General features: G+C 43.8%; 1 protein-coding gene across 2 annotated transcripts; it reads left to right on the top strand.

Moving 5' to 3' along the window:
- Nucleotides 1-25,148: 25,148 nt before the first annotated feature.
- On the top strand, nt 25,149-124,070 carry LOC137553164 (protein FAM240B-like). 2 transcript variants are annotated; one of them, XM_068271435.1, is made up of 4 exons: nt 58,466-58,525; nt 66,529-66,617; nt 97,226-97,379; nt 123,483-124,070. In XM_068271435.1, exons 2-4 carry the CDS (start codon nt 66,599-66,601, stop codon nt 123,565-123,567), a joined length of 258 nt encoding a protein of 85 aa, XP_068127536.1. In that variant the 5' UTR covers nt 58,466-58,525; nt 66,529-66,598; the 3' UTR covers nt 123,568-124,070. The 2 variants fall into 2 exon arrangements, with proteins under 2 accessions (XP_068127537.1, XP_068127536.1); XM_068271436.1 differs by lacking the exons at nt 58,466-58,525; nt 66,529-66,617 and adding an exon at nt 25,149-25,364.
- Nucleotides 124,071-144,179: the final 20,109 nt, after the last annotated feature.

Here is a 144,179-nt window from a genome sequence, read left to right as displayed (position 1 = left end):
CGTGCGCCAGGCAGGGGATGTGGGTCAGGTCTCCCCTGCTGATTGCAGCAACCAGGTTTGCCCCATTGTCGGACACCACCTCTCCGACTCTGAGGCCTCTGGGGGTCAGCCAATTCCTCTCCTGCTCTCGGAGTTTGGCCAGGACATGGTTCGCCATCAGTTTGGTCTTCCCCAGGCTGACCAATTCCAGCAGCGCTCGGCAGTGGTGGGGCTTCACGCTGCTGCTGAGGCGGGGGGTTTGGGCTGGTTTGCCGGAGGACGGAAGTGGATCAGAGGAACCTGCTGCAATTCCACTGACCCTGCATGGTGGCACCACCCACTGCGTTGTTGGTGCTGCTGCTGCTCTGACAGTGCCCGATGCTACTCCCCCTTCCTCACCCCCTTCCACCAAGCTGACCCAATGTGCGGTGAAGGACAGATAGCGGCCTGTCCCAAACCGGCTGCTCCACGAGTCCATGGTGACGTGGACCCGTTGACCCACCGCGTGATCCAGCCCTCTCCCGACATTGGCCATCACAGACCGGTGAAGTGCAGGGATGGCCGTGCGTGCAAAAAAATGTCGGCTGGGGATTGGCCAATCGGGGGCTGCATACATCAGGAGCACACGCATGTCGCTCCCCTCCTGCACAAGGGATTAAGGCAGGAGTTGGGAGCACATGGCCCGTGCCAGCAAGCCGTTCAGCTGACGCACACGACGGCTGCTGGGAGGCAGAACCCTGACCACCCCCTGGAAGGTGTCGCTGAGCAGGGTCTGGCGACGCCTTTTGCTGGCACGGGAATCACTGGAGGGAGCAGAGGAGGCCACTGAGGACTGGCTGCCAGAACAGGCCTCAGTGTCGGCGGCAGGAGTTGCAGAGGGAGGAGGAGCAGTGCGTTTCTGACACACTCCTGCTGGTGCTGCTGGAGGAGGTGGAGGAGGGCGGGTGGCTGCTGCCGACGGCTTCGCAGTGGTGGCGGGTCTGCCACTGCCAGCTTCCTTCAACTTCATGAACTCCTCATCCTCATGAAAGTGTTTCTCTGCCAGATGGGTCACCAGAGAGGTGGTGCCGTACGCAGAGGGCTCCTTCCCTCTGCTGAGCTGCTGGCGGCACTGGTTGCAGGTGGCATACTTGCAATCCACATATGGCAGGATGAAAAAATTCCAAATTGAGGAGGTGAAGTGGTGCTGCCGCTGGTCTCCCTGTGGTGGTTGGGGGGGGGGGGGGGGGGCAGGGTTTCTTGGTGCGGCTGGTGGCACTGGCAGAACTCTCCGGATCAGCACGCTGTGTGGCCTGCATACCACGCCCACTTCTGATCCTGCCCATGTCTGCGATGCTGATCCTTCTAGCAAGGCCCGCAGCCGCATCCTCCTCCTCCTCAGAGCTGATGACATCCCCAGGATCTGCCACCCAGTCTCTGTCCTTCACCCTGTCATCATCATCATCCTCCCCCTCCGCAAACATGTCCTGCTGTGATGACCCCACAAACTCCCCTTCTGCATGCATGGGCTGATGGACAGTCACCACTGTCTGACTGTCCAAAGCATCATCCCCCAAAGTGCCCATCAGCATTTCTTCCTCCTCAAATTCTGCCGCAACAGCACTCAATACCCTCGCTGTGTTTGGGGTAAAGAAGGTGCTGAGTGACAGGGTGCTGGTGTTGACCGCTGGGGCTGGAGAACTGCACTCCTCCTCCTCCTCCTCCCCAGGCAGTGCTGGGCGGCTGCTGCTACTCTTGCGAACAGGAGTGGTGGCGGGGGTGGAGGACTCAGTTCCAGAGCTAATGGTGGCCTGCTCATCCACCATCAGTTCCACCACAGAGTCTGCGTCCTTCTCCTCAATAGGACGGCTACGACCGGGCGGTGGGAGGAACATCTGCGCCACGCGCTGCTGCTGTGTCTCTGCAGCGTGACTCCCAGCTGTCGGGCGGCCAAGGCGTCCACGGCCAGTGGCTAATGGCGGAATAGCCACTGGTGCAGACGCAGAACTGCGCATGGTGGTGGCGGCACGGCTGCCACGACCTCCTCTCTTGCCGATGCCCTTGCTGCCCTTGCTGCCCCTGCCCAAACCGCGGCTGCCAGTGCCAGACATCGTATATTTTTAATATTATACAAATGGGAAAAAAAGTTATGTATGTAAAGGCGGGTGGGACAAGTGGGGTACTTTAATGGGGTGGGACTGCTGGTGGTGGGTGTGTGAGGTGATGGACAGGTGTACTCTACAGCAGAGATCAGTGTAGCGCTAACGAGAGAGTGCGCAGTGCGCACACAAAGACACTAGCTGACGCTGACTGACGGTGTCCCTATACACAGACTAGAGTACAGTACAATTCAGCGAATACACAATAGAAGAACAATAGGACATGGGTGTAGCACTAACGAGAGGGTGCAGACAGCGCAGACGTGCACTGCGCACACAAAGACCCTAGCTGACGCTGACTGACGGTGTCCCTATACACAGACTAGAGTACAGTACAATTCAGCGAATACACAATAGAAGTAATATAAACAATAGGACGGGTGTAGCACTAACGAGAGGGTGCAGACAGCGCAGACGTGCACTGCGCACACAAAGACCCTAGGTAACGCGGTGACGGATGGTCCCTATACACAGACTAGAGTACACTACAGTACTAACTAAACAATAGAAGAATCTAGCTAAACAATAGAACAGGTGTGACTAAATTACAGAGAGCAGATACAGTACAGGTATAGCAGTAAAGCTGGGCCTTGCTAACTACAAAATAGTACAATAATCTATCTAACACAGAAGTAGTACAGTAGAGTAGGCAGGGCTAGATTTGTACTTTCCAGCGCCCTAGGCCGGCTGTCACCAACCCCCCCATTCTGTCCAACTCTGACTAGTGTTCACTGGGTTACATGGGCTCCTGTCTGTTTTGCTGCTTTGCCCCCCCCCCCCCCTGTTCAAAGAAGCAGTGCATGCTCTGTCCACTCCATGTAATTTTGCACTCCAGCCTGGATGCACAGCAGGCAATAGTGTTCAGGGCTTGCATAATTCAGAAATAATGCTCATATATGAGCAGCACTTGTCAAGTACACATACCCATAACACTCCAAGCCTCGGCTGCTGTGCACATCAGTACAGGAGTGCGTAATAACTAGAAGCCCGAGAGGACAGAGCATGCACTGCTTCTTTGTCCTCTGTGCGACTTGCTTCAGTCAGAGTCACAAACAGGTGATGGTGCAGCGCAAAGGAGAGAAACCCATCCAAAACAGAACAGGTAAGTAGAAGGATCCAACACTACACACGCTGGCATAGATGTAGTGTAATGCTAGGTACACACGATGCAATTCTGACAGATTTACTGTCAGATTGATTATTTCCAATGTCCGATTTCCGATCAATTTTTCAATCGATTTTCCGTTCATTTCTATGAAAAAAATCATTCAGAAAATCTATCGGATAGCAGATCGGACATGTTGGAAATAGTCGATCTGACAGTAAATCTGTCAGAAAATTGCATCATGTGTATCTAGCATAAGCTCTGGTGTACTTTACCACAGTGACAATTTAGCACTTGGGGCAAGTTAAGACAGATCTTAATCAGTCAGCAGGAAGTTTTTAAGTTTTGTAATAGAATGATAATATTTATTGGCTAACCAAAAGAAAAAATAGTGAGCCTTTGGCTAATGAGCCATCTTCAGACTTTGTTCCTGTATACAAGATGTTAGGACATACAGTTATATATACAGTCAGCAGGAGATGTATACATTGTTTTGTAAATATAAATAAATGTAATACAGTTGTCATTCTGTTTCAAAACATCCTGCTTTCACTGATGGCTAACACAGAACAATGCTTTGCTGCTTCTAAAGCATGTCAGGAAAGAGTTAAACTGTAGCACAGAGAGAATGTTGCTGTCATTTCTTAGGAAATAAAAACAAACCATAAATCTAACAGGTCTCAGGTCTTTAACAGCTCTGACCATGTAATAAAACATCAGTCTGGGGGAGAGGAGAGCTGATAATTCCTATCCTTGAATGCGTGCATAAAGAAACTAATCTGAACTCAAAAGTCCTACTACTTGAGCCCATATTTTTTTTTCTCACAGCAGCTTGTATGTCCCCACTCATTATACTGGACGAGATCTTCAGATGACAACAGATGCTGACTGTCATCACACACACTCTGCAGTGAGAGAGATGCAGGGATCTCTGGAATTCAGGCAGAATAGAGCAAAGCAGAAGTGATTTACTTTGACATGTGACCTCTTATCTCTCCAAGTCCTGCGCCCTGATGAATTTTATCGCTCTAGGCCTTGACCTTTTTTGGCCTTTCCAGAAATCCAGCCCTGAGAGTAGGACAGGTGAGAGCACAGGTAACTAGAGACTAGAGCACAGAGCAGGGCAGGCTGCCTTGCCTAGGCACAGGGCCTAGCTGCTGCAGCTGCAGCAGCACCAGTGACAGTTTCCCTCCCTAGTCCCTAATCACACAAACTAAACTGCCTAAAATACAATCTATCTACAATACAAAAGCAATGCAGGTAAATATCAAGTGTTGGAGTGTAAAAACGCTTGGTGTTTTGAACAATAAATGCACTTGCACAGACAAAAAGCACTGGCGCAGTCTCTTAGTACAGTAAGTCACAAGCAAGGACGAGTGAGGCAAGATGGCGCCCGCTATTTATAGAGGGGGGCTTGGCCAGGCTCCCTCTCTGTGATTGACTGCAGTCAGAGGGCTGGGAGCCCTCTGATTCGCTTGTGAGGACTCGAGGTGACGTCACCCGCTGATGACGCTATCCGAGCTCTGTATTCAAGCTCGGATAGCTCGGATATCTCCGGATAGCTGATTGCTATCCGAGTGCGCTCGGATAGCACAGCCCGGATAGCTAATACTATTCGAGCTCGGTATTCGAGCTCGAATAGTGAAAAAAGAGCTAGGATATCCGAGTATCTCGGATATTCGAGCTTGGATGAGCATCACTGCTGCTCACAACATTCTTTTGCTCCCAATGCATGCCATGTCATCAAGAGCTTCAGGAGGGCAGCATAGAGTGCACAGATAGCAAGAGGAAGAGGGGACCTGAATTAGCATGGACTAGCTAAATATAACAACTCTCTCTGCACTTACACTGCACAAGAAGTGGGGAAGCATAATAGCTGTCCACTATGGTGGTCTCTGTCTGGCCATGAAGCTGGGGGATTCCACCCATGACTGAGGCTACAAGAGAATTTTGCTGAAGGGCCCAGGACACTGACGTTACACCCCTGTCTAGGTGAAAAACACTCTAGCAAAAAGGATACTATACTCAGGCCTATGAATTTGTCACAGTCAACACGGAGGGGCCATTGGTGGCTGACAACTATTAGTCATCTCAGGAACTGTATTTGGGATGATGGTGGCTATGTGGGTAGAACTCACAACTTAGTGCATTAGGGGCCAGGTTCTAATCTTGTCAGGATGCAATTAACTGATTCCCCCACAAATATTTCTTAGTCTCTGATAGGGACATGAAATTTTAGAGATATTAGATTGTGAGTCCCTGTGAAGGACAGTTAGTGACATGAAGTATTCACTCTGTAAAGTACTGCAGTAAAAATGGCAACATTATCTAAGTGCAGAACTATATATTTTTTCTGAGCAAAAGCTTAGTTGAACAGCCCAGTGCATATACTGTATACTAGTTCTTAGGCCAAGTAGCGACCTAGAACAGGGCTTCCTAAAGAATAATTTTATGAAGCATTAAATACAAATTTTCCTCAAGTTGTGTCAATTATTTCCATTCATATTTATATGACAGTGGTAGTCCTAGCCACACTATAGACAGTAGTAGTAGTAGTGGCCAGGCAATTTAGTTGACCATTTCACTGCACCAGGACCCTGCTATATGTCACCATTGCAAGGGAACAGAATGAAAACATTTTTTCTATACAGTTGTCATATCAGTACACATGTGGCTGCAGGATCTGCAGACTCAGACTCATACATTCATTTGTCACAGGCTGAAGGAAAAGTTTTATGAGATGGACATACTGTCAGTTAATTTGTACAGGCCATGCACTTAGAAAGAAAACCCCACATCCACTGATTTTCTTGTTGCTACTGGAAGAAATTAATAGACACACTTTGATATACATACTACACTCCCAGGACTTTTGAAATCAATACATGGGTTTAATGTGAACAAATTAAGCCCATGTATTGATTGCAGAAGTCCTGCGAGTGCAGTATCAAAGTGAATATTGTAACTCATTTCGTTCCTGTGGGACTCCCAGATCCATTATAAGTCCAGAGAGCCATACACAATGCTATACTCTCTCTGCCCTTCACCTCTGTGGTTTGTGTGTGGATTGAAATGTGTGCATTGTATATGTCATAGTCAAAGTTCACACGAAGTGCCATAAGGTGAACAATGTAACAGCATGTTCATAGTTATTTCTGTTATTCTGAACATCAGTCATTTTATTCAAAGTTGTGTTAGGAAAGGGAAAAAGGAGAAACGCTACTCAGCGAAAAGTATGAGGATACACAGGTGTACTGGAGGGCTTTGCATTAGAAACCTATTGTAATCTGTAATGACCCCCCAATATTTGTAATAAAGCATTTTAATTATGCCTTACAATTTACTTTTAGTCTGTAAAGCCTGGGGCCCACTGTGAGTGGTTTCCAGAAATCGGATAACACTTGAGATTTACAGAATTGCAAAGGCCTGTGATTCTCTAAGCAATTACCAGAACAATCACAATGATGCAGTGGTACCAACCCCATAGGGTTCCACTGTTGCAGCTCTTTGTTGATCAGTGGCGTTGCTAGGATCCTAGGAGCAGGGGCGTAACTAGAAATCACTGGGCCCCCTGCAATACTTTGTTTGGACCCCCCCCCCCCCTCGCTTTCTGCACAGGTAAACTGAGAATCAGTGAAGCACTGCACGCATTCTCTCAATTACATTTGTTTCTGTGATAAAAGCTGCATGGTTTCACACATGCAGACACACATGGTGTGCAGAAAATGCATACAGAAAAACACACACAGAAATTTGACAGACTGGTGTGCTCCCAGTCCCAGCTTCTTATTACACTCACTCTGTCCATCTCTGATGGAGCAGAACTGGCTCTGCAGACTCCGCCAGCATAATTACAGTACAGAGCACCTAGGAGGGGGTAGAGAGGTTGGGGGCAGTGCCCTGCTGCTGCACACTGAAGGAGGACTGTGTACAAATCTTTGTCTGCAAAACGTTGTATGCTTCCATCAGTGCATCAGTGGCTGAGCAGATGCAGTCATTAGAACAATTGTGCAGAGAGCAGAAAGTTTTTTTTTATTTCCCTTCGTGCCAGTTGTCAGTCTCTCTGGACAGAGAAAAGAAGCTACTTCCCCCACGGAACCCCCTGTGGGTTCTGGCCCCCCTGCCACTGCATCCCTTGCAGGGTTTATTGTTGCACCCCTGCCTAGGAGATCTGGGGCACCCAGGCTCGGAAAGATCCACCGGGAACTCAGAAATTTTCCCGGTGGGCCTCTTGCCCCCAGGGGCCCCGGGGGCCCTAGTTGTGAAAAAGAAGGAGGCGACAGCACTGGAAGGGGGGAAAGTGGACACAGAGCGGCGGGGAGGGGGGAACCCTCCCTTACCTAGGGCCCCCCCTTCTGCGCTCCCCCCTCCAGAATTGCAGCCAGTCAGCCAGCAGCAGCAGCGGGGTACGAATGGCTTACCGAGAGCGATAGCTCTGAGTGCCGCTGGTCTGGTCTGGTCTGCACTGACACTGTACAATCATGCTCTCACTGTACTTTCTGAGAGAGTGTAATTGGACAGTGCAGTGCAGAAGACCAGACCAGAAGCGCCATGCAGAGCTCTCTGATGCTCGGTAAGTGAGTGATTCCCACTCGCTGCCACACTGGCTGGCTGCAATTTTGGAGGGGGGAGCATGAAAGGGGAGACTCCAGGTGAGGGAGGGGGGAGGCTTCCCCCTTCCCCGCTGCTTTGTGCCCACTGCCCCCCCTTCCAGGCTGGGGACACCTATAGTCCTGCCTACCTAAACTGGGGACACCTATAGACCTGGCTACCTATACTGGGGACACCTATAGATCTGTCTACCTAAACTGTGGACACCTATAGATCGCCTACCTAAACTGGGGACAACTATAAAATCTCAAAACACTGCGCTGATATAAATTTACAGGGTGGTAAAACAATCGGTGGTGCGCTGCTATAACATTCCTAAAAGTCCAATATTATACAGATTAGCTGCGCTCATAAAAAGTCCCAACAGATATTTCTTGTGTGCAGCTAGTGTTCAGGTTTTGCTCTCCGCTTCCACTCAGGAATGGTAGCCGTGCCCGCCTCGGCAAGAAACCACCACCACACCCCACGCAGTGGCCACTCACCGCTATGTTATGACCCTCAGTCAAGTGGGTCTTCAGCGCCTATGGGGTCATCTGGCCGCCCCCTGCCTTTCACCGGAAACCTTCTCCCGAATTCCAAAACTGCTATCTGTTGGTCTTTTAATCACCTCAAAAAAGACATACCAGAGCTCCCATAGCGTAAAATTGTAAAAAACTTTTAATTATAAAAAAAGAATGCACACTCACAAGCTAGGCTGAGGTTGTTCACATAGAGTTTTTTTGGGCTCCACCCCAAACGTTGGCCGCCGGGTTGGCTTGTTGCGCTGTGTTGCCTCCCACCGCTTGCCACGTCCGTCCCCACGCCTGCTAGTTTGTTGGCCGCGTGCACGCGGCCAACAAACTAGCAGGCGTGGGGACGGACGTGGCAAGCGGTGGGAGGCAACACAGCGCAACAAGCCAACCCGGCGGCCAACGTTTGGGGTGGAGCCCAAAAAAACTCTATGTGAACAACCTCAGCCTAGCTTGTGAGTGTGCATTCTTTTTTTATAATTAAAAGTTTTTTACAATTTTACGCTATGGGAGCTCTGGTATGTCTTTTTTGAGGTGATTAAAAGACCAACAGATAGCAGTTTTGGAATTCGGGAGAAGGTTTCCGGTGAAAGGCAGGGGGCGGCCAGATGACCCCATAGGCGCTGAAGACCCACTTGACTGAGGGTCATAACATAGCGGTGAGTGGCCACTGCGTGGGGTGTGGTGGTGGTTTCTTGCCGAGGCGGGCACGGCTACCATTCCTGAGTGGAAGCGGAGAGCAAAACCTGAACACTAGCTGCACACAAGAAATATCTGTTGGGACTTTTTATGAGCGCAGCTAATCTGTATAATATGGGGACAACTATAGACTAGGGATGCTCGGAAAATTCCGCGGAAGTATGAATTCCGTGATTCCGGCCGGAATTAGGTCAATTCCGATTCCGGTAGTCAAATCGGAATTCCTATACCTCTCAAACAGAATTCCGCGGAAATTTTATAATTCCGACGGAATAACACAAAATCTCTCTCTCTCAATCTCATCTATCCATCCAATGCAGTAGGGAATTGCAGATTTTCAAAACAGCTTATATTCCATAGCTGGGATTTGAACCCAGAACCTAGTGTGTAATAGGTATCTGTCTTACCCTCTAGACCATGACCCACACTACATGCTAAAGCTGGCGGTAGCATAAACCATACTTCCATTATGATCAATTCGATAGAAAAAGTAGCATGATTAAGGATTTGTACTTTTTGAAAAGCATGCTTATATACCATAGCTGGGATTTGAACCCAGAACCTAGTGTGTAGTAGGTATCTGTCTTACCCTCTAGACCATGACCCACACTACATGCTAAAGCTGGCGGTAGCATAAACCATACTTCCATTATGATCAATTCGATAGAAAAAGTAGCATGATTAAGGATTTGTACTTTTTGAAAAGCATGCTTATATACCATAGCTGGGATTTGAACCCAGAACCTAGTGTGTAGTAGGTATCTGTCTTACCCTCTAGACCATGACCCACACTACATGCTAAAGCTGGCGGTAGCATAAACCATACTTCCATTATGATCAATTCGATAGAAAAAGTAGCATGATTAAGGATTTGTACTTTTTGAAAAGCATGCTTATATACCATAGCTGGGATTTGAACCCAGAACCTAGTGTGTAGTAGGTATCTGTCTTACCCTCTAGACCATGACCCACACAACATGCTAAAGCTGGCGGTAGCATAAACCATACTTCCATTATGATCAATTCGATAGAAAAAGTAGCATGATTAAGGATTTGTACTTTTTGAAAAGCATGCTTATATACCATAGCTGGGATTTGAACCCAGAACCTAGTGTGTAGTAGGTACCTGTCTTACCCTCTAGACCATGACCCACACTACATGCTAAAGCTGGCGGTAGCATAAACCATACTTCCATTATGATCAATTCGATAGAAAAAGTAGCATGATTAAGGATTTGTACTTTTTGAAAAGCATGCTTATATACCATAGCTGGGATTTGAACCCAGAACCTAGTGTGTAGTAGGTATCTGTCTTACACTCTAGACCAGGGGTCCCCAAACATTTTGGGTTGAGGGCCGGGTCAACATACTTCAGACCGCTGGTGGGCCGGAGTAAACATAAAATGATGTAGAAGTCTTTGCGGACCAGACAGTGAAGCATACCCAGGTGACAATCTGCAAGCCAATTGGACAGCAGTGTCACCTGATGTGGAATTTGATTGGAAACCAGCAAAATTTCTGCTTTCTGGCTTCCATGTGGATGGGGGGTGCTGCACTGCTATTCCATATGTGGACCACCAATATTTAAAGATGTAGCTGACAGCATTTATAAGCAATACATTTTCTGTGTGGGGGGCCGGTAAGAAAGCCTTAGGGGGCCACATTTGGCCCGCGGGCCTTAGTTTGAGGACCACTGCTCTAGACCATCAACCACACTCAGGGCCAGGCTTTAGCATGTAGTGTGGTCAGAGGTGGGACAAGGTCCTTCAGCACCCAAGGCTGAGACAGCAAAGTGCGCCCCCCCCCATCCCTCCCACCCCAGCTGTCACACACTGATTGCTATTACACTAAGAGGTGCCCCAGGGCCCCCCCCCCCCCACCCCCAACACCTTAATCTCTACTTATCTGGCTTGCAGTCGCTGCCATGTATCACCTTTTCTTATTTCTTTCTGCTTCAAACACAATTGGGAATGACAGCTGAATGAATTGTGCACCCCGTCCTACACTGCGCCCTGAGGCTGCAGCCTCTCCAGCCTCAGCCTTACTAGTGGGTAAGACAGATACCTGCTACCATGCAGTGTGGTTCATGGTCTAGAGGGTAAGACAGATACCTACTACACACTAGGTCCTGGCTTCAAATCCCAGCTATGGTATACAAGCATGCTTTTCAAAAAGTACAAATCCTTAATCATGCTACTTTTTCTATCGAATTGATCATAATGGAAGTATGGTTTATGCTACCGCCAGCTTTAGCATGCAGTGTGGGTCATGGTCTAGAGGGTAAGACAGATACCTACTACACACTAGGTTCTGGGTTCAAATCCCAGCTATGGTATATAAGCTGTTTTGAAAATCTGCAATTCCCTACTGGATGGGAGGAAGAGCGATTTTAAAATTTTTCCGACGGAATTCCGTATAAATCGGAATTCCGCGGAACTGCCCCGGTATACCGTCGGAATGGAACGGTAACGGAATTTCTATATGACGGAATGCGGAATTGTGCCGGAAACGGAAATCGGCTATTCCGACCATGCCTGCTATAGACCTTCCTACCTAAAATAGGGGCACCTGTAGTCCTGGCTACCTATACTTGGGACACTGATATACCTGTCTACCTAAACTGGGGACACCTATAGACCTGCCTACCTAAACTGGCGCCTATAGACCTGCCTACCTAAATGGGGGACACCTATAGACCTGGCTAACTAAACTGGGGACACCTATAGACCTGCCTACCTAAACGGAGGACACCTATAGACCTGGCTAACAAAACTGGGTACACCTATTGACCTGGCTACTTTTACTGGGGAGGGACACCTATAGATCTGGCTACCTTTACTGGGGACACCTATAGACCTGCCTACCTAAACTGGGGACACCTATAGACCTGGCTAACTAAACTGGGGACATCTATAGACTTGGCTAGCTATACCGGGGGCACCTATAGACCTGCCTACCTAAACTGGGGACACCTATAGACCTGACTACCTAAACTGTGGACACCTATAGACCTGGCTACCTAAACTGGGGACACCTATAGACCTGGCTACCTAAACTGTGGACACCTATAGACCTGGCTACCTAAACTGGGGACACCTATAGACCTACCTACCTAAACTGGGGACACCTATAGACCTGGCTACCTATACTTGGGACACTTATATACCTTCTACCTAAACTGGGGACACCTATAGACCTGCCTACCTAAACTGGGGACACCCATAACTTGCTACCTATACTGGGGACACTTATAGCTGGCTACCTGTACTGGGGACAACTATACTCAGGCTCTGGGCCCTTCATATGACACTTGCCTCAGGCCCAGGCCCTGGCCCTGCATACTCTAAGGCCACCCAGGAAAGCACCCAGCCCACCCCAGCCAGCACAGGCTTCATAATACTGATATACTGTATATATATGGGCATATAACCACTTCTGTTTTGGGGGAACATGGCTACTTAATTTATTTATATAGGGCCCATTTAGCTACTAAATTATTTTATTTTGATGCACCTGGCTATTTATTTTGTTCATTGTAAGGCACCTGGCTACTTAATTATTTTATCTGGAGGTGTTTGACTACTTAATATTTTTATTTTGCAGCATTTAACTACTTGATGAATTATCATGAGACATGTAACCACTTCATTATTTTATCTAAAATGTATCTGGTCAGACCCAATCTCTGCGAATAACACCGCTACTTCCCATCATGACCACACCCATGTTCCAGTGCGTGGTGACACCTATTTATATCTGCTGCTGTATGTGGACATCTCTCTGTTATGGACTGTCCTCAGAAGTGCTTACAATTTATTCCCTACCATAATCTAATGTCCTACCAAATTATGTATATACAGTGGCTTGCAAAAGTATTTGGCCCCCTTGAAGTTTTCCACATTTTGTCACATTACTGCCACAAACATGAATCAATTTTATTGGAATTCCACGCGAAAGACCAATACAAAGTGGTGTACACATGAGAAGTGAAACAAAAATCATACATGATTCCAAACATTTTTTTACAAATAATTAACTGCAAAGTGGGGTGTGCGTAAGTATTCAGCCCCCTTTGGTCTGAGTGCAGTCAGTTGCCCATAGACATTGCCTGATGAGTGCTAATGACTAAATAGAGTGCACCCGTGTGTAATCTAATGTCAGTACAAATACAGCTGCTCTGTGAAGGCCTGAGAGGTTGTCTAAGAGAATATTGGTAGCAACAACACCATGAAGTCCAAAGAACACACCAGACAGGTCAGGGATAAAGTTATTGAGAAATGTAAAGCAGGCTTAGGCTAGAAAAAGATTTCCAAAGCCTTGAACATCCCACGGAGCACTGTTCAAGCGATCATTCAGAAATAGAAGGAGTATGGCACAACTGTAAACCTACCAAGACAAGGCCGTCTACCTAAACTCACAGGCCGAACAAGGAGAGCGCTGATCAGAAATGCAGTCAAGAGGTCGATGGTGACGCTGGACAAGCTGCAGAGATCTACAGCTCAGGTGTGGGAGACTGTCCATTGGCAGTGGTGGCTCCAGGAATTTTTTTAGGGGGTGCTATGCAAGTGCTGGACCAATTTCCGGGGTAGCTGACGACCTGGGTGTGGCGCGGGCTGACGCGGCGAGAAAATGGGCTTGGTCATGACCAGATGACGGCGGGGCTAACTGTAATTTAAAGTGAACCCAGGGTGAGAGTGATATGGAGGCTGCTATATTTATTTCCTTTTAAACAATTCTAGTTGCCTGGCAGCCCTGCTGATCTATTTGGCTGCAGTAGTGAACTGAATTACGCCAGAAACAAGCATGCAGCTAATCTTGTAATAACAACAGCGCCTCTGCGCTGTTACTACACAACGTTAAGCTGCTCCTTGTTTTGTATTTTTGCCTGAGGAAGCGGGCTTGAGACCCGCGAAACGCGTTGCAATTGTTTTTTGTCTTGGAGTACAGATTAAATGTTTTTCGCCATTTGATCACAGTGGTTGTGTTTTGAATATTGGGGAGGTAAGTCCACCCTTGCCCCCCTCTGTTTTATTGATTTTAAATATGGTTCTCTTTTTATCCTGTTGGCGCCTCTGTTGTTATTACATATTGTTATCCACCTGGTGGATGGGTGTGGACACCCTCTCTTTTTTTCTACTACAGAGAGCGACTTCTTAACCTGAGTGGGGACAGGTCTAACATCCCCATATGCGCTTATAGTGGTTGCCTGATCCTCGGCAACCCATGCTTGTGAGTATATATCTCTCATTGACTTACTATACCAATTCTCATCACCAATAATACACTATTGGGGGCTCCCGTCTCTATTTTTTGTCTCCTTACATGCAGCTAATCTTGTCAGTTCTGACAATATTGTCAGAAACCCCTGACCTGCTGCATGCTTGTTCAGGGTCTATGGTTGAAAGAATTAGAGGCAGAGGACCAACACGGCAGCCAGGCAGCTGGTATTGCTTAAAAGGAGATAAATATGGCAGCCTCAATATTATTCTCACCTCGCATTTAATTTGAATCGAATCATGAATCGGACATGTCAGATTGAATCAAATCATATCAAGGAATCAAATCAAATTGAATCGAATCTGACAAAGAATCATATGGTGTAGATGGGACTGATTCTCCCTGCAGCTTATGACTCTTTTCACAAAACGAGTCTCTGCACCAGGGTCTGGTTGCCTAGCAACAATGTAAACACATATTCAGCAGCTCAGCGGAGCTCAGCTATTAGGGTTATAACGGCAATTCCTGCTAGAAGTGGGTTATCCCACTGAAAACTATGTAGGCAGCAGTTATGGTTGTGAAAAGAAATAAAAAAAAACCAACACCCCTAACAAATGGATTAGCCTCTGTAAGGCTTGGTGGTGTATTCTCCACAGTCAGCATGCAACGCATGAGCTGGCGTGGAGGAGGTACACACACTAGCACCAGGAAACAGGCTATCCCTAGTATAGTGGAGGGGAGGACTGACTCCAATAGGAGATTGTGGCGCACAGAGCCGGTGCAGATCTGACAGCCACAAACAATGCTTACGTTATAACGTCTCAGCGCAAAGTAGCGCTGAGTGCACAAACCAGAACTGAGGAGATCAGGACAGGTAGACAGAATGAACGCTTGCCAGCTAGCGGCTACTTAGCGACAGCAAGCGTCCAAAACCAGACAGACTGGAATGAGGCAGCCAATGCGATGCGGCGATGGCGTGCCTCACAAAGACAGGACAGGACAGTCAGAAAATAGCAGGATTAAGATAGATGAACGTAACACAGATAAATATACAATAAGTATGTTTTCCTAGCGTATTACAATTACAGCTATCAATGAAACTATTTGTAACGTCTGACTAACATATGTATATATCGGCAATGAACCGATATATGACATAAGCAGGAACGCTGACTAACACTGGAGCAAAACAGGGAACAGGGCTCAGAAGGATTCGCTATCTCTTCGCAGAGATGAACACAATCCACAAACGGTAACAGGACAGGATTCAGAAGGATTCGTTATCTCTTCGCAGAGATGAACGCAATCCACAAACAGTAACAGAACAGGATTCAGAAGGATTCGCTATCTCTTCGCAGAGATGAACGCAATCCACAAACAGAACCAGGAGCAGGGTAACTACCTCAGCACGGGTGGTCACGGTACGCGCAACCTACCAAAACGTGCTGGAAAGCTGACTAACTGCACACAGGATATAAACAGTTCGTGTACGTATACATCAGTGACACTGATGTATCACGTAACACAAATACAAGGAAAATAATAAACGTGCTAGTATGCATATATATTGGCAATGAACCAATATATGATGCAAAGACCAGCAAAGTATCTTTATAACAAGAAACACGATCGGGGGCTAAAGCGACAGCAAGACTGGCTTAGGCTGAAGCTATGAAACCCCAAGGAAACCCTGCAGGAAGCAGATCTTTATACTGAGGTCATCCAATGGGAGCAGACATGCAGATTCCCACACAGGTGAATGATAATCAGTCACAAGCTGACAGCAGGGAAAGACAGACAAAGCTATGCAACTTGCATGGAAATAGATCAGAACTGCCTGAGCTGCAGCACTACTACTTCCAGTAATAGCTGCTGCAGCAGCGATCATTACAGTACCCCCGCCTTTAAAAGCGGATTCCAGACGCTTTTCAAAACCGAAATTCCCAACAAAACAGTCTGACTGATAATTCATGATGACCGGGACAGCCCGGCAAGACCGAATTCCAGAATCAGTCCCCACAAGACTGGACCCATCAGAACCAGAACCTACAGAACCACGCCCATCAGTACCACAAGCCCCAGTGTGACACCCATCAGAACCATGATTTCCAGAAGAAAGCCCTCCGAAATTCCCTGAGCGATACCCACCGCCTTCCAGGAACCGTTCAGAAACGCCAAAGCCTTTGCAATGCCCACCGGTACTGTCTTTACCAACACAAAACCCACTGTTGAACCAGTCCAAGGTACCAGGACAGGTTTTCTCAGAGACCTCCCAGAACACCTTGAAGCTCCAAAGAGATCCCCATAGGTCAGAACGCCCCTTAGGCTCACATGGAGAACTATCAAGAACCCCTATGGAACCTAGGGCAATTCCCGAGTCAGGGCCACAAGGACAAACCTCAATATCAGGGCTTTCAGGGACCAGAACCATCTCTGGGCATGCAGGCAGACTGGCAACATCAGAACGTGTTCCCACTAAGGAAGCATCAGAGCACGCTAACACCTTAGACACACTTGGGCATTCTGGCACACAAAGAACATCTGGGCACACCGGCACAAGAGAAACCTCTGGGCATGTCAAGGAACTGTGAGCCTCAGGGTCAGCCAAGACAGGACCAAAACCAGGACTGGCCAAAAAAAAATCATCATGACTAAACTTCGCAACCACTGGACTTTTACACGAGAATGCTGGATCAGACTTAGATGTCGCTGATTCCAGCAAAGTCAGTAACAAATCAGATTCAGGGGCACCAACAAAACAGGACAAATCTTCTGATGTATGCACTGAACCAGATAGGGACTCCACAACTACCTCTGGACTGGACAGAGACTCATTTAATACACTGGATTGGAGCTCATGAGGCGCTGCAGAACAAGTCAGTATTGCAGCAGCCCCCACTGGACTAGGCAAAACTGAGGAATTCCCTGGACAGGAAGGGGACTCTGGAACCTCTGCCACAGCGGCCAGAGAACTAGAATCTTTCAGGATACAGGGCTGGGTTTCAGGAACACTCATCAAACCGGACTGAAATTCTGAGATTTCTATTATTTTGACCAGAGAATCAGAATTATCCATGTTACAGGGCAAGACTTCTGAAACATTCAGAGGACAGGGCTGGAGTTCCTCGGCTGTTACAACATTGGAGAGGAACTCAACATTGGTTAAATCAGACTGTGTACAGGGCAAGGTATCTAACACAATTGCTGACAATATTTCAATGGCTTCTGCTTTGCTAGGCAGAAATTCACCAAGTTTTATTAGAGCAGACTGTAATTCCAAAACAGCTGCTAGACAAGTGAATATTACTGCAACACCAACTGAGGTAAGCAGTGCCTCAGACCCTTCTGCTAGAGGGTTTGAAATATCCAAAGTACTGGGTGAAGCATAAGACTCTGCGACCACAGCTTCACTGGACAGGATCACTAAACAGTCCATATTGCAGGGCAAAACCATGGAAGCACCTGCTGGACAGCATAATGATTCTGTGACCTGAGTTTCATTGGAGAGATCTACTGCACAATTCATGGTACAGGGCAAATTTATTGGAACATTTTCTGAACAAGGTAATAATTCTGCGATTTCAGGTTCACATAGCAGATGCTCTGAGCTATTCACGAAACTAGAGCGAGGTGTAGAAACAGGAAGATCAAGACACAATGTTTGCGCATCTGCTGGATCAGACAGGAGTTGAACTTTATTAACACAGGTAATTTCTGCAGAAGTGTTTGCAGAGACAGGCAAGATTTTTCTGGTGTCTGTTTCACTAAACAAAGAGTCATGAGTACTGGCTAGGCTGGACTCGGAAGTCAGCAGGACCTCTGGATTCTCTGCTGAGAAATTTGCGCAGGGCAAGGTTAAGAATGTATCAGTGGCTTCTGTTTTACTGGGAAGTAACACTGAGTTATCCATGGTACAGGGTGGAATTGCAGGAACTTCAATTTCACACAAAAAGAGCTCCGAATCACCTGCTGAATCAGCCAAAGGTGCTGAAGCAGGCGGGTCAGAACGCCAAATTTGCGAATTCGGAGTCACAAAAAAATCATCCAAAATCAGTTCCCACACATCAATCAATGGAGCCACAAAGTCATACTCACACACACCAGTTTTTATTAGGTTATAGGCAGACTTAATGCATGCATTCAATACCAATTCACTTTTTGCACTGTAAAATTGACAAAATGAACTTGAATCATTCTTCCATTCATTGACCAGAGCTTCCATCTCTCCTTTCTCAAATGGAGGATTCCAAGCATACTTAACAGGCAGATCATGGTTTGCAGATATGATTGTGGCAGGCACATGTATAGGGTTAATTAGCAGGTGATTGGCAGATTCCTTATTCTTAAGAATCTCCAATACCTGTAGCAAGTGTTGAACTGTAGTGTATGCAAACTTCCCTTGGTTCACAAATAAGTTGATTTGTTCAATACTCTGTAATATCTCATCATAATCATACTCAGATAATTCTTTTAAACAAAAATCTTTATTTTCCCTAGCCAGGGAGGAAAGTTCATTAGTAGTTTCATAAGTCCATTTAACTCCCCTGAAAGACAATTGCATTTCATTATCTGTTAATGGCAGAATCTCATTATAGGTCTCAGTCGCTAAGGATAACGATTCTGCAGATTGGACACGTTTCTTAGAACGTTTGCGTTTTGCCTTTGACCTTGCGGTTTTTGGTGATTTATTCAAAGCTGCAGGAAAATTATCAGTAACACTTTCTGCTTGCTGCTCATTCTTGCAAGCAATTGAAGGAGCAGCTGATTGGCCTGCTGCCAGGAGTTCATTAAGAGGAAAAGGCAATGGATCTATGCGCAACCAGTTATGGATCACAAACGCTAGAAATTCCAGTGGTCTCTCTTTCAAATCGGAATGATTGAGAACATCAAATGCCCACTGGAATAATTCCCCTTTAAACAAAATATAACTTAGTTGGAGTGCCCAGGTTGAAACAGGAGTCGCTTGGAGATCAGGATTGGTCAGGAACCTGGCACATTCAGAGAAAAACTCATTTTCTGTTTCAGAGCTAAGTTCTTCAAATTTCTTAAAGGAACAGGAACCATAATTAACAGTCTCATACTTTCTGGGAATCCCCCCCACAATGGGGATTGGTAATGGGGTTTTCATAATGTAAGGCTTGGTGGTGTATTCTCCACAGTCAGCATGCAACGCATGAGCTGGCGTGGAGGAGGTACACACACTAGCACCAGGAAACAGGCTATCCCTAGTATAGTGGAGGGGAGGACTGACTCCAATAGGAGATTGTGGCGCACAGAGCCGATGCAGATCTGACAGCCACAAACAATGCTTACGTTATAACGTCTCAGCGCAAAGTAGCGCTGAGTGCACAAACCAGAACTGAGGAGATCAGGACAGGTAGACAGAATGAACGCTTGCCAGCTAGCGGCTACTTAGCGACAGCAAGCGTCCAAAACCAGACAGACTGGAATGAGGCAGCCAATGCGATGCGGCGATGGCGTGCCTCACAAAGACAGGACAGGACAGTCAGAAAATAGCAGGATTAAGATAGATGAACGTAACACAGATAAATATACAATAAGTATGTTTTCCTAGCGTATTACAATTACAGCTATCAATGAAACTATTTGTAACGTCTGACTAACATATGTATATATCGGCAATGAACCGATATATGACATAAGCAGGAACGCTGACTAACACTGGAGCAAAACAGGGAACAGGGCTCAGAAGGATTCGCTATCTCTTCGCAGAGATGAACGCAATCCACAAACGGTAACAGGACAGGATTCAGAAGGATTCGTTATCTCTTCGCAGAGATGAACGCAATCCACAAACAGTAACAGAACAGGATTCAGAAGGATTCGCTATCTCTTCGCAGAGATGAACGCAATCCACAAACAGAACCAGGAGCAGGGTAACTACCTCAGCACGGGTGGTCACGGTACGCGCAACCTACCAAAACGTGCTGGAAAGCTGACTAACTGCACACAGGATATAAACAGTTCGTGTACGTATACATCAGCGACACTGATGTATCACGTAACACAAATACAAGGAAAATAATAAACGTGCTAGTATGCATATATATTGGCAATGAACCAATATATGATGCAAAGACCAGCAAAGTATCTTTATAACAAGAAACACGATCGGGGGCTAAAGCGACAGCAAGACTGGCTTAGGCTGAAGCTATGAAAACCCAAGGAAACCCTGCAGGAAGCAGATCTTTATACTGAGGTCATCCAATGGGAGCAGACATGCAGATTCCCACACAGGTGAATGATAATCAGTCACAAGCTGACAGCAGGGAAAGACAGACAAAGCTATGCAACTTGCATGGAAATAGATCAGAACTGCCTGAGCTGCAGCACTACTACTTCCAGTAATAGCTGCTGCAGCAGCGATCATTACAGCCTCCCAGCCGTCATCCGTCACTATTTACAATACATGTTATATTGATGAAACCATTCCTTTTTTAAAAAAAAACTTTTTACATTATTTTACAAGGATGTTTAATAGTTTATGCATAAACCACTTTTTATTTTTTTCCTCATTCGTGAAAGAACCCCTTTAAGCACAAGTGTTCCAACTAGCCAGGTTTTTGGAGGATAGGTCAATGACATCGGGGTACACCTGTACTCACTAGTTTTTCACCTAACACCAATAACCAATGTTGGTTTCAGAAGAGAAAAATCAAAAGCACATGTGCTTTAGCAGGGGCTATATCACTACTTTCCATGGGGCAAATCAGATTCAGAAAAGTAAATACTTACCTTCCTTGATTACCTTGATTAATCAGGTATTCTAATAGCAGGCTGGTAGTGATCGGTCGATGCTATTAGCAGGCTGGTAGTGATCGGTCAATGCTAGTGGTAGGCTGGTAGCGATCGGTCAATGCTAGTGGTGGCCAGTAGTGAACTTTCGATTCACGTGAGAGGCTTGTAGTGATGGGTAGATTCTAGCAGACGGTAGATAGTGATCAATAGACTTTAGTGATGAGCAGGTAGGCAGCAGGAGACAAATGACAGTAGTAAGTTGTTTATGACTAGAAAGGGGTGCCAGACATGCAATAGGTGCTAGGGAGCAGTGGAAGCTAAGTTACATAGGGTGCCAAGTTCCAGTGGGAGAAAAAAACACTAGGTATATGGTACACTATAGCAGGGATTAAACTGTGATGTCACAGTCAGTGACATAACTATGTACTTTGCAAAGTGCTGTAGATGTCAGTTCTATACAAAAACATAATAATAATAATAATAATAATAATAATAATAATAATAATAATAATAATAATAATATGGAATGACATTAGACATTAAATTGTTAGCTCCTCTGAGCACAGTTATTGACATGACTATGTACTCTGTAAAGTGCTGCAAAATTTTTTAGTGCTATATAAATACATAATAATAAATACATAATAATAAAAATACGTAATAATAATAATAATAATAATAATATGGAAGGATAGGCTATGAGTATGGTAGGGATACTATATTAGGAGCTGCTCTGAGGACAGTCAGTGACATGACCATGTACTCTGTAAAGTTCTGCAGAAGATGTCAGTGCTATACGGATGTGCACAGAGAGGGCTCGGACAGACGATGGGGCACAGAGAAAGAGACATACACAGAGGGCGGGGCACAGGGATAGAGAGGCACACACTTGGAAGATGAAGCACAGTGAAAGGGACACCCATATGGAGGACGAGGCACAGAGAGGGGGACACACATATGGAGGATGGGGCACAGGAAGAGGGACACCCACATGAAGGATGGGGCACAGAGAGAGAGACAAACACACACACAGGATGGGGCACAGAGAGAGGCACATACACATAGGATGGGGCACAGAAAGAGGGCGAGGCACACACACATAGGGCGAGGCACAGAGAGAGGCACACAGACATAGGGTGAGGCACAGAGAGAGGCAGACAGTGCCAGACACACATAGGATGGGGCACAGAGAGAGATGCACACACACATAGGATGGGACACAGAGAGAGATGCACACACACATAGGATGGGACACAGAGAGAGGTGCACACACACATAGGATGGGGCACAGAGAGACACACACAGGTACAGAGAGAGAACAACTAAGGAGAACAACACACACACAGGCACACAGAAACACACACACAGACAGGCATGCACAGACCCACACACACATGCACAGACACACACACACACATACACACACACACACACACACATACACACACACACGAACAATTAAGGCACACAGAACAACTAAGACAGAGAAAAAGTCAGACAGGGTATACATCACATCATCTGTATGGACTCTTTAATTAGCTGCTGCTGCATCCTCCGTGTCCCATCTTCCTGGCTGGCTCTGGCTGTGAGTCTGTTCTCCCCCTCCTTGTCCATTTGCAGCTCTGACCAGAGGTTTGATTTATCGCTCCTCAGTCCTCTCAACATGCAGCACACTATTGCTCCCCAGCAGCACCGCGCAGCATTCAAACACAGCTGCGAGGCAAAGCTACAGTGTGGCCGCATCATCATCGATTGACAGGGCGGAGTGGCTTACTATATGCATTGCTTTGCTTTGCTTTGTGATTTTCCATTGCACTTCAAGGAGGGGGAGAAGAGAGCAGTGTCGACATAGCATTGGATGCCATTGCTTTGGTTATGGGCACCACGTTGGGCACTACGTGCCCTGAGGTTCGGGGCAAAGTGTGGGGAGATCCGATTCTGGAGTATGAGCCCAAGATCTTCAGCCATAATGATGCACCGGTTGCCAATCACAATGATTGGCAAGCAATGCTTAATGAGACAAGTGATCTCGGTGCTGACGCCAAGCGGTGTAGTGCCTGCTTTGAGAGCCATGCCATAGGCTATAATTTTATTCCAGTTATAGCAATATTGGTCAAAAAACACTTTAATTTGGGTGGTGGCAATAGCCAAACCCCCGAAAAACACCACTAGGGGGAGGCTAGGTGATTGGTAGGGGTATATATTTGTTAAATTCCCCATACTTTAGCGTGAGCAGAGAAAGCCATCTCATGGCTTCTCCCTGCACCAAACACAACATTGTCAGTAACATGCGCACGTGGCCCCAGGCCTGAGTTTAGTAATTCAGTTAATTATTTCTTTAAATTCAACATAAATTCCACAGAAACTGACAACTGTTACATAATAGTAGACTTTTTTTTTCTTTTGTATCTTCTGTCTTTTTAATTTTTACTTGTGGAGAAAGAGAGGCAGGAGTTTTGGAGGCCAAAACTGTTACTGTGACTGTTTTATGTTGCAGATTTGGGGGGTCTTGTTTATAGTTTCTTTTGTACATTTGTGTTTTGTTTAAGTTTTTGTTATTGCAGATGTTCAGGGCTTCACCATATTGTTACAGTTTCACCATCTTGTCTGCCCCACTAATGGCCACTTCCCACAGACCTAATTGCACTCTCTGCCACTCACTCAACCAGGTCCTCCCTGAATCCACAATCCTGGGGCCTGTCTCACCCCAAACCATCAAAAGACACTTTGTTGGACAGCAACTGCCTTCTGGGAAATACAGCTCTATGGGCATAATTCAGATCAACTAATAACATTGGTTGCTAATTGCTATACCCAAAACATGGTCCAGATCTAAAGAAGTGACATGCAAGACCTATCATTCTGCCAGGACATTTCAGCCCCAGATTTTTAAAGGGAACCTGAAGCGGGTAAAATTATTTAAAATAAACACATGACATAGCTGCAAATGAATATTATATACTAACCTCACCATCAGTTCCTCTCTGAAGCTCACCATTTTCTTCTTACTGTGATCCCTTCAAGTTCTGAATGTGCAAGGTAATGTCCATGTTTCCCTATGGCTCAAGTGGGTGATATTACAGTTTAACAGTGTGCTGACCAGGAAGCTGTTATGGGGTAATGGCCATTTTTAAAATGGAGGACGGAGAATTCCATTGATCACAGTGGACAAATGGGACGCAGAAGAGGAGAAAGAGTTTGAGGAGTAGACTACACAGGAGGTAAGTATGACCTGTGTATGGTTATTTTGACTTTTTATTTTCAGTTCAGGTTCTCTTTAAGTGTCCTGTGAAAAGGAGCAATTGCTAAAATGTACCAACTATCATTCAGACAAAATCACTCCACCAACTCCTGTATGATCGTCCTGCAAACCTTACACAATCTATTCATATTTTCCATGTTTTGACAAAGGATTGAAATTCTGCATGTACAGGAACAAAAATGCAAATGCTTATTGGTTTGATTCATAGAATGAAATTAATTAGCTGTAATCAGGGGGAAAAAAAACAAAACGAAAACAAACATAATTAAAAAAAAAAACATCTGTGATGACTTTAGAAGAGTCAGCTATCTGAAGAACAAAACTAATGACCCTTTCCCCAGAATTTATTTCCTATGTAATTGATGCTAATAAACGCACAAAACACTCGTCTTATATTTTACTGTTTTTCATTTGGCGCTAGGCATACAACTTCTGGGCTTATTAAACATTCCAGTGTACAGCACTTCTGCTAATTTAATCATCGTCAATCTCTATCAAGCAAATATATTTTGACACAGGTCATTAACACCGCTGCTTCCTGTGGACAGGATGGTTTGTTGTGCGATAATGAAGAATGCATCTCTAGATTAACAGTTCTAAAGAACAACATATTTCCCTGTGTCATATGTAATACAATAGCCGACTGCAATCGGACAACATTCCATCCTTTCTTCTTATTGCCAGATCATATTGCAAAAGATTTAAAGTACAATGCAAAATGGAGTAAAGTGCCTATACCACGTTTTCAAGAATACTCCCAGGCTTATAATTAAGTAGTGCTAAAATTGTCTCATTATAGCATAGTACAACTGTGTTTACACAGGGCATGCTTTAAAGAAACCCCCAAAGGCACTTGCTTTGCTGTTAGATTGTCAAACGGCTTAGTCATTGAGGGAAAAACCTTAACGGACATGGAATAAAAAGATCATGCAGGTATTTGTTATGTGACTCCAAGTGCTGCCATTGATATGTTCATTGCTATATAACATCCAATAACGGCAAGGAAATGAGCCTGCTTCAGAGGCACAGCTGATCACTAGCATTTCAGGTGACTTGTGAGCAGTGTGTGAGCACCATTCCTAAAGGTAAGGCAAGTTCACCTTTCTTCCTTTCTTATGGCAATAACTTCGATGATGTTCAGAACTATTTCTTCCTCTTTATTATTTTTTTTCCTCCCTTTGCCTAGTTCAATGCTATTAACAGTAACTCACTTTGCAAGCAATGTACTTTATTTGCATGAATGAAAATGAAAAATTACCATACGAGAACGGTATTTTGAACTTAGAGCTGATTCCTGTGTATGCAAGCAGTTTATATCAAGTGCCTAAAACATTCAATTTGAATAACTTACTCTGCTGTGGTCCATTTCAGAACACAAATTAATGAATGTCTTGTAAACAGGGATATGAGGATATGATGTCTGTCTACTGAAATTATTTTAGGTAACCCGAGATGACCCACATTAATGTTCTGTTGCTGATTTGAATATTTTGCTGTGTACAGTCATTACATTTTACATATTTTTATGTGATACAACAGATGGTATAAGCTATCTGAGAAAAGGAAAAGAGATTTGCAACCTGTAAAATTGGTCTGATTTATAAAATACTGATTTTATACCAGTTTAGCCAACCTGTGTTGATCTCAGTGCCCCAAGCAACATTCAAGAATATATATATATATATATATATATATATATATATATATATATATATATATATATATATATATATATATATATATATATGTATATATATATATGTATGTATATATATATATATATCTGTATATATATAATTATATATATATATATAATTATATATATATATATATATATATATATATATATATATATATATATATATGTATATATATAATTTTATTTTTTTTATTTTTTTAAATTACTTTTTGTTACGAAACAGAATGGTCATGTATCATCCATTCACCCCAAGAACTGGACAGCTATATGTCTTAGCTGTTTAGGGTAATGACAGTTCAAGGTGAATTTGAAAAATGTACTTAACTATCTAGTTGAGGAAATCCCATCCTGGGCTTCAGCAATGTCTTGGAGGGCGGTGAATAGATGTTGAGTATTTGCTTGTAGAAGTTATAGTATGATAGTAAGCAATTGATTTTGTCTCAACAAAAATACCAGTTTTTCTACAAATTTCAAAACACTGTGTGTGGTATGTATCACTAATTAACAATAGATATTAGAGCTGTTATTAGATTGTGCACAACTGCAGTAGCTACATATGTGGAGTGGGCCCATATACTTCACAGGCTGCCTAAAGGTGCGTACACACATGCGACTATAGTCGTTTGTAACGATCGTTCCCCGATCTTTACCAACGACGATCGTTACAAAAAACGAACCACCGACTATTAAGGCAAACGACGAACGAGCCAAATCGCTACAAAAGAAAGTTCTGTCTCGGCGGATTTTAACCAACGACGATCGTTTGCAAAAGTAGTACATCGTTGGAAACGATCGTTCGTACTAGGCTTGACATGCGCATTTCACTATTTCTTCGTGAAACTTCTCTTTTTTATGCGCAGGCGCAATAGTTGCTTTTTGTGATGTAACGTTCGTTCTAACGATCAGATCGTTACACACCTTTTAAAACTAACTTTACTTAGGTCGTTCTTTCATCAATTAAAAGTTCGTTCGTCGTTCTTAACGAACGATCGTTGTCGCATGTGTGTACGTAGCATAAGTTGCACATGGCAAAAAAATAACTCCTGACCTAGACAAACCCAAATTTAGATCATGGACTTGGATGGTGGTTATGTGCACCAAGAGAGGTAGACATTGGGTTTTCAAGATGTTTGTTTGGCTTTACACCCTGCTTATTCCATTATTTGTTTTTATTGCTTTATTATATTGGAATAGTAAAAAAAGATGTTAAAGAATGCATTCTTTTATTGCTGCTAGTGTCCTTGTGGGAGAGGTGTTCTACACTTCCTGGTCCTGCATGGATAGTTGTTTCTCTTTAGCATATTTTGGGGACAGGAAATGATTAAGGACCAGAATACAAACTAGTTGACAAAATCCAACTCATACTACAAAAACTGTTTGGTTTACTACTGTGTCTGCTTTCAATTTCTATCTGGGCAAGAGGTGATGGAAAGGTACCCTGATGATGATATGGGACAGCAAGAGAGTTTCAGGAGGTCTATCTCCTTTTCAAACCATCTAAAACTATTCTTTAGTGGTTTCCTAAAGAACGAACATCACTTTAATTGATACCATTTCAAAACCACAATAGCAGCAGCTTACAGCATAAAGCAACACGATGCAGGGTGGTGGAGAGGTCAGATCAGTCCACATCTGTTTCATGTTCAAATGGCATCTTTCTCCATATGCCCACTCTTTTATGATTCAGTCTGTTGCACTGTTCCTAAAGAGTGGACCCTATATATTACTGATGGGACTCAAAGTCACTTTAAATAGTGCAGTGTAGGGCTCACTCAGGACATTGTTCATTTATGTCTTGGGGGAGAATATGCTAATTGTCATGATTACTACTAGTAGCTGACAACATAGGGCTCTTGGCACAACTGTTTGTGTGGGTTCCAACGAATAATTTGAAAAGGCCATTTTCTAAACAGAGGTAGACAATCTAGGAGGGTTTTCATGTGATCCATTTTAATATTTCATGTGTTGCATAGGCAGAATAAAGACGTTGCCACAACCAAGCAACGTTTGAGATCCTCTACTCTGTGACAGGCTAAAATGCCACACACACACAAAAGTTCATGAACAAGCAAAGTTCCTTTTTCTTTATTTCACGCTATTTGCCAAATTGTCCTAATGTCCTTGTTGGAACTCACTTGTGTCTTTAATAGTACATCTACCAGTTAAACTCTCTGTAGTTACTGTCCTGCTTCTCTTTATTGAATGGAATATGGATTTTGTAAAATTTGTGTGCCTGACTTACCTCTCAAGACTGCGCTGTTTGCATTTATGTTTTAATCAAAAATTGTAATTAGCTTCAATGCTTTAAGCATATTTCTTTGAAAAAAATCAATTGCTTGGGAACAAGCTTTTGATTTTATGCATACAGAAAGTGAGAATTCATCAAGAAAATATTGAGTAGTCAGTATTGGATTACTGACTTAGAGCTGAGGTCTTCTGTGACTTTGGGTGTTAATAAAACTTTGTTCAGCAGATGACACAGTGACATCATATGGCTCTGACAGTAGTTTGTTATTTTAAAAAAAAATGGGCCTAATTACTGGGTTGTGTAATAGTCCTCTGATTAATCAGATTTTTTTTAGACTTCTGGATGTATTTTTACTGATTCTGGCGTTGTTATATAACGCTCATGCTGACACAGTTTGCATGTACATCTTTATGTAATCATGTAATGAATTGATCAGCTGGAATTGCAAAACAGACACTGATGGCCTATTTCAAGTCTGTGAATCTTTTTTTCATCTCCCTTCATCTCTCAGCAGGACATATTTTTATTAATCAAGTGCTCAGTTCATACTACTTCTAGAATATTATGTATGCATTTTTTCAGAAGATAGATATTGATGTAATATAAAGTGGTAGAAGCAGTAGTGTTCTGAGAAGTTAAATAAAAAAATAAAAAAGCAACTTGTCCAACACTGACCTGATTTTGCTCTTACCTGGTGATCCAGAACAATAAGATAATGCCAGAAACAGCCCATTGTGATCACTGAAAGCACTCCTATATTTCATATGCATTTATTCTCAAGGGATTCCAAGGAATTTACAGGATTTTATTGTAGCTATAATGTGTGCAGATTGTATTGTGTAGAGAGATTGCACACGGGAATTTTCGAACAATGCTATACAAAGGAATTATGATAATCTGAGACCAGGATGTGCCCGTGAAGGTCCTATCATTGTCCATTATGCAGATATAATGATTGGTGCATGTTTAGAGTGGACCACACACCAACTTATCTGATAGGAGAATAATGGACATGGAGCGTGTACTTCCAATACATTTGATCACATTCTTGTAGAATCCCTTATTTCATCATTTTATCTTTTTCTCCATTTGTATTTTTATAGTTATAAACTACTGCTTTGCTGTGTAACCTGCAAGGAATTGTGTTGGAAGGAATAAATAAACAGTACCTCGGTGATCACAACTAGCGATGAGCAAATATGGACATTTTCTTATTGCCATAATTTGTATAAAAATGTCACATTTTCACACAGATAAGAATTTTCATAAAAATATGTGGACAGGAGACAACTCACTTGTACTAAATGTGTTTAAAGGGAACATGAAGTAATAGGGATACAGAGGCTGCCATATTTATTAATTTAATTTTAAACAATACCAGTTGCCCGGCCGTCCTGCTGATCTCTTTGGCTGCAATAGTGTCAATCACACACCTGAAACAAGCATGGAATTAATCCAGTCAGGCTTCAATCAGAGCACCTGATTTATATGTTTGTTCAGGCAGGGGTCACACTTGTCTTTCAGTTTTCTACACTTTGCAGAAAACTGAAAGACAAGTGTGACCCCTGCCTTACAGCAGCTAATGTAATTTATAGAGAAAACTGACAAATTGCGCAAGATGTCAGTTTTTTTTCTGCGTGCGAAATCTGCATTAAAGTGTGACCTTGCTTATTAATTAACATGAGTTCTCAGTTGAAGTCAGTTTTTCTGTGCAGAAAACGCGTACGAAAGCCGATAAGTGTGACCCCTGCCTCAAGGTATTTGACTAAAGGTATTAGTGGCAGAGGATCAGTAGGACAGCCAGACAGTATGCATTGTATAGAAGGAAATAAATATGTCAGCATCTATATCTCTCTCTCACTCTTGAGGTGTGCTTTAAGGCTATGGCCATGAGAGGATAAAGATTTAGCATTAAATGGTAACTGAACTTTAGTACCAAAAGAAACTATATTCATCATTATCACTACTCAAGTAAAGTTTTAACTCAATGCTATTAAATACTTAAGTATCACTTTTCAACTTCAGCATAGGTCTACTAATGTTCTCATAATCTTGTCATACATCATATTGATAAAAGGTGTCTCAAAATGATGAACTCTCTGTTGTATTGTAACTGCTCATAGCAGAAAACGACATTTCATGGATCCCTTTGCACTTGTACATTATGTTGTTTGACTGCAATGTCATGCTCATTAGGAAGAAAGAAGTAATACTACCCATATGTGGATGTGCTTAAGAAGTATGCATATTAGTTGTAATCACTCTTATCTCACCTGCAGTTGTCAGCAATATTAGCCTGCTTTTGCAGTAGAAGCAATGCAAAGCTTGTGATCAGACCCCGCCAAAACATAATAGCAGACACACAAATGTGTAGATGGATAGCATACCAGTTAATGTCAAAATACCAAATAGGGTTCAAATCCATACTGGAGCCAGTTATATTTTCAGTAAGGCCGTGGTCACACTTAGCAGAATCACATGAGCAGGGCCGGCCCTAGACTTTTTGCCGCCTGAGGCAAAAGTTTCACCCCGCCTCATGAGCAGGCCGGCCCTGGTCAGTATACTTGCACATGCCCATCGGTGTGAGTGTTTCACTATGTGCTATGGGGAAAATGCATGTGATTTGGCTAAGTGTGATCCTGGCCTTAGAAATCCTTGGTCAAGACTCCCTATCCCTAATGCTTCAGGGTGGCCTACGTTCACCCTTAGAGGCTGCAGCTCTCAAGTGCTTTGAGTCTGACAGGAGAAAAGTGGTATACGAGTGCTAACATTGAATTAACTCATGTCTACGTAACACATTTTGTCAAAACTATCGTAATATATAAAGATGATTTGATACAGTTTTTGTTTTCCTTACGGGAAATAAAATGAAACTTACTGTAGAACACCCATAGTTAGCACTAATTATAATACTGCCTAACACTAACCTTGATGATACAGAAAATATAAGGTCACACAGTTAATCAAGGATTTTCCCATTTAACTACAATGGTATTGTAGACTAATAACAGATTGCATTCTGCTTGGTCCTTGATGATACTGCAAAGTACAGTGAACTACACACTCCAGCAACCTTCTGCACACAAGGCGCCATGACTAAGTTAGTTGAAATGAATAAGAATTAGGGCCTGCACATGCACATTTCCCTATCACTGTTCATTGTGTTGCATTTCCAAGAGACTGCTTGCATATTTACTTTAAAATTTGATGCATTGATGTAGCACAATGGTGCTTTGCAAACTCAGATGAAGACACACTAAAAATATTAATTTTGTCCAACTGTGTTTAATTAACGCAAGTTATAATAGAATTGTAACGATCGGTGAAGCACAGAGAGGATCTGATTACCAGTGATCTGCAGAATCACTGGGAATACAGATGTATACCAGATTATACGTGATCTGCAGTATCACTGATAATTCGATATACTAGCTAACCTCTGTTCACCTGAGTAGAGTGTAGTGTTAGGTGCAACAATAACACTTAGAGGACTAGGCCTCAGTGCAGCAAGGAGTACTGCACAGATTCCTTCCGCAGACCTGAGCTCTCCAAGACAGGAGGAGTCAGACTGACAGTAGGAAGGACAGACTGAAAGTAACCTTCAGGAGGAAGGATCACTAACAGAGCGAGGAACCGCCTCTAACAGTAAGGTCGGTTCTCGAGGTCGGACAAGCCAGGTCGTACACACACGGACAGATAAAGTACAAGATCAGGAGGCAAAGGCGGAGTCAAAGTACAGGCAGGGTTCAGCAACGGGGTATCAGATATATCGGGGTACAAAATCAGGAGGCAGAAGCAGAGTCAAGGAACGAGACGGGGTTCGGCAACAGAGTATCAGAAATATCGAGGTACAAGATCAGAGTTCAGGAGGATAGTCAAGGCAGGCAAAAGTCATAACAGATAATCACAATCAAACTAGTACTTTAGCTATCAACAGAATCTAGCTAAGTGTAGGATTACAGCTCCAGCTGGTCCCGGCACACTTGCGGATCTGACTACGGATCTGGGTGCTCCCACATATGTGATCGCACGCCAGACCAAGAGCAAGTGAACAACCAGCAGTATATATACTCTAGGACCTTTCCAGGACCTCCCTAATTGCTGGTCCAATGGGAGCAGTGGAATTTGTCAGCTGACCCAGCTGGTCAGCCGACTCCCTTCTAACTGCTATTTAAACTCTGCCTCTGTGCTCGCGCGCGTGTAAGTCTGAATCTTGGTGGACTATCAGTCCCAGCCACACCAGTACTGTCATGCAATGTATCTAGTGCGGGGGCCGCCTCTGATGCAGATTCCGCCGTCACCAATGCGGATTCTGCCGCACTGCCTATGCGGCATGCGGCGTTTTTTCCGCGTTGTGACGCCATGCTGGACGCGGAAACAGCCGCCTCACTTCGAGAGACGGCGGCCTTTCCGCGTTTCCTTACAAGAATCACTGAGATGGATATAGGATGAACTCCATTCCCACTGTCCACACCACATAAAAATAGTTCTAAGCTTAATAAAAAAACTCAGGTATAAAGTTGGGAACAAACATATTGCCAGAGATGGATAAAAAATATTTAAAAGTTTTATCAGTACCTAGGAACACAGTAGAGTGTATCATTAACCTCCCTGGCGTTCAATTGTTGTGGACTTTTGTCCACGGGAGGGTTATTTAAAAAAAAACAACTTGTTTTAAATCATGTAGCTAGCACTAGACTAGCTACATGTGTCCCTTGATTGCCCCAGTGCTGTGTCCCACCCCCGATCGCCGCCGGCTATATTTACCGCTCCGGGATCCTACGAGAGCCGTAACATCATCGACGTCATGCGCAGTCCCGATCCTTGCCATAGCGACGCCTGGTGGTGACGGAAGAGGCTGCGCCAGCACGGGCTCCAGCGAAGGGTATCTATAACGCCGCCAATCGCGGCGATTGGGGGGGGGGGAGCGGTGGCAATCGGACAACAAATGTAGGTGCTAGCTACATGATGTACAAAAATCTCCCTGGGTCATGCGGATAGCTGAGCTCGTCCATACCACTCAGAAGGTTAAGATGTGAAAAATGTTTGGTACTACTAGGACCTTTCCTGTATCTGGCTGTTCCTCCAATCCAGATATAAAAGCAAGGAGGAAACTGGCCATAGAGACTACTAGCATCGGTGTTCACATTCAGCACTACATGGATCAGAACCCAAACTGACACAGCCAGCACCATTTCAGCATGGAGCAGATGGATGGGGTGCATTTCATTTAACTTTGATGCTTCCTAAAATTATCCGAGTTTAATGAAAATGTACCCCATCCTGCTTTTCCGGCCTGAAATGGTAGTGAATGCATGTTTTTGGGTTCCAAACCACGTGGTGCCAAATTCAAACACCAAAACTAGAGACTACCAAAAGGCCTCTGGCAACTTTGAAGTAGTTGCAAGTAATTACAACAATTTATGCCATAGAGTGTTCATTCTGTGAATGTAACAACGTCACAAGTGTTATACAAAGGTCTGTGGATTGTATAGGAGGGTTGCAAGAAAAATAAACATTCCTCAAACAAGGCTACCCTATATCTAAACTGATCTTTGCCAAAATAGAGAATCATTTAAAGGGACATTGTAGGGGGGGTCGGGGGAAAATGAGTTGAACTTGCCCGGGGCTTCTAATGGTCCCCCGCAGACATCCTGTGCCCGCGCAGCCACACACCCATGCTCCGGCCCCGCCTCCAGTTCACTTCTGGAATTTCAGACTTTAAAGTCTGAAAACCACTGCGCCTGCATTGCCGTGTCCTCAATCCTGCTGATGTCACCAGGAGCATAATGCGCAGGCCCAGTATGGTCTGTGCCTGCGCAATACGCTCCTGTGACATCAGCGGGATCGAGGACATGGCAACACAGGCGCAGTGGTTTTCAGACTTTAAAGTCTAAAAGTCTAAAATTCCAGAAGTGAACCGGAGGCGGGGACGGAGCTTCGGTGAGCGGCTGCGCGGGCACAGGATTTCTGCGGGGTACTATTAGGAGCCACGGGTAAGTTCAACTCATTTTCCCTTGACCCCCCTACAGTATCCCTTTATCTCAATAGCAACTAGTATACTGTATCTGGCAGAAAAGCAACATAGCTCACCATACCTATAGTAAAGCATAAAGAGGGTAGCATCCTCTTTAGGGTTTGTTTCCTTGCAGCAGGCACTCAAAAGTCACGGTAGAAGGAAAAATGAATGAGACAAACCACTGTCTAATCTGCTGCACACACACAAAAAGTGATTAGTGGGAAGAAGAGTCACCTACTAACACAATAATGACCTGAAGCATGAAAAAATTGAATACATGGTGGCTGAAGGAGAAAACAAGTGAATGTAGTTACGTATCCTAGTCAGAGTCCCAACTCAAATTCTATTGAAAATAAATGGTTTGACTTGTAGGTTGTAGTCCACTAAGGGTCACCATCTAATTTGGCTGAGCCTGAATAAGAAAAAGTGGGCAAATATTGCACAGAGAGGTCATATTGGTAGAAAAGTATCTAAACAGACTCAAGGCTGTAATAAAAGGGGCACTTTAATGAAAATTGTTTTTCTGGCATAACCCTCTTAGCATGTACCTAAATTAGGAGCATCAAAAACCAAGCAGCTTTTGCTTTTTTAAATGCTTGAAAAGGTTATACGGCGCTCATGCAGAGATTCTGCCCATCCCCCCTTCCTCTGCTGACTGGGGCTGCTCCATAACAGCTCTCTCTCTGCTGAAGCTGGAATGTTGAAGATGTTAGATAAACAAATAAGCAAGGTAAATGACTTTACAGTCCCGTTTAGACTCACTTGGCTACTTCTGTTTGCAGTGCTATGAACTTCCCCAGCACACAGCCTGCATGTCCCCATACACCAGAGAGAGAGAGAGAGAGCGCGGAAAAAATCAGCTGTTAAACTCAGCCTGATTTAGCAGAGGGGGATGATACGTCACTTAGCTTCAAGATGCATCGGGAAGGATACCTGCATCTGCTCTGTGTAACCTGTCAAGGACACATTTAAAACAAATAAACTGCTTGGCATCTGAAGCTCCTAATGTTAGGTAAATGATAACAGGGTTATGGCAGAAATTTTCACCATAGCGCCCCTTTAAAGAAAAAGATGATTATAGAAAGTACTAAGACGTGGTGAATCTTTATCCAGATCAGTGATTCTGTTTTTCATTTTTTTTTATGTTGTTAAATCTTTCATTTGACTGTTACAACTTGTATTAAGTAAATACAGTTGTAATCTTTTTCTGTGTTTTGGGGTTATGTACAGTATGTGTGCATGTGTATTCTCATTTAAGGTTGTAAAGCAACAAAATGTGAATATTTTGAAAGGGATGATTCTTTTGTATAATCCCAGTAACCAGGGCCGATGCTTACAAAGGTTCAAACCAGGCAATAGCCCTGGGCTACAACCTCCTTAGGGGCCCTACAAGTCAGGGTCTGTAAAGGTCACAAGTTTACTGTCATTATGGTATGAAACAGTAAGGGGCCCCTTCATTAATTTTTGCCCAGGGTCCTATTTTACCTGAAAGTGGCCCTGCCTGTAACCCCCTTGTTGTAAGTTAAGCTTACTTACAGCTGATTGAAATAACAGGTTTCAGGAGAAATGCAATTCCCACAACAGAAGTATAATATGGATTACACTTTCAACATTTTTCATGGTTTGATTTAATTGAAAAAACAACTAAAATGCCACCAAACAAATTGATTCAAATGACATCACATAAAACTACACACAAAAGTGGCAACATTTTTTTAAACATTTTAGTCTGTTTCTTTTGAGAAAAAATTCAAATGTACATAGGATAAAATAGAAACGATCTCCATTAAAGCTTTTTATTTCCAGTCAATTAATTAACTGAATGCATCAACAAGAAAAAGCTTAATAATCTTTAGGCCCCATTCACACTTCTGCACTTTGGTGATCACCGGCGATCAGCAAAGAGCTGTAACACATGTATTCATATGGGATTACTCTGTGGCAATTGGGTGATTACAATCATGTTTTGTGATTCCCAGTGTGAGGGGAGCCTTATAGTTGGAGGGTTTCTGATTGGTCATTAAAATGGACCCATAGGACACATAATCAAGAGATTCAACAATGCTTTTGATGGTGTCCTCTAAATCTTCACTATAGTGGCAGAGTGCAGAGAGAGAGAGCCATGGCCTGAAGTAAAGAAACCACAATTTGAAGCATCTTTGAATCTTCTCCAGGGACTTTAGATTATTAAACTGATGACTGTGAATCCCCCTTGAGAAGATCCATATCAACTGACTGAGTGGGACATTTTAGATGCTTATGCTAAGGCTCCCCTCCCTTCTCAGCAATGCAACCATAGTCCAGTGAAGTGGATAGAGTGTCTGGGTTTTTATGGAATTAACAGAAAGCTCCAGATGATCTCAATTATTAGGACAGTTCATTAGATGTGGATTCTGCACATCATAATCTATTAAAAATGGACAGTAAGCAACTACTTTTTTCTTCAGGAAACTTTTTAGTAAAACAGTTTTTTCTTTACCCTATGGAAGGTAGTACTCATCAGGGGCGTAGCAATAGGGGGGTTGCGACCACATCAGGGCCCTTGGGCCAGAGGGGCCAGAGGGGCCCTGCCTCAACTGCAGTATTAGCTCTCTATTGGTTCTGTGCTGGTAATAATCACTTCTATAGATACTTTGAATAGTAGTGATCATTAACAAACTGTTCCCCATCCCCTTCTTGCACCTCTGACACTGTAGTTGCCATTGACAGGTTTTGGTACTCCGTATCAATTGTTATGTATAAAGTTCTTGGGGGGCCCCAATGTAAAACTTGCATCGGGTCCCACAGCTCCTTAGCTATGCCACTCATTCCATAATCCCTGGTATAACTCTGGTGGAGGGCCTGGATATCTGGAAGCCTTTTCATTGAAGGGGGATACTGTGTTAGCCAAGTTACCCCCTTGGGTCTATTACCCCTGCCTTCTTGAGCATGAGAAGGTGATGAGCATAATTTCCTTGACATGGACAGGGGGTGTTTGCAAGAGAGGAGAAAGCTTACTGCCCTATAGCGAAGCCATGTTACCCCATGTCATGGACCAGGTTGGCTGTTATTGTTCAGACAGCGGAGCATCACAATGTTTTTTTTTTGTTGTTTTTTTTTTTAAATAAAAATGCTATACAATTAGTAATAGTAAACAAGAAACCAGCATTCAGAGCTGAGCATTATGTCTTATTACCTGGGGTACAGCAGATGATAAGTTTAGCACTCATCCACCCCTATTTCTGCTATTAACCAACACTTCCCACCTCTAAATTCACTGGTTGGATCTGGAGAAAAGAAGGTTGGAAAGATAAAAATTTATCAAAGAGTGATCCGAAAGGGATCTATCACTGCCAGACCCTGCACTCCTATTTTAATAGATTTCAGGATGAAATTTATTAAGAATGAATTACCACCACTCCCTCAGGTGTCCCCCCCTTCTGCTTTACTGCTCTCCCTGGGGTCCCATGTAGAGTATTAGCGCCATTAAATGCTGCCACACTCACCTCTCCAGTCAGCACGCTCCCTCCTCCATTCTAACCATTTTCTCCTGGTGCCCATAGCATGTGGCCTAGCAATGTACATGGGTATGTACACACTGACGCCAGGTCACTATGGGCACTATCCATGAGATGACAGCAGCACAGAAGAAGGAGCCCAGTGGCTGGAGGGGTGAGTGTGAGAACGCTTTGCTGCACTTATACACTGCATGGGGTCACAGGGATAGCAGTACAGCAGCAGGACACATCACCAGCTCTAGGCTCCCCCATATAGACACTGTGCACCTGTTCGACCAGTAAAAAGACATCCTGTATGATAAGTAACATTGGTCAATTTCTATGACATCAATCGAAATTATGATCAGGCGGCATGCTGGGGCAATAATCTTATACCGGGAAATGTCTTATAATGTATGGGCACCTTAAGCTTGTTTTCATAGGACTGGCAAGGTAATTATCACTAAGCATTGTATTTTTTATATATATATATATATATATATATATATATATATATATATATATATATATATATATATATATATATTAAAAATTTATTTTAACAATGTTAAAATACAATGTTCACATGTAAAATGTTCACATACATCAGACAGGGCCGGTTCTAGACTTTTTGCTGCCTGAGACAAACTTGTGAGGATGCACCCCCCAATTTGGAATGATCGCACAGAATCCAGCAATTTACTCTGCTTCATTTAATGTTCTCACATGACATGCTGCAGCTCAACACAATAGCACACTGGCTGGCCGTGAGTCTGTGTCAAACAAACTGCTCATCCTCAGTCACTGCATTCCTCCTCAGGAAGGTACACACAGTACAAACATGCTGCCCCTGAAATCTCTGCCCCTGATACAAATTTTTCACCTTGCTTCATGAGAGAACCAGTCCTGACGTTAGACAGTTGCTAGCCCTTAATTAGTGATGTAACTCGAATCATGGAGCCCCCAGCAAAATTTTGATGGGATCTGCCTTAACCTCCCTGGCGGTCAATTAAATCCACCAGGGAGGCAGCGCAGCACTATTTAAAATAATTTTTTTTAAAATCATGTAGCTAGCCTAGCGCTAGCTACATGATAGCTGCAGAGCAGCAACATCCCCCTACCCTCTCCGATCGCCCGGCGATCAGGCCCGTCAGGAAATCCCGTTCTGAACGGGATTTCCATGAGGGCTTCCCTCATCGCCATGGCGACGGGCGCAATGATGTCACCGACGTTGTGACGTCAGAGGGAGTCCCGATCCACCCCTCAGCGCTGCCCGGCACTGATTGGCCAGGCAGCGCACGGGGTCTCGGGGGGGGGGTACCCTCTGATGTGGCGGGTAGCGGCGAATCGGCGGCGATCGAAGGTAACACGCAGCTAGCAAAGTGCTAGCTGCCTGTATATAAAAAAAATTATGCAAATCGGCCTAGCAGGGCCTGAGAAATCCTCCTGCGCGGCTTACCCCGTGTCCAGCACGGGGTTACCGCTAAGGAGGTTAATGTTCACATCCGTACCCTTGCTCTTACAGTCTGAGGACCCATCTTACAAGGGTCATAAAGCAAGTGTGGTCATCAGGATCTTCACACGCAAAATATATGTAGCCACAAAAACACCTGATCTGGAGTATCAGAGGGAGGCAAGGTTAGTAGTTGGGCCCCCTACACCTCTGGGTCCCCTGCAGTCGCAGTGGCTGCTCCCCTGTAGTTACTCCCTACCTTTAATGCTAGCTTTATAATTCATTAAGAGCTGATGATTGCTTTGTTCACAAACACTTGAACTGCGCAAGTGAAGAGCGCTCCCAGCCATAGGAGCACTTTTACAAGAGGCGCATGGTGTGCATGCACAGAAGACCATGACTAAGCCGCGGGTCGCGATTGTACTGAGGGAACAATGGCAGCCTGGAGCAGAACTTCGGCGTGGGACCTGATAGACTTCTAGGAACTGGAAGAAACCCTGGGTACGTAACACTTTTTTGGATTAGGGTTACCACTAGTATCCTTTAAAGATGCACAAATATGAATATTAAGCACATAAGCACTCTTTGCCCAGGTGATCATGCTCTCAATGTCATAGCCTTGTGTGTGAACTTGAAAATCCACTCTAACCTGCAAACTTTTTTAAGTCAGAAATTTTTTATTTTTATTGTATCTCTCAGCATCTGTTTTACATCCAGCCAAGATCTTTATGACTTAGCAGTGTATTGATGTTCCTCGACAAGTCCTCCAGCAACACTGTACAAAAGCAAAGAGAATACTGTTATAATTCACCTTATTGCTTCGACACCAGCAACTTCTTAGAGCTGCACCTCACAGACTGTGAGATAACTTGACTCTCACACAGCAAGTATTTTTGGAGATCGACCGTTCTCAGTCGTCTTCAAAGTACAAGTTGTTTATTCAATACACAGATATACAGATACAGTTCGTCATATCTTAGCCAAGCAGTTTCTTCTTTAAGTCCCTTTGCGTTACAAGCTCTTGATCACCTTCCTGTTGAAGGTAATCAGGTCATCTTCTTTCTATACTAAGTTACATCATCTAGACTACCTATGTACAGCATATATCATATCAGAACAGAAATGGATTATATAAAGGTTTAAGCCAGCAGGGACAGGTAGCAAGACAGAAAAAGTGCTACTCCATACTCCGTCTGTGGGTTTTATATGAACCAGAAAGAGTTAAATGTGACCCCATCTGATCCATCTATGATTGGTTCAGATCCCTTGTGATGTCAGGACACACACCTACCCGATTAATATTCTATAAGATATTATGCCCTTGTTGCAGGAATGTTATATTTTATAAATCCATTTGTCTGGGGCAGTGTAGGCCTAAGACCTTGGACTAGGAACATCTTCTCAGTATCTGCTTGTATCATCTGCTTCAAGCAGACACTGAGATGCTTCTGCCTGCATTACGAAAACCTCTATTTAAAGGTATACTCTGCGAACAAGCCTTTTACCTAAAACTCAGTCCAAATAACTGAGGCCTACTTCCGCAGATCCCAGCTTCTGAACCCAGCAGTACCTGGTTTCATTTCTGTATGTTTCACTTTTCGATGCTCGTGTTTACACAACTTCTCTGCTCTACGCCGTTATCCCTGGGAGAGAGGGCAAGACCTCTTGGTCTTCCTGTAACCAGGCAATCTGGGAATGCCCTACTTCTAAGTCCCTCTACACCACATTCTCAGCATTTGCGTCACTTGCGTATCACTCACAAACTTGCATGATCACAGAAAAGTGAAACTTGTTTGTCTGTTACATGACAGAGCAGTGCCAGGTGCCTTCTAAAGGAACGCCTTTATACAATCAGCTCCATCATAGGTACTGCTACACCTATACCCGTAACCCCTTATATCACTTAATTTGAAATATTGGTTCATGAGATTGTTTATGAGGTACCAATCTCTTGACCAGGTTAATTTGCTTTGCGTAATTTAACACACAACCTCACCTGGATAATGATGCCCAAAGTTGTCATCCCCATCCCGACGACCAGTGGGTGTAGGAAGAAATTTGAACTGCAGAGGCCCAATCCGAGTGTCCCTGGAACATCGCCGGAAACCTTTTCCACCAGGACAGACTGGAACTCACCTGCTTATATTTGTGTTCTACCCCGTTAAGATCACCTGGATCATGGTGAAATCCTACCTCTAATTTAGTGTTCTGTTTGTTTAACCGTTGTAACAAAGTGTGGTCATCTTGGGTCAAAACCTGTTCCCATTTGTCCCATGTCGTGTTATCTTTCAGGATGGGAACTCCCCCTGAAGCTTTGAACTTTAGAGTTCTCTTAACAATTTGAGGAATGACGTCATCAAACTTGGATGACTTGATCCATATGGGATCTCTGCTCATACAATAAGCTCCCCTCGAAAAATCTACCTGATCAGAACAATTATGAAAATGTACCTTGAATGTGTCATTAGACATTATGTTTAAAAAACAAACCTTTCCTTCAGCCACCAGAACTATCGGTTTGGCTTCAGGGCGGAGCTTTTGAATGGTAGCCTCGCATTCTGTGTTATTGAGCCAGCAGGCTTCTTCACTAAATTTGACTTGCCCCGGGCAAACACAGGTACCTCTGTGAGAATTGCCCGTATGAGGGCAACTCTACTTGTTTCACCTCCCCGTCTAGCACCAAAAAATGTTGACCTCTCAGATCATGGTGTAAGACATGGTTTGAGAAACTAAGGAAGTATCAGTGCGTAAAGAAGTGTTGCACCCTTTCCATTTGTTCACCCAAACATCTCGAAGCTTCCATGCAAAAGATCCTTCTCCAGAAAAATCGATAAACCTCTCCTTGTCCAATCTCAGTTGTACAGGATCTTTTAGCATCTCGCTGACAAAATATGTCCCCAACTGTCCTGATTGGACCTCTTCCCCCCTTATGTCCTGAGGCAAAATGTGTACCTGAGGTCGGGAAGCCTGTACTCTCTGCAATCTTTCAATTAAGAGTACTTCTTCACTTACCCAACTAGCATGAGGATAAGTGGCTGCATATGGACTGTGTAGTATTGTCCCCTGTTGTGACCCGTGTAGTGAGAATGGGGTTCCCTGTGTTGGCTTTCCCTCCCCCGGGATCTCTTTCCCCACCCTCTTTGTCACCTGGAAATGTGGCTTGATCTCGATTTTTACTTCTTGTTTTTCGAGAACCACAAACCCTCGGCTTTCCAGCCTTTACGTGTGTATAGTTGTTTCAGAGACACCCTCTGTTGGTAACCCCAGAGTGTGAGGTTGTCCGCTGCGTCTCTCCTGTAGGAGAATTGACGCCTCCTGCTCGTTCCTCTCCAATCTGGAACCATCTCACTATGGATAACCAAGACAAGGTACCCCCGAATCACACACTCCACCTTTTGCATGTACCCATTGTACTGCACTGTACCTTTTAACAAAACTTTTGATCGGTGCATCGATTCTGGGAGTGTGACATTCAAGAGCAGATTTACACTGCCGTTAAATTCAAACTTCCAGAACACCTGACCCTTCAGACCTTTCACCAACATTGTGCCATGAAATTTGTTTCCACCTGGCACAAGTGCTCTTTTCCTCCATCCCTGATTGGTCCATCTGTGCCAATCAGAGGGAGGTGGGAAAGGATCAGTACCTTTTCTCCAAACATTAACATGCTTGGACCTTGTGTTCTCATTAACCCCTTATTGTTCATGAGAATGTCCTCTCTTCGGTCTCCTAGGATGCAATGGCAGCCTAGGATCACCATCAGCACGGTACTCTTCATTATAAAAGCACCTCCTTGGGAAAGAAAAACATTAGCAATTTGCATTATGCTTTGCTCAGTCAGTTTTTTTAGTCTCTTTCCGATCTCCGAAATCTCGTTTTTTAGTCTCTTTCCAATCTCAGGAATCTCGCTGTTCTCCAAACTCGGATTGTCATCTGGAACCTTTTGTTTATCCGACTGACATCTCTGTCTCGGCTGCCAGCACCTCAGCTCTCTTGCTTCCATATTGCCAAACTCCTGAAATCGAAATACAAACAAATCAATTCTTATTAACCCATTCGCGGTCCGTCGTTTTCACTTGAGAAATGTTCACCTCCCATTCATTAGCCTATAACTTTATCACTACTTATCACAATGAACTGACCTATATCTTGTTTTTTCCGCCACCAATTAGGCTTTCTTTGGGGGGTACATTTTGCTAAGAGCCACTTTACTGTAAATGCATTTTAACAGGAAGAATAAGAAAAAAACGGAAAAAATCATTATTTCTCAGTTTTCAGCCATTATAGGTTTAAAATAATACATGCCTCCATAATTAAAACTCAAGTATTGTATTTGCCCATATGTCCCGGTTATTACACCGTTAAAATTATGTCCCTATCACAATGTATGGCGACAATATTTTATTTGGAAATAAAGGTGCATTTTTTCCGTTTTGCATCTATCACTATTTACAAGTTTAAAATAAAAAAAAATATAGAAATATTTCATCTTTACATCGATATTTAAAAAGTTTAGACCCTTAGGTAAATATTTACATGTTTTTTTTTTATTGGAATGTTTTTTTTTTATATTAAACATTTTATTTTGGTATTTTTGGGAGGGTGGGATGTAAACTATAGTTTTATAATGTAATTGTGTGCTGTTTTAAATTTTTTTTACTTTTAGTTGTAGTTTTACTTTTTGGCCACAAGATGGCGGCCATGAGTTTGTTTACATGACGTCACTCTAAGCGTAACACACGCTTAGAGTGACGCAGAGGGGAGGAAACGGCCAGAAAAAGCACAGCTTCCGAGAGAAGCTGTCGCTTTTTCAGCGGGGAAGAGGAATCAGTGATCGGGCACCATAGCCCGATACATTGATTCCGTGGCTACCGAATCCGCGGTTGGGAGTGCGCGTGCACGCGCGCGATCGGCCACGGGAGCGCGCGGTGGCGCGCATGGTTCCTGGACGTAGTTTCTACGTCCAGGAACCGAAATAGGTTAATGATTTGGGTTTCGCCCTGCGGCTTGTACTCTGTACAATTTAAATTGATCCATATATACCGTAATTGATCTCGTTGCTTTATGGTTCTCATGAACTCTGTTTACTCTTTTTGGTAGATTGGAGTTAAACTTCTCTCCCCTACCTAAGTACTATCCTAAGTACTTACCTGTTTAAAATATGCTCCCGCGGACTTCACCATTGGAAGCTCTCACCTCATTGCAAGCTCTTTCCACATCCCCCCTTCTGTACATACGCGGCTGTCGTATGCCCAGAGTACGGATGCCACACACCTGTTGCTGCTTTGCAGGTGAGCCTGCAATGCTCTTGCTCATTTTCACATTTTCTTACCTAGAACTTCATTGCGATAACAGCTCTACTAGAAGTCCTGTGAGTTGTACCCTCTGACCAATGTTTGCACTTAAACGACACAGGGCGCAGGGCTAAGCATTCCAGCGTCATATGCCTGTATGCAGATCCCTGAATGCCCACTTGGTAGGTAGTCATATGGCAAACCTGTACTGATACACTGTCACTGTGTAAATGGCAATTCCTTCATCTTTATAATTGCCCCATGAACTGCTGCCAGTTCTTGTTCTTTGTGCTACACTTGGTAGAAGTTAGAAAAAAAATATTTGACCAATCAGTGGACGAGAAAAACGCACAAACAGTCCCAGCCCTGCATTGACCTCTTTGTCAAGCTCTGGCCCTGTCCACGACAAAAAATGGAAAAAACGTTACCACTCTGCAGCCGCGGTGACGGATACCTGGATTGGTCAACTCCCTTCTTTTTCCAACTCCAGCACCCACTGATGCACTGTCCTCCCTTTTACTCTCTTGGGAATTCATGCTGCACCACCCGTTAAGGTGCCTCACTTAAAGGAATAATCCCATAAGTAACCCAGTACAGATACTTCCTTGATCTGCTCTGCGCTTGCAAATCACTCCCTGGGAAATATCTGATGTCTCCATGCCCCTAGCTGGGAAACACTTCCTATCTGTGACCATGCTAGTCTCACAGCAACTGCTTGGTGCACATGCAGTTAAAATGCCATATTCTGGCATTCCTTTCCCTGGACCCAGGCTCTGGGGAAATACTCCGGGATCCGAGATACTAAGTAGAATATCTCATTATCTCTACCATCCGTTCCTCTCAGCTGCTCTGCCCGTTGCCGTGAGCACAGCCTGACATGACGTGGATCCTCCAGCCCCTCCTCCCCCCTGCCATGACATGTGGGGGCCATGACTCGTGGGGGCCATGACTCGTGGGGGTGGGGGGTGGGGGTGGGGGGTGGGCCCTCCCCAATGCCGCCATTTTGAGTCCTGGACTGCCAGCTAAGATGGCTGCTATACAATCTCCCATAGCAACCTCTTAATCCTATACACATTAGGAAGAAAAAAAATCAAACAGAACAAACATTTTATGCCTAGTTACATATAGCATAATTACACATTGCAGAAAATCAGCATTCCGCTACATACACTCTCGGATGCCTGCAAAAACCTTAGAAAAACCCCGTCCCAGCTGTGCTAGCTGCTTCATACATTAGAATCCCCAGTGACGTGCGAATCTCTCCACAAAAGCAGCCACCCGCTTATCTCAGACATAACTCAGAACTACTAGAGCGTGCTGTGTCCTCTTCTCATACAAAAACCATTGCTGTATAACTCTAAACAACACCTTAACCGTTACCATCCCAGTTACAAACTTATTCTGAGACGAACATCCATCAGCCGCTACACTCCCCCATGTCCACCTATCTCTGCTGCGGGGGACACTACGCACACATCTGGCATACTTTCCAGACCTTCTCTGTGAAGTAAGAGAGAGAGAAAGACAAAAGAAGAAAAGAAAAAAAAACAATTAACATCTGACCAGCGAAAGAAAACATGCCTGTGACAAATGTGGATATAACTACTATTTAAACCGTAACATGCAACACAGGAACATTAAATCATAAGAAATCCTCCCCTGCACATTGTACGCTCTACACCGGTGCTGCAACCGACCTTCCCCCCATCCTCACGGGAAGGGGAAAAATACGCAGCCTCCAACCTAACATAGCAGCTGCACATAACACAGAATGCATTATCAACTCCTTGTACAACTCCAAATACAATAAAGATAATGCAATATAACAACGTAAACCACACTTGCCTTGTTCAGCGGACTTCTTTTGCTTGCCAATTCGATCAGCTGTAGCAACTTTCCCACAAAACTTCTGATAGGACACACCTGGAGCTCCTGTGCGAGCCCCCCTCTGCTCAGTGGATCGGTTTCTCCCGCTGCCAGCCAGCCAGCCTTGGAGTGTTCCCACAACTCGCGATTCTGTTTAGGCTTTTAACTGCATGTGCACCTGCAGCTTAATTTTAACGTCCAAGAGTTTCACCGCTGATTTCCTCGAACTGCAGCCCGTGTGCTGGCTCACGCACACCACTTATCAGCTTGATAAGCTTTCCAGTCTGCTTCTATTTCGCTTGTTTCGCTGTGGAATGTCTTGAAAACTTCGGCCCCTGGCCCTTGTCTGCCTGTTTCGCTAGACAGTGAAGGGTTTAACGGCACCACTGTTAAAATTCACCTTTTTGCTTCGACACCAGCAACTTCTTAGAGTTGCACCTCACAGACTGTGAGATAACTTGACTCTCACACAGCAAGCATTATTGGAGATAGACCGTTCTCAGTCGTCTTCAAAGTACACGTTGTTTATTCAATACACAGATATACAGATACAGTTCATCATATCTTAGCCAAGCAAATTCTTCTTTAAGTCCCTTTGCGTTACAAGCTCTTGATCACCTTCCTGTTGAAGGTAATCAGGTCATCTTCTTTCTATACTAAGTTACATCATCTAGACTACCTATGTACAGCATATATCATATCAGAACAGAAATGGATTATATAAAGGTTTAAGCCAGCAGGGACAGATAGCAAGACAGAAAAAGTGCTACTCCATACTCCGGCTGTGGCTTTTATATGAACCAGAAAGAGTTAAATTTGACCCCATCTGATCCATCTATGATTGGTTCAGATCCCTTGTGATGTCAGGACACACACCTACCCGATTAATATTCTATAAGATATTATGCCCTAGTTGCAGGAATGTTATATTTTATAAATATGGCCCATGTTGATTGTTGCCGTAGTCCATTTGTCTGGGGCAGTGTAGGCCTAAGACCTTGGACTAGGAACATCTTCTCAGTATCTGCTTGTATCATCTGCTTCAAGCAGACACTGAGATGCTTCTGCCTGCATCACGAAAACCTCTATTTAAAGGTATACTCTGCGAACAAGCCTTTTACCTAAAACTCAGTCCAAATAACTGAGGCCTACTTAAATTATTTACAAGAGGTGCATGGTGTGCATGCGCAGAAGACCATGACTAAGCCGCGGGTCGCGATTGTACTGAGGGAACAATGGCAGCCTGGAGCAGAACTTCGGCGTGGGACCTGATAAACTTCTAGGAACTGGAAGAAACCCTGGGTGAGTAATACTTTTTTGGATAAGGGTTACCACTAGTATCCTTTAAAGATGCACAAATATGAATATTAAGCACATAAGCACTCTTTGCCCAGGTGATCATGCTCTGAATGTCATAGCCTTGTGTGTGAACTTGAAAATCCACTCTAACCTGCAAACTTTTTTTAGTCAGAAATGTTTTATTTTTATTGTATCTCTCGGCATCTGTTTTACATCCAGCCAAGATCTTTATGACTTAGCAGTGTATTGATGTTCCTCGACGTGTCCTCCAGCAACACTGTACAAAAGCAAAGAGAATACAACTGACATCAAGATTTGCATCAAATGTGCCATTCCATTTCTATGCCATGTTCTTATAGTCCAGCATCCTGGTGTTTCACCATCACTTCCTACCCGGCGTAACAATCCTTTCATTTATGCCTATAAAAAACAAGACTCTGAGCCAATTTCAATTAGGTGGGGTCAAGGCTTTAAAATGGTAAACCTAGAAATGCCACATTAGGGCCACCCTCTGCAATTTTTATGAATCCGAAACTATCAGTTTTTATATGTTGACATAAAATCCACAGAATTAAATTACTGGTTTATATAGGAATGCAGTAAACAAAAAGCTGTCTTCATTTCAGTGAAAAAAGGTTCTTAACTATGTTTAAGCCTAACATATGGCAGGTAATGAGGTGACTCTTAGTGAATTCCTGACCACTGTTCTCAATCTGTCTTTAGATTTAAACTGCATGGCTATGTTTTTCAGTATAAAATTTTACAGTCAATTTACTTTAATCGTGCCAGTGTTTACTGTAATGAGTCCTGGGCCCTCCTGCTGCTGCAGTATTTATGGGCTGATGTGAGCGTATGATGTGGTCCCTGTGTGCGCAGTGATGTATTTCCCAAAGAATGCACCAAGGACAACATCGGTTTGACTAATGATGAAATATACACCGTTCTGCACTTGTTCCTAAGAGAAATCACAGTGTCACAATCGCAGCAAAAACATATAACTTTCTGTGACCGATTTGAAAAGAGTAATGGAGAAAAACATTTACAGAACTTCTGTAAAAATCCTGTAATAAGTTTAGTAAGTTTTTCATAGACTCAGTAGTGCAGTAGGTGAAAGACAGTTCAATAAGCTGATTCTGAATTCTAGGTGAGGCGAGGTATGGCAGAGACAGTATATGCATACTAACCTGAGACTGAAAGCATGTCATGCATATAGCAAAGAAATAAAAAATAACACGCCAGGATTACACAGCTAACAAGAATTTATCTTTATATTATTTACTGTGTTTTATGTAACTTAGAGCTTAAGGCAACTGGCAGAAATGGTACAAAATCGGACAGCATGGAGAGAACTAACCCATAGAATCGCCAAAAGTCAGATATGACTGAATGGATAACATCATCATCATCATCATGTAACTTTAGATACAAATACTGCTTATCATGTCCAGTAAATATTTACTATAGTGTATCAACTATATGCTCAAGCTCTAACATGCCCTATGGCGTAGCAATAGGAGGTGCAGAGGTTGCGACCATATCGGGGCCTTTGGGTCAGAGGGGCCCTAAGGGGCCCACCTTCAACCACAGTATTAGCTCTATATTGGTCCTGTGCTGGTAATATTATTCACTTATATAGATGCTTTGAATACTAATAATCATTAACAAACTGTTCCCCATCCCCTTCTTGCACCTCTGGCACTGTGGTTGTCCTTGGCGGGTTTTGGTTCGCTGTATCAATTGTTATGTACAGAGTGCTTGGGGGGCCTCAATGTAAAACTTGCACCACGGTCCACAGCTTGTTAGCTACTCCACTGAACATGCCTATGCATGTTGGTGATCTATCATTGAGCAAGGAATCACTCGTGATATATGCCTAAAGTCATCCACATGCAGAAAGCCCAATCTGATGCCATTCAAAATTGAATGCTGATTGTTACAGTACAATCAGGGCTGGTTCTAGCTACAGTGGGGCCCTGGGGCAAAAGTAACTTGGGGGAGGGGCCTTGATGCCCCCCGTGCAACCAAATCACCCCCAGGGCCTCTGAGCCATCTGCCAGGCCCAAGCCAATCTCCCTTCCCCGGTCTCACAATATCATTAGATGTCCTTCATATTTGCCCTAAAAAGCATTTTTGGGTTTTCCATTATTCACCTTTTCCAATATCCCCGCTCTCATCACCATTGCTGGAGGGGGAGGGGAGTACCTTGGGGGGTACACATCACTTTAAATGATTCTGCGTCCAATTGTTTATGGAGTGAGTTACTTTACTTAATATTCCTTTTAGTGTGCATACATTTGTAATCACACACAGACCATCCATCTGAGCTCGGGCTATGCCATGCAGGAGGATTTCTCAGGCCCTGCTGGGCTGATTTTCATCATTTTTTTTTGCTACACACAGCTAGCACTTTGCCGCCGCTTTGCGACAATTAGCCGCCGCTCGCTGGCCGCCCCCCCCCCCCCAGACCCCGTGCGCTGCCTGGCCAATCAGTGCCAGGCAGCGCTGAGGGGTGGATCGGGACTCCCTTTGACGTCATGACGTCGATGACGTCGGTGAAAATCACCCCGCCCGTCGCCATGGCGATGGGGGAAGACCTCATGGAAATCCCGTTCAGAACGGGATTTCCGGATGGGCTTGATAGCCGGAGGCGATCGAAGAGGGTAGGGAGATGCCGCTGCAGAGCGGCTTTGATGTAGCTGGCGCTAGGCTAGCTACATGTTTAAAAACATTTTTTTTAAAAAATAGTGCTGCGCTGCAACCTGGCGGTTTTAATTAACTGCCAGGAGTGTTAAGTGTATTGCGGTGTAAGACAATGTACATCTCTATGTACTGATGCGAGACACTTTTATGCACTTTGGTTCCTACGGGAGAAAATCCCTTTACAAATATTTTGTTGTTGTAGTGTTAGGTGTCGGTGATTGTTTGAGGTTAAGGTTACCATGATGCATTATAGAAGTGATGAAGGTTAGAAGAATTCAGTATTAGATGTGAAATGGTCAAGTACGTTTGAGAAACTGTGTTGAAATGCATGGTACTGAAAGGTCTTGTACTGTCTGTAGTCCTTGCAATAATGTTGCCTGCAGTCACTCACTCCATATGGATACAGTTTTCATAACACATGCAAGAGACTTGAACATCACTGTTGACAATGCATGTTAGGTAATGAATAAAGAAAAACATCTGAAATTGTGAAAGAAAGCCAATACCAGTCCTGTGTTTGTGGAGGCGGTCCATCCTTACGAGTCGCAACACTTTCTGACTGCCATTTGATGGATAGATTTCCTCTCATCATTACAGTTCCCCATCCCCACACTTTATGACATTAGCAACATTTTAGTTCAGGGAAATACCTGACAGGTTTGGTACTAATGAATCAGGGTTTCTTTGGCTTGATCATGCTATTTACATTATGCTATTGTAAAAATATAATCTTCCTGGTGGTTTCTTGTACTTGCCGCTCAAACCTTTTGTCTTATAATTTCTTCATACTTCTGGGATACGTTCCCCAATATAATGTATACATTTTTTTTTCAACATTGTTTGCATGTTATGTGTTTGTGTAACCTTGATCTTTATAAGATAGATTTTTTCTTTATTTAATGTAACGTTTCAAGAAAGTAGACTGTATGTTGATGTGTAGAAAGAGGAGCTTACCCTATTTTTATAGATTTTAAGCTCTTGCATTTCTCCTTCTAAGAGTTTCTTTGTGGGACATCAATATTTCCTTCTTACAGGGGTGTAACTACAGCCACTGCGACCGCCAGGGGGCTCAGAACTGTAAGGGGGCATCAATTACTACTTCACTCTGTCTGATAAAGGGGTCCAGCCTTCAGATTATGTGCCTTTGTAGATACGCTTGTTATGGGTGTGAAGATCCCGATGTCTACACTTATTTTATGACCCTTATAGGATGGGCCCCCAGACTGTGAGGGTCACAAGCGGTAGGCAAGGGAAAGGCTGTAAATATTGGGGGGCATCAATGTTTTGCTGGAGGGCCCCATGATTTATAATTATGTCACTGCCTTCTTACCTCCATCTCATAGCCATGGATGTACTGCATCAAGCCACAGGGAAAATAGTTTTGTTTCTCCCTCATGATGGCTTCTTGCAAAAAAGCATGCTTCATGTTAATACAAGCTGGCTTTGTTGTACCCTCCAAGACAGTGTTACCGCTTCCAGGTGTTTACAGGATTAAGAAAAACGCGATCAGAAATGATGTCCATAGCCTTTCTATTTTATGCTAGCTTCAGAAAAATAAGAACTAATCAAAAATACATAAACAAATATTTGCATTGATTTTTATATAACCTGTCAACATGTTCAATTGCAGAATCCATACTAATTTAACACGGTTGTATCTTTTTTATTATTACTTTTAATGGTAGCACTTTTCCTCTTTTACGCAAAACGTATCAGAAACACGTATCCCTTTGATTCAAAGATGCCGCAGTCAGAAGAGGTCTGTAAACAGCAAATCAATGAGGAGCTATAGAATAAGGAATGGCAAAATGAGCGGAACTGGCACAGAACAAATTAAACCATCATAATGGCTCTTCATTTCTGATTCTTTTAGCATTGCTCAGCAGGAGTGTGATTGCTGTCAGATACAGTGGAACACGGAGATGTCACATTGCTCAGTAATCATGCTTGATGACCTACCAACATAATCATGTTAAGTTTTATTCATGCTGATCTGTCTATGGAAATCATCCTTCAAGCACGGGGAAACTATCTAAAACTTGACTGTCAAAACTTATTAGTACCTTCGTTCTGTCGATGAATATAGTGCTGATTATTTAAATCTGAAAATCTCTTATTCAACGTTATTTTTTCCAATGATGTTTCAAATAACAGCCCTCCCAAAAATACCTGCAAGATTAAAATGATATTAAACACACACAAGTAGACGGATGCTGTGCTTTCCTTCTTTCAGTTATGGTAAAAAGGAAAAAACAGAATTTGTATAGTTCACTTTGATGTTAAAGGACAGGTAAATCTTCAGGTTGTGGAGAGCATAGACAAAAGGACGGGAGGAAAACCGGGAGCCCAATCTAGTGCAGTATTGTAAGTAAGGAGAGCACGTTCTTTAAGTAACATAGAGCTATTATACTCACAAGAGCGGGTTGCAATGAAAGCAACCACTGAAATCACATGTGGGGAAGTACAGACCCCACTCGGCCTTGTCGGCGGAAGTTGGCAGCTCCTTTTGAGAAAAATCCACTTGGTCCAGTGGTAACCCCAATTAAGGGGTGAAGATAGAAACGTAGACTGGTTAAGGAGGTGCCCGGTATTGTCACACACAGTGTGGGGTGTAGTTTAGAGGTTCATAAATAATACACTTAAAGTGTAGACAGACAATAAATGGAAGGTCCTACCTTGCAAAGAAAGTAGTCCATCCACTGAGTTTATTTCTAAAAAGTAGATACTTTATTTGGCACTTAGCTGACAATGTGTTTCACGATAAAAACCACTTCCTCAGCTCGAATACTGTGCCTTCAAAAACAAACAAGGCACTTAGGATAGCATACAGGTATAAGTCTATCATATTATCATCTATTAAAAGTTATAAAAAATCATAAAACATCCCCATAATCGGGTAGCATTCACAGTTAGAACCAAATAGCATTTCAAATAGAACATAAAAACATAAAAAATACAATACTAATTCTTAGTACATTTGCAGCAAGTAGAGTCATAGAGAAGCGTCATAGTGCTGTATGGTAATCTATATAGGACAGTTTGTACAAAAATATGAACATCCATTTGTAGCAAATTTGTATAGAGAGTGACCTAACAGAGAAGTATAAACCAGGGCCGTGTGTATATAAGTCAGAAGGTAGTGATACTTTTGTATTGGATATGGAGTCTATCGTTTGATTCCATAGAGAGGGGAATGAATACAAACATAATTTTATGGGCTAGGAAGAAGGGGCATGAGGTGGGGAGCAAATAGACAACAGTGTGTATAGGATAGTGGGGAGGGGCGTTACTAATAGCCCAGTTTTTAACCAGAGTTAGGATGGCTTTTATGCACTAGGCTAGCTAACTATGTTCACCAAGTCCCCCGGCACCTCTTGGACCCCCCGATCGCTACCGGCAACACTCACCCATCCTCGATCCCGCGAGAGCCGCAGCTTCCCAATTAGCTTCACTTGTGGCTATGGCGACGATCGGACATGACCTCATGAAATCATCGACGTCATGACGTCATGCGCAGTTCCGATCCTCCCCATAGCGAAGTTGGGAGCTGATTGGGAGGCTGCGCCATCGCAGGATCCCTGGGGGGTACGTATACCAGCGGCAATGGGCGGCGATCAGAGGAGACCGGAGGCATACTTAGCTAGCGAAGTGCTAGTTGAAGAATATAAATAACATTGTATAGCCAAAAATCCTCCCGGTGCCATGCGATCCCCTGCAGCGGCTAGCCCGACACTGTGTCGGGCTTACCGCCAGGGAGGCTAAGTAGCATTTTATTGAGGTGTGAAAATATAACCTAGGAGAAAACTTAGGAGAAAAAAAATTAAATGAGAACCTTTGCTTCTTATATGCTGTTTCATATATTTATGTCTCCTTAGGCATTTTTAACAATTTGAGATACTAATCTTTATTTTATTTATTTATTTATTTATTTGTAATATTTTGATAAAAAAAATATTGAGACAGAAAAAACAAGAAGAGATGGGATTTCAAGAAAGTTTTGCTGTAAATGCGGTCCCTTCTTTACACTACTACCATATGAAATTAAAGAAAGCCACAGAAAGGGACACAGAAAGTGATAAAAAAAAGGAATTACAAAGATTCTAAAAGCTTAATCTCCTCTGTTCGAAGCAGGAAAATCTGGCGCATAGCTCCGCAGCTACTTTCTGGCGCGCCATTCAAATGTATTGAAAACGTAATACACCGTTTTCAGGTGGCATCGTTGCTGTGGTGGAGTCAGAGAGTGCATTGCCCGGCTGCCTGCGGTGGGGCGGGAGGAGGCAATAGCTGCCTGGGGAAAAGTGTAGCAGATGTGCGCAGGGAGTGGGGGCCAACTCCCACCCTCTGTTCCTCACCTCGGGAGCCCCCTCCTTTTAATGGCAGCGTAGCGGAAGATACAGCTGATCAATCACCGCCCGAGGCTCCGGTCTTCAGCAAACTTTAGAGCTGCAGGTCTACACTGCCTTTTCTCTCTGCAATGCTGATTACACTACTTCCTGATCCAGTGTAATCAGCATTGCAGAGAGAAGAGGCAGCGTAGACCTGCAGCTCTAACGTTTGCTGAAGACCGGAGCCTCGGGCGGTGATTGATCAGCTGTATCTTCCGCTACGCTGACTGCCATTAAAAGGAGGGGGCTCCCGAGGTGAGGAACAGAGGGTGGGAGTTGGCCCCCACTCCCTGCGCACATCTGCTACACTTTTCCCCAGGCAGCTATTGCCTCCTCCCGCCCCACCGCAGGCAGCCGGGCAATGCACTCTCTGACTCCACCACACCACAGGCAGCCTGGGGAGGAGAGACTGTCCTATCTTCTGCAAAAAAAACGTTTTTAGCAAAACGAAAAATTGCGTTTGGATCACAAACGCTAAATATCGTTCAGAACCATGCGCCATTTTTTCCCTGGCGCCGGTTTTTACTGTATGCCCTCTGTTAGATCCCAAACTTAATAACAAAAAAAACAAAGTTCTAATGGATTTCCAGTCTTTAACCACAACCTCTCATGATATTCCAGATACAATATTTCATACATTATTGAGCAGCTGGAAGAAAAATGGACGTATTATACAACAAGAGTCAAAACTGGAAAGTTTCAGAGTGTCAAGTTTATTTATAGTTCCACAAGATTTACAGTTATCAAAAGTACACATTTTGTAGTAGCTATTGGCGTGATAAGCTGAGTCTGTCAGTGTGATGTACTCTGCTTGCTCCACAAAATTTACAGCTGTCAGAGAGAGACAGGCACTCTTTGGCAGCTTCGGAAGAGATAAATCGATCTCCATTTCATAATGTCCACTATTTCATCACTCTGTTGGCTTTCTTACACAGCACTTCCCTGCTGGGTGTTATTTTTTTCCTTTATATTACATCATTTCAAGATGGAAGTGCCCATAAAACAATGTTCCTGCCAATGTAGAGTGCTGAGGAACACAGTTCACTAAACTGTATAATAGGGCATTATGCAGCAGGGGGAAATATTATAATGTATTCATTATTTCTAACTCACTAGCACATAGACAACTTTGCTTAAAATATAATTTGCTTTAGTGAAAATACATCTAACTTTACCTCAATTACCTTCATCTTTGATAAGCTGGATAAAATCTATATACTATTAGCTGAGTATTTAAAAACAAGAAAACACACGGGAAGAGTGAAGAGATAGGGGGGTCTTTAATTGTCAGTAGGAGGTACTAATCTGCAGGTTTCTGGACAGTGATAGTCAGTCACATCTCTTACTAATCATTTGAAATGTTATGGTCAGGCTTACTGTTACCATGGAGATAATCATTAGGAGATATAAATGCCATACAGCTGACAATTTCCCTGTGCTGACATTAACCACCTGCAAATATATATATATATATATATATATATATATATATATATATATATATATATATATATATATATATATATATATATATATATATATATATATATATATGAATATATATGTATGTATATATATATATATATATATATATATATATATATATATATATATATATATTGCAGGTGGTTAATGTCAGCACAGGGAAATATATATATTAGTAAAAAGGCCAATCTGTTAAAAAGCGGGCACTAGACCACAACCACTAAGCCCCGGCAACGCGCATACTGATGCGTCCTGCTCACCCGTCTCCCACCACTGTCCGAAGTATATGCACACAGGGAGATTTTGCTTGCTTAGCAGTTGGAAAAAGCTGTTATTTCCCACAATGCAGTGAGGTTCTCAGACAGCAAACTGTCAAGTCTGGAAGCAGGGACACACACACAGGGACAGGACGCAGAGACACAGGGGATTTATCATATAGGATATACACACAAACACACAAACACACACACACACACACACACACACACATATATATATATATATATATATATATATATATATATATATATATATATATATATATTAGTGACCTTAGCCCGTTTAAAAATTGGGTAGGTCTGTCAGTAATCCACCTTGCGCACACACTACCGCTCCTTCTGGCCCCGTCCTCCTCCGACTCTCGGCAGTGTCTCTGCATCTTGTCCCTGCATTTGCGCAGTGCTACAAAGCACTGACACATGGACAAATGCAGACACACACACACACACACACACACACACACATATACACACACACATTTTTCCTTATAAGACATTTGGGCCCATTTGCAATTTGCAGAATTTTCTCCCAGGTGATACTTTCATATCTTGTCAATAAAATGCCTTTGAAACCACTGGAAAGCAAGAAAATACTCAAGATAGTTTTGATAGAACTTTTTATCAAGTTTTTGGGCACGTTTTCATTTGTAGCGTGCTGAAAAGTTATTTTAATGAAAAGCTCTCCCACGAAAAATTCCTGGAGGAAAAGTGAATTGCATATGTGCCTTGGTGTTTATGAAAGTATTAAAAGAATTGACATTTTAAAACTAAGTAACAGAAAATAGTATACGCCAACCAATAAGATTTGATCAGGGATCTTTTGTGCGGATTTTAGGGAGGCAATACAAAGATCAGTTTCTTTCAAGCAAGCTGTTACAATCCTCGACAAAAAAAAGTGTGATGTGTGATGTTATACTGCACATCCATTTATGTTAACTGCCCAGTCATTTTGGTTGCTGAAATATAGTAAAATTCAAAGTGTAAAGGAAATGTTGATGAGATTCATTACTCCGCTACTGGTCAATGAGTCACTCATCACATAAGAGGCTGGGAGGTGCAAAGAGTGGGTCAAGGTCAGCTTTTAAAAGAAACCTGAAATCTGCATATTATTTCTACACCCTGTATTTTTTAAATACTGATTATTCTAATACATGACTTTCATTCCAGGGAACCTCTGATTATGTACTTTATCTGTTTGTATTCCTCAGGTTTACGACAGGTCCTCTTGAAAATATATTTGGATTTTTAAAAAGAAGCTGATATCACGGGAAACCTTGTGCAAGGTCTATTTCTAGTCTTGCAAAGAAAGTAACCTTTACCATATGAATCATATGAATTAACCACTTTTTTGATGCCATGGCTAAATATAACTTAGCCAGGTTACCCATATAGGTCATTAGTGACATACATTGTGGTTTTGAACAGCTTTCTATTCGATAAGTCGATTGACTAAAGTGAGTAGATGGTGGAGGTTGATGGATGAGGTCTATTGACAGCCTCCCTGCAGCATATAATGTGACGTCATGCATGTAATCTCCAGAAACCAGAGGACTATTAAAAAGCTGCTTCAGGCTAAAAGTTATTACCTGCTTATGGATGACTGGAGAAAGAGTCTGCACTGACTGACAGGATCACTACCAATTCCTAGTTTATTAGCACTGGGATATCACACATAGTATGATAGGCCTCAGCCAAGACTTGAAGGCATTCTTCCAGGGAAGGTCTATAGAATAAGTGTCACATCTGAAGCACTCACTTGGGAACAACCCATTCACCTAAATCTGCAAGAGGAGACACATTCTTGTCACTCTGGCTAAATGTCAGAAAACTGAATACTTAAATAAATATATATTGGTGGTGAAAAGACACAAGTCTGAAAGGCTCCTGACCACTGGAGCACAATCAACAAGGTGCGAGGCCATACCAGCACATGTGCAGTAGTGCGCAACTTAGCTAAGTCACACAATGGCACAGTGGATCGAGGATGAGGATTGGGTGAACAGTGAGGGACCTAGAAGACTACAGGGGTTGGAAGAAGCCCCAAGTAAGTCAAATATCACTTTGTAGTTTTAACTCTGTATGTTTCAAAAATAAACTTACTCTAACTGTCATTGGACTGGGCATTAAACAGGAGTAGCATTCATATCTACAAAAAAAATGGAAAAACTTGGTGGTGGTGGCAGCATCATGCTCGGGGGTGCATCTCTTCAGCAGGGACAGAGAAGCTGGTCAGAGTTGATGGGAAGATGGATGGAGCCAAATACAGGGCAAACTTGGAAGAAAACCTCTTGGAGTCTGCAAAAGACTTGAGACTGGGGCAGAGGTTCACCTTCCAGCAGGACAATGACCCTAAACATAAAGCCATTTTTTCAGATTCCAGCATTCTGGCTAATGATTGAGAATTACTATGAGAGGTATGAAGAAAGGCAAATTACTTGAATGACAGGTCCAACGATTAGAGTCACCCAGAGGTACCATAGGGCTTATCTTTATTTGCATAATAAAAACTGTGCAATAACATGATTCCAGTGAGGTATTAACTATTTACATTCTGCACACCCTACATTTTAAGGGCAGAAAAAAACTTTTTTAAGAGTCCCTTACAGCGTCTCAACAAACCTAGGAAATAATCATATACAGTGGGTTGCAAAAGTATTCGGCCCCCTTAAAGTTTTCCACATTTTGTCATATTACTGCCACAAACATGAATCAATTTTATTGGAATTCCACATGAAAGACCAATACTAAGTGGTGTACACGTGAGAAGTGGAACGAAAATCATACATGATTCCAAACATTTTTTTTACAAATAAATAACTGCAAAGTGGTGTGTGCATAATTATTCGGCCCCCTTTGATCTGAGTGCAGTCAGTTGCTTATAGACATTGCCTGATGAGTGCTAATGACTAAATAGAGTGCACCTGTGGGTAATCTAATGTCAGTACAAATACAGCTGCTCTGTGACGGCCTCGGAGGTTGTCTGAGAGAATATTGGGAGCAACAACACCATGAAGTCCAAAGAAGACACCAGACAGGCCAGGGATCAAGTTATTGAGAAATTTAAAGCAGGCTGAGGCTACAAAAAGATTTCCAAAGCCTTGAACATCCCACGGAGCACTGTTCAAGCGACCATTCAGAAATGGAAGGAGTATGGCACAACTGTAAACCTACCAAGACAAGGCCATCCACCTAAACTCACAGGCTGAACAAGGAGAGCGCTGATCAGAAATGCAGTCAAGAGGCCCATGGTGACTCTGGACGAGCTGCAGAGATCTACAGCTCAGGTGGGAGACTCTGTCCATAGGACAACTATTAGTCATGCCCTGTACAAAGTTGGCCTTTATGGAAGAGTGGCAAGAAGAAAGGCATTGTTAACAGAAAGCATAAGAAGTCCCGTTCTCAGTTTGCCACAAGCCATGTGGGGGACACAGCAACCATGTGGAAGAATGTGCTCTGGTCAGATGAGACCAAAATGGAACTTTTAGGCCAAAATGCAAAACGCTATGTGTGGCGGAAAACTAACATTGCACATCACTCTGAACACACCATCCCCACTGTCAAATATGGTGATGGCAGCATCATGCTCGGGGGTGCATCTCTTCAGCAGGGACAGAGAAGCTGGTCAGAGTTGATGGGAAAATGGATGGAGCCAAATACAGGGCAAACTTGGAAGAAAACCTCTTGGAGACTGCAAAAGACTTGAGACTGGGGCAGAGGTTCACCTTCCAGCAGGACAATGACCCTAAACATAAAGCCAGGCCAACAATGGAATGGTTTAAAACAAAACATATCTATGTGTTAGAATGGCCCAGTCAAAGTCCAGATCTAAATCCATTCGAGAATCTGAAAACTGCTGTTCACAAACGCTGTCCATCTAATCTGACTGAGCTGGAGCTGTTTTGCAAAAAAGAATGGGCAAGGATTTCAGTCTCTAGATGTGCAAAGCTGGTAGAGACATACCCTAAAAGACTGGCAGCTGTAATTGCAGCAAAAGGTGGTTCTACAAAATATTGACTCAGGGGGCCGAATAATTACGCACACCCCACTTTGCAGGTATTTATCTGTAAAAAATGTTTGGAATGATGCATGATTTTCGATCCACTTCTCACATGTACACCACTCTGTATTGGTCTTTCAAGTGGAATTCCAATGAAATTGAATCATGTTTGTGGCAGTAATGTGACAAAATGTGTAAAACTTCAAGGGGGCCGAATACTTTTGCAACCCACTGTATATAAAATACTTACAACAAGTGAAAGAAGTATTTGATTCCAGGCTAATTTTGCATGTTCTCCCTCTGGCCAAGACATGGCCAGTCTATAATTGTAATGGTAGGTTCATTGTAGCTGTGAGAGATAGAATAACAACATAAGAACCCTCAAAAATCCAATGCCCCAAAGTCAGTGCTTGAAGTGCATTGTAATGAGTGACATAAGTATTTGATCCCCTATAAACCAGTAAGATTTCAGGCTCCCAGGTGTTTTCACTGTATGCCAATACAAACTGAGATTAGCAGAGATTAGAAGCCCCCTCTGTAAATGAGGCTCATATAGATTTGCAGATAATAAGCAGCAACAGGGTGTAGAATAGGTGGGAACAGGGATGGATCAAGACCAAGTTGCACCTGGGGCAAGGTCAGGTTTTGGCGCCTAAAGGTCAGGTTTTGGCGCCCAAACTGCCATTCATTTTTCCGCCTTTTTAAGAACTCAACAAACTGTGCCTGGGGCAAGATACCCGCTTGCCGAAATCCCCCCCCCCCCCCCCCCCCCGATCCATCCCTGGGTGGGAAATGGGTAGAACCAGAAGGGATGGAGTGTGGGATGATGAGGAGAACTGCCTCTTCCTCCTCATCCTCATTTGATGGGTGGCCCAGACAAATAAAGTTAGAGATTGCAGGGACTTGGTGGGGTGCAGAAATGTACGAAGGGTGCTGTGAGAGATGTCACAGCACCCAGAACATTGCTCTTTGTGGATTTTGATTTGGTGGAACTGGCTTCAGGGGTCCTTTAAAGGGAACCTTAACTCTGGGGAAAAAAATAAGCCCCCTGCAGCCATCCTGTGTCGTGGGTGGTAACATGTTTCTTTACACGTGTTGCAGGTGCAACGCATATAAAGGATACATATTACTACCCGCGGTAGCGTCCTGCACCAGCTGGAACGCGTGCAAAGGTACGCATTGGGGGCTGCCGACTCCAAGTCGGCAAAACTGAAACTAGCTGACAGCGGGGGACCGGTAGAGACGCGACTGACGTCCAGGGCACAGGATGGCTGCAGGGGGCTGGTAGATGCCCCAGGTAAGTGAAACTTATTTTTTTCCCGGAGTTAAGGTTCCCTTACAAAAACAAAAAAAAAGGATGCTTAAATGATCTGCAAAAACTGATATAAATTTAATCTGCACTAACTGGAGTTTACCATTATTGCCCTGCTATACGTATACAATTCTGCATTGCAAGGTAGAATGTACGCATGTATTCGTTCAACCATGTGCATATTTAGTGGATTATTGCGGAAATTTTTCCGCATAAGGGCATAAGCGCTCGCATATAGCGGATTATTGCGGAAATCTTTCCGCATAAGGGCATAAGCTGGTTGAAAATGCGAATATTTGTGAAGATTTTCATGGAAATTTGCCGAATTCAAAAACAGGATTTTCGATGCGAAAATAAGTTAAGCGAAAATTCGCAAGCAACACTGGTGGCCAGCTGCGACGACAGGGAGACGGGCGGATAGCTGCAACGACAGGGGGAAGGGCAGATAGCTGCGACGACAGTGGGAAGGGCGGCCAGCTGCGACGACAGGGAGAAGGGCGGCCAGCTGCGATGACAGGGGGAAGGGCGGATAGCTGCGACGACAGGGGGAAGGGCGGATAGCTGCGACGACAGGGGGAAGGGTAGCCAGCTATGACGACAAGGAGAAGGGCGGGTGCAATGACAGGGGGAAGGGCGGATAGCTGCGACAACAGGGGGAAGGGCAGCCAGCTGCGATGACAGGGGGAAGGGCGGATAGCTGCGATGACAGGGGGTAGGGCGGCCAGCAGCAATGACAGGGGAGAGGGCGGCAAGCTGTAATGACAGGGGGAAGAGAGGTAAGCTGCAATGACAGCGAAGGGGGTGACAAGTAGCAACCACAGCAGCAGCAAGGACAGCTTGAAGGGGCAGCGACAGGTAACAAGTAGAAAAGAAAGCAGGAAGAGTGAAAACAGCAGGGCTGCATCTTACTTTTAAAAGATCGGTCGGGACTCGGTAGGCAGAATCCGTGGGGGTGAGTGTGATGAAGGATATTTTCCTACTCTTTCCTGTGCTGCTCTCTTTCCACATGGACATTCGGGGGGTGGGGCCTCTGAGATCAGCTCTTCGGCATCCCACTCTCCCATGGGTGCAGAGGGTTGGTGCCTCGGTGCAGCTGGGCACCATCTGCCACATCCTTCCCCCGTGCATTGCTGTGCATTGTCCAATCATGCGGCGGTGGGGAGGTGACTTGCCAGGCTGCATGGATGCGGGCTGCCATTTTCTTGTAGCCGCCGTTGCCCGCCGGTAAATATTTAAGCTCTAGCACTGCATCCTCTAGGGCGCTGGCTGCAGGCTACTGCTGTAAAGCAACCACCAAGGACACTGGCTTGGGAGCTGCCACAACTCCATCGCGCTGAGAGCGGGGTGAGTCAATTTACTCTCTGCCGACTGCTGCTTTGGCTCTGAGAGGGCATTTCAGAGTGGGAGGGCCGCCTCTGTCCCGTAAGGGGCCTGTAGGCACGTGCCTACTGTACCTTACGGTAAATCCGGCCCTGCCTCAGCCTATGATGACTTGAAAATGTGATCAGATCTTTATATAATTAAACCTCTGAGCCAGAAATGTCTGAGCAGATAGCAAGTTAACTAATGCCTCATTCAACTCTTGTGGTTACTACTTCAGTGTTACCTACATCATCCACTGTCACTGTATTAATGGTCACAAGGTGCTATCAGACCTAACTGGAGATCTGAGGAGACAGTGAGTCTCACACAACGAGTGTGGTGGTGGCTGACCTGTCAGCATCCTAATGTGGCTGGATCTCTTGTGAATTGGATGCAAGCGTTTGAATATATGAAAAAGTTGGACTGTTTTATGCAGCATCTAGATAATTGGGACTGAGTATCAGGTACATATTATGGCCAATCATATATCAGTTTTGTTAGCCTAATTATGACAAATTACAGAAGTGATATGATCTGACCTTTTCCAGAAGATGTAGAAAATAATAATAATTATTATTGTTGATTTATATAGCGCCACCATATTCCGTGGCGCTGTACAAAGTAAGAAACAAACATGGGGTACATAAAAATACAGACAATGGTATACACCAATATACAAGATACATAATTAGTGACAAAATACAAAAATGATGCCAAATACAGAATACAAAATACAGAATTGGTAATGACAGTGATAAAAGTAACATGATGAATAAAATGTATAATGATTTCAAGACACAGAAGGGGGAGAGAGCCCTGCCCTTGCGAGCTTACAATCTAAAGGTATTATTACTCTTTGTACTGGTACTGGATAACACTCACTGTGTAATCTGCTTAAACTACAGAATAGATCACAATGATTAAATGTGAAATGTAGCAATTTAGGGCAGCTAGTCAAATTGTAATGTTACTATAGCACTTTACAAAAAGTTACAAACGTATTTACCACTATACCAGAGTAAAAAAAAAGCTGAAATGACTACAAAGCACCTCATTAAATTAGGCATTTCTACCAAATTTGCATATCTTATCTTGTAAATTTACATATTGTAGATGATAGGCCTTCAACAACATATGAAGTGATTTTATTCAAAAGTATAATCTTACATTTAAGTTCATATCAAAGCAAGGCTTCCTCATTCAAACTCACTTTCATCATTAAGATATTTTGCAAGAGCAAAGCCCTTTTGAAATATTTTGGCACATGCTACATCCTGATAAACTTACGTGGCACAGCAAATGTTGTCCTCCTTAAACCACATTTTTCTCTTTTTATGCTGTTTTGTGACGGGATTTAAATAAAAGATGGGAATTCATTGCACTTCACTTTAGTAATCCTTTACAAGATCCAAAGCCAAACATTCCTGTGTGGCAGTTTAACAAAAAAAACATAAGTAGGAAGTTGAGGCGTCAACAAGATCAAAAATATGATGCAAATCTATCATTTAAAAATGTAATAGACTTACAGGCTTTTCAATTCAGAAGCTGAATGCACATCCCTAATATCCCTGCCAATCTAGTGAAGGTTCTCTCCTTCAACTTTCTCCAGAAGAGAATAAGAAGGTTCCCTTTAAAGAGAACCTGAACTGAAAATAAAAAGTCAACATAACCATACACAGGTCATACTTACCTCCCATGTAGTCTGCTCATCCATCCCTTTCTCCTCTCCTGCGTTCCATTTGTCCACTGTGATTGATGGAATTCTCTGTCATCTGCAATAATTCAGGTTGGAGTGAGCTTGAGATGTCACCCAGGGCATCACTGCTGAATATATGCAAATTGACCATTGGTGCCCTTAGACGCTAAGCACACATCCAGAACCGCTGGAATGCAATGATGTGTCAGCTTGTTAATTTGTACAGAGCCATTATAATCCAACATGCATACAGACTGTTTCGGATTGTTTGATCCTCATCAGTGCATGTCATGGATTAATGTGGCTCTATGGAGTAGGGCTTGTAACACCGAGAGGTACAGACTAAGCAGGAAGCTCATGGTGAACCAGAACTCATTGGAGTGTGTGAGGGGCTACAATGGTCCTAAAAGCCCCCTTACTAAAATACTAAGGAAAACAAAAGTTTGCTTTCTTAAAACAGAAAGAATTTGCGATAATTCAGGTTGGAGTGAGCTTAAGATGTCTCCCAGTGCATCACTGCTGAATATATGCAAATTAACCATTGTTGCCCTAAGAAGCTAAACACACCTCCAGAACCACTGGAATGCAATGATGTGTCAGCTTGTTAATTTGTACAGAGCCATAATAATCCAACATGCATACAGACTGTTTCAGATTGTTTGATCCTCATCAGTGCATGGTATGGATTAATTTGGCTCTATGGAGTAGGGCTTGTAACACCGAGAGGTACAGACTAACCAGCAAGCTCATGGTGAACCAGAACTCATTGGAGTGTGTGAGGGGCTACAATGGTCCTAAAAGCCCTCTTACTAAAATGTCTATTTGGTTTGATAGGAGTCATTTATTGCGCTGCACTTCTGTCCTGATTAATGACGGACTACTTTTTTAATCTCTCACATGTATTTTAGTACGTTTACTGTGTTTTGAAAAACTGATCATTGAGGGGATTTAGCATTTGCAAAACCATGCATACGCTATCCATACAAAAAGTTATGTTCTTTTCAGGAAAAAGAAACATTTGCAGGAAAATGTATATTCAATGTCTTTGCAAAGTGTAGGTGTACCAGCAAGTTTTCTCTAGGAGATAAATTGTAATCTATGTTTAAAGTAACTTTTCAGCACTCTGCAATTGAAAAAGTACCAAAAAGTAGAAGAAGTACGTTCAACATTATTCTGAGTATTTTCTTGCTTGCTGCTGGCTTAAAAGCACTTTTGATAAGATGTGAAACTATCACCTAGGAGAAAACTTAAGAGAAAAAGTGAATTGGATCAGGCCCAACAAGGACTTGGTTGCTGTTTGGTTTTTTTTTTAGTCCTGTATGTTATCTAATTCATAGTTTAAATGTCTTGATGAGTAAGCAGTTAATCCCTTAGATTTTATGGAATTGTTTAATTAAAAGTGCTGAAAAATTACTGAGATTAAACTCAATTAATTGAATCAAGGCTCATATACAGTACACATCCTTTTTTTATCATTATCCTGCTGAGTGCTGTTATATCTAAAAAATTGCAAAGGTGGCAAACTGGCTAATATATTAATTGAAATTCTATCTACTAGGTCATTAATAATTAAATTGAACAGAACTGGACCCAGTACCTCTGTAAACAGTTTTTCCATTTTCAGTGCTTTTAGAACTACTTTTTGCTTTGTGTCTCTTAGCCAGTTCTCTTGTCACATAGGTACACTCTCTTTCTGCTTGTCCCTGCATCCTCAGCTTTTGCACCTGGCTGTTGCGGGGAAGAATGCCAAATGCTTTTCCAGGCTCCAGGTACAGTATATTACATATATTGCTTTCCAATATCTAGGATTTGCATTCACCACTTCATAAAAGCTGAACATATGAGTCAGACAAGACCTGTCTTTAGTAAACTCATGCTGATGATCTGAAATGAGATTATTCTGCACTATATAATTTTTATGTAACTCCCCTTAGGATACTTTAAAACATTTCATACAAAGTTTGTGTTAAACTTACAGGTCTATAGTTTCCAGCTTTTAATTGTGTAAAATAGTATTTGTATTTATAAAAAAAAACTTTGTCAGCTGCAGAATGCAAAATTGTAGGAATTTCTGATCACTGTCTTTAAAGGGAATTTGAAGTGAAAATTAACTTATGAGATAATTAATTGTATGTGTAGTACAGATAAGAAACAGAACATTCGTAGCAAAGAACAGAGTCTCATATTGTTTCCAGTACAGGAAGAGTTAAGAAACGTTACTTGTTATCTATGCAAAAGAGCTTCTCTGAGCTTTCTGACCCACCTTGGGTCAGTGACAGTCCTATTTTCTGATGCACTTATACATCGAAAAAACAGTGAGACACAGCTTCAGATATGTTTTTACAGCAGTTTTTACAGCTCCGTTTAACCACTTGAGGACCCACCCTTTACCCCCCCTTAAGGACCAGCGCTGTTTTAGCTGATCTGTGCTGGGTGGGCTGTGCAGCCCCCAGCACAGATCAAACACCAGGCAGAGCGACCAGATCGCCCCCCTTTTTTCCCCACTAGGGGGATGATGTGCTGGGGGGGTCTGATCGTTCCTGCCTGCCTGGGTGTTGCGGGGGGGGGGGGCACCTCAAAGCCCCCCTCCGCAGCGAAATTCACCCCCTCCCTCTCCTCCCTCCCTTCCCCGGAGATCCGAGGCTGCACAGGAACGGATCTGTCCTGTGCAGCCTCTACCAGGCTCCTGCCTGTCATGTGACAGCGATCCCCGGCCGCTGATTGGCCGGGGATCGCTGATCTGATACAACGCTGCTACTGTTAGCAGCGTTGTAAAAATGTAAACAAAGCGGATTGTTAACATTTAGCCTGCGAGCCGCGATCGGCGGCCCGCAGGCTATTCACGGAGCCCCCCGCCATGAATTGACAGGAAGCAGCCGCTCGCGCGAGCGGCTGCTTCCTGATCAATTAGCCTGCAGCCGGCGAGGCAGAACTGCGTCGCTGGTCCTGCAGCTGCCACTTTGCCGACGCGCGGTATGAGTGCGCGGTCGGCAAGTGGTTAAAATATAGTGTATGGTTTGCAATTGCAAATATGACAGAATAATGCAATGTTATAAAAAATGCTATATAACTGAAAATGATAATATGAGACTCTCTTCTATGCTTCCAATGTTATGTTAATTATCCATACTACACATACAATTCATTATATCATAAGTTTTACTTTTTGCTTCAGTGTCACTTTAAAGTTTGAGTTTTTCTCTGAAGTTCAGTATTCCCATAACTTATTTAACGTATTTATTTAGCCTGTATTGTTCAATTTTTGAACCTTCTTTTAACCAACGGTTATGCCTCTCCAATTTATCATATCTTATGGTGGGAGAGCAGTATGTTTAATAGCAGCCTTCTTGCTGAGAAAGTTCCTCTTGCTAAATTGTTCAGTATCCATTGATGGATATAGCCACCTAGTAAAGCCCAGTAGTAACAAAGCAATGGTATGCACTTCAGCTTTAAATTACTAGATGAGGATGATGCACATGGCATCCCTACACTAGTAGTGGCGTAGGGATCACCATGGAAGCCATCGCGGCTGCTATGGGGCCCATAGTCAAGGGGGGGGGGGGCAGTACCATCAGCACTAGTACCTTTGGCTGGCTGCCTTTAGTCGGGAGCACTTTTGGCTACAAATACTAAGGGGCTATTTATTAATGGGGGTACCTTTGGCTACCAATACTAGGAGGTTTCCTAATTGTGGCAGGACACAAACTACCTAAAACTACCTAAAACTATTGTGTGTGGGAAGGCACAAAGGTGACTTTTTATGGCCCTAACCAAAATTTGCAGTGGAGTCCGATGGCTTCTAGTTATGCCCCTGCTTACTAGCCATAACTTCTCACTATTTGAGTTACTTGGCAGTGAAGAATATGGGTGCATCTTATTTCGGTTCCGCTCAGTACGGAATGGTGAGAGCTGAATGACGACTCTCCCTGCTGCCAGCTAAACTCCGAGGCGGCGTTACATACTAATGCCCCTCCGAGTTGTTGCAACTCGGAGGGAGATGTAATTCGGGGTCTGGCAGCCGCCAGACCACCGAATTACCGCTACGCGCCCCGCGCAGCATAGCATTGCTGCTATGAGGCGCCTAGTTTTGGCGCTCGGCTCTTAGAGCCGTGCACTGAAATCAGCTGATCCGGAAGAATATGACCTCAGTAGGCATACTGGCAACCCACCCTTGAGCAATATTGCTATGTAGGTTCCCATGATGATGAACATGACTGATTACATAGTGTGATGTAAATGGTTCACTGCACAGGCTCTTGAAATTAAATTAGTTTGGCATAACATACAAGAAAAACCTTTCTCCTAGGTTTCCCTTCTCTAGATAGTTATCTTGTCTGCCTTGATCTGAAAGTAATGTCATCAGTGAAAACATAATTTTCCCTTACTTAACCCTCCTGGCGGTTTGCTAAAAAATCGCCAGGGGGCAGCAAATCTTTTTAAAAAAAATTTTTTTTCATGTAGCGAGACAAAGTCTCGCTACATGATAGCCGCTGCTCAGCGGCATCCCCCCAGCCCCTCCGATCGCCGCCGGCGATCGGCGATCAGGAGATCCCATGGCGACGGGGCGGGATGACGTCACCGACGTCATCGACGTCGTGACGTCAAAGGGGATTCCTATCCACCCCATAGAGCTGCCTGGCACTGATTGGCCAGGCAGCGCACGGGGTCTGGGGGGGGGGGGGCGGCTGCGGCACGACGGATAGCGGCGGTTCGGCGGGTAGCGGCGGCAATCGGGCACTGCACGCAGCTAGCAAAGTGCTAGCTGCGTGCAGCAAAAAAAAAAATTATGCAAATCGGCCCAGCGGGGCCTGAGCGGGGTAACAGTAAAAAAGGGCGCAGGAGGCTAGTGGACAAATCGGGGGCCGCCATTCACTCCCATAATAAATATCGTTTAATGGGCGCCCGATAGGAAAAAAGGGCGCCGGAGAAAAATAACGTTTTAAAAGCGGCGCCCGGAGACTTAATGTTTTATTACTGCTTCTCATGATTACACATTATTTAATGATTTATACATTTTTTCATATTATTTTTAAACGAAAAACAGTACAATATTTTTTTCAAACATTATTTTTAAACGAAAAACAGTACAATTTTTTTTTTTTACATTATTTTTAAACGAAAAAAACGCACAATATGTTTTTGAAACTTTATTAATGCTTATCACAGGGGGGTCTTAGGTTTAGGCACCAACAGGGGGTCTTAGGTTTAGGCACCAACAGGGGGGTCTTAGGTTTAGGCACCAACAGGGGGGTCTTAGGTTTAGGCACCAACAGGGGGGTCTTAGGTTTAGGCACCACCAGGGGGGTCTTAGGTTTAGGCACCACCAGGGGGGTCTTAGGTTTAGGCACAACAGGGGGTCTTAGGTTTAGGCACCAACAGGGGGGTCTTAGGTTTAGGCACCAACAGGGGTGTCTTAGGTTTAGGCACCAACAGGGGGGTCTTAGGTTTAGGCACTAACAGGGGGGTCTTAGGTTTAGGCACTAACAGGGGGGTCTAGGGGTTAGGGGTAGGTACAGGGAGGGTTAGTTAGGCACCAACAGGGGGGGTCTTAGGTTTAGGCATCAACAGGGGGGTCTAGGGGTTAGGGGTAGGTACAGGGAGGGTCACTTAGTAATTTTTTTTTAAACGTTATTATACGTTTCACTATTTAAACGAAAGATTAACGTTTTTACAATTCCCCATTTAATGCACATTATTTAATGATTTATAACTTTATAAAACATTAATTTTAAACGAAATATAGTACAATACATTTTTAAACGTTATCCATGCTTATCGTTTAAAACCCCGCGCCCTTTTTTCCCAGCGCCCCTTTTTAACGTACGCCCTGAGCGGTGCCTTCCGGCGGCATAGCCCGAGCTCAGCTCGGGCTTACCGCCAGGAAGGTTAAACATACAGTTAATGCTGGTAACAGATATGATGCAGTTCTACATCATGTTCTGTTCAAAAGGTGCTGTAAATGTGAGAAAAGGGGATTCTGCTGCCTAAATATGTATGCAAAAATGTATGGGCATGTGAAAATTCATTTTCACCAAATGCATTGAAGTCAATTGGTTTCACAGATAAATATTTAGTAAAATGACCTGTCAATGCAGAATTACACATTCTAATAATAATTATGTGTGAAATTAATTTTGCAATACTTTAAAATGACGCATTACAATTTTGCATTATAATTGTGAATTTAGCAGGGACATTATTACTATGCAAAATACAAGCTCATCACTAATCTGAGTTCATAAATGATTGGATGTTCTGATCAAGCTTCAATTTTTGAACTAATAATTGTACTGTATACACTGGTGTATAAGCCTAATTTTTCAGCACAAAAAAATGTGCTGAAAAGTTACACCCTTGGCTTATATGGGAGTCAGTGGAGCAGAACAGACGGTGGAGCAGGTTTTGTTACTGGCAGGTTTTTGTTACTGGCTCCCTGCTGTGTCCGTGCCCCCCCCAGTGCCTGCAACATGGTGTGCAGAGAGTGCTGCTCAGGACTACCTGTGTCCCCTGGCTTGGGGAGCAAAGCGTGCAAGCAACGTGTCAGTGCAATTATCGGGGATTCTTCATGTGTGGCAATCACTGTATCCCATATCTATGACGCCATCTAGTGGGGCCTTGAGACACAGCAGTATCATCCTTGGGGCACATCTGGCTATGGGGAGGAAGGCTGACTTGCACTGGGGACACATCTGGCTACTGTGGAGGGGGCTTATACGCGAGTCAATCACTTTTTCCTGGTTTCTGAGGGAAAAGTGGGTACCTCGGTTTATACGCCAGTGTAATTTAAAAGAGAATGGAAGTAGAGACTAGAAACACTCAAAAGAGTCTTCTGCTGCTTCCAGGTAATTAAATAAGAGTTGGGTGGTGAGTGCCAAGGTGACAGAACTGTAGTGAAAATAACGTCATGAATAAAATTGCTTATTTTTTTACAATATTCCTTTATAAATGATTTAGTTATTGTTTGCCCATTGTAAAATCTTTCCTCAGCCCAGTTTACATTTTGAAATTTATCTCAGGTGACATAATCTCCTGTCTGGTGACCTCTGCGGAATGTTTGTTTACAGAGAGTTCCAAAGCCAATAGAAAATATATCTGGTCTCCAAGAATGCTCTGGGAGGAGTATTCCGCATATCTAAACAGCCTAGGCTAAATATCACTGGGAGGGTGGGGTGACATACCAATATAAAACAATATATACATATAAGAAGTATTTCTGATGCTGAAACAAGCAAAACTACTGTAAAAGTAGGTATCCTAAATAATTGACTGCATAATTTACTGCATTCTGCTATATGTCACTACAGTTCCTCTTTAACAGACTCTTTTTTTTCACTTCTCTTCGTAGATAACTGAAGTCTTTTTTCACTAATTGACAGTGTTAACTGCTTTAACCAGAAGCTGAAGAAGCATATTCGCTGCAGAATGCCTTTCACTATCCAGCTCATCTCTATTTATACATTTACTTGCCATAAAAAATGTTTTCTTGTGAGAGCTGTGTCCCATTGCATATCTAATTAGACAGTGCTTTTATGCACATTGAGATTTTCAGCACTGATTTATCATCTTTCCCGTGTACGGAATTCCAGTATGTTTTTTCTCTGCGCTTACATAAATTCATTCTTGTCTGCGACTAAAAGTTAACAATACAACATGGTGACATTGATATATGGAAATAACAAGGAGTTAATTAGAGACTTCATCTCTAAACAGGCTCTGGTGTGCTGCAATGTTATCCCTGATGACAGTTGCTGAAGTTGTAAATCATACTCACAAGTGCCTGTTTATACAGCTATGGTGATTTACCTTAGGGACATTTACATTTTTGAATGTTCATATTTACAACACAGCCATTTAATAAACTAATTTATGAAATCGTTGCATACCAATGCAAAACCGTTTAGTATTTAATTAAGGTCCTATACCCAGTGGTGCTCAGCAGAGCTCGAATATTCGAGTAGCTCGAATATTCGAGCTCTTTTTCAGCTATCCGAGCTCGGTATTCGAGCTCCGAATAGCTGTAGCTATTCGAATGGGCTATCCGAGTACACTCGAATAGCCCATTCACTATTCGAGCTATTCGAGCAAACGGCGCTATTCGAGCTCGGTACCGAGCTCGAATAGCGTCATAGCCCAGATTGATGTCCTTAGAGCCAATCAGAGGGCTCCCAGGCCCTCTGACGGCAGCCAATCACAGAGGGGGACCCTGGCCAGCCCCTACCCTATAAATAGCGGCCGCCATGTTCCGTTTCTCCATGCTTGCCTGAGACTTGTACAGAGAGAGAGTTGCTCCTTTGTGCTTTGGCTTAGCAAGTACTCTATTGTGATCATTTACCTAGCGTTTTTGCTCACCTACACCTGCCATATACACCTATATTGTTGTTAGTTAGATAGACATTGTATTTTAGTTAGTAGCTTGTGTGTTACATTAGAGACAGGCAGCTGCTGCAAGCTTACAGGTTTAGGCCTCAGGGGGGCCTTGCCTCTGTGGGCAGCTGTCCTCTGTTTATTTCTCTCATCTATACCAGTATTTCTGCTGTCCTTTACTAATAGTATTGTAGTTATACTGTACTAGGAGTAGGACACTCACTGACTGTCACTGTTTATAGGCTACTAGCTAGCTCCTGCGTGTGTGCACTCACTCACTGTCTGTGTGTACACACACTCTATTTCCTTCTGATTACTGATAGATTATTGTTAGTTAGTTGTACTTACTGTTACTACTTACTCTTACTGTACTAGGAGTCTAGGACACTCAGTCAGACAGTCACTGTGTTCATAGGCTACTAGCTCCTGCGTGCGGTCACTCACTGTCTGAGTGTACACACACCACCCACACTCCATTTCCTTCTGATCGCTGATTGATTATTGTAATTAGTTAGTTCTACTTACTGTTACTACTTACTCTTACTGTACTAGGAGTCTAGGACACTCAGTCACTGTGTTCATAGGCTACTAGCTCCTGCGTGCGGTCACTCACTGTCTGAGTGTACACACACCACCCACACTCCATTTCCTTCTGATCGCTGATTGATTATTGTAATTAGTTAGTTCTACTTACTGTTACTACTTACTCTTACTGTACTAGGAGTCTAGGACACTCAGTCACTGTGTTCATAGGCTACTAGCTCCTGCGTGCGGTCACTCACTGTCTGAGTGTACACACACCACCCACACTCCATTTCCTTCTGATCGCTGATTGATTATTGTAATTAGTTAGTTCTACTTACTGTTACTACTTACTCTTACTGTACTAGGAGTCTAGGACACTCAGTCACTGTGTTCATAGGCTACTAGCTCCTGCGTGCGGTCACTCACTGTCTGAGTGTACACACACCACCCACACTCCATTTCCTTCTGATCGCTGATTGATTATTGTAATTAGTTAGTTCTACTTACTGTTACTACTTACTCTTACTGTACTAGGAGTCTAGGACACTCAGTCACTGTGTGTTCATAGGCTACTAGCTCCTGCGTGCGGTCACTCACTGTCTGAGTGTACACACACCACCCACACTCCATTTCCTTCTGATCGCTGATTGATTATTGTAATTAGTTAGTTCTACTTACTGTTACTACTTACTCTTACTGTACTAGGAGTCTAGGACACTCAGTCACTGTGTTCATAGGCTACTAGCTCCTGCGTGCGGGCACTCACTGTCTGAGTGTACACACACCACCCACACTCCATTTCCTTCTGATCGCTGATTGATTATTGTAATTAGTTAGTTCTACTTACTGTTACTACTTACTCTTACTGTACTAGGAGTCTAGGACACTCAGTCACTGTGTTCATAGGCTACTAGCTCCTGCGTGCGGTCACTCACTGTCTGAGTGTACACACACCACCCACACTCCATTTCCTTCTGATCGCTGATTGATTATTGTAATTAGTTAGTTCTACTTACTGTTACTACTTACTCTTACTGTACTAGGAGTCTAGGACACTCAGTCACTGTGTGTTCATAGGCTACTAGCTCCTGCGTGCGGTCACTCACTGTCTGAGTGTACACACACCACCCACACTCCATTTCCTTCTGATCGCTGATTGATTATTGTAATTAGTTAGTTCTACTTACTGTTACTACTTACTCTTACTGTACTAGGAGTCTAGGACACTCAGTCACTGTGTTCATAGGCTACTAGCTCCTGCGTGCGGGCACTCACTGTCTGAGTGTACACACACTAAATTTACTTGTGATTACTACTGATTATTGTAACTGCTAGTTGTACTTCCTGACTGTTACTACTTACTTACTGTACTAGGGGACACTCACTCAGTCACCTCACCAACCAACCCACTCCATTAAAGTACCCCACTTTTCACCCGCCCTTTTAAAAAACTTTTGTCTATACGCCCAAAACATTGAAGATGTCTGGAAGTGGCAGCCAGCGCGGTTTGGGCAAGGGGAAGGGCAGCAAGGGAATCAGGAGGAGAGGGAGCAGCATTGTGGCAAGCCGCGGCCGCGGGCGCGCCACCATGCACAGTTCCGCAGCAGCAGCAGCAGCGTCAGTGGCTAACATTCCTCCCATAGCCACTGGCCGTGGACGCCTTGGGCGCCGCCCAGCAGGAGCATCTGCAACTCATGCTGCAGAGACACAGCAGCAGCAGCGTGTAGCACCTGCTCCCATTTTCCTCCAGCCGGGTCGGAAACGTCCCATTGAGGAAAAGGATGCAGACACTGTGGTGCAACTCATGACGGAGGATGAGCAGCCCGCCATCAGCTCTGCATCCGAGGCCTCCACCCTCACCACCACCACCACCCCTGTTCGCAGCAGCCGCCCAGCAGGGTCTGGGGAGGAGGCCAGTTCACCGTCACTCGCCGACCTGTCATTCAGCAGTCTTTTGACCCCAGGCATCATGAGTAAATTGTCTGCTGTTGTTGGCGATCTTGAGGAGGAGATGCTGATGGGCACTTTGGGGGATGAGGGATTGGACAGCAAGACTGTGGCGACAGTCAAGCAGCCCATCCATGCATCAGGAGAGGAGTTTGGGGGGTCCTCATCCCAGCAGGACATGTTTCAGGAGGGGGAGGATGATGATGACCCGGTGACAGACAGAGACTGGGTGCCACCACCTCCAGGGGATGTCGTCCTCAGCAGCTCTGAGGAGGAGGAGGAGGATGCGCTTGTGGGCCTTGCAAGGAGGCGCATCATTGCAAGCATTGGCAGCGTCCCACACCCTGCTGGTGTCTCAGGCTCAGCAGCAGCAGCATCAGCCAGTACCACCACCAGCCGCACCCAAGCCCCCCCCCCAACCACCACAGGGAGACAGGCAGCAGCGCTTCCATGCCGTAGGGGGATGTTTCTGTCACCAATCTGGCGCTTTTTCACTATGCCCACTGTGTACAGCAAGTACGCCACTTGCAACCACTGTCAGCGGAAGTTGAGCAGAGGTGCAGACCCCTTAAAGTTCAGCACCAGCTCGCTCATCAACCACCTTGCGGCTAAACATTTCCACCAGCATGAGGAGTTCCAGAGGCTGAAGGCATCTGGTGCTGGCAGTGGCACCACACCCATCACTGCACAGCCTTCAGCAGCAGCAGCAGCAACAGCAGCCACCCGCCCTCCTGCTCCTCCAGCAGCACCAGCAGGAGTGCGGAAACGCACTGCTCCTCCCCCCTCTGCAACTCCTGCCGCCGACACTGAGGCCTGTTCTGGCAGCCAGTCCTCAGTGGCCTCCTCTGCTGTGTCTGCTGATTCCCGTGTCAGCAAAAGGCCACGCCAGAGCCTTTTGAGCGAGTCCTTCCAGGGGGTGGTTAGGGCTCTGCCTCCCAGCAGCCGTCGCGTGCGGCAGCTGAACGGCTTGCTGGCACGGGCCATGTGCTCCCAACTCCTGCCGTACACGCTCGTGCAGGAGGGGAGCGACATTCGTGCGCTGCTTGCTTGCGCAGCCCCAGACTGGCAGCTCCCCAGCAGACACTTTTTCTCCCGCAAGGCCATTCCTGCACTGCACCGCTTTGTGATGGCCAATGTGGAGCGAGGGCTGGAGCACGCGGTTGGTGAAAGGGTCCACGTCACCATGGACTCCTGGAGCAGCCGCTTCGGGACAGGCCGCTACCTGTCCTTCACTGTCCACTGGGTCAGCTTGGTGGAAGGGGGTGAGGATGGGAGAGCAGCAGCGGGCACAGCAGCAGCAGCAACACAGTGGGTGGTGCCACCCCGCAGGGTCAGGGGAACTGCAGCAGGTTCCTCCGATCCTCTGCCATCCTCCGGCACACCTGGCCAAACCCCCCGCCTCAGCAGCAGCGTGAAGGCCCGCCACTGCCAAGCGCTGCTGCACTTGGTCAGCCTTGGGAAGACCAAGCTGACGGCAACCCATGTGTTGGCCAAACTCCAGGAGCAGGAGAGGATTTGGCTGACCCCCAGAGGCCTCAGAGTCGGAGAGGTGGTGGCCGACAATGGGGCCAATCTGGTTGCCGCAATAGACAGGGGAAACCTGACCCACATCCCCTGTCTTGCCCACGTGCTGAACCTGGTGGTGCAGAAGTTCCTGCGCACCTACCAGGGGATGGGCGAACTGCTGGAAACGGCAAGGAATGTTGTGCGTCACTTCCGGCGCTCGGCTGCAGCCTGTGCGAGCCTGGAAGACGTGCAAAAGGTGCTGGATCTGCCACGCCATCGGCTGATCCTTGACGTTCCGACTCGCTGGAACTCCACCCTGGCGATGTTGGAGCGTCTGGTTGAACAGAGGCACGCTGTCAAACAGTACCTTGCCCTGGCCACTGTTTCCGCAGCTCTGAGAAGGGACAAGACCAGCAACTTCCCGTCCATCGTCCCCGATGATGACTGGAGGCACATGCAGCAGGTGTGCTTAGTGCTGGCTCCCTTCCTGCAGGCCACAAACATGGTGAGCAGGGACCATGCTATGGTCTGCGAGTGGGTGCCCCTGGTTTCTCTGCTGAACAGGGCCCTCAATGCTTTGCTGGAACAGGGAGCGGCAGCCTTGGACCAGCAGGAGCGGCAACCAGCTGCGCAGTCCACCTCTGAGGGGGAGGAGGAGGAGGACTTGGTGGAGGTCCCTGACCTGGCTGCTGATGAGGGGGATCAGCACAGCGCAGCTGAGTTGGTGCGGGGGTGGAGAGAGGATGAGGCGGCAGAGGAGGAGGATGAGGACAGCACTGACGTCGATGTGCCAGCAGACGTGGCCCGCCTCTTCCCAATGGCAGCGCACATGCTGACGTGCCTGCGCAGGGACCCCAGGGTGATCCAGATGAAGCAGAGGGAGGACATCTGGATCAGCATGATGTTGGACCCACGCCTCAAGGGGAAGTTGAGCCAGTTCCTGCCGCCTGCAGGAGGAGACCCAGCGCAACAAATAAGGAGCTTGCAGCAGGCCCTTGTTGAGCGCTTGGAGGAAGCCTTCCCCCAGCCTTCCACCCCCACTGTCCAGCAGCCAGCACAGAGGCAGCAGCAGGTGCCTGCATCCAGCAGCAGCAAGCGCCCCACAGACCTGCTGTCTCTCAGCCACGAGCTCTACAGGACTGTAGAGGCTCCGGCAGCAGTGACTAGAGAGGAGATGCATGCAGCAGCATCCTCCTCCGGTCACAGCCAGCGCCTGACCCGCATGGTGGCTGACTACATGGGGTCGTACAGCGGGCTTGACAGCGATGCCCCTGTTGATCCCATGGAGTATTGGGTCAAGCGCATGGAGATCTGGAGCGAGCTGGCGCAGTACGCCCTGGAAGTGCTGTCCTGCCCCCCTTCCAGCGTGCTGTCCGAGCGCTGCTTCAGTGCAGCTGGTGGCGTGGTCACCGAGAAACGCTCACGTCTGTCTCACAAGTCTGTGGACAGACTGACGTTTCTCAAGATGAACCAGGCGTGGGTGGAAGGCGAGTTCCTGGCCCCTGTTGTCGGCGAGAGGGGGACATGAACTGGCTGCCGGAACCATCGTTAATGTGCCTTACCACCCTTTACCACCTCCTGGCTCCTGCTCACTAAGCCAGCCTGGTTCACTTTGACTATTACGTCGCCTGCAGCCACACATTTTACACCTACAGTGGGCTGCTGTGTACTGCCCTTCTGCTGTCTGTCTGTGTTTCCCACTGCCAGGGTACACAGATGATTTACCTTCTGCTGCCACTCTGCCACCAGCTATTACGTCAAACAATAGCTATATTGGTTGCAAAACCAAAAACCAAAAAACCATAAAAAAAAAAAAAGGTTTAATTTTTCTGAGGTGCCCGGGTTGAAAACTGTGTTGTCCCAGTTGTGTATTGGACACAATGTGGGCTGCACGACCGCTGTCTGGGACCTCCTGTTGTGTTTATTTACAGCCCTGGTATCACCGCTAGGTACCAGGGCTATTATGTCACGCTGCCTACCTGCTGCCACACTCACACTGCTCCTCCATACCTCCTCCTGCTGCTGCTGCTGCTGTCTGTCTGTGTTTCCCACTGCCAGGGTACACAGATGATTTACCTTCTGCTGCCACTCTGCCACCAGCTATTACGTCAAACAATAGCTGCTCGCCTACTCCTCCATTCCTCCTCCTGCTGCTGCTGTCTGTCTGTGTTTCCCACTGCCAGGGTACACAGATGATTTACCTTCTGCTGCCACTCTGCCACCAGCTATTACGTCAAACAATAGCTATATTGGTTGCAAAACCAAAAACCAAAAAACCATAAAAAAAAAAAAAAGGTTTAATTTTTCTGAGGTGCCCGGGTTGAAAACTGTGTTGTCCCAGTTGTGTATTGGACACAATGTGGGCTGCACGACCGCTGTCTGGGACCTCCTGTTGTGTTTATTTACAGCCCTGGTATCACCGCTAGGTACCAGGGCTATTATGTCACGCTGCCTACCTGCTGCCACACTCACACTGCTCCTCCATACCTCCTCCTGCTGCTGCTGCTGCTGTCTGTCTGTGTTTCCCACTGCCAGGGTACACAGATGATTTACCTTCTGCTGCCACTCTGCCACCAGCTATTACGTCAAACAATAGCTGCTCGCCTACTCCTCCATTCCTCCTCCTGCTGCTGCTGTCTGTCTGTGTTTCCCACTGCCAGGGTACACAGATGATTTACCTTCTGCTGCCACTCTGCCACCAGCTATTACGTCAAACAATAGCTATATTGGTTGCAAAACCAAAAACCAAAAAACCATAAAAAAAAAAAAGGTTTAATTTTTCTGAGGTGCCCGGGTTGAAAACTGTGTTGTCCCAGTTGTGTATTGGACACAATGTGGGCTGCACGACCGCTGTCTGGGACCTCCTGTTGTGTTTATTTACAGCCCTGGTATCACCGCTAGGTACCAGGGCTATTATGTCACGCTGCCTACCTGCTGCCACACTCACACTGCTCCTCCATACCTCCTCCTGCTGCTGCTGCTGCTGTCTGTCTGTGTTTCCCACTGCCAGGGTACACAGATGATTTACCTTCTGCTGCCACTCTGCCACCAGCTATTACGTCAAACAATAGCTGCTCGCCTACTCCTCCATTCCTCCTCCTGCTGCTGCTGTCTGTCTGTGTTTCCCACTGCCAGGGTACACAGATGATTTACCTTCTGCTGCCACTCTGCCACCAGCTATTACGTCAAACAATAGCTATATTGGTTGCAAAACCAAAACCAAACAAACCATTAAAAAAAAAAATAAGGTTTAATTTTTCTGAGGTGCCCGGGTTGAAAACTGTGTTGTCCCAGTTGTGTATTGGACACAATGTGGGCTGCACGACCGCTGTCTGGGACCTCCTGTTGTGTTTATTTACAGCCCTGGTATCACCGCTAGGTACCAGGGCTATTATGTCACGGCGAGCTGCCTGCCTCATTGACTGCCTGCTGCCACACACTCATCCTCCTCCTCCTGCTGCTGAATTTACCTCCTGCTGTCTTTGTGTTTCCGCTGCCAGGGAGCACATACAATGGCGCTTCCAACATGCGTGCGCCCACCAGCTATTTGTTACGCTCAAAAATAGCTGCATTTCTTTAAAAAAAAATTGAAAAGAGAAATACGTGAAGAAGAAGAAGACGATATTGAAAAGGAAGGAGAAGATGAAGAAGAAGAAGAAGAAGAAGAAGAAGAAGAAGAAGAAGAAGAAGAAGAAGAAGAAGAAGAAGAAGAAGAAGAAGAAGATATAGAAGAAGAAGAAGAAGAAGAAGAAGAAGAAGAAGAAGATATAGAAGAAGATATAGAAGAAGACGATATAGAAGAAGATATAGAAGAAGACGATATAGAAGAAGAAGATATAGAAGAAGACGATATAGAAGAAGACGATATAGAAGAAGAAGAAGAAAGATAAAGAAGAAGAAGAACAAGTATATACAGTAACACTACTGAACAAAATTAAGGACACAACTTCTCTTTCCACATTTTTTTTTAAAGGAACATCCCCACATAATCACTTGCTGTTGTTACTTGGAAAAAAAGAGGTTTCTTGCATCATTCACCCTCAAAACAAGTGTTGGAAGCTATTTAAGGCCAATTCGAATAGTCAGCTCGAATAGTTAGCTCGAATACCGACTCGAATAGTGAGCTCGAAGTCCGAGGTCGAATCGAATAGTAAAAATTATTCAACTCGAATATTCGAATGACCTCGAATAATTTACTATTCGAATTCGACCAAACTCGAATTTTAAAAAGGGGTATTTGAGCACCACTACCTATACCCTAAAAATAATTACACAATTTTTCTAAAACTCGATATACTATTATGTAATATTGTAGTTGCTTTATACAGTATTGAAGTTTTTATATATATATATATTTAATGCATGTTTGTATGTTGCTATACAAGTAATTTGTCATATTGCAAACTGCTGTAAAACTTAAAGTGACTATGTCTCCATGTACACACTTAATTACATACATATGAGCAGTCTTATGTTTATATTCCTACTGATTAGCTGATCTCTGTAAATCTTTCCAAGTCCACTGTAACCTGACTCTTTCTAAGGTACACACCATACAATTGCTAGGTACACACCATACAATTTTCTGTTATGCTGGGGATACACGGTACGTTTCTGTACCGTGTATCGACCAGCTGATCCGGCCAGCTGATAATATTCAGCTGGTCCGATCAAGCCGCTCGACCCCCGCCCGCTCGATCCCCGCCGGCGGACAAGGGCAGGGAATCGAGCGCTGATAAGGAAGCGCCGGCGGGGACGAGCGGTAATCGATGTTAAATTTTCTGTTAGAATGCATAATTAGATTATTTTCTGTAGAGGCTGATCATTATCTCTGGTGCATTGTCTTCTGGTTATCTCCTGCTGAGTACAACAATGCCTAATTGCTAGGCAGATAGATGGTTAGATAATTTCCAACATTTTGGAATTTATCTATCTGGCAGGTAAATCTTACAGAGAATCGTACAGAAAATTGCGTGGTGTATTCCCAGCTAAACAGAAAACCTAGAAACAGAAACCTCTAACAGAAAATTGTATGGTGAAATCTAACACAAAAGGGTATGGTGTGTACTAGGCATAAAGACCATGGAGGTTACAATAGAAGCCATTCCTTTCCCCTAACAGCTACGCCAAGCTAGTGATGTCAGACCCCACCCATACCCTCCTATCTAGTTCATATGATCCTGAACCTCTTCCATCATCTGTTAATGAGGAGGAATATAAGCATAACTCTGTCAATACTATGGACTATATAATGTACATGGATACATAGTCAGCTTAATAGTTTTCGTTTAATTTCAGGCACGTTTAAGATAGAACAAAACAATCTTCCAGCCCCTCATAGTCTCTGTGTCCCTCACCGCAGATGCGCAGCCAGCTGCTGTAATGGTCCACGGCCCGGTCGTGCTATCTTCTTCTGCGCATGCGTGGGTGTGCACATGACCCTCTCGTTGTTACCCTCCTGTTGCCAGGAGAATTCTGTTCAGGCACAGTAGAACTGCACCTATGCAGAATAGGTGCGACCACGAGCATGCACACACCTGCACATGTGCAGAAGAAGCCAGCCCAGCCAGGCCATGGACCATCATGGCGAGAACAGTTGATGAATGGCTCACTGCACAGCTGTGGCAAGGGACACAGAGGTTACAAGGGGCTGGAAGAAGCCCCAGGTGACTCTAACTTTTTTTTTTTAAACTTGCCTCATGTATCTCCTAACCTCCTTATTTTATTTTATTCAAGTATGTAGCGCTGACATATTACGCAGCGCTGTACAGAGTTTATTATCTTGTTCCTAACTGTCCCTCAGAGAGGCTCATAATCTAGTTCCTACCAAAGTAATATGTCTATGCATGTATCATGCAGTGTATGTATCACAGTCTAGGGCCAATTCAGGGGGAAGCTAATTAACTTATCTGTATGTTTTTGGGATGTGGGAGGAAACCGGAGTGCCCACGCAGATACGGGGAGAACATACAAACTCCTTGCAGATGTTGACCTAGCTGGGATTCGAACCGGGGACCCAGCTCTGCAAGGCAAGAGTGCTAACCACCATGCCACCGTGCTGCCCTTGGCGGTAACCCAGAGTCAGGTTCGGAGTAAAATAAAAAAAATGCTGGGAATGGTTATCCCCGGGAGGTGAGTTTATTCAGGGGCTGATGCAGATCTCTCTATGGTTTGTATTTGTCCTGCTTTTAGGGTCTAAAAGCATATGAAAAAAGTGTACCGCGTTTAGACCCTAAAATCAGGAAAGAATTATACCACCAGAGAAGTTAAAGTATACATGAAAGGAAAAACAAAACAAACACAACTGTCAGCATATATCAGGACGCCATAATATAATAGATTTAATTGCAAGTCTTCCAGCACCAACAATCATTGTAGGCTCCAGCAATATGTACAAGCTGTATGAGTGAATATACACCCTTTTCACAGAGAAATGCTTGACTTCTGAGGAATCTATCACCAGACCAGATTAGAGGCATTTTGTATTTGCAATCTTATAATAGTAAACAGAAGGTTATAGATGACATCTTATATTGTTATTTTAGTTATGCTTTAAGTGGATAAGGATACAGCTAAAGTAAAGTCTTGAGGAATAGGGACACACTACTGTGTACCCCTGAAAATAAGAAAGGGTCTTTTAATAATTTTTATTTTCATGAACAACAATTTCTTGAACAATAAGTCAATTTTTATTGATAAATAGTCATGTCATCCCAATCTTGGAACATCAATATAACTCTCCAAACTCTGAATGTCATTATTCCTTTCTTGTGATTCTTTTTCCTGGCACTTGCCAACCCTTATATTTTTGGATCAAGTTGCGGAGTATTTTGGGTGTGATTCTTTTGGTGGTGTCTGCTTTTCTTGGTGAAGGGTCTATTTTTCTGTGGCCAATTTTTTTATTTTTATTATGTCCTTTAGCTGCGTGGACACTATTAAAATGTACTTTTCATGGAGCCCTGCCCCCCCTTATAAAAGGCAGGCAGCGTCAGGCTTTTCACTCACTCGTGTGCCTGCAGTAATTAGTGAAGGGATAGCTGCTGCAGACTCTCATAGGGAAAGCTTAGTTAGGCTCTTGTAGGCTTCTTAGCTTGCTCCTTGCTGATTCTTATTGCTAAAAAAGCAGCCCTCAACAGCTCTTTTGAGAGCTAATCTTGTTCTTGTAATCTTATTTTTTTGTATGTGTGTGTGTGTCCCACTGACACTTGTGTTGCATAGACAGCCTTGGTAATTCCTACTGTGTGTGCCACTGCCAGGCCCAGCACATTCAGTGACTACTACCTGTGTGTGTGACAGGTGCACATTGTAATACCTACTGCATATACCTACCTGTTGTTCACTGTGCACCCACCCACCAATGTGAGCGCATGCAGTGTCACTGTGCCTGTCTGGTACCTGTCTGTGTGTGACAGGTGCACATTGTAATACCCACTGCATATATCTACCTGTTGTTCACTGTGCACCCACCCACCTACGTGAGCGCACACAGTGTCACTGTGCCTGTCCGGTACCTGTCTGTGTGTGACAGGTGCACATTGTAATACTTACTGCATATACCTACCTGTTGTTCACTGTGCACCCACCCACCTACGTGAGCGCATGCAGTGTCACTGTGCCTGTCCGGTACCTGTCTGTGTGTGACAGGTGCACATTGTAATACCCATCATTGCATATACCTACTACTACCTTTTGTTCACTTCAGTGCACCCACCCACCTACGTGAGCGCACGCAGTGTGATATACCGCTCCGTGCATACCTGTTAACTGAACCTGTGTGACTGCACATTGTACTACTGAAGTCAGTGCATACCTTTCACTTCATCTCCCCCCGATATGGACAAAACGGACAAAACAGGTAGAGGCAGAGGTAGAGGCAGACCCAGAGGAAGGCCACCCGGTAGGTCTGTGCGAGGTCGTGCTGATGTGATTTTGTGCGGCCCTGGACCAAAGTACAGTGCTCAGAAGAAGGCACGTCCCATCAACTTCCAAGATTGTCAGGACGTGGTTGACTATTTAACACAGAACACCTCATCTTCCGCAGCCACCAGCACTACTCCAAGTATCACATCTGCTACATTTGACAGTTCGCAGGAGTTATTTGGTGGGGAAATCACTGATGTACAGCCATTATAGTTACAACCAGATGAAGGCGCTAAGGAAGTTACACCACCTCATATGTCTGAGTTAGGCGACACTATGGACGTTACGTGTGCGGAGGGGAATGATGAAGTACCTGCTGTTGGTGCAGTTTTGGAGGTGTCTGAGGCAAGCAAAGCTGGGCAGGATGATTATGATGATGACGATGATACGGATCCCACGTATTTTCCCAATAGAGGAGATAAACAGGGGGACAGTTCAGAGGGGGAGTCAGAGAGGAGTAGGAGGAGACGAGTTCCTGAAAGAAGGAGGGGGAGCTCATCATCAGAAACAGCTGGTGGCAGTGTCCAGCGCCATGTATCGCCACCTATGTACAGCCAGCCATACTCTTCGCTGTCATCATCCTCCTCCTCCTTGGCTGAGTGGCAGTTCAACTCTACAGGTGCTGCGATCTCCTCTCCAGCCACACAGCCCCAGCTCCCCAGGGCCTATGCTGCAGCCAGGTACGACGGTGTCACGCCATCTTAGACATGTCTTGCCTCAAAGTGGAGAGTCACACTGGAGCAGCTCTCCTGGCTGCTCTTAACAAACAGGTGGATCATTGGCTGACCCCGCACCAGCTGGAGATCGGCAACGTGGTGTGTGACAATGGCAGCAATCTCATTTCCGCGTTGAATTTGGGAAAGCTGACACATGTACCCTGCATGGCACATGTGCTGAATCTAGTTATTTAAATATTTGTGTCAAAGTACCCTGGCTTAGAGGATGTCCTGAAGCAGGCCAGGAAGTTGTGTGGGCATCTCAGGTGGTCTTACACAGCCATGGCACACTTTGCCAAGATTCAGCGGAGAAACAAGTTGCCGGTGAGACGCCTTATTTGCGATAGCCCGACTTGCTTGAATTCGACCCTCGTTATGTTCTCTCGCCTGCTAGAACAGGAGAAAGCCATCACGCATTACCTCTATAATTTCAGTAGAAGGACACAATCTGGGGAGATGGGGATGTTCTGGCCCAACAACTGGACACTCATGCAAAATGCATGCAGGCTCATGCGGCCGTTTGAGGAGGTGACCAACCGGGTGAGTCGCAGTGAAGGCACCATCAGCGACTTGATCCCGTACGCTTACTTCCTGGAGCGTGCCCTGCGTAGAGTGGTGAATCAAGTTATGGATGAGCGTGAAGAGGAATAGTTATGGGAGGAAGTGTTGTGGGATCAATTCGCATCAGAACCAGATGTTTCCTCAACACCTGCGGCAGCACAGAGGGGAGGAGGAGGAGGAAGACTCGTGTGGGGAAGAGGAGTCAGACTCGGATGATGAGAAAGGTGTTTCTTTGGAGGAGGAGGAGGCGGCGACAGAAGAACAACCGCAGCAGGCGTTGCAGGGGGCTTGTGCTGCTCAATGTTTCCGTGGTATTGTTCGTAGCTGGGGGGGAGGAGGAGGACTTACCTGACGTCACTGAGGAAGAGCAAGAGGAGATGGATAGTATGTCTGGATCCAACTTTGTGCAGATGGCGTCTTTCATGCTGTCCAGCCTGTTGAGGGACCCCCGTATAAAAAAACTCGAGGGGAAAGAACTGTACTGGGTGGCCACGCTACTAGACCCTCGGTATAGGCACAAAGTGGCGGACATGTTACCAACTACCCTAAAGACAGAAAGCATGCAGCACATGCAGAACAAGCTGGCAACTATGCTTTACAATGCTTTTAAGGGTGATGTCATGGTCCAATGCAATAAAGGTACCACTGCCAGTAATCCTTCTCCCATGTCCACGCAGGCAAGGACAGGACGCTCCAGCGATCTCATGGTGATGTCGGACATGCGGACATTGTTTAGTCCAATGCCTTGCCTTAAAGAGACACTGAAGCGAAAAAAAATGATGATATTATGATTTGTATGTGTAGTACAGCTAAGAAAAAAAACATTAAGATCAGATACATCAGTCTAATTGTTTCCAGTGCAGGAAGAGTTGAGAAACTCCAGTTGTTATCTCTATGCAAAAAAGCTATTAAGCTCTCCGACCAACTTAGTCGTGGAGAGGGCTGTTATCTGACTTTTATTATCTGAACTGTAATTGAACTGTTTACTTTTCCTCTAGCAGAGGAGAGTTTATTACTTCACAGACTGCTCTGAAAGACTCATTTTGAATGCTGAGTGTTGTGTAATCTGTACATATTATAGAGTGATACAATGTTAGAAAAAACACTATATACCTGAAAATAAAAATATGAGAATATTTTCTTTGCTGTTAATCTTCTAGTAATTATTCATAGTACACAACCAATTCATTATATCATATATTTTTTTTTTCGCTTCAGTGTCTCTTTAACGCTTCCGGATCCACCCTCCACTAATGCCTGGACACTACCTACCGACTACCTGGCCTTAAGTGTGGATTATAGACACTGCGAGCAGCAATGAACCCTTGGACTACTGGGTGCGCAGGCTTGACCTGTGGCCAGAGATGTCCTAATTTGCCATCCAACTTCTGTCTTGCCCTGCCTCAAGTGTCCTATCAGAAAGGACCTTCAGAGCAGCTGGAGGCATTGTCACTGAGAAGAGAAGTCGCCTAAGTCACAAAAGTGTTTAGTACCTCACCCTTATCAAAATGAATGAGACATGGATCCCGGAGGGCTACTGCCCACCCCAAGACTAAGTCCGTCCCCACACACAGCATCTCTGCCTGCACGCCGTGTAACTGCCTGCCCCAAGACTAAGTCGCTCCCCACACAGCACCTCTGCCTGCAGGCCGCTTAACTGCCTTCTCCGCCACCACCAACAGGGTCCAGGACTCCAGGTGGATTCCTGAATTTTTATGGCCGCTGCTACAATAATTTTTCTGGTGCGTGTACATGCCTGCCTTATTCTTCTGGCTGCACTGCAGTTGCAACAACAAAACAAAAGGCATGTACATGTGTCAATTCCTCTTCGTGATCATTACCTTGCCGTGGTGAAGGGGCTTGCGTATCACAATGAAGCAATGACCGCCGACTATATGAGTGTCTTGGGGGGGGGGGCACACCCAAGATAATAAGGTTGTTGCTTCATTGTGGACAGACCAAATTTGATCAGCTGGAAAGTGACTGTTGTTCTATCATTGAGCTACCACAGCCCGGCGACCATATGGGCTTGAAAACTGCCACGGCCTGCACTGTCGCCATGGTACGCACCAGTCCAGCACGGCCATCACTACACAAACAGCTGTTTGCGGGGCGTTACACAGGGAGTTTGGTGTGTCAGTGTGACACAGTACTCTAATTACACTCCCTGATTGATGTATACACATGCAAGATGTTTTAAAGCACCTTAGGCCTGCAATTTAGCATTCAATGTGATTTCTGCCCTTAAAAAGCTGCTTTGCGTCAAATCCAGATTTTTCACGGGACTTTGGGCGTTTATCTCACTTCCCCATGCCCCCCTCCAGGTGTTAGACCCCTTGAAACATATTTTCCATCACTTTTCTGGCCAGCATAAGTGTTTCTAGTTTTCAAAGTTCGCCTCCCCATTGAAGTCTATTGCGGTTCGTGAAAGTTCGCGCGAACCGAACTTTTGCGGAAGTTCGCAAACCCCGAAAATCAGAGGTTTGGGCCATCTCTACTGAACATATTATATATACAGGTGCCTGTGCTGTCAGAAACTCACTGGGCTTTTCAGTATTATTTGATCTGATCTGACCTGCAATCTGACTTGTGTTGTTGATTACAAAGCTCAGTGAGACAAAGCAGGTTTCTTCTTTACTTGCACATGTACAGTAATATAATTGTAAAAGCATTGAAATTATTCAACACATGAATCATTTGTGTATTTGTAAACTGAGAAGTTCTTGATGAATTGACAGTTGAGTAGTAATGTTACTTCTTTAACACACCTTTTAAAAATGTTAAAGAGACTCCGTAACAAAAATTGCATCCTGTTTTTTATCATCCTACAAGTTCCAAAAGCTATTCTAATGTGTTCTGGCTTACTGCAGCACTTTATACTATCACTGTCTCTGTAATAAATCAATGTATCTTTCCACTGTCAGACTTGTCAGCCTCTGTCTGGAAGGCTGCCAAGTTCTTCAGTGTTGTGGTTCTGCTATGAACTCCCCCTTCCAGGCCCCTCTATGCAAACTGCCTGTGTGTTATTTAGGATTAGAGCAGCTTCTCTCTTCTCTCATCTTTTACAAGCTGGATAAATCGTCCTCTGAGCTGGCTGGGCTTTCACATACTGAAGAATTACAGACAAGGGCAAAGCTGTTTGCAGGAAGAAACGAGCAGCCTGAAACTTCAGTGCATGAGAACAGGGGGAAAGAAACACACACATGATCTCTTGAGATTCAAAAGGAAGGCTGTATACAGCCTGCTTGTGTATGGATGTATTTTCTATGTGTGGACATACTGTACATCAACCTACTTCCTGTTTTGGTGGCCATTTTGTTTGTTTATAAACAAACTTTTTAAAACTGTTTTTAACCACTTTTAATGTGGCGGGGAGCGGTGAAATTGTGTCAGAGGGTAATAGGAGATGTCCCCTAACACACTGGTATGTTTACTTTTGTGCGATTTTAACAATACAGATTCTCTTTAAAGGGTGCCTGAAGTGCAGCAAGATAAATATATATATGATGAGATAAACATGTGTAGGTACAGTGCCAATCCCGCTTAGAAATAGCCCGTGTTCCTGTTTTCTTTTTCGTTTTTCTCACTGTAAGGGTTAAGAATTCAGGGACCCTAAATGACACTATTTCTGCAGTTGGAGTGCAGTTAACTAAGAGCTGTAAGGACTAAGCAATATACATTGTCAAACTTATACGTTTATTTTCACTTTACTTTAAAAAAAAAAAAAAAAAAACAGCAGAAATATCCCAATCCAGCATCCAATCTGCTGTCATGTGGCTCCAAATTACAAAAATATATTTTTTTTTTCATGTGACACCAGAGCTTTTAATGTGCTGGTGGTGGTGAATATGAGGCTGTAGTAATTATCAATATGCATGTGTCTATAGTACTAATATTTTCCACAGTGCTGTACATAGTACATGGATAAATTTACTTTCATTGACTGTCCTACAAACGTGCTTAAAATGTAATGCCCATACAAAACCATAGTTATAATCAAATATTTCAAGTCTTGTGACCGGTTTAAGCAGAATTCAGTTAACTTGGCAGATTGTTTTTGGGATGGGGGGGGGGGGGGGAGTGCTTGGAGGAATTAACCACTGTAATGATTTGCTTATGCAGATCATTATCACTATAATCCAGGAACTAAAGATCACTAACAAGGAAACACTAAAGGCTGCACAATGGATTTAAAGGAATAAATGTGTTTATTTACAACAACGCTAGACAAATACACACCCAACAAAATACGTGCAATCAGAATACACAGTGCACCAAAAACATCAGAATGCCACCCTGACTATCTAACTAGCTAAGCAGATACCGTATATACAGTAACAATACACATACAATATATGCACAATGGCAAATGCACACAATCAACAGGCAAGAGAATAATCAAACAGGCAAAATGTCATAACCAAAAAGTCAAATGCATATAGTAATAATAATGGCAGTATTTGTATAGCGCCTTTCTCCTGTCGGACTCAAAGCGCTTGCGAGGCAGCCACTAGAGCGCACTCAGTAGGCAGTAGCAGTGTTAAGGAGACTTGCCCAAGAAACTCCTTACTGAAATAGGTGCTGGCTTACTGAACAGGCAGAGCCGAGATTTGAACCCAGGTCTCCTGTGTCAGAGGCAGAGCCCTTAACCATTACACTATCTCATGTGTCAGAGGCAGAGCCCTTAACCATTACACAATTTCCTGTGTCAGAGGCAGAGCCCCTAACCATTACACTATCCAGCCACTGCATAAACAGTAGACAAGAGAATTATCAGGCAGACAGAAGGTCAGGTAAGGAAGTCAAAGAAACAGGAGCATGGAGAAAAGAGCAGGGTACAATGCACAAGAACCAATGGCTAGATTCATAAGGCCTAACTTGCACAATGATATAGCGAAGTACTGTAGGAAAAAGGCAGCCTTAAATCAGACCTGAACTTCCTCTCTGCTCTAAAAGATAAGCAACAACATAAGAATTAAAGAAAAACGATTATTTGTTACAACTGATACAAATCTTGCAATAAATCTGCAGTTTGTATACTTCCTGCTTTCATGGAAGCAGACAGGGATAACATCCTATGTTTACAAATCAGTTGACCTGCTGAGGCAACCAGCTGACACAGCTGAGAAACCAAATTATAGTTGTGATTAGTCACAGATGAGGGGGGAATTAGACAGGCTAAACTCTCTAAATGCATACAGGGTGGATTTCTCTGTTTTCCTTCTGTCCTGTGCAAGAGTTCAGGTCCGCTTTAAAGAGACTCTGTAACAAAATTTTCAGCTGTATTTCTTCTATCCTGTAAGTTCCTATACCTGTTTTAATGTGGTCTGTCTTACTGCAGCCTTTCCTAGTTGCACAGTGGCTGTATTATCCCTGTTATATAATCTAATCCTTTTTCCTTTGTCCGCTTTGTCGGCTCAGGCAGGAATGTGCTGCTCTGCTGTGATAGGTAGAAGTTATACACACTCTCTCCACGCCCCCTCCAGGCTCTGTATGAGTCACAGACTGAGCTTCTCTGAGCCTGTCACATGCTGGTTAGCAGCCATGTTTTTTGTTTGTAAACACTGCCTAAAACTGGCAATTACAAGCCAGGATTGCAGCAGGGAGTGGCAGAAACAGCAAAGAGGGGCCCAGGAGAACATAATGAATAGAATGGTATGCTTTTTATTGTAAGAATTTTAGAGCACATATTATCTTTAAGTATGCTGCACATTAATGAGGAGACAGTTCCCTCTGCAGGTCAGCTAGGGAAGTGCACAGATCCCAGTTAGAAGAGGGACACCTGCTGGCGAACAGCGGAAGTCCATACAAAGTCTGCCAATGCTGCTACAGCAGGAATTCAAAGGCAATCTTCATGACACCCACGCAAACCCATGGAGAACATGCAAACTCCATGCAGAGAGTGTTCTCTTCAGGATTTAAACCTTGCAGTCTAGCACTGCAAGACAAGAGTGCCACTCATGTCTAACATATAAGACATCATGCTGACCTAAATAAAAATAGAGATCTGCTTTAACTTTTCCTTACCAATCAGTATCTCTCAGCATCATATAGTTATTGCAACATAACTGAAACTACACCAGACTACACTTTCAACTTTGAAACAAATTCAAGCTTTGTGAAACATCTCTTTCATCCGGTTTGTTCTCCTGTACTGTAGGAAAACACATTTATATGCAAAGTAGTCTTTTTTTCTAACACAGTATAACTCAGAAGCAGGTGTAGTTAGTGAGGAGCCACCTGTGCAAGTAATGATGCAAGACTTTTAAAGCAAAATAAATGAAACTATGCAAATATAATGTCCATCGTGTGCCTTTGGTTGCCTGTGATGTAATAACTTCTGTTTACTGAGAGAGAAACAATAGCAATATGAAAAGATTTGTTATGTATTTTCTATGATTTTTGGTAGTTTTAGCAATGATAAGCCCGATATTATTGTAAATATATCCTTCTTGGCCAATTCCTCTTCACCTAAACTTCATAAAATACGATACAATCCTTTATAGGTGGTATTTGGTTGATTTTAAGATTTTAAGTGGTAGTAGTGCAATGGGCAAGGGGAAATTAGGGTGATTTAGGTGTTTTTAAGGGGTGAAAAGCACTTAAAATTACCTCTGACAGTAAGAGAAGCTCCTTGCATCAATATTGTATATTTTATTGTGCCAAAAATGTGCACCAGTATAAAGTATTCATTAGGTTGGATTCAGAATTAGATGCATTGGTTTGAGTTGCATTGAGTGTCTCATTGCATCCCATTAAAAAAAGCGTCCTGCAATGCAACTTGACACATCTAAGTGTGTGAATCCAGCCTTAAAAAAACCTGTGTGGAAGGAAAGCTTACAAATTAGATATGTACCAAAGAAATGGGAAGTCTCTGAATGGTCCAGAGGTGTCTCCAATCCTCTTTGAATCCAGTGCTGCTGCTGTCCAGTACCCTGGTCTTCTTTGTGGCCATGCTCTCTTCCGTGTATGACTGCATCCATATTGCGCGTGTGCAAGTATGGTCCACACATGCCCAGTAGATCAAAACCACACATGTACTGAGGAAATAGCATACTTACATATACCCAGTATGGATGCGCTGAAATGGCGAGCTTGAGAAGGATCGAGGGAGCCTCTGGACTATTCAGGAGCTTCACTTAAGAAGGTAGACTTAAAGCAGTATAAAGCCTTGACATAATATTCAATAAAAAATGTTTTCCTACTTTTTATATGCCATACGGTTATCATATTTGCTTTTGTGCATAAGTATTATTATTCATTTAGAAATTAAAAGTTTCCAAAGTACACTTGAGCCGACTTTGCATTTTATTCATAACTTTTTTTTTTTTCATCTTGAAATATAAGCAGAAATGCTTTCTGATTGTCTGTCTTTGTTCAGGAGACTCTGCAGTGTCAGAGAAGATTTTGTTTACATTTCTCACTTGATACAATTAAACACAAGATAACATTATCTTTAGTTCAGATGCGTCCAGCTTTCCCGGCATTGAGCTTTTCTGTCTTGTGTTTAATCCTTTGAATGCTGTTCTAGTAAAAAAAAAAATGCTGGTAGTATATTATATGCTGTAAATAATGTTTTAGAGTAAGGAAGAATTGCTGGGTTTCATTCCGCTTTAAGGCCCCATTTATACCTATCTGAATTTGCATGCATCATGAGGAGTTGCAATTTGTATTTATCACACATCTAATTAATTTCAATGCATTTAACCTGCATTTTCCTTTTTTTTTTAATGCATTGTGCATATTTAAATCACGCTGGAGTGTTGCAGGAAGAAAGGAGAGCGGTTCCCATAGCGCGTATAGGGGAAGTAATTACTTCTGGTATCCGCACTTTGGGAGATTCTGTCCCCTCTTCACAGCGGCTCTGCGGGTCACGTGGATCTGAGGTCTTCAAGCAGGCAGGCGAGCTGAGGGGGACCCGGCGAGCCTGTTCTGCTGCAAGAGGTGTTTAACCCCCTTGCCGTTACAATTCTGGCGGCAAGGGGGCAGCGCAGCACTTAATGTTTTTTTTAAAAAAATCATGTAGCGAGCCCAGGGCTCGCTACATGATAGCCGCTGACAAACGGCATCCCCCTATGCACTCTGATCGCCTTCGGCGATCAGAGTAAGCAGGAAATCCCGTTCAGAAAGGGATTTCCTGCTGGGCTTCCCCGGTCGCCATGGCGACCGGGCGGGATGACGTCACCGACGTTATGGACGTCGGGACGTCATAGGGAATCCCAATCCACCCCTCAGCGGTGCCTGGTACTGATTGGCTAGGCTGCGCAAGGGGTCTGGAGGGGGGGCGGCGTGGCGCGGCGGGTAGCGGGGCGAATCGGCGGTGAGCGATGGCGATCGGAAACTGCATGCAGCTAGCAAAGTGCTAGCTGCGTGCAGTAAAAAAATGTTTTTTGAAAATCGGCCCAGCGGGGCCTGAGAAATCCTCCTACGCAGGTTACCCCAATCTGAGTTCGGGATACCCGGCAAGGAGGTTAAATAAAGTAATCCAGCGGTGGCCAGGGAGGGAGAAGAGTGGGCGGCCAGGACGGGAGGGGGGTGGGTGGAATGCCGCCTGACACATGACGCCACCTGAGGAACTGGTGTCAACTGGCGTCATGGGCGGGGCGGCCTTATCCACAACCAATTATCTACTAATTAAATTCAAAGGTACAAGAGAAATAATATAACTGCCACAAAAACTGTTCCTATAAAATGACTAATCTCTCTCTGCTTCATCTTATATATAGCTTTCCATTTCCCAAATTCTTGCTAATCTAAAGTATTCAGGTACTGAACCCACAAGGAGAGGATGTTATGTTAAATTGCCTTACACACAGCTGGATAATGATTGATTGCTTACTGGAACTTGCACAGCTTGCAGTAACCTACAGTGCCTTAGGCAGCTCACATTAACAGAAAGTGGGCCTTTCCTACATAAAAAGTGCTGTTTCACAAAAATACACCCCATGGAAAAACTGAAGCAGCTTTTCACTTTGGCAATGATGCCATTTTTGTGAATTTTGCTACCTCATTAAACTATTTTAAATCCATGATTAAAAAGATAAGCAAACTTATAAAGTCACCAATAAACTCTGAATTGTTCCTGATCAATAATTCAGTCTTAATTGCATTATTGATTTTGGCTTCCTAGAGAGATCTTAGAATCTACTGGCTACTTATTAAGAACTAGCAGCTTGTATGCATGCATTCAAAACACATATGCCAGTCCAATGCCTGTCATTTGCTGCACCAGGGAGAAAAGCACTATAAAGATATTATTGTTATTGTTGTTATAATCTGTGAATTGAATCACATATCTGTGATGTTATCTAAACAGATAGAATAGATAGAGTGATAAGTATTCAGACCTGACATGCAGATCCCAGATATTTGAGTTCGATCACAGACATGTAAGAAAAGCTTGTGCATTCAGGGTTGGCAGAAGTTATGCAGGGCATTGCAGAGAGCAGGAGAAGCATGAGGATGCTGTCAGACCAGCAAGCTGGACTGTAGCAGGATGTAAAGTACATTTACAGACTACTGGTAAAGGGGAAGTGCACATAAGCAACAACTAGCCAGTGGGTTTTCAGATATCCTGATGATGGCAGAATCAGTAATGCAGCATTATTGCATGACTTACCCGTATTTCGCGCCGTATAAGACGCTCCAGAATATAAGACGCACCCAAATTTAGAGGGCAAAAACCAGGAAAAAAATACTAAACCTGGTGCGTCCATGTTCCAGGAGCGTCTTGTACATGTTGTGTGCTCCTGTGTACCTCATGTCTCTTCCTGTGTGCCCCATCTGTCCTGCTGTATGCCAAATGTGTTTTTCTATGTGTCCAGTGTGCCCCTTCTCCCCATGAGTACCTGTCTGCCTGTCTCCCCCATGTGTACACTGTCTGCCTGTCTCCCTCTGTGTCCTGTTTCCCCCATGTGTCCTGACTGCCCCTTCTCCCCATATGTCCTCCTGTGTCCGTCTCCCCATGTGTCCTGTCTCCCATATGTGTCCTGTGTGTCCCTTCTCCCCATGTGCACCTTGTCTACCTGTCTCCCACATGTGTCCTGACTGCCCCTTCTCCCCATGTGTCCTTCTTGGTCAGTCTCCCCATGTGTCCTCCTGGGTCAGTCTCCCGATGTGTCCTCCTGGGTCAGTCTCCCCATGTGTCCTCCTGTGCACCTCTCCCCATGTGTCCTCCTGTGTCAGTCTCCCCATGTGTCCTCCTGTGTCAGTCTCCCCATGTGTCCTCCTGGGTCAGTCTCCCCATGTGTCCTCCTGGGTCAGTCTCCCCACGTGTCCTCCTGTGCACCTCTCCCCATGTGTCCTCCTGTGTCAGTCTCCCCATATGTCCTTCTGTGTCAGTCTCCCCATGTGTCCTCCTGTGTCAGTCTCCCCATGTGTCCTCCTGTGTCAGTCTCCCCATGTGTCCTCCTGTGTCCCTCTCCCCATGTGTCCTCCTGTGTCCAGATGCACACATGGAGGGAGCAGGATGAAATTAGAGGGGGACACCTTAAGCACGCAGGGGAGCCAGCCACAGCGAGCGCACACACAGGCAGGGAATCCCCAATGGCGGCGGGTTGGCGGTTCATATCGGCGGGCGTTCGCAAGTTGGGGATTCCTTGCCTTTGCTGTATAAGACGCAGGGACTTTTTCTCCCTATTTTTGGGGGAGAAAAAGTGCGTCTTATACGGCGGAAAATACGGTATTAAAAGCAATTTGGAGTTAATCTTCCATATTTATGTTGTAAGTACACTTATCATTTATACAGAACCTAAGGATAAGCAATAGATAAATGATATGTTCTAAAATTAAATGATGTGTCCTTATTTATATTAATAGTTTGTGATTTCTCTTTTTAGCTTTTCACATCATTATGAACAACCAGTACATACGTGTAGAAATCTTTGCTTTGGAAACATGTGAACTTAAAAATGCTTGGGAAGAGAGAATTCAAAAACAAAATGAAGCACGCCAACTAGAAGCAGCGAGACAGCAAAAGAGTGCCTTAAAGAGGTAAGATTATGGAGCTTGTGGTATAACAAGGGGATGGGGTACTTTAACGTGGATGTGTAATATAAAAGTGTTACACTAGCTGGTAGTTGGCAAGGTAAAAGAAAGAAGGTGATCTGATAACTAAGGCGATTTGAGGTGATAACTTGCTCATTTTGATTCATCGTGCAGGCCGGATGCAACAGCAAGGCGCAGAAGGAGAGCAATTGGCTAAATTGCATTGAATGGGGAAAAGTGCATGGTGTGCATGTTTCTCTATCTGTTGCACTGTCTCAGCTGCAGACAACCCTGACTTATTTCATAAATACCTTGCCGTTTAACAGTGTGATGCCTTGCAAAAATGTTTTTTTAAAGTGCATAAGCATGCATGAGCAATATGTTTGGAAGGGACCAGACTTGTTAAATCATAGTCATTTTGCCGTAATGCAAAATCACATGTGAAAACACAGGTAATGCTTTACTTGTACTAGCAATGGTTCTGCTTGGTTTGTGGCAGCATGGTGGGGAAATGGATAACACTCTCGCCATGCAGAGCTTGGTCCCTGGTTCAAAACCCAGCCAGGGCACAGGGCCTTGCTTTCCTGGCGCCCTAGGCCATAGCCTTTGTGGCCTTGCCTGAAATCCGGTCATAACTTTCCCCTTTTTATTTTCAGCCCAACCCCCCTGCACACCACCACTTTTAGGGTTTCTGACAAATTAATTTTGAGATATGAGGCTGGCTAAAGATAAGGCTGGGACCTAAAAGGCTTGAGTGATGGGACAAGCTGAGGCCCGTTTTCAGTAGTGGTGTGCTTCATTTTGTTACCACAACATTTAGCTATTATACAGTTAATACACTGATGGAAAAAAATGTTTATTAGGTATAACAGTTAAATTTGGCATAGAATAAAAGGTATTTGATTGCAAAATGGAGGCGTGGTGATTGGATCGGCGGTTGTATGGACTGCTTTAATTGATCAACAAAGAGGAAGTGTAGATCCTTTAATCCTCATATCCAACAACACTCCAAGTCCTATGACTTCCATCTGTGCAACATTTCGAAAGCATGTTTCTTCATCTTTAACATCAACATCTTTAACATCTTGGTGTATGCCCTCCTTATCTCTTTTTATAATGCAATAATGCAACAACCTCTATATCTCTGACACCCTAATATTATATGGCTAACATAGCTAGAGATTTTCTGTTCACTGGATTTTCTTGTTCATCCTTATTGAACATGGTTAGATGGTCCTTTACAACCTTCCTCATAAAGTACATCCGAAGTGGGAGGCATAGTTTGTCTGCCATATTTATTTCCTTTTAAACAATATCAGTGCCTGGCAGTCTTGCTGGCTTAAGCAGTGTCTGAGTTCCACACCAGGAACAAACATGCAGCTAATCCATTCTGTAGTGTTAAGCTGAAATTTGCATAATTTTGGGTTTCCGTAATTATGGACGTGGATTCGGCGCGGATTCATAATTTCATATTTGCCATACAAACCGTATTTTGGAATTCCGTAAGCGTACTTTCTATTGTGTAATTACATGTTCCACTGCAAATTCACGTTGATGCGCAATTTCGTGTTTTCTATAGAAACAAAGTTATTTTAATTATGATATCGCTTTCAATGTATCAGGAGGCTCTACCTACAGCTACTTCTAAGGCAGGTTCTCTTTGTCAAGGTGCACTTAGCGGTCATGCATACTAAGACATTTGGTTTTGGGCCTTGCAATATCTGATAATGCAAAGGTCCCTGCACATGCTATTGCTTTAAATGTATCAGGAGGCTCTGGACTGGAACACAATTTCGAGAACAGATGAATTTCTGTGTTAAACATGACATTCAGATTTGCTTCCATTATGGAAACGATTGTAATTACGAAAACGGATTGGAATTACGAAAAATTTACGTAGACACAAAATTTCGCGTAATACCGCAAAATTGGGAATTTCCGTTTAATTCCAGTCAGTCTTCAGTTAGAAACATCTGATCTGCAAGCTTTTTAGGGTCTATGACTAAAAGGATAGAGGCAGAGAATCAGCAGGGCAGCCAGACAATTTTCATTGTTTACAAGTTGAGATGGCCCGAACGGTTCATCCGACGGGTAGTTCACATGGATTTCAGCTGTCTGCGTCCACGGCGGGTAGCGAACACTTAGCATGTTCGACCCACCCCCTATATCTCATCATTGGGATAAACTTTGACCCTCTACACCACAATCAACAGACACATGGCAGCCAATCGGGCTGTACTCCCTCCTGGACCCCTGCCACCCTATAAAAACACAGCAGCTTTCTCACTCTCTGTCTGTTGCTGTAGTGAGAGGAAGGGAGAGACATTGCTGGAGAGATAGGGAAATCGTTAGTTAGGCTCTTGTTAGCTTGCTCCTCGCTGAAATTTCAGCAAGGCTTGGTGTACAGAGGGGCCAGAGTAGAATAAAAACGTTTAAAAACCGTCTAAAAGAGGGGGATGTTCAGGTGGACTTACCTCCCTCAAAAATATAAAACTCAATTGAGTCACAATATATCAATACAAATTTTTTTACGAACTCCACTTAGTGCAACGCGTTTTGCAGGAGCGGTCCTGCCTCATCAGGCAAACAGGAACATAACTCAATGGGTCTAAATGCAGAATTGAGCGCCTCACTTCTGCATTTAGGCGCGTTGCACTAAGTGGAGTTCAATAAAAATGTTTGTATTGATATATTCTGCCTCAATTGAGTTTTATATTTTTGAGGGAGGTAAGTCCACCTGAACATCCCCTCTTTTAGACGGTTTTTAAACGTTTTTATTCTACTCTGGCGCCTCTGTACACCAAGCCTTGCTGAAATCTTGATTCCACCCTCGGTGGAGGGGTGCTACCCAGTTTCCTATCTACAGAGAGCGACATCTTAAAAACCTGAGTGGGGTCAGGTTCTAATACTCCCCACCTGCAATTGAAGTGGTTGCCTATGGGTAACCCATGTTTGTGAGTATATTTAAATATTTTGCTTTTAACCACAACCAACTTAAAGGGAACCTTAACTGAACGGGGGGTAAAGAGTTTCACTTACCTGGGGCTATTACCAGCCCCCTGCAGCAGTCCTGTGCCCTCGGAGCCACTCTGGAATCCTCCGGTCCCCCGCTGTCACTTAGTTTTGTTTTTGACGACTCACCAGTCGGCCAGCCGCCATGCATATTATTGGACGCATTCTCTACTGCAATTAGCGCTGTTGCGGACCGCAACGCGTACAAAAATACGCGTTGCCGCATTCTGCACGCGTAGATATGTGGCAACGCGTATCTTTGTACGCGTTGCAGTCCACAACAGCGCTAATTGCAGTAGGGAATGCGTCGAATAATACGCATGGTGGCCGGCCGACTAGTGAGTCGTCAAAAATGAAACTATGTGACAGTGGGGGCCCGGAGGATTCCAGAGCGGCTCCGAGGGCACAGGACTGCTACAGGGGGCTGGTAATAGCCCCAGGTAAGTGAAACTCTTTACCCCCGTTCAGTTAAGGTTCTCTTTAACACTACTACACCATATTGGGCTCTCGATTTCTCTTTGTTCTTCCTCGCTGAAATTTGTTTCTGAAAGCACCCGAAAAAAGCTCTTTTGAGGGCTAATATTGTTCTTATGTGTTTTTGTGTGTGTGTGTGTGTGTGTGTGTGTGTGTGTGTGTATGACACTGACACTGCATAGATACAGCCCAGTCTGTCGCACTCGCAGCTGGCCCTTGCTGTACTGTGCCAGGCCCAGCACACTGTATTACCACCAGTGCATATCTTTCCACTGTATTTGTGTGATTTAACTTACTATACCATAGCTCTCTTTGTGGGTGACACTGCATAGATACAGCCCACAGTCTCAGCTGGCCCTTGCTGTACTGTGTCAGGCCCAGCACACTGTATTATAGTAAAAGAAGGTCCGCACTGATGTCTCCACTCCAATGTAATTTATTCATGACATGTCCAGTTCAGGTAAAACACTTAGACTAACATGTTTCGGACTCCAAGTCCTTAATCATCACTATGATTAAGGACTTGGAGTCCGAAACATGTTAGTCTAAGTGTTTTACCTGAACTGGACATGTCCTGAATAAATTACATTGGAGTGGAGACATCAGTGCGGACCTTCTTTTACTATTGTTGCTCATTGGGTTTGGCCACTCGTGTTCCTGCACTGTCCCACCCAGTACGGTGTAGCGGTACTTCTGTCTACCTTTCTACACTGTATTATACCAGTGCATAACTTTCCACTGTATTTGTGTGATATAGCTTGCTATACCATAGCTCTCTTTGTGGGTGACACTGCATAGATACAGTCCACAGTCTTAGCTGGCCCTTGCTGTACCGTGCCAGGCCCAGCCCACTGTATTATACAAGTGCATATATTTTATATGCACTTTTATATTATACCAGTGCATATACCAGCATGGCCATCACTACACAAACACCTGTTTGCGGTACGTTAAATAGTGAGTTTGGTCTGTCAGTGTGAAGTAGTACACTACTTACACTACCTGTTCCATGTATACACATGCAAGATGTTTTAAAGCACTTTATGCCTCCAATTTAGGAATGCAATGTGATTTCTGCCCTTGAGGGATTATAACCCTACTCTGCGTCAAATATGTAATTTTCCCAGGGACTTTCGGTGTGTATCCCACTCCGGCATGCCCCCCTCCAGGTGTTAGACCCCTTGAAAAAAGTTTTCCATCACTTTGTGGCTAGAAACAGTGTTTGTAGGTTTTAAAATTTGCCTGCCCATTGAAGTCTAAGGCGGTTCACCGGTTCGCGCGAACCCCCCCCCCAAAAAGTAAATAAATATATCAGCCTCCATGATCTTCTGACTTCAGGTGTACTTTAACCATTTTGGCCACGCGGACATGAGCTTCATGTCCATAGCGTCAGCGGCTAGAGCCGCAGGGACGCACTAGTCACGTCCCTGCAGTTTGGGTGGTCTGCGGGCGATCCTGCGGGCAAATGCCGCTAGCAGAGGGTGTAACACCTCTGTAATGCTTGAACTGTAAAGAACTCTTACAGACACCAATCAAGTTCTTTTGATAAATATGTGTATTAAATAGTAAGACTAAAGTTCAGTAACAAAGCACATGAATAAACTTCTTTTTCAGTAAAGACAAATTCCTCTCTATCTAACTAAATGTTGCTGGAAGTGCTCACCTTACTGAGCACTTCTCTGCACTATACAGTCTCAGTCTATGCTAAAGTTCATCTAAGTGCTCTATTTTAGATATATCTTGAAGTGGTAAGATCAAAGCAGATGTATTCATTTTTCTTCACTTTAACTCAAAAGACAACTCCCATCACTCCATCCTTTCTGGAATAAAGTATCTGGTTTCCTGTAGTCGATCAAAAATTGTAATCCCCAACAAGACAGTATCAAACCAAAAGAACTCCATGTAAACAATTGTTTCTATTAATTCTCTCAGAGATTCACATGGCCTGATGTCAGCCGTTTAATGTATTTACTTTTCAGATAGACGATCTTTGAATTTCTTTATAACTTTCTGTGCTGGCTGATAGAGATGTCACGAACCTCCAATTTTCGGTGTTCGCGAACTTTCGCGGAAGATTCAGTTCGCGCGAACTTTCGCGAACCGCAATAAACTTCAATGGAAAGGTGAACTTAAAAATTTTGAAACATTTCTGCTGACTAGAAAAATTATAGAAAAGATGTTTCAAGGGATGTAATACCTGGAGGAAGACATGGTTGAGTGAAATACACATCAAAAGTCTCAGAAAAAAATCTGGATTTAATACAAAGCAGTGTTTTAAGGTCAGAAATCTCATTGAATGTTCAATTGCAGGCCTACACTGCTTTATGACATCAGGAATCCCTCTCTCCCTCACTCCCTCCTCCCGGAGGGAGGAGGGTCTCATCTTCCAGGGAATTGTAGTATTTCAAAAGCCAGCTTACATACCGTGGCTGGGAGTAGAACCCAGGCTGGGCATTGAACCCAGGTCTCAGTGTGTGGTAGGTAACTCACTTAACCACAATACCACCAACAACACTACATGCTGAAGCCAGCCTAGCATGTACCATTATGATCAATCCAAGAGAAAAATTAGCTTGCTTAAGGATTTGTAGCATGTCAAAAGCCAACTCACATTGGCTGGGAATAGAACCCAGGTCTGAGTGTGTGGTAGGTAACTCACGTAACCCCTATACCACCAACAACACTACATGCTGAAGCCAGCCTAGCATGTGCCATTATGATCAATCCAAGAGAAAAATTAGCTTTCTTAAGGATTTGTAGCATGTCAAAAGCCAACTCACATTGGCTGGGAATTGAACCCAGGTCTGAGTGTGTGGTAGGTAACTCACTTAACCACTATACAACCAACAACACTACATGCTGAAGCCAGCCTAGCATGTACCATTATGATCAATCCAAGATTGTAGCATGTCAAAAGCCAACTCACATTGACTGGGAATCGAACCCAGGCCTACCACTCTGTAGGCAGCTATCCTAACCATTATACCACCAACACATTACACTACAATGCTACATGCTGAAGCCAGCCTAGCATGTACCATTGTGATACACCAAAGAGAAAAATGATCTCTCTCTCTCTCTCTCTAGGACTTGATGCCATTGAAGTGAATTTTCAGCTTAAAACCATCAACGGATACCGGCAGAATTTCACAGGCAATTTCAGAATTCCACCAGATTGAAAAAGCAATTCCGCTCCGACCAAACGGAATGGAATGACCAATTTCCGCCTAAAATTGCGGAAAATACAATTCCACGGAAAGCGGTGACCATCCCTACTAGAGAGAGAGAGAGATAGAGAGAGAGAGAGAGAGAGAGAGAGATGAATCTACCTGGCTATCTGGGGTTCTCTTCGGACAACTGTTGAACACAAAAGACCAGGCCATGCCTGGGTGGGCTTGAACCACCAATTTGCAGTTAACAGCCAAACGCACTAACCAATTGTGCCACACAGACTGTGTACCACAAAGACTGTGCATGCAGTTGCTGTTGAATGATTTATGGGGATGTATGTGTGTCTTTTGGAGGAAGGAAGTAAGTCTGCTCCAAGAAGTTTCAGCATGTAGTGTTGGTGGTATAATGGTTAGGATAGCAGCCTACAGAGCGGTAGGCCTGGGTTCTATTCCCAGCCAATGTGAGTTGGCTTTTGACATGCAACAAATCCTTAAGCAAGCTAATTTTTCTCTTGGATTGATCATAATGGTACATGCTAGGCTGGCTTCAGCATATAGTGTTGTTGGTGGTAGAGTGGTTAAGTGAGTTACCTACTACACACTGAGACCTGGGTTCAATTCCCAGCCAATGTGAGTTGGCTTTTGACCTGCTACAAATCCTTAAGCAAGCTAATTTTTCTCTTTGATTGATCATAATGGTACATGCTAGGCTGGCTTTAGCATGTAGTGTTGTTGGTGGTATAGTGGTTAAGTGAGTTACCTAGCACACACTGAGACCTGGGTTCAATTCCCAGCCAATGTGAGTTGGCTTTTGACATGCTACAAATCCTTAAGAAAGCTAATTTCTCTCTTGGATTGATCATAATGGTACATGCTAGGCTGGCTTCAGCATGCAGTGTTGTTGGTGGTATAGTGGTTAAGTGAGTTACCTACCACACACTGAGACCTGGGTTCAATTCCCAGCCCAGCCTGGGTTCAATCCCCAGCCACGGTATGTAAGCTGGCTTTTGAAATACTACAATTCCCTGGAAGATGAGACCCTCCGGGAGGAGGGAGTGGAGGGAGTGAGGGAGGGTAATATAAGGAATAACAATCAGCTAGGAACAAGCCTACAAGAGTCTAATTAAACTCTCCCTAGCAGAGTCTGTCAGCAACTGTCCCTTAACTAATTACTGTAGGCAGACGAGTGAGTAAAACGACAGGAGAACCTTGCCTTTTATAAGGCGGGGGGGGGGGGGGCTCCAAGAGTGAGTGACAATGTGCCTGCTGACTGTGATGTAGAGGGTCAAAGTTCTGCTCAATGGAACATTATGGGGCGAATCGAACTTCCGCAAAAGTTCGCCTTCGCCGGCGAGCGCGAACCACCTAAAGTTCGCCTGGAACCGTTCGCGGGCGAACCGTTCGGGACATCTCTACTGGCTGATCCCTCTATAGATTCAATCAATTGTTGACAACGTAAACTACAGTTTATAGTTCCAGCAGAATGAGTGTAGGTAGGCCTCATATACACATATTTACATTTTTTCCAGCTTCTGTACTCAGAGGGACATACAAACTCTCGGCTTAAATTAGGGACAGTTCATACACAATTTGTCAGACATATTTCACCGGTCTTCTTGTGTAAATCTGCTATTGTTTCCTTCAGTGACAGGTTTACATTTTGCTGTATTTTCCATTCTCATATATACTGTATTGCTGTATACAGTCCTTCATCTCTTTATTCTCTTATTTGCTGAATTGCTGTACACAGTCCTTCATCTCTCCATTCTCATATATGCAGTATTGCTGTACACAGTCCATCATCTCTCCATTCTCATATATACTGTATTGCTGTACAGAGTCCATCATCTCACCATTCTCATATATGCAGTATTGCTGTACACAGTCCATCATCTCTCCATTCTCATATTTGCTGTATTGCTGTACACAGTCCATCATCTCTCCATTCTCGTATTTGCTGTATTGCTGTACACAGTCCATCATCTCTCCATTGCTGTACACATTCCATCATCTCTCCATTCTCATGTATAATGTATTGCTGTACACAGTCCATCATCTCTTCAGCTTTGCTATCTTTCTCTCCCTGACTCTTTCTCCAGGCTCCTGTCAGCTCTATCTTTGTGTGATCTCCAATATTCTCTCTCCTTTCCTTACTGCTTTACTTTTCTTTCTACCTGTTTATCTCTTTTCCTGTCAGCTGACACTAGTTCCATCTTCTCTCAACCTCTCACACAGTGCCTTATATCTCACAGCTTCAGCATCTTCACAGCCATCCAAAAACTGCAACACCACAGCTCTAGCCACCTCAGAAAGGTTTTTTCAACTGCCACTCCGCACTGAGCATGCTCAAAAACAAGCAGAGTCATCCACAGGCTCTCTGTATCCTCCCTCTGGGGGCGGGTTCTCTTCCCCTCACAGCTCTGGTTCCACCTCTTCTGCAGCTGGTGACCATTTTGGATACTGGCGGCCCACTCTCTGCCAGCACCAATTTCCAGGATGCAGCTTCTGGCCAGGCACAATTGCCTGTGTGTGTCTGAGCAGTGACACACACACAGGCTACAAGGGGATTGGCTGCAGGGGACAAAAGTCCCCTGTGCCAATCCTTACATGTCCGCCGAGAATAAACACTGATTTTGTTCAAAAACAGTGTTTATTTTGTAAATGGAGCCGCCGCGCTATCTCCCGCCGTGATTTCTGATGGTTTCCAATGCCTGATCGTTGAATTTATGAATGGGAACAATGTTCCCATTCATGAAACTCCCCGCTGTCACTATGATTGGAGGCTTCCGATGGAAGCATACATCACTTCCCCTAGTTACAATGTAATAACACATTGTAATAACACATTATATCCTATTTATCATACATTGTACGCTAATAGGATTTTTGCTCAGCAGGGACATCTTGTGGCCAAATAGTAAAATACACCTACTGACTTTGGGGAATAAACATAATTTATTATCTATGTCAAGAGGGCATATAATTAATAAATAATGGGCTAAAAATTAGTGATGGATGTAAAACTGAAAAAATGCACCTTTTTTTTCCAAATAAAATATTGCCACCACACATTATACTAGGGATATAATTTTAACGTTGCAATAACCAGGACAAATGGCCAAATACGATGTGTGGATTTTAATTATGGAAGCATGAATAATTTTACAGCTGTAATGGCTGAAAACTGAAAAAAATAATTTTTATTCAATTTTTTTCTTATTATTCCCATTATAATGCATTTAGAATAAAATAATTCTTAACATAATGTACCACCCAAAGAAAGCCTTAATTGTTGGCGGAAAAAGCAAGGTATAGATCATTTTGTTATGACAAGTACTGATAAAGTTATTGGGGAATGAAAGGGAGAAGCACTGACAGGTGAAAATTCCTCTCGTCCTTAAAGGGACTCCGAGCAGTGCAGAAACTATGGAAAGATGCATATCATTTTAAAGCTCTCTTTCTCCTCTTTCCAATGATATATAAACTGCACGCCTACGCCTTTTAGTTTTCACTATTTTCGCGATTGAAATTGCCGCGGCCGTGATTTCAATCGCGAAAATAGAGAAAACTAAAAGGCGTAGGGTGACGATTTAGGTGTCACCAGAAAGAGGAGAAAGAGAGCTTTAAAATGATATCCATCTTTCCATAATTACATTGTATTACACAGGGCGACTTTTTCCTAAAGTCAGCAGCTCCATTCTGCTGAATGGAGCTGCTGACACTGGGGAAAGTGTCGTCCTGTGTAATACAAGTAACTATGGAAAGATGGATATAATTTTAAAGCTCTCTCTCTCTCCTCTTTCTGGCGACACCTAAATCGTCGCCCTACGCCTTTTAGTTTTCTCTATTTCCGCGATTGAAATCGCGGCCGTGGCAATTTCAATTGCAAAAATAGTGAAAACTAAAAGGCGTAGGGCTGTGGTTTATATATCATTGGAAAGAGGAGAAAGAGAGCTTTAAAATGATATGCATCTTTCCATAGTTTTTGCACTGCTCGGAGTCCCTTTAAAGAGACACTTAAGCCAGAAAAAAAATGAGTTTTACTCACCTGGGGCTTCTACCAGCCCCCTGCAGCAGTCCTGTGCCCTCGCAGCCACTCACTATTCCTCTGGTCCCCTGCTGGCAACTAGTTTCGTTTTTGCCGACAGGCCCATCAGGACCGGCCACGCGTAGCTTTTTCCGCATTCCCGACTGTAATTAGCGCTGTTGCGGACCGCAACGCGTTGCCGCATTACGCACGCATAGATATGCGGCAACGCGTATTTTTGTACGCGTTGCGGCCTGCAATAGCGCTAATTACAGTCGGGAATGCGGAAAAAGCTACGCATGGCCAGTCCTGACGGGCCTGTCGGCAAAAACAAAACTAGCTGGCAGCGGGGGACCAGAGGACTAGTGAGTGGCTGCGAGGGCACAGGACTGCTGCAGGGGGCTGGTAGAAGCCCCAGGTGAGTAAAACTCATTTTCTTTTTCTGGCTTAAGGTTCACTATAAGGTGAAAAATACCCGCGGGCTGAAATGGTTAAAGTGAAACTGAGCTGTGAAAAAATTAAATAGTTAGATACTTACCTAAGAAGGGGAAAGCCCTTGGATAGTTCAGTGGCTTCCCACATCTTCCTTGACCCCACTGCCGCTGGCTGGGGCGCTCTGACAGTTTTCAGCCGTGCCCCTCTCCGTGAATGAGTGTGGCTCTACTGCACCAGCGCGATTAAAGTCATGCTTTCCCCATAAAATGGAGCTGTGCTTGAACAGGTGCAGTATAGCTACGTTCATACAAAGTGGATAGCACAACCGGGCAGTGTCATAGCTAGGGATTTCAGCACCCTGAGACATAGACAGTTTTTTGTCGTTCCCCCCACCCCGGACAAAGTCAGAATGTTGTCTGGGTGGAGTCAAATGTACAAATGCTGTATATGTATAGCAATATGTGACCCCCATTCAGATAGCCTGATATGCCCCCCTTTAAATAGCCAAATGTGTCCCCCTTTTGATAGCCAGATGTGTCCCCTATAGATAGCCAGATGTGCCCCCTTTCTCTATTTAGATAGGCAGATGTGCCCCACTATAGATAGCCAGATGTGCCTCCCATAAATACCCAGATGTCCACCCCTTTAGATAGCCAGACGTGCCCCACTATTTCTGCTGCTGTTAATGCTTCGGCACTCCTCTGCAGAGGGAGGGAAAGAAGCAAGGACACTTCCAGCAGCCAATGAGCTGCCTCTCATGCACCTGGGGGTGCAGCAACTGTGCTGAGTGCCCTCAAAGTGCTGCGCCTGGGAACAAATGCCCCTCCTTGCCCACCCGTAGTTACGCCTCTGCAACCAGCAGAAGACACAACCCACAAGCTCTTATGAAATATTGATAGAGGATCTGTGTGCAGTGATGATCGGGTTGATTAGGAAACGGGATGCCTCTAACACCCCCCCCCCCCCAAAAAAAAAAAAAAAATTCACTGACACATCTTCCTCTCTACCCCCTAAACATTTACTAACATCAAAAGACCTAGAGTAAGTAGCAAATAACCAATTACTTGTGTCCCCCCTTCTCTGTAAGCATGATGGGACAGGATCCTCTTTTCCCTCATGTCATGTGTTTGTAATCATCTGCTACCTAATATGTTGTTTTGTTTTGTTTGGGGTTTTTTTTTACAAAGGATAATGACAATAAAATAATATTGGAATCTCTTAGATCATGTCAGCTTGTAATCCCTTCTAAACATTCTAAATCCCTTCTAAACATTCTAAATGTATGCATTCCTCTGTGTTATTAATAAAGGGCTTACACGTTTCATACCTAAATGGCTGGAAATTGGTTCACGTTTGCTATTCCAAGATTTGCTCATTTTATAGGCAGGTTGATGAGAGCTCTCTTGCATACAGTCAATTAACCTCTGATCACTATCATAACCATTCTCCGCTACTATAAGCACTATAAATTGACAAAGTAGCTTTGTAAGGCTTACTGAGAAAAACATGAAAGTGCTAAGCAGTCAACAACTGCAAGGGCATTGGTATGTAAAAGGGTCAAAATGTGCTTATATATTATACTAATGAGAGAGTCTTCAGATTATTCATCAAAGTCAAAAGCAACGTATGCGTTCTATAAAATGCGTTGTGACCCTTTTGCTCTGGTAATAATACCCTAGTTGGTACACTCTCATTCCAACCTGCTTAAAATAAACATTACAGTCACAGTAATTAGGCTAAACCACAGTCCTGTTCTGCATGTCATATGAATGTCACAATGCAAATTAAATGCCATGCTGTTAATCCTCCATTTTACAGTGAGATGGAGCATTCATCAGAGAACATTAATGTGACAAAAGTCCAGTGAGATCACTGCTTGTACATATCAACCAACGCACATCATCCCAAGCATGCGACCAGCGGAACATATGATCAAAGGCATTCAGTTATTATTACTGAAGTGTGATGAGTGCTTCCCCTGCAGACAAACAAGAAGCCATAGTGAAAATATTTTACCCTGATGCAATTAATATAGTACAGAACTGGTCCAAGACAGTCTTATCAGTAGCATTTACAGAAGTGATGTGAGATTTTACAAGGCAGGTTTTTTTTCTTTTTGCTTTGCAATAAGCAGAATTTCTCTGCGCTAACCTGGAATTCTTCACAGAAAAAAACGGCTTGGAAAGCAATTGATGGATAATGAATTATTATATTTCTGAACCTCATTAGTCCTGTGCAGTGGCGTCACTAGGGGGGGGTGCGGTAGGTGCAGGCCGCACCAGGTGTCACCTACACAGGGGTCAACGCCAAGCACCAGTCTAAGGGTGAATGGAGTAAGGCTATATAAATATAAACCTTATTTTGCTACAAGTATTATTGGTTTTGTTTAGAGGTGTGATTGAGATTGGAGGTTCAAGAGATAAAAGAGGGGTGACACCATGAATTTCCACACCAGGTGACACCAACTGTAGTGATGCCTCTGGTCCTGTGCAGAGTTTCCGTTTAAGTCATGGCATGGCCATGAGAGCATTATGCAAATCCCCACTGTTGCTGACAGTACCAGGAGAAACTCTCTTGGCATTGACTGTGGAGGCCTCCTTTAAACACCATGGGGCCCAATCCAATTCACCTTTTCTCCTAAGTTTCAACCTAGGAGAGCATTTTTCATCTTCTGTTTAAAATAAGTTTTCAGCACTCTGCAATTGAAAAAGTACCAAAAAGTAGGTGAGAAAGTACTGTCAAAATTATTTCTGATAATTTTCTTGCTTGCTGGTGTGGTGGCCTAAAATGATTTTTATTTATAATACAAAAATATCATCAAGGGGAAAAATTATGAGAAGTGAATTGTATAAAATTTACCTGTTAAAAAAGTGAATTGGATTGGGCCTTATATGGGTTGGTATTTGTCGGAGTCCCCCATAATTTCAGGTGGGCTGGGGCTTCCAAGTATTGCTATATAATGATTTATACACAAAATGATAGCATGTATTAAATATGTTTAATTAAAAACAAAAAGGACTTTCATTGACTGCTATGACAGCAGTTAATATACTGGACTGTAGTGTTTATTAATGTGTTAGAATGGCACAGGTCTTATTGATTATTATTGATAATTGCTTTTAAGATGAAAAATGAGTGATGATCGTAATCTGCTAATTGCCATCACATAAAATTTCACTTACATTTTCGCAATTATAGCCATACGGCATTACGATTTAGACATTCAATTGATTTTGTGTAATCCATAATTTTCGTGTAATTTTTGCGTAATTTTGTGCCGACTTGTTGTTAATAAGAAAAGCCCCCCCTTCCCCCATACATGCTCTCATCACTAGGTACGTTAAGGAGAATAGGGGGAACAAGTCAAAAAAATAATTTTACAAAAAGACCTTGTAGTTTTTAAGATTGTAAAAATGCAAAGAAAAAATGATTTAAAAAAATTTGGCGAAAATTAAAATTCCTGATTATGTTTAAATGTGACATTAATTACAATTGTACCTGAAATTTTGCATTGCGAAACTCATGCTCATCCAAAGGCAGAAACTCTGCAATGGTTTTGATACGAGTTTCTTTGACGTACAGCTACACACTTGTTCTAGAATTCAATTTATATTCATCCTATAATGAAAGAATCTTATATACTAACGGAAGGTTGTAAATATGCACAGACCTGGACACACCTATGGGCGGCAGCTTAGTGTGGAGGATGTTGTGTGCGACACTGTGCACATGAGTCTTTTGAGAGTTGGAGGTTTCCTCATTTGTGATAATACAATTTTATTACTCTTATTATTGTTAATTTATTTTCCATGGCGCGCAACAATTGTAGTGACACAGACATTATTATTATTATTATTTTGTATTTATATAGCACAGGCGGCATTTTCCGCAGAGGGACTCACAATTTAATCCCAACAATAGTCATATGTCCATTGTAGTCTAGCACCAATTTCAGGGGGCAGCCTAATCTTTATGGTTTTGGGATGTGGAGGAAAGCAGAGTGCCCGGAGGACACCCAAACATTAAACGGGAGCACACACAAATGTGCATATAGTGACCTGGCTGGCATTCAAACCAGGACCCAGCACTGCAAGGCTAGAATGCTATTCACTATGCCACCGTGCCGCCCAGTGCGGAATGGCTGTAACAGTGCAGATTATATTACATTGGTTGTTTAATATCAAGTAGGACCAGGTGGAATACAATCACTATCAGGTAGATATCTATCATTTGCTACATCAATCTAACAGGGTTTGTCTCAAAGCAGGAAATTTGGGTGCTCGCTACTAGCAGCTTATACTTGGGCGCCAGCAGTTACAATGTGAAATTTAGGCACCAGCAGCGCCTGTTAAGTAGTGGGCGATGGGGCCACCTGCAATGCACATTAAGATATTTTTTTATACTGTGCACAATACAATATTTATTGTACTGTGCATTGTAAATTTCCCAGTGTAGCCACTATAATGGCGACAAAATGTATAGTTTTTGCAACCGTTTTTGTGGTGGGGGTCGGTTAAGGTTAGGCATGGTGAAGAAGTAATTAAATTTAGGTGTGGGGCTGGTATGGTTAAGGTTAGCGGTGGGAGAGATGGCTAAGGATAGGCATGGGAGGAAAGGTTAAGATTGGCCACGGGGTAATAGTAAAGGCTAGGCATGGGTAGTGGGGGATGAAGGTTAGCAGTGGATGGAGGAGTTTATGGTTATGCGTCTGGGGTGGTGGTAAAGGTTAGGCATTGTAGAGGGAGGGTTGTGTGTAAGAATAGGGTTAGGTTTTGCTGTAGAAAAATATTGCTAAATGTTACGGATATTTTGCTAATGAAAAATACCAAAAATTAAGGATTGGGGAGCGCTAGAAGTAGTGTATGGTCTGTAACCCTATACAGGGGAGCCGTTTCCCTTACATTGTAGTCTGAATGAAAAAGTGAACTAAGAGCAGTGTCTGCTTACAGTATAAAAAAAGTTTATTGAACAGAACCAAAATTGCAGTTGCATAGAAAATCCCTTATTCCCCCCCTAAAATACACGGCCCGGTATGCCTTTCTTGTCAGCTGACCATCCATGCCAACTCACACATACAGTCTGGTCATACATTCTCAGAACTGAATCTTGACAAGCTATGTGGAATTTCCAAACTCCGACTGTCTTAAAAGTTCAGTTCACTCAGATGATAGATCAAGAGACATCAATGACCATCTTCAATGTGAAAACACTGTCACAGCAATGCATTGTTGATCATGTGTGCTCAATCAATAAGGAATCTATGCATAGTCTCCAAGAAACACTGCTGTGCAAACCATCTGTTGTCTCAACAAACAATAGATTGCACAGGTTCATAATGCCATCATCATGAATGATATGCACTCATTTCTACACCATTCCTTTATAAGGACAACAGTTCACATGCAAAATATGTGTAGCCTGGCCATGAAAAGGCTTAGAATAAGACACAACAAGATGCCCCAGCGGGCTCTCACCACCGCTGGGCTTCGCTGTTCGCTGTGTTGTCCTCAGCTGCTGTGTAGGCTGTGTAGTTGGTGCGCACAGTCAGAGTCCTAGTGTGGGCACAGAATACAATAGAGTCCCTCTGTCCAGAACACGCCGAATGAATCGGCTCCCGGCTCAGCGTGGCAGTGGCAGCTCAGGGATGTCAGCTGATCGGCTAGGCCATGTCACATGAAAAATACCACTCTGAAATAGTAGAACATCTGTAAAATACCAATATTCTACCGTCGGCTATTCCCAAGCAACCAAATTTCACTTGTGGAAATTATGTAACCTACTAGTATGTTTTGGGGATGTGGGAGGAAACCAGAATGCTTGAAGGAAAATCACACAAACATAGGAACAACCTACAGACTCCATGCAGATAGTGTCCATTTTAGATTACAACCTAAAACTCTAGCACTGCAAGGCAAAAGAGCTAGCTACTTACGTCCTATTTTCCCCCATTGTTGGTCTTTGCTAACTTCTTAGTGGTTATTTTCACCCCTGCGTAAATAAAAACATAAAAATTTGTTTTAATAACTAATTAAGCATTATTATAAGCAGCTGGGCACTAATATTAATCACATAGTTGGTTAACATTGGTAGAAGAAGATGTCCTATTTGTCATCCAGATTAGTAACATGGAAAAAAAAATCTGTCTGCTAAATATAGACTGACAGTTGTTGCTATAAACAAGATAGCACAAGCATGAATATTTAATGACCGACAAACCGGACCATCTGATGTATTCCAGTTCTACGTCACCATCCCCACCAGGCTGTTTTATTGTAATCTAATTCCCAAGTCAAATTAAACGTGATGATGTATTAGTGGCAACAGGTTTGCTGCTGGGGAGATTTAAGTATTCATTTTCCTGTTTTATTCAGGCCAGCTTTCACCACTAGACACTTGACTGCGTACAATAGGTAGACTGTGTCATAAGCCTGTGAGGAGAGCATATCCAGCACTGGCATGCCAGTCTTAATTAAGCCACCAATTATTTCTGATTACCTTATGTATGTCACGGCCCTGTAGGCTTTCTAATTATGGAAACCACACTGCTGAAAGTAGTTCTTGGAGAAATAAAATACATATCCTGCCACAGTTCTTCACTGATTTTACTTTGACGTAATTGGGGTATTCCACACAACAGAAATAATTGCTGCAGTCTAAAATAATAATCATCAGGAAAAATCAGTAGGATGACAGTATGCATTCTCACACTGCCATTTCAGCCTTTTGTCCTGTGATGTTCTGGAACATTAAAGATTTTTTTTCTATGTAGAGCATTCAATCATTTTGGGTTAATGAGATTATATGAACACCATCACCAATAGTTACTATGTTGTATTTTTGTTGATTAGTAACACTTTGGCTGTACCTTATTAACACATTTGCTGCAGGAAAGGTGGCTCAAGTAGGAGGGATTTGGTGTTTCTGCAGTAAACCAGCAAATAGTATGTTAGTAAGGTGGCTAAAGAGTAACTCCTACCAAAAACTTGAAGAGAACACAAAGAGGAGAAACCGGGGGCCCAATAAAGTGCAATATTTATCAAACAACAGTGGTCTCAAAGTGATACTGAAAAACATAAGTCACCTCAAAGGGGAATGAAAGAGCAGGTGGAGAACAAATTGGACCCCACCTGAGTTAAGAAGTCACTCAATATAGTAGTTGGAAACAAAGGGTTACACCTGTCCAACGAGGGTGGATAATATAGAAAAAAAGGTGCCAACAAGAGTAAATTACACTAAAAACAGTTTAAAAAGGAGGTATTGGTAGACTTACCTCTGAACAGAAGATGCTAAGGGTGTATTTCAGGCAAAAAAAACGGCTTTATTAGGATGAACTCCACTTGTGACACGTTACACGGGGCTAAACCTGCTTCCTCAGGCAAAATACAGGAATATCTGCCTAATAGTCTATGTCTGCTTGGTGTCTCTTACTGGAAACTGACCTATAATACTGTCCAAGGCTCTCTGTATGTCGTTAGGCTGTGTAAGCTTTATGTTATTGTTATTAACAATATTATAGTGCCAAAACCTTTCACTGTAGAACACTGTACAGAGGACAGACAATATGGTGACCATAGATACATAAATATAAGATCAAGCACTGTGCTGACACAATAGTAAGGTGTACACAAATGTGTAGCGCTACAAAAAAGAAAATTAATTTATAAATTATAAATCCATATGAGTGCACACATGTATTAAAAGTACCTTGTGACTAGAATTGTGGCTTCAGATAATGCCTTAAAATTCTTCTAGAGGGTGAGGTGGTGATATTTGTCACTCAAAAGGTTAACCCGGGTGTCGCAGACTGTCTTTTAAAGCTTGAAGAAATTGAAGGCATTGTCTGAAGCCGCAATTTTAGGCAAAATGGACGTTTAATCCATTTGCACACTTATATGAATTTGTATGGATACAGAAGTAGTTCAATGCATGCAAACTCCAAGTTTTCATTGTTTCCTGTGTCCCCACTGTGGCATTATCTTCATTTCCTGTCCTGGAAATCTAAATCTGTGAAGCATACAGTCAATGAAAAGTATGCTTCATGTCTAATAATAATGCACACGTTTACTGATAACGCACTGCATGCAGTGCATTACCATACAACTTGTTAGATTGCAACAACATACCTGCTGCACTTTGAACATAGCATAGTTGGTACATTGCAGCGTGGTAAGCTGCATTACAAAGTGGCCATTATGCCGCACCACAAAGCATCAATGTGAACTTGGCCCAAATGTTATAGGGCCAGAGTTAGGACAAATTTGAGAGAGCCTCTGTAAGGTGTACACTCACCTAAAGGATTATTAGGAACACCATACCAATACGGTATGACCCCCTTTCACCTTCAGAACTGCCTTAATTCTACGTGGCATTGATTCAACAAGGTGTTGAAAGTATTCTTTAGAAATGTTGGCCTATATTGATAGGATAGCATCTTGCAGTTGATGGAGATTTGTGGGAAGTTCCTGTTCCATCACATCCCAAAGATGCTCTATTGGGTTGAGATCTGGTGACTGTGGGGGCCATTTTAGTACAGTGAACTCATTGTCATGTTCAAGAAACCAATTTGAAATGATTTGAGCTTTGTGACATGGTGCATTATCCTGCTGGAAGTAGCCATCAGAGGATGGGTACATGGTGGTCATGAAGGGATGGACATGGTCAGAAACAATTCTCAGGTAGCCCATGGCATTTAAATGATGCTCAATTGGCACTAAGGGGCCTAAAGTGTGCCAAGAAAACATCCCCCACTACACCACCACCACCAACCTGCACAGTGGTAACAAGACATGATGGATCCATGTTCTCATTCTGTTTACGCCAAATTCTGACTATCGAGACTCATCAGACCAGGCAACATTTTTCCAGTATTCAACTGTCCAATTTTGGTGAGCTAGTGCAAATTCTAGCCTCTTTTTCCCATTTGTAGTGGAGATGAGTGGTACCCGGTGGGGTCTTCTGCTGTTGTAGCCCATCCGCCTCAAGGTTGTGCGTGTTGTGGCTTCACAAATGCTTTTATTGCATACCTCGGTGGTAATGAGTGGTTATTTCAGTCAACGTTGCTCTTCTATCAGCTTGAATCAGTCGACCCATTCTCCTCTCCTCTAGCATTAACAAGGCATTTTTGCCCACAGGACTGCCGCATACTGGATGTTTTTCCCTTTTCACATCATTTTTTATACCCTAGAAATGGTTGTGGTTGAAAATCCCAGTAACTGAGCAGATTGTGAAATACTCAGACCGGCCCGTCTGGCACCAACAACCATGCCTCGCTCAAAATTGCTTAAATCACCTTTCTTTCCCATTCTAACATTCAGTTTGGAGTTCAGGCGATTGTCTTGACCAAGACCACACCCCTAAATGCATTGAAGCATCTGCCATGTGATTGGTTGATTAGATAATTGCATTAATGAGAAATTGAACAGGTGTTCGTAATAATCCTTTAGGTGAGTGTATGTGACTATGCAAAATATTGCAATTTATTTATCTATGTTTTTTTCAAATGAAGACCTCTGCTTTCAACTTAGCTGTAGAGATAGTAGTGGTTCCTGAATGGCTGGTCTGCATTGAGTATTTGCATGAGAATTTGCAAAGGGTAAATTCCGTTCGCCGGTAAACATCTCTGAATCTATGGGCATTGTACTACTTCCGGGTCGCTATGACCCAGAGTAGTACGCCTGCGCTGGCCCGGCAGTGAGCGTCCTATATCGAGCTCCTGTTGCCGGGCACTCTCTGCGCATGAGCGTGACGTCACTCATGACGTCACACACATGCGCAGAAAGTGCCCGGCAACAAGAACGCGGTCTAGGACGCGCAATGCCGGGCCAGCGCAGGCGTACTACTCCGGGTCATAGCGACCCGGAAGTAGTACAAGGCCCATAGATTCAGAGATGTTCGCCGGCGAACGGTTCGGGAGCCGTTCGCAACATCTCTACAGTTGACCAACTAAAATTATCCAGGAGAAAATCTGGTCATCGTTCAGTATTGTTCTGTGGCCAACTGCTTGATCAGAAAAATTAAAGATTCATTTTATAATTATATGTCATTTTTTTGTGCCGTGATACTGATATGTTGGTTGCCTGAAATATTTAATTATTATAATACCCTCAGATTTCATCAGTTTTAGCTAGAATTAAAAAAAGACATCCATGGTTTTATGGTTTTACAGAAGAAAAAGTTAAATGTAAACGTATTTGACAGTTACTCACCCGCTTGCTCGTATTCCTTTATTATTTAAAGGGAACCTGAACTGAGTAAAATTATTTAAAATAAACACATGATGTAGCTGCAAATTAACCACTTCACCCCCCCTCCCCCCCCCCCCCCCCCCGTGCTAAATTTCTCTGTCCCTTTGCGCACCGCTTCACCCCCAGGGACGGAGAAGGGCACACTTGTTTGTTTACTGGCTGGGAGTGGGCGGGGAACTCGCGCGCACACTCCAGCCAGCCCGCACAGCAGGTGACTAATTGGACGTTAGGAACAAGCGTTCCTAAATCCAATTAGACTCGCCGATTGCGAATAGAATGAAGACTGCTTCAAACAGAAGCAGTCTTCATTCATAACAATGTACCATAAACAAACGTGCACGCACACACACCCCGGCTCTGCAGTCCAATGATTGGTTATGGGGACCCCAGTCCCCAATAACCAACCATATTACATAAATACAGGAATGGAAGCAGTGCTGAAAGGTAAAAATCGCGCTGGTGTTTCAGGGGTAAAATCCCTCAGTTGTGAAGTGGTTAATATTACATACTTACCTCACCGTCAGTTCCTCTCTAAAGCTCACCATTTTCTTCTTACAGTGATCCCTTCCAGTTCTGACAATATTTTGTCAGAACTGAAGTATACCAGTTGCTGTCAATTACATATCAGCTGCTGTCAGTTACAACTGAATGTTCAATGTAATGTCCATGCTTCCCTATGGCTCGAGTGGGTGATATTACAGTTTAACAGTTTGCTGATCAGGAAGTTGTTATAGGGTAATGGCCATCTTCAAAATGAAGGACAGATAATTCTATTGATCACAGTGGACAAACAGGAAGCAGGAGAGGAGAAAGTGGTTGATGAATAGAGGTAAGTATGAGGTGTTTATGTTTATTTTGACTTGTAATTTTCAGTTCAAGTTCTCTTTAAAAACTCCCCCTCCATCAGCAAGACCGCAATGGCCATTTTAGTTTGAAGTTTTCCTGAAGCTGCGGCCACCCCACCAATGCTGCCATGGCCTGCCCCAAGCTCAAGAGTTACTTGCAGCTGCCAAGCTGGGGGCTGGCCCGGGCAAAACAAGTGGGTGGGAGGGTTGATTGTACTAGAAGTCCTCTTTAAGCTACCCAGCCAGTAGCACAGTTCACATACTTTTACTTACAACCGGTAATAAATGTTTTCAGTAAGGAATGCTCGTTCGGATTCCACAGAAATGAAATTTCCGAATTTCTGATCCAAAATTGCATTTCCGCAGCGAAATTCGGAAATTGGTAATGTAAGTGTGGTAGGCGGATTTTCACGGAAATTTTCATGGAAAATACTTTAACATACTTTAAGATCTTTTAAAAAGATTTTTTTCCTCTTGTTCCTACTTTTCTGCTTAACATTCTCTGAAAATTGGGTGTTTCTAGCACCTATGGGGGATTCGCTATTAACCTCTAAAGTCAGCATCATATCACATAGCGGTTCCAATGCGGATTTTCGCTGTAATTTCTGCCGATTTTAACATTGATTTTCTCAAAAACTATAAGGACTTTTTGAAATATTTTTTTACCTCTTGTTTCCAATTTTCTGCTTAACATACCCTGAAAATTTGGTGTTTGTAGAACCTACAGGGGCTTTGCTATTAACCGCCAAAGTTGAAATGCAGAAAATTTGCATTAATGATATGCGGTATTATGCCGACTTTAGAGGTTAATAGCAAAGCCCCCATAAGAGCTAAAAACACCAAATTTTCAGGGAATGTTAAGCAGACAGAAGGAAACAAGAAGAAAAAAATATTTCAAAAAGACTTTGTAGTTTTTGAGATAATCGATGTTAAAGTCGGCAGAAATTACAGCGAAAAAAAGCATTGGAACCGCTATGCGTTATGACACCGACTTTAGAGGTTAATAGCAAAGCCCCCATAGGTGCTAGAAACACCAAATTCAGGGAATGTTAAGCAGACAAGTGGAAACGAGGAAAACAAATTGCGGAATGCGGCAATCGTTATCGGAAAGCGGAAACGGTAGTGGTAATTGGCAATGACGGAATGCGGATTTTCGGCGGAAACGGAAATTGGCATTTCCGACCATCCCTAGTTTTCAGCCTACATAAGGAACATGACATTTCTTAGCAAGTTGAGCAAGGTTAATCCATTGAGCTCTGTTTGTTCTGTAATCTAGACATTTTACTGGTATATACAAGCTTTGCCAATTTTTGCCTCATGGTCTCTTTCCATATTTTATTATCGTACCCCTCCTCCGCTAAATGTAATCATGCAACTATTAAAGCTCATGTACTGGCATCTAGGACTCTGGGCAAATTAGACATCAGCTAAAAACTTAAGGTCTGTGCTTATACTTACCAACAATGGTTTTTAACTACATACTTCTTCCCAGCCTCTTGAGTTTCTCACATGTTGGTTACCGGCAACATTCAGTGGGCTACCACTTTCTCTGCAATAAAAATGTCATAAAATAGCATTTTTTTAAAAATAGATTTGATGTAATTCAGAAATGTGGAACTAGTAACACTTCAGAGAAAAATATCTTAAGAAATCTGTAATAGGTTTTATATTCCATTGTATTCGCTTATAATGTGTTAGGTAAGGTTGACCATTCTCAAATAAAAAAAAAAATGGCAACAAAAATCATATTCTTACAGCTCAAGATTACTGATGTTCCATCTAAGTGGAAAAACACTTCACCATACAGACAAGATAATCCCCCTACCTGAAGATAAAGTATATCTAAATATAAAAGTATGCCTAAATATAAAGGTTATATAAAAGGTAAAGAATTTATAGCAGCACTGCTAGGAGGTGTTGTATACAACGTTAAGAAAGTCTGAAGTAATTGGAATGTATACATCTTCTCAAGTAGCATTCTTTTTTGTTTGATTGTTTCATAGATGATTCCTATACATGTTTCATTCTTCATATACATTTTTGTACCCATCTCTCCTAAGTTTGAAAACAGCGAAAGATGAGATTAGCTTTAATTGGTGAATTGGCGTCTATGTTACTTTCTCTTATAAAAGTAATTTGAATGAGGTCCACTTTTCTTTATTTTCCTCTTCTCCCTGTGTCAATTTTTGGTTTAACGTAGAATGCAATTTACTTAATTCCACTTGGGCCAGAAATAACTGTTATTGACTCACAATCATATCTGTATGGTTGCTAGAACACAATTGGCTTTTAATCAGTCCATGGTGTTTCTGACAACAGGCTGTTGTACCACGGGGTCTAAACAGTCTCCTATTCTCTAATAAGTTTAGCTTAGTTTTTATTCTATTACCCTGGGACTCTATGGCAACTTTATTAGTACTATGTTATGGGTGGATGGATAGTGCATTGGCAAAAAAGGTATTTTGTTTTCATGCTGTGCTACATGAATAGTTAATTGTGGATTATTTGCATTTGTATTTAAAATCCAATAAAGTCCGTTTCCGTGGAAATCTGATTTCCGCAGATTTCAGAAGAATGCAATTTTTTGGGGCTCAATACAGTTAGTTAACTGTAAAAAGGAAAACAAATTGCAGAATCTGCTATTTTTTCATGGCTGTACAATATTAGACAGAAACCACATTTCAGTTTGGCAACTGCAGGAAACTCCTGCATTCTCTGATTGGCCTAATACTTCCAAAGTCTTCTGATTGGCCCAAAATTACCATGGTAATCCAATCTTCCCGGAAAAAAAAATGCGCTCTGTGGTTTGCCTAATATTTCCAAAGTCTCCAATCTATCAGCCACATTCATCATCTTTTAGCTTGTGATTCTATGTATAGAAGCAGATATGTTGCTATGGACATTTCATATTAAAGAGACTCTGTAACATCAAAAAGATCCCCTGGGGGGTACTCACCTCCGGTGGGGGAAGCCTCCGGATCCTAATGAGGCTTCCCACGCCGTCCTCTGTCCCACGGGGGTCTCGCTGCAACCCTCCGAACAGCCGGCGACAGACCCGACTGTCAGTTCAATATTTGCCTTTGCAGGCTCCAGCGGGGGCGCTGTGGCTGCTCTCGGCTCCGAACTACACGGAAATACCCGATCTCAGTCAGGTCCGCTCTACTGCGCAGGCACTGGAAACTTGCGCCTGCGCAGTAAAGCAGACCCGACGGCGATCGGGTATTTACGCCTACTTCGGAGCCGACAGCAGTCAGAGCGCCTGCGCAGGAGCCAGGAAGGTAAATATTGACGTCATCTTTCTCGGAGGGCTGCAGCGAGACCCCTGAGGGACGCAGGATGGGGTGGGAAGCCTCATTAGGTTCCGGAGGCTTCCCCCACCCGAGGTGAGTACCCCCCAGGGGATCTTTTGAAGTTACAGATCCTCTTTAAAGAATTAAAGAGTACTTAAAGTAAAAAAGATGCAGCCTGTTACAACAGACTGAAGGGAGGGGGGGAGGGTTAAACACCTACCTAATCCAACATAATTTATTCAAAGAGGTGATTGCTCGACAGCCCCCCGCCCTTTGGAATTGCAGCCATGGTGAGGTTTTTTATCAGATTTCTGCTGAGTATCTGGCCACCCCCATCTTTATTGAAGAGCTTCTACAGACTTTGGAAACATGGTCGTGACTACGTTTCTTTGGAGGGGGTGGAGCATCGATTACGTCAGATCAGGTAAGTATTTAACCCTGAGACCCGCCCAATCCTGCAGCATTAAGACAGCCTTTAATTACAGGCTCTGTTTTTTTTTTACTGAAAGTTGTCTTTAAGGCACATGACTGCATAAAAATTGTGTAGTACACAGGTTGTTTGTTTTTTTCTCTCTGCTCCAGTTCTAATTTTTTGTTTTAATTCATTTCTAGGCTTCGAAATGAATGGGCAGAAAGACTGGAGAAAAAAATTGAAATTATGAGAAGCCAGAATCAAAATAATAAGGCAAACGTGTGAAAATGCCTTCCTGTCCCCTGTCCTCGACATATTCCTATCATAAATTATTTTGCAGCATAAATACTAAATAATGACTTGTGTACTTAGTAGCTTACTGCAACTGGGATCATTAGCTGAAGGCCAATATATTATATAAGCAATTACTGTCTATTACATCTATCTACTGTATATTGTGTTACTGGAAATATTTAAAAAGTTCAGTGTCTGTGTTTCTAGTTATCTCCTTGTTTTCTCATGCTATAAAACCCCTTTTAGAGCATGTACATATATATATTTTTTATAAATGTGTTTCATGGGAAGGATTTCAGTTTGATTTATGATAGGATGTGCCGTATAGCCCCGTAAAGATGGTGAAACACTTTGAATTGGCTAAAGAGCCACCAAAGGTGTCCATATTACTAAATGGCTGGATAAATTTAAAAATTGTCTGTTCCTAATGGAAATCTATTAAAGAACTGCTGCACACTTGGATGATAAATAACAAATGTTCGGTGTATCTGAAATCATAGTATGCTTCTTTTTTTCTATTACAAAGGCTATAATAATGTTTTGTGAAGAGAATGCTGAAATTCCCTGTTTGTGTATACAGGCCTCTCACAGTTGCTGTGTGTGATATTTAAAAAAAAATAGCTTTTTGCTTTATATGTCTCCCCCTTGATTTTTGCCTTCATAAATCATGTATAATAAGACTCGAGACAGCATATTATTTGCTGCTAGAATAGCAATGGGAATTGTGCAGGTCGACTGAGTCAGGGCATGGTGCGCATGCAAGGAGGTCAACCAACAACCCTCATAACACATAAAACACAATGCGAGCAGCACATTTATTGCACAAATCTTGATGAGCTTAATGGAGGAAAATTAATAGTACATAAATATTGTGACCTGTTAAAGTGAGATGAAGCTATTTTAAACGAGTTTATTGGACTGCATGGGCATTAAGTGTAACTGCGAGACCGCAAAAAATGGATTAGAATAAATTAAATTAAAGTACAGATCTAAGGCTTCAATTAAATAATTAACTCAGGCTTCCAAATAAATCTGTTTCCAAGACAGAATATAGAAAGCGTTTGGTGTGTTACTAATTAAAAAGAATATAATAGGACAGCTTGAGTTGTAATGTGCATCTGAGACCACGTGTGGTTGCTTGAATGGCTTTTAATATGAAAACATGAATATATAAATGCAGTAGCCACAGCAAACAGTAAGCCCATGGCCAGCTTCTCCCCACAGACTGCATTTTTGAGACTGGCAGATGGAACAGTTATCCAGATACATGGCATAAACATATGCAATATTCATAAACACTATTCTGCTTAAGGGCCGGTTCACACGGACGGCAGGCGGCGTTGGGGCGGCCAGGAAGTCGCGTCGTCCTGTGACGTCCCGTTCGGTGGCGGCGGTACAGAGATCGTCGCGATCGGCGTTTCTCTTCCCCGCAGGGGGACATGAAGCCGCGCCGGCTAGCCGTCCCTGGACGTTGCATGCGGCTTCTAGGGACGGCCGAAACGATGCGTTAAATCGGGATCAGAACGCCGCGTTTATGCAATCGACGGTAATCGACGGTAACCGCGCAATGCTAAACGCTCCTATTCACTTGAATGGGAGAGTTTAGCCGATGGGTCCCGAACGCTTGACGGTAGACGCCGCCAAGCGTCCGTGTGAACCGGCCCTAAGGGCCGGTTCACACGGACGGCAGGCGGCGTTGGGGCGGCCAGGAAGTCGCGTCGTCCTGTGACGTCCCGTTCGGTGGCGGCGGTACAGAGATCGTCGCGATCGGCGTTTCTCTTCCCCGCAGGGGGACATGAAGCCGCGCCGGCTAGCCGTCCCTGGACGTTGCATGCGGCTTCTAGGGACGGCCGAAACGATGCGTTAAATCGGGATCAGAACGCCGCGTTTATGCAATCGACGGTAATCGACGGTAACCGCGCAATGCTAAACGCTCCTATTCACTTGAATGGGAGAGTTTAGCCGATGGGTCCCGAACGCTTGACGGTAGACGCCGCCAAGCGTCCGTGTGAACCGGCCCTAAAGGCGATGTTTATTTGATTTCTTCACACAAGTATTACACTCTTTGCTTCCTAAAGTAATAGATTTACTTACCATAGCATATTTTCATTGTTATTTTTATGATAGTTTTTTTTTTTCTTTTGCTTGCTCAAGTATTGCCATTTTGCTGGTGGTGTCAGTACTTTTAAAACCACACCCCTACATAATAAAGCAACTAATTATGTTTTTTTATGTTATCTACAGTAGTATTTGTTTTAAAATAATGGTGAAAACTAAGAAACTGCATATTTTTTCATTTTTTTCACTTCTTTTCCCTTTAAAATGAAAAGGAAATAAAATAATTCCTGTGAAAAAATGAAATAAAAGAAAGAAAAAAATTAAATATAAAAATCACTAACAAGCAGTAATAAAGTTATTGCTCATTAAATAGGTGTATATCTCAAATGTCAAACTGCTCTGGTCCATAAGGGGAAAACAAGTCTAGGTGCAAAGTGGTTAATCCTATAGCTTGTTGTTGTCAACACTCGCTTCCTAGGAAACCACTCCCAGTCCAAGAAAATTCCCACCCTTTCATCCATTACTCAACATTACATCAGGTTAAAAAAAGACCCACTGTTTAATGAACATTAACAGCATGAACAATTCAATGGGATTTCATTGTAAAATGGCCGTTCTCATGAAAGCATGCCAGGCAGCCAAGTGTAACCTTAAAGTAGGAGAAGTTCCCTTACATGTAGTGACTTGTGAAGGTAGAGATACCAGAAAACTGGTGTGGAACACAGCGGATCTGTACCTGAACATGGTGTGTCTGTGGATAAACTGTTTGACTGTGCTCAAAATGCATTTTTACTGTGTTAATCACAAAATCCCTACTGCTGCTATGATTGCGGTTAAACATCATTTTAATTATCTGACATGTCTGAATTCACTTTTCTTAATTTTGACCAGTAAGCAACTTATAAACCTACCTCCAGGATTATTTTTCCCCCTAAAATATATTTTCCCCTTTGCCTTGCAGTATTAATTTAATTTAATAAATTGATGAGATAAACTATTGTACCTATCCTCCTACTCTTTTTTTATCTACATATCCCATGATTTTATTTTATGTTTAACAGTACAAAGGAATATAAAGTGGGGGGACATCTAGTGGCCAAATAGTAAAATTACACCTACATACATAAATTGAAATTAAAATAAATAAAACCCCCCATTAATTAACAGCTTATCTCCCCCACTCTCTCATAGTTATCAAAATAAAACACTTGTGATACAAAAAAGTGACATTTAAAAATAATGTCTTTTAAGAGTTGCAGAGCTAAAATACATGAACCGTTTACCATTTTTTATTTATCCCCTGCTGTCAGAAGACATTCTCTGCATGAAAAAGTTTTGTGGCGGTAATTCCTTATCAGTGAGAATTATACTATATTCTACAAGGTTCCGACAAGAGAAACTGTCACTTGCGTGCTTGAAGGTTAACTCTTTTAGGCAGAAAAATAAAAAACAAAATAATATGTTTATTAATATGTTTGCTACTGTACATATACATATAAATCTCATAATGTTGCACAACACCTTGGGTACCTTTTAAGGCACAAAATAGATATTGTAGATGTATGAATCATAATAAAATATTCCTTTTCAGCTATATAGGTACAAAATCCCTATGTATGGAAAAAAAATATCTTCCAAAAAATGGAAAACCTGATCCCATACGGTTTAGAGCCATCATTAATATTGTCTGGGCTTTTTCGACAATACATTTAAATACAGACAGTCGCTTACTTAGAAGCAACTAATGTTACGACATTTCATACATACATAAGGTTTCATGTACAAAATGTGCTGTGCTGTTTTTGTTGTTACATTTTTTTTGTTACATGTTACAATATTTTTTAAACTGTTGTAAGTAGTTGAGAACAAATTAAAAGCACATTGGAAAGAACAAAAAACATTGGTAAGACTATATGTCCAAATCTACTGTTGTCCAAAAGTAAGTCATTTATCCACCTTCCACTATGAATAACACATGACTACAAATACAAACTAATGCAGTTTACAAACCACCTCCTGGAATGGAACCTTTTTGCAAGTTGGGGGCCACCTGAAAAATGAAGACAATTAAAAAAGAAACTTTTGTTCCCCACAAACCCATCAATTCATCAACCATTTTGTTAGACATGGTGATTGCAAATTAAAGTATACCTAACTTGGAACAAAGCTACTTAAAGGCAAGCACAAATGTATGCTCATGCTGGATCCACATACCTCTGTTTTGTCTGATTCTCTCCTTGTTTTTCCCATAGTCACACTTGAAGAATTTGGCTTTAAGGGGATCCAAGCAGCTCCTGGCTTCAAATAGCTGCAAGGGCTGCCATTGTTCAGAAGCACAACCCCTGCTATTTTACAACTAGCATTGTCCAGGCTAGGTGTGAAATTCTTCAACTGTAACTGATGTTTTCTGTTTGAAGTACAATGGGGGTTTGTTTGTGGTCAATTAAGTCTAATGAGGTTATTTCTTATCTGCTTTCCACCATCTCCTGCTCAGTGACCGCAGGTCCTTTACGGACGGGCAAAGTGGCTATTTTAACCCTTAGATGTAAAAAATGAGGTAAAATGAAAGTTTTTTTTTTAATAATAAACCACATTTTTTAGAATGCATTTTTATTTGCTATAGAGCTGCCCTGGGTGTTAAAAATGATGCTCGGTTCACTTTAAGCTGAAGTCAAATCTTTAGACAGGAAGAAGCAGGTTTGCTGTGATATTCCCTTCTATAACCCTCCCATTTTATTTTCTTAAAGTGTTCCTGTAGGGAAAAAAGTGCCTCAAATGGGGATTCACCTTAATGGAGGGAAGCTTCTGGATGATCCAGAGGCTTCCCACATCCTCCTTCACCAGCCCATACCAGCACAGTCCCCTCTACAAAACTGTCAACAAGGGCTTGTAGGCGGCTTGCACATGTGCAGTAGCAAGGACCTGATCGGGCTTCAGTGGAAAAAAGCCAAGCCCAATCAGGTGTGTGCTATTGCGCATGCACGATCCTTTTGCATGTGTGCAGTAGCATGGACCCGATTGGGCTTGCCTTTTTTAATCAAAGTCCGAATGGTGAATAGGAGCTGGATAGGGGGAAAAAGCATCCCAAGCTTCCTGCCGGAAAATTAGACTTCAGTCAAAATTCACATTTTTCAAGAGTAATTATGAAAACCAGGAAGAATGAGGAGAGGAACTGACAATGGCATATGGGGCCAGCATGTACTTACCCTTTGTGCTTACCTTAGGAAGCTTTGACTTGGGCCAGCTATACTTAAAAAATGGTGCACCAGATCATACTTAGATAGTCCTGTACATGAGGACACCAACTATTTATTTTTCATCTCATCATTGACGTTTTGGCGATTTTTTTGCACAAACTGATTATTGAGCAACCAGTCCTTCAAACATGACATTAGCAATAAAAATATGGTGTAAACAATTATGATTGGTCCATACAAGGTTGATTCATTTTGTAAAGATTTCAACATTCCCCCATTGCATAATTGAACAGTGCTGAGAAGGAGGGGTGAATAGTATGTGAAAGGAAAAGGAAGAGGACCCACTACATAAGAAAATACAACAGGAGGAAAGGAGCATCATGGGAACAATAGATGGGAGGAATATGCTGCCCTTCTCCACCCTATACAACATGATCCGGCCCATTGGCCACCGAGGAGGCACTGCTGCTCTAGCTCCTACCCCAAGGGACAATGTATGAACCTGTTAATATGTGTCACCAACTGCCTGTCAGTATTTGTCACCTACTACCTGTTACTACTTGTCATCTACTGCTTGTCCTTATTTGTCACCTACTGCCATCTGCTTTTCACCCCTTCACAGCCACTACTTGCCACCTATGGACACCTATGGCTTGTCACTACTTGTCACTCTTTGCCTGTCACTAGTTATCAGTTGCTACTTGCTACTCAACGTCACCTACTACTTGTCACTATGTTTCACTTTCTGCCTATCACAACTTATCAATATATACTTGTCTCTTACTGCCTGTCACTTCTTGTCACTTTCTGTCACTTATTATCAGTAATTACTTGTCACATACAGCTTGGCACTATTTTTCACCTACTACCTCTCAATATTTATAATTTTGTTACTGCCCATCAGCAAAGCAACCGATTAGAGTGCCCACCCAGGCAGGTGCTACTATAGATCTATTGCATATTACTGGTAATGTGTGGATTCTCCTTACAAGATGGAACATTGTTTAAATTATAGCACTATAGTCAATATCCAGTACTCAGCTAGCTATACAATAGCTAAACACCTAAACATTACGGCTGCTAATGAAAATAACTGAGAAGGACAAGAATTAGTTAAGGTTAGTTGCTAGGTTTAAGCATTTTTAAGAGGGTCTCTGTTAGGGGATAGAGCAGGGGATGATTAGATCAAACATTTGTCAGAAAGAACTGCACTTTAAGGTGCAAGGTTAGAGTTAGGCATTAGTTACACATTACGTTGCAGTTGATGTGGCAATAAGGATAGGGTTATGCTTCAGAAAAAAAACTTAACATTAGGGTGAGGTTAGGGTAAGGCATCAGGAAGGATTTATGCTATAGGAGTAGGTTAGCGTTGGATGTTTGAAAGAGGAAGGGGATCATTTAAAGGATACCCAAAGTGACATGTGACATGTTGAGATAGACATGTATATGTACAGTGCCTAGCACACAAATAACTATGCTGTGTTCCTTTTTTTCTTTGGAACAGAAAGGATGTGCAATCTTGCGCTGCTAGGGTGGTGACTAGGGGTGGCTGAGTTGGATCACACTTTAGCTGCTCCTTTAAAGCCTGGCTGTCAAAAAGGCTTGATCAGAAAGACAAAAATAGAGAAGGAGGAGCGCTCCTCCTTCTCCTTTTTTTCTTTCTCTGCCTGAAAGAGTTAAATATCAGGTATGTAAGTGGCTGACTCAGTCCTGACTAAGACAGGTAGTGACTACAGTGTGACCCTCACTGATAAGAAATTCCAACTATAAAACACTTTCCTAGCAGAAAATGGCTTCTGAGAGCAAGAAAGAGGTAAAAAGGGGAATTTCTTATCAGTGAGGGTCACACTGTAGTCACTTCCTGTCTGGGTCAGGACTGAGTCAGCCACTTACATACCTGATATTTAACTCTTTCCTGCAGAGAAAGAAAAAAAGGAACACAGCATATTTATTTGTGTGCTAGGCACTGGCATAACAATAGGGGATGCGACCCCTGCTGTCGCGGGGGGGGGGGCACCCCTAGGGCCCACTCAGGGACTTTTGGGGGGCAGGAGGGGTTGCAGCATAAGAGGATAGTGTGGCCGTAGATCGGTGGGGAGGGGGGACATTCCCCCTTCCCTCCTCACCTCGGGCTCTCCTCTCAGCGCTCCCCCTCCTGCAATCATTGGTGGCAGCAGAAGTGGCGGCAGCGGCAGGCAGGCTGAGCACATACCTCCTTCTCGCTGGAGGTCTTCCATTCTCTAAGAGCTTCATGCAACTTTTTGTGTAAACAGGAAGTTGCTCTTAGAGAACGGAAGACCTCCAGCGAGAAGGAGGTAATGTGTTCAGCCTGCCGCCGCCGCCGCCGCTGCTGCCCAGTGCCACCAATAATTGCAGGAGGGGGAGCTCCTGACCCCCAAAAGTCCCTGAGCGGGCCTTGGGGGGGGGGGCGGATTTTTTTATTGCAGGGGGGCCCGGGGATTTCTAGGTACGCCCCTGGTGCTAAGCACTGTACATACACATGTCTTTCTCATCAGGTCACATGTCACTTCAGGTATCCTTTAAGTATAGCCTTTCAATGGAAAGAAATGCTGAAAAAAAGACATCAAAAGCACTGGCACTACCTATTGCTGCCTGCCTACCCAGGGCCGGCCCGCCCATGAGGCGGGGTGAGGCGGGTTCCTCAGGCGGCAGGAAGTGGAGGGGCAGCACCAGACATAGAGAGGAAGTGACTGGGGAGAGGAGAGAGAGAGTGCAGGCTGCAGTGCAGACGAAGTCCGGCTGATCCTGTGTGGTGCCCAACCTGCCTCCGACCTCGTGCCTGCACACACAACGTGAGTGATCCTCCCCAGCTCCCCTCCGGCTCCGTCGAGGCCGCCCGGACTGTCTGTGAACTTCTGAGACCCGCCCCGCCGCCCCCCAGGCTGTGCGTACCTCCCTCCCGCCACCCACATGATGCAGCGGCCTGGCGGCCATGACTCTCCGAGCTCAGCTCTGCAGTGCGGGCTGCGAGTTTGCGGGCTCCAAGTAGGCTGCATGCTGGTCACCTTTGGCGGCGGATGCCGCCCGCTCTGCTGCCCTGCGGCTGATTGTCACGCATGGGTGGCGACGTGACCCGACCATGACGATGATGAGGCTGGCTCTGGCTGGCTGCCGCCTCCTCCGGCCGCCGCTCACCGGCCCAGGCCCAGCATGAGATCCGAAATGGTGGAGGCGGAGCATGCCCGCCGCAGGCCTCAGCCGTCTGTCCCCTGCCTGCCAGTGCAGGATCATGCATGGATGCGGTGCGGCGGTCGTGCGGATGCCCGCCCTTCGCCGCCGCCAGATCCGGAGAGGGAGACCCACAATCCCCGGTGTCGAGTGAGTCAGACTCAGTCACTCGTCACTTTGTTTGCTGCATTACTCAGAGCAGGCCTTTCTTCACGGTCGGTTGTGTGGGGGTCTGGGGTTGATGATGTAATGTTATAATGTAGACATAGGGGGGGGGGGGGGGGGCTTGGCAAGGGGAAAAGAGAGAAGCAATGAAGGGGATGACAAAACGGGGGGGGGGGGGCTTGGCAAATGGCAAGGGGAACAGAACAGAATCAATGAAGGGGATGACAAAGGGGGGGGGGGAGATTGGGGGTTTGGAAAATGGCAAAGGGAACAGAATCAATGAAGGTGATGACAAAATGGGTGTGGGGGGGGGTTGTCGACCGGGGGGGCGCCTTTACGATCTTTGCCTCAGGCAGCAGAAAGTCCAGGGCCGGCCCTGTGCCTACCACTTGTTACCTACCCATCACTACCTGTCTGCCACTAAGATATACCTATCACAATCACAATCTGCCTGATACTAGACTCTACCTATCTCTATTTGCTTGCTACTAGTGTCTACATATCAACACCAGTGATGTTCGGATACCCCTTTTCAAAATCCGAATTGATCCGGATCCGGATACCCAGATATCTGGATCCGGATTGGATATCCAGATCAGAACGTTCTGATATCTGCGTACATGCTGATATCCGAATGCATTATCCAGGCTATCCGGGCGGATTCGGATATCCGGATAGAAAAAACGGAAGTGGCTTTTAAATTGCTTGAAAAACATTTTTTAGGGTAAATGAGGCATGTAGAATCATTATTTTTTAAAGGGGAACACTAATTGATGATGTGGGGACTTAAAATCCTCCCCCCCCCAAAAAAAAATGGCTGTCAATTAACATCAGGCCTAGGTTCCAGAGAGCAGTCGTGCAGCCCACATTGTGTCCAAAGTCCAACCGCACAACTGGGACATGGCAGTTTTCAGCCAAGACACCTCCAAAAAATTACGCAATTGTGTTTTGGGTTAAATATAGGTGGTATCAGCACAGCAGCGGTGGCCTGTGGCACCCTGGCAGTGTGAGCAGCACAGGCAGCAGGAGCAGGGCAATGCAGCAGCAGCAGCAGGTGTAACGTGTGCCAGGAGCATGGCGGACGTGTCACTTGGCACGTGTCACTTGCCAAGTGCCGCATGGCATGTGGCAAGTGCCACGTGACACGTGCCAAGCGCCACGTGCCAAGTGCCATGTGACACGTGCCAAGTGCCGAGTGACAGTCAGACAGCAGAGGAGAAGACACCAGTGCACACTAACTGTCACACTGGCACTACTCACAGCACAGCAGTTCTGTACAAAGCGAATACAGTAGTACTACTACTTTAACAATTACTAGCACTGACTGCAGTACTACAGTACTAACTACACAATAACACAGTAATCCTCCTATCCCCTAATCCCTAACCTAAGCTATACTGTAGCTAGCTAAGGCTAATAGCTGGCCAGCAGGCAGCAGCTGGCCTGGTCTGTGCACAGCACACACACAGACACATAGCAGCTGCCTGCAGCCCTGCAGCACAGCACACACTCTGACTGTCACACAATGACATCAAGCTAATTAAGGATTTAACAATAGTGTAGTGATAGTGAATGGGTTAATCACTGAACAGCTTTAGGTTTATAACTGTGTACAGCCCTTGCTAGGCCAGCAGCACTGGATCATGTCTCTCAGTGAGCATTCAGCAAGCAAGGGACGATATGTCTCATCATGGCGGCCTCCTTATTATACAGGGGGGTTGGCCAGTGTTCCTTTCTGTGATTGGGTGCCAAGGCTTAGGCTGGGAGGCCTCTGATTGGCTCAATTAGGTCAGGTAGGGCTGGGCTGGCCAGGGTTCCCCTCTTTGATTGGTTGCTAGGGCTTCTGCTGGGAGCCCTCCGATTGGCTCCAGGACGTCATCTCTACAGAAATCCCGAATCCGGAATCCGATTCGGATAGCTGAAAAAAGTTTGTATATCTGGGTTACCCGGATATCCGGAATCCGGATGAGCACCACTGATCAACAGCTGCCTGTTACCACAATCTATCACTATCTGACAGTCACTAAATATTACCTGTCAATAACTATCCAGCTGTCTTTGGTATTACTGGTTAGTCATTGGAAATATCTGTAAGCCATAGATACCTGTGTGTTACTGGTATTATTTTTTTGTAATAATAGGCACACATATTGATATATGTGTCTCATTGGTAGTATGATATCTGCATGTCATTAGTAAAATCTGCATATCATTGATATCTGCTTATTGTAAGTATTATCTGCTTCCATTGGTAACAACTCCATGTCATTAATATCTACCTATCATCTGTATTATTGTTACTATCTTCATGTGATTGATATCTGCCTATTGTTGGTATTTCCTGCTTGATATTGAAATCTGCCTATAGGTGCGTACGAACGTCTGATTTTTCCAAACTAACGGTCGTTTGGAAAAATCGGACTTGTGTATGTACCTTATCACTTATAATATATGTATTTAATTGATTTCTACCATTGTTGATAATATCATTTATTGTCAAATTGATATCTGCCTGTGCTTGACAATATCTTAGTGTCATTTATATTTGCCTATCATCGGTAACATCTGCTTGTCACCGGTTATATCTGCATGTCATTGAAATCTGCAGTTTTTGATAACAACATTCTCTAGCATTTGTTCTTAGATTTTCTATTGTCAGAATTTTAAGTAACTTCAGTTCCTTCTATTCCAATTTCAGTTCCATTCCTCCACATATACAATAGTTTGCAGAATTAATACACATAAATCTCCAGTTCAGTTAATAGCCAGGGGCGTAGCAATAGGGGTTGCAGAGGTAGCCACCGCATTGGGGCCCTTGGGCAAGAAGGGCCCTCCCTCAACTGCAGTATTAGCTCTCTATTGGTCCGGTGCTCATAATAATCACTTCTATAGATACTTTGAACAGTGGTAATTATTAACAAACTGTTCCCCATCCCCTAATTGCACCTCAGACACTGTAGTTGCCATTAGCAGGTTTTGAAGCGCCGTATCAATTGTTATGTATAGAGTGCTTGGAGGGCCCCATTGTAAAACTTTGCATCGGGGCCCACAACTCCTTAGCTACGCCACTGTTAAAGAGAATCTGTATTGTTAAAATCGCACAAAAGTAAACATACCAGTGTGTTAGGGGACATCTCCTATTACCCTCTGTCACAATTTCGCCACTCCCCGCCGCTTTAAAAGTGGTTAAAAACAGTTTTAAAAAGTTTGTTTATAAACAAACAAAATGGCCACCAAAACAGGAAGTAGGTTGATGTACAGTATGTCCACACATAGAAAATACATCCATACACAAGCAGGCTGTATACAGCCTTCCTTTTGAATCTCAAGAGATCATTTGTGTGTTTCTTTCCCCCTGTTCTCATGCACTGAAGTTTCAGGCTGCTTGTTTCTTCCTGCAAACAGCTTTGCCCTTGTCTGTAATTCCTCAGTATGTGAAAGCCCAGCCAGCTCAGAGGACGATTTATCCAGCTTGGAAAAGATAAGAGAGAAGAGAGAAGCTGCTCTAATCCTAAATAACACACAGGCAGTGTGCATAGAGGGGCCTGGAAGGGGGAGTTCATAGCAGAACCACAACACTGAAGAACTTGGCAGCCATCCAGACACAGGCCGACAAGTCTGACAGGGGAAAGATACATTGATTTATTACAGAGACTGTCATAGTAGAAAGTGCTGCAGTAAGCCAGAACACATTAGAATAGCTTTTGGAACTTGTAGGATGATAAAAAACAGGATGCAATTTTTGTTACGGAGTCTCTTTAATAGCATAAAATTCAACATAGATTCTGGGACAAATTTTTCATTCAGGAGTTAACATTTGAGATAAATGACAGAGAAGCTTGGTTCCTTTCTTAAACTGAGTAAATAGTTATGTCTAAGTCATACATAAAACCATGTGGATAAAATCAGAATCAAACGTATTTCAATACCGTTCCATTGTGGACTATACCTACATTCCATTCCAACCTGGACTGAACACACAATCTTCTGTTCCAAGGTTATACAAAATAGTGATTTAAGACTAACTCATAGACAGATCAATATACTGTTCAATACACATTGGTAAGGTCATTGGAACCATCTGCATGCCATTGATCTCATTGATATATGCCTGCTATGTGTAATATCTAAAAATTACTGGATTTGCAAAATGTGCATATTGTGTTTGCTTTACTATGATTACTGTGTAGTGTTGGTGGATTTTCATCTTGGAGTGTGAGACTGTGAAATACAAAGCAATAATGATTGCTTGCAGCACAGTGATACATTGGTAAAGAAAGTGTAGCACTTTGCAACCTAAGTTCATGTAAATTTTGTGGCCACACCTACTTGTCACAGAGGTCCATAAAGCACCCTGAACATGTCCAATGCAGTTCTTTTGGGATCCCAACAATTTCGCTTTTGTCAAACTTTTAAAGCATACAGCTTGTACTAAGTAAAGTTCTTCTATTGCTTTATCAGGATTTTTTTTCTATAGGAATTTTGTTTTTATCATATAAAAAGTGCTTGCCCCGTAGTATTAGCTTCAGGACAATATAAGATGCTTAAAGGACATTTGCGGTGACTTGATAAGATAGACTAGTATCTACACTGCCAAGCATAGAAATAACTATGCTGTGTTCTTTTTTTCTTTCCATGAAAGGGTTAAACATCAAGTACGCAAGTGCGGTTTCTGTCCTGGTCAGGATCAGGTTGGACTATAGCATAAATGTCAGGAAAGAGATTAAAAAATAGTTCATAGATTTTAGCTCTGCCATACTTCACTGAATGTGTCATTGAGCAGAGACACTCAAACAGCAAAAACTTAAAAAGTAGATTTAATTATAAAATAAAACTATGTGGGATCTAAAAGAAAAGTAATTTTTAGGAGAAGGAGGATAGATACAATAGTTTAAATCATCAGTTTATTTTCACCTCAGATGTCCTTTCTGACACTTACTTTTAATATTAATATTGCCATGTCTGCCATGTTTGTTTATTCTCACATTAGTTTAGTACACATAAAGTCACATAGATCAATATTTTAAGATAAATTCCCTTAGTACAATATATGCAAGGTGACATTTATACACTTGAGTAGTGTTTTGTGCTACATAATGTTTGCTGCAAATAAACCAAAGTAATATTTTACTTGGACTAATGACCCTTCTAGTTTGTGAGAAGCAGCTGACAACTCTGAGAAATGAATCTGTCACAAAGCAAACATGCTGCAACCCATTCTTTTCTCTACATAGAAAATATTTTAATACTGTTTTGCTACAGCTGCTGGCACCATACCCTGAATAGATTAATGGCCTCTTGTCTTGAATGTAGAAAAACAAACCTGACAGTAATAAACAATTTCTCTTTATATCGAAAACCCTGAATCAGGTTTCATGTACACATTTAGTAAGGTAGAGCCCGAGGCTAAATGGCCACCAAAAATCCTTAATATGCCTTTATTAGACATTGCTATTACTTTGTGTAGGGCTCACTGAGACCTAAAAGTCATTTGTATAGTATACACAGCATGCTTTTACCATGGAAACCATCTTATACCGTCCGTAATTATCTGTGTTTGAATAAGGTATAGTGAGGTCCTGATAAAAATATCACATACTTGAATTATTTATTTCACCCCCTTTTAAGATTCATACACACCTACCAACTATCTGTCCACCTATCTGCCAAACTTGTCTGTTAAGGTACATACATATGTCGGATTTTTCCAAACGTGCGGTCGTTTGGACGTCAATTCGGGCGTGTGTACGGTCGGTCGTTCAGCTGATAAGACTAAATTTGAATCATGCGCCAAGCGGAACAGTCAAAACCCGTCTTATCAGCTGGACGACCGACTGTACACACGCCCGAATTGACGTCCAAACGACCGGATGTTCAAACATCCAAACGACCGGTCATTTGAAAAAATCCGACGTGTGTATGAGCCTTTAAGCCCCATACAACTTACACAGCTTTTGTTGTGAAACAAGTTGAAACAACTAAAAAAAAGTATTTTTCTATTGTTCAAACAGCTGATAAGACTGATAAGAAGTCAATCCAACTGTTGTATTGACTTCTTATCAGTCTTATCAGCTTTTTGAACAATAGCAAAATACTTTTTTTTTTGTTTCACAACACAAGCTGTTTAATAATTGTGCTGCATAAAAGACCACTGTTGAGCGTGTGAATGAGGCTTAACAGACAAGTTTGGCAGATATTTGGACAGATAGTTGGTAGGTGTGTATGAACCTTTAGGAAGATGGAAGCATATCTCAGCCGAACTACAGATAACATAAGCAAACAGTGAGCACAGAGAATTGCTGCTCTTGGCTCATTTGTTTTATAAATTAATAATTGCAAAAGATAAGACTGTATTCCACAAGAGAAGCAATATCAGTAATATTAGTATATTGTATTACTGATCATTTTAAGCTAATTTATGCACACTTAAACACTTTAATGTTCTGATGTGTTTCAAGGGGCATTACTAGGCCAAAATCTGAGACCAGGGCCGGTTCGACCATGAGGCGGGGTGAGGAGGTGAGTTCCTCAGGTGGTAAAGTCCAGGGGGCGGCACCCACCTGGCCATGGGTGTGGGGGGCCGCCGAGCTAGAGGGGGTATCGGGCAGGAAGGGGGTATTGGGCACAGAGTCAGGGAGGGGGTTGGACCTCCCTTCCTCACCTGGGTCCCCCGATCCATGCTCCCCCTCTAGCTTTTAAGTGCTGCAGCAGCGTATTAATAACAGGCAGCGGGCGGGGATGACTCATCTCTTCCGCGTTCCACCGTGCGTTCCACTCTCGTCACTTCCTGCAATGCCACCCACTTACAATACAGTGGGTGGCATTGCAGGAAGTGACGAAAGTGGAACTCACACTGCAACGCTGGAAGAGATGAGTCATCACCGCCCACTGCCTGGTATTAATACACTGCTGCTGCTGCACTTAAAAGCTAGAGGGGGAGCGCATATCGGGAGACCCAGCTGAGGGAGGGGGGGTCCGACCCCCCTCCCCACCACTGTGCCCAATACCCCTTCCTGCCCGCTACCCCATCCAGCTCAGTGGCCCCCCACACCCCCCGGTTTCTCACAAGTTTGCCTCAGGCGGCAAAAAGTCTAGAACCGACCCTGTTTGAGACATTTGCATTTTTTTTTATATGCACACTTTAGACTCACTCTACACACACACTATGATTGTCACCCAAAGGTATCAGGATTCGAATCCTCAAGTGTCCATTCAGGTCCTGGGTGGTGTACAGACGCCTTGCCATGCTATAGCAGGGTGATGTATCTGTTGCTATGAGAATCGGAGGAGCGATTTTGCATGGTGCATGATGAGGTGACTTTCAGCGGGAGGGGTAAAGGGGAGACAATGGACATGACCACATATTGGCCCATATGCAATTCAGTTTTTCACCTGAGTTTTCTCCCAGGTAAAATTTTCACACCTTGCCATAAAATTAAAATTGTAAAATGCTTAAAAGTTAATATAAAGAGAATATGAAAATTATCTCCAAGGAGATAACTCAGGAGAAAAAGTTAAACGCATATGGGTCCTTGTCACTTTACGATTTGGCATGTCAAATCATTAAGTGGTCTCAACATATGGGACACCTCCTGTATAAATGGCTGTATTTCAGCCAAGACAGCTCTGACCAAGAGCTTGGTAGAGAACAGTTTTGAGTATTTATGAGGCTTTACAGAGAAATAATAATTAAGGTACAACTCTAAAAGCTGTATATAGATAAATGTCACAGCACCAGGTGATCCAACCAGAATAGGCAACAGGTATGTTCCACCTCCAGAGATCCCTCTCGACAGATATGTAGACCTGTTAGTGCAAACTCTGTGCAACAAAAGATAAAGAGGGATGTTCTCAGTAGATTTTAAAAAGATTCCTTTTATTCAAATATGAAACATCAGTGAAAAATACAGCAAGGTCCACTTACATCTAGAGGGTCCTACACCATTTAGGCCACGTGCACAGTAACATGCGGCGGGGGGCGGCGAGAAACAGACCCTAGAGCCCGTTTTTAAACGGGCTTGGGTCTACTAGTATTTGAATAAAATGAATCTTTTTAAAATCCACTGAGAGCATCCCTCTTTATCTTTTATTGCATGGAGTTTGCACTAACAGGTCTACATATCTGTCGAGAGGGATCTCTGGAGGTGGAACATTCCTGTTGCATATTCTGGTTGGATCACCTGGCGCTGTGACATTTATCTCTATACTGTTTACTTGTGGAGTGGAAAGGACATTCTTGGCACGGCAGCGGTGTTATCCATTGGACTAGATAGATTGGGGCGCCTCTATATCTACTGCATTCTTACAACTCTAAAAGCTGATGGAGCAGAGCAGAATCATCCACAAGGCAACCCAGACAGGTGCCTGTGGCCTAGTGGGCTTTAGGGGGCACAACTTCCACTTTCTCTGTTCCGTCTCAAACCTCAGATTGCCAAAAGGACTATCAGGATGAGCTACTACCTAGGCCTCATTTCATCTTAATCCATCAATAGCATTTGCTATGCTGGTAATTTCTAAATGAATCAGATCTGCATTTATTGTATCATAGATTTGTTGTTGCCTTTCCCTCCCCAAACTCAATTCTGTCATTTTAATTGGGAAAGCAACCTCATGAATAGGGATGATCGGAAGAGGCGATTTCCGATATCGCGGTAATTCCACCTACCGCTATAACGAAATTCCGCTACCGCTACATTCCGCATTCCGGTGGTACAATTTCAGCAATGTTAAAGGGAACCTAATGGATGTTTCCTTTTAAACAAATACCAGTTCCTTGGCAGTCCTGCTGATAACTTTGGCTTAAGTGGTGGCTGAATCACAATCCTGAAACAAGCATGCAGCCAAGGGCGTTCCTAGGGTCCTTGGAGATCGGGGGCACCTGTGGGCACAAGGTGAAGGGTGTATGCAGTGCGCCGCAGCAAAAAAGGGGGCGTGGCCATTCAGTGAGTGGGCATGGCGTAAGCTACAGATAACGGGCCTTCCCATCAAAATATTGGATGGAGCCCTATATCCTTTATTTAGATAATTGACAATCAGTATAGGCATAGATCAAAGATGTATGCGCACATACAATTTTGATGGGTCAATCACTGACCAATTTTACCACCCCCATGCAGTAAGTGGGCCAACAGACAATGAATTTGATGAACAGAGCTAAAATTGGCTAATCAAAATTGTATGTGTGTACCAGGCTTTACAGCTAATACTGTACACCGGCGTACTAATAGGCCCTGCAGCCCCTGCGCCTGCGGAGGGGCCTGCCCCCCCCCCCCCTGGGGCCCGCTCGGGGCCGTTTTGTGGGAGCTGTAGGGGTGGCAGCATGAGGGGAAAGCCTTGGCCAGAGTTGTCGGGGAGAGGGGAAGTTCCCCCCCTCTCCCTCACCTGAGGGCTCTCCCCTCTGCGCTCAAGTTATAGTGTGGGCAGCGGGCAGCGGCGGGTAGATACATACCTTCCTTACATTCCACCGCATAATCTTCGCTCTGGCGTCTGACGTCACTTCCGGTGACGTCACTTCCGGAAGTGACGTCAGACGCTAGAGTGAGGAGTATGTGGTGGAATGCATGGAAGGTATGTATCTGCCCGCCGCTGCCCACACTATAACTTTAGCTGGAGGGGAGCGCAGAGGGGAAAGCCCCAAGGTGAGGGAGAGGGGGGGAACTTCCCCTCTCCCTGCCGACTGTGGCCAAGGCTTTCCCCTCATGCTGCCACCCCTCCAGCCCCCACAAAATGGCCCCGAGTGGGCCCCAGGGAGAGGGGGGGGGGGCCGCTCTGAAATTTTGCAGGGGGGCCCGTTGGGGCCTAGTTACGCCCCTGAAACTGTACATACTGAAAGTAGCAGGGATCAGCACACACTGCAGCTAGTTTACTATCAGTACAGGCACAGAGTAACAGCTTATACTGTACATACTGGAGCTGGCAGAGGTCAGCACACTCTGCAGCTAGTTTACTATTAATACAGGGACACAGTAACAGCTTATACTGTACCTACTGGAGGCAGCAGAGATCAGCACACACTGCAGATAGTTTACTATCAGTGCAGGCACAGAGTAGCAGCTTATACTGTACATACTGGAAACAGCAGTGATCAGTACAAGCTGCAGCTAGCTTACTATCAGTACAGGCACAGAGTAACAGCTTATACTGTACATACTGGAGGTACGAGGTAGCAGATATCAGCACACACTGCAGCTAGTTTACTATTAGTACAGGCCACAGAGTACCGCTTATACTGTACATACTTGAGGTAGCAGGGATCAGCAGGCTGCCTGGGTGGTCTCTGGCATCTGTCTGGCTGCAGGGCAGGCACCTGACCTTGCTTGTACAAAGGTGGTCTGCGGCTGTGCCTATATGGGCCCAATTTGCCACAGGGCCACGCATTCAGCATTGGAGGGTGACAGCAGGGAAACCAAGAAGCACAAGATGACAGTGAGGGACTAGGAAGAATTCAGGTGGCTGGAAGAAGCCCCAGGTAAGTAACTGGAGAATGAAGAGAATGCCCATATATTTTTGAGCAAGGTGGAAAAAAGGAATGTGGAGTGAGAGAGAGAGGGTGGAAATAGAGAGAAAGATTGGGTATCAGCAATATGAGAAAAGCGAATACATACACATATAGTGGTTTCATGGAAATCCTATGCTGCATTACTCCTATCACCTCTGATTAACATCTGCCCACTGAAACCAGGCTGCCAAGCTTCACAACAAGCCCCCTGACACACAAAAGACCGAGCCCCTCTGCTGTGTACAAAGCACCCTGTCTTCACCTCAGGAAAAAGAAGCTTCCATTCCAGAGCCCCCCTGCATACAGCACAGTCACGGGCAGTGGAGGGAAGAATAACACTGTCAGGCTGCCTTCCACTGACATGCCTGACATTCCGGCTAACCAGACACCGCTTTCTAACACTTCACATGACAGGCAGCTGTGAGGAAAGATGAGGGGGGTAAACACTCGCAGGATCCGCTGACTGAGTAATCTTCTAGCTGCAGGCATGGGCTTCCTGCTGCCGCTATGTCATTTAAAACAGCCGCACTGCAATGTAAAAAATATCCTTCCCCCGCCGAACTAAATCATTACACAGCAACAGTCCCCTGTCTCCGGGCTTTGAAGTGGGACTATTTAACGTGGTGGAACTATCGGGGGAGAACCGAGGCACCCCAAAATAGATCCGTGGCACGTGCTTCGGATGTTTGGTGCTAGCAACGCCCCTGCAATGCAGCTAATCCAGTCCGACTTCAGTCAGAGCACCTGCTCTGCATGCTTGTTGTGGGGCTGTGGCAAAAAGTACTAGAGACACAGGATCAGCAGGAGATTCAGGCAACTGGTATTATTTTAAAAGAAAACATCCACATCCTTCTCAGTTTAGGTTTCCTTTAAAAGGCTTTTTGAAACTTTCCGAGGTATTACTCACAGGCTCATTTGACATCGTTTTTGAAACATCGTAGGCCATGGGACCTAGAGGTTGTTCTACAGCGGTCATCACAATTTTTTTTTGTAGCAGCAGGAGTTGTTAACGTCGTAGGCCATGGGACCTAGAGGTTGTTCCACAGCAGTCATTTCAATTTTTTTTTAGAGCAGCAGGAGAAGTTGTAGGCCATGGGACCTAGAGGTGGTTTCACAGCAGTCATTACATTTTTTTTGGAGCAGCAGGAGAAGTTGTAGGCCATGGGACCTAGAGGTGGTTTCACAGCAGTCATTATAATTTTTTTTGGAGCAGCAGGAAGTGTCGTAGGCCATGGTACCTAGAGGTGGTTTCTAGTGTTGGGCGAACAGTGTTCGCCACTGTTCGGGTTCTGCAGAACATCACCCTGTTCGGGTGATGTTCGAGTTCGGCCGAACACCTGACGGTGCTCGGCCAAACCGTTCGGCCACATGGCCGAACTAAGAGCGCATGGCCGAACGTTCCCCGAACGTTCGGCTAGCGCTGTGATTGGCTGAACGGGTCACGTGGTTCGGGCCCGAACGCGCTCTGATTGGCCGAACGGTCACGTGGTTCGGGT

This window comes from Hyperolius riggenbachi, chromosome 1, assembly GCF_040937935.1.
Source record: "Hyperolius riggenbachi isolate aHypRig1 chromosome 1, aHypRig1.pri, whole genome shotgun sequence".
In the NCBI taxonomy this organism is placed as follows: domain Eukaryota; kingdom Metazoa; phylum Chordata; class Amphibia; order Anura; family Hyperoliidae; genus Hyperolius; species Hyperolius riggenbachi.
This window is presented reverse-complemented; position numbering and strand designations above follow the sequence as displayed.

Bases quoted from the DNA above. Each gene is read 5' to 3' on its own strand.
- LOC137553164 (XM_068271435.1), top strand. The intron at 97,380-123,482 runs GTAAGATTATGG...ATTCATTTCTAG, and splicing joins CAAAAGAGTGCCTTAAAGAG to GCTTCGAAATGAATGGGCAG.